Source organism: Sceloporus occidentalis, unplaced genomic scaffold, assembly GCF_023333645.1.
Source record: "Sceloporus occidentalis isolate IW3139 unplaced genomic scaffold, rSceOcc1.0.p SCAF_63, whole genome shotgun sequence".
In the NCBI taxonomy this organism is placed as follows: domain Eukaryota; kingdom Metazoa; phylum Chordata; class Lepidosauria; order Squamata; family Phrynosomatidae; genus Sceloporus; species Sceloporus occidentalis.
The window spans coordinates 3,979,758-4,117,972 of NW_028317043.1; the positions used below are offsets into that span (position 1 = coordinate 3,979,758).

At 38.9% G+C, this 138,215-nt stretch overlaps 1 protein-coding gene across 1 annotated transcript; it reads right to left on the minus strand.

Annotated features, from left to right (window-relative positions):
- Positions 1-22,394: 22,394 nt before the first annotated feature.
- On the minus strand, positions 22,395-104,574 carry LOC149287208 (metabotropic glycine receptor-like). Its single transcript, XM_089493191.1, has 11 exons — positions 103,697-104,574; positions 91,390-91,495; positions 69,309-69,411; positions 64,788-65,005; positions 60,615-60,683; positions 47,119-47,228; positions 41,789-42,027; positions 38,400-38,538; positions 35,807-35,912; positions 29,580-29,726; positions 22,395-24,206 (listed from the first exon to the last, which is right to left on the minus strand). Exons 1-11 carry the CDS (start codon positions 104,572-104,574, stop codon positions 22,395-22,397), a joined length of 3,927 nt encoding a protein of 1,308 aa, XP_089349317.1.
- Between the last annotated feature and the right edge of the window lie 33,641 nt (positions 104,575-138,215).

The window sequence follows — 138,215 nt, forward strand, 5'->3', positions numbered from 1 at the left end:
CATGCATTCATGTACTATAGGTATGTATGTTTGTGTCTGAGCACGTGTATGTATGTGTAAGTGTATAAGCTTGTATGTGTAAGTGTGTGTGAGCATGGATGTGTAAATGTTTGTGTGTGACCATGGATGTGTATATATAAGTGTATGTTACTAAGTATGTGTGCATATGAGATAGGGAGAAAGGAAAGACAGAATGAAAGGAGGAGATATGGGGCAAAGGGAAAAGCTTAAGAAAAAAAGGGGAAGATAATTAGAGATGAGAAGAAAGGAGAGAGATGGGGAGAAGGGATAATAAGAAGGGGAGAAATAATGGGAAGTGGGGAAGATAGGTGGAAAAGGGAGCGATAAAGTGAAATCAGAGGAAAGATAAAGAGAAAAGGAAGAGATCAGATAAAAAAGAGAAGAATTATAACGTGAAAGGGGTTGAGAATACAAAAAAGGAGAGGTAGGGAGAAAGGAAGGTGAGGTAAAGAGAAAGAAGAGGAGAGAGAAATAGAAAGGGGAGAAAAAAAGAGGGTACAAGTTAAAGAGAAAGGTGGGATGATAAAAAGAAAACGAAGTGATAAACAAAAAGGAAATATATTGAAAGGAGAGATAAAGAGGCGGAGGGATAATGAGAAGAGGTATCAAAGAGAAGGGGGTGAGATAAAGAAAAAGGGGAGAGATAAAGAGAAATGGGAGAGATAGGAAAAAATTGAGAGATAAATGTAAAGAGGAAGAAGGTTGAGCAAAGGGAGAGCTGGGAGAAAGATACATTGAAGATGTAATGAGAAAGGGTCGGTTCAAGAGAAGACCTGAGACTCTGAGAGAAGACCACTGTGGGTGCAGTCTGGGTGCTGGGGCAAGTCCTTATGTACATATTGTAGAGTTGCATATAGACTTGGTTGCATAGTTCATGTAGGTTTCTGAAAATGAAGAAATCAGAATTCTGTTAATTTAGAAATGTTTAGCAAATATTTGTGTGTGGCTATATATATATATATATATATATATATATATATATATATATATATATTGTATATATAGCCACACACAAATATTTGCAAAACATTTATATACAGTATGTGCAGTGTGCACTGCATCCACTTTCAAAGCAGACTCCACTGCTATTACATCTGCTGATTTTTTGGAGACCTAGCAACTCCCCTTCCTATGATGAATTCCCAATGGCTGAGAGTACTCCATACTTACCCAAGCTGCAGATCAGAGGATGCATTGCGCAGCCTCTGCCTGGATATTTCGGCTGCACGTAGAAGGAGGATGGCAAAGCGGAAATGGAGTCCAGAGCCAAGAATCAAAAGCCAGAAGACCAAGTCAGCATGTTTTAAACACTGAAAACAAAGTCAAACGCTAGGGAGCATAGAAAGCTGGGAGAAGCCCGGTTTATAAAGGCCTTTGATTAGAAAGCAATCCACAGGTGTGTCCGCAAGCAGACCAAGGATAAAAGGGGACCCGGGGAGACAGAAATCCCACTGACCAAAATCTTTATAGTGGTGACATGGCCAGGTGAACAAGACGCCATGCTCAAGGCCTGTGTTCTAATCTTGAATATAGCATTACTTTCAGCTTTTACCTTGATATCATATCACTCACACTTGTTACATACTATAATATTGAGTTTCTGGATTAAATTAATATGCAGGGTTCCAGGGACTTGTAAGGCTATGGATGACTACTACATTTTACTGGCTACTTAAGCCTACGTTATTGTCTAATTTTAATATTGCCTATACTGGGTTTATACTTCAGTAAAAAATAAACTAAAATAACTACCCAGCATTTGTGTTACCGTCTGTTCATCATCGCAATAGAACCCTCTAATGTGCACAGAGCTGTAAATTGTATTTTACAAGCACCTTTAATTGAAAGTCATAATAAGCCGAGAAATCCCAAAAAAGGAATTTATTTCTGAATAAAAGATCAAATGAAGGTTATTATAGTATAATATGGTTTATCAAATGATCATATGCTAACCAATGTAAAGAAATGCATTTTCAAATGTAGTTTTTGATGTATTAAAATTCCAGCTCAAACAGTTTCTTTTCAGAATTCCTTTTTTTTTTAACGTTATTTCGTCTTGCGTTTTTTCCTTCTACCTTACGAACAGCCCATTCTTCTGTCACCGCAGAGTGACATGCTCTAATTAGCTCAGTCTCCATGACTACAACTTTCTCATCCTTCCATAGCTCGTCACATTGTAGCTCCACAATTTTCCTTTTGTGTTTTTCCTTCTCCTCTGTTCAAAATGTTTTTCATAGTGTTTTCATTTCACATGGACTGTTAAATCCCACAGATATATATTTTGATGATATCTTCCCTTCAGAACATTTACCTTTTTGTGGTCATTGGGGTTCTTAGTGAATACCAATAATAATAATATATAATATCAATTAGGTCCACAGATATACAGGTATTTCTTGATCATATTTTCCCTGCAGAACAGTTACCTATTTGTGATTATTGAGGTCCTTAGCAAATAATAATAATATAGCGTATATCATTATGATTTAAGGATTAATAAATTCGGCATCCAAAATTACTTAATCGAAAAGGCCAAACAATGATCACCTAGCATACACAGGCTTTTATACCTCTGCAGCTTCTTACATTATATTAAAAATTATAATAATAATACACTTGTGTCCTGTCTAATGTATAATTCACTTTGCTGCTGTTTGTACTACGTGTTGCATTTGAAAATTAAATAACAGCAAAACAATGTATAAAAGTTGTGGTCTGTTTTGGGGACATCCCTCCTAATTACAGAGTTTAGATATTTCGGCCACAATCATTGCTAACCTGTATAAAATCAAGCACACAGGCACCCATCTCTATAGGCAAACATTGGCAGGAAAATAGGTCATACTGAAGAGCTCAGTGACTTTAAACTGTTGCCACAAGTCAACTTGATAAAAGCTGTGACCTGCAAAATCTGCCCTGCTTCACTGCAAGTGATGTTATTGTGAAGTGAAAGCATCAAGGGCATAACTGAAAAACCACAGTGCCCCGATGCGAAAAATTGCCCCAGGGCCACCAACTTCAGCAAGCAACATGTCCCACAGTGCCACCCTTGCCCTAAACAGAGTATCAGTGCCACCCTCAAACACTCTGCATATGCCATCTTTTTTTCTGTGCCATCACTGCCTTCAAACATTGCTAGTAACATATACATGCTCACACACAAACACTTACACATACACATCTATGCTTACAAAACACTTACACATCAATTTCCGTACATTCAAATGCTTTCATTCACACACTTATACATAGACATACATGCTTTGATACAATTATACATAGGCATTCATTCTCACATATATTTATATAGGGAGAAGCATGGATGGACTAGGCATAAGGCTATCCTAGATGTAAGCAAATGCCAGGGCAGACTAAATGGACCGAATGATTGTTATCTGCTGACACATTCTATATTTCTCTGTCTGCAGTAGCCTCTGTTATTCCACTCTTGAAAAATGTTCCTCTGATTTTCAGTTAATGGGTCTTTTTGTCCTCATGTTTTACTTCTAGATCTTCTATCTAATATATTAATATTATCGGAACCACTAGTCTAAGTAACAAACCATCAATACTTAATTCCCAATGATTCATAAAGACATGCAGTCCATTACTGTTTCAAAGCATTCAATGTCTGCCTAACGTACTCTGAGGAATGGGGGCTTTACATACTACGTATGTTTTACTTGAAATCTGATATGTTCAGAGGAGTGCTAGCACCTTCTGGTTGGGGGCAACTAAAGCCAAGGGGCTCTATAGGCCCCTTGCCTCGTGCCCACATACACACTGGCACACATATGTACACACACACACTTACGCTAACACACATACACACCCTTACACGTACTTACACCAGTGGCGTCTCCAGGTTTCATATTTAGGGGGGGCACATGGGGGGCCAGGGACCAAAGTAGGGGGGCCAATTATAAAACGGTACATATACACTATATATATATATATATATACACACACACACACGTTAGACGTGCATTTTTAACTACATAATATGCACTTATCTCTTTGAAGTAAAGACTGTGATTAAAATATGATTTCAAAATAACAGCTAAATTGACAGTTATTTTTCATTCTTTAATATTAGCCCCTGCTGACGATATATATTAATATTAACCCCTGCTGCGGATATATTAATATTAGCCCCTGCTGCGGATACATACTTATATTATACCCTGCTGCCGATATACATAGAAATTATACCCTGCTGCCAACATATATTAATATTAGCCCCTACTGCCGATATATAGTATTAGTCCCTGCAGCCAATATATATAAATATTAGCCCCTGCAGCCAATATTTATTGATAATAGGCCCTGCAGCCAATATATATTAATATTAGCCCCTGCTGCCGATATATATAAACATTAGTCCCAGCTTCCGATATATATTAATATTAGCCCCTGCAGCCAATATATATTAATATTAGACCCTGCTGCCAATATATTTGCCACACTGACTGCAGATCAGGGGAAGACAGTGAGAGTCAGTGCAGTGTTCCCTCCTTCTGACTGCACCGTGACATTGAGAGGTCCTCTCCCCTGTAATCATCCCAGGTCCCTTTGTCCCCTCATTCACTAAACCATAGCGCTCTTTTACTTACACCCTGTAGTTCAGGTATAGATCAAATAAACAACACATGGAAACAGCACACGCAACTGAATGAGATTAAAAAAAAAACTTGTATTTGCAGGTATACATAAATAATGTATGGAAACATAGCATTGCAGGTATAAACCAACAGAACACACAAACCCAGCATTGCAGGTATATATCAACTGGAAATCACATGTACACTCAGCACTGAAGGTTTAGATCAAATAATCAACACATGGAAACAGCACTCCAGGTATTGATCAACTGAATAAGACATGCAAATCCTATATTTGCAGGTAAACATTAATAATGTATGGAAATATAGCCGATACAGATGAACAGAATGACACAAAACCCAGCTTTGCAGATATAAATCAATTGGAAATTACATATAAACTCTGCATTAAAGGTATAGATAAACCCCCCTAAATTACAGGCATAGATCACTGGTCACAAAGTGACCCCAAAGCCAACCCTGGTGTCCACACTGCCCACATAGAACCTGACCAGCACCTAAGTTACACATTATGTCAACTTTGTCCCCAAACAGCTGAACGTACGCCATTTTTGTCCCATAAAGACCTCTCCCTCCCAATCTATCCTATCTACCCCCTCTCCCTCCCAATCTATCCTATCTACCCCCTCTCCCTCCCTATCTACCACAACTGCCTCTCTATCTACCACATCTGCCTCCCAATCTATCCTATGTACCCCCCTCTCCCTCCCAATCTATCCTATGTACCCCCCTCTCCCTCCCAATCTATCCTATCTACCCCCTCTCCCTCCCAATCAATCCTAACTATCCCCTCTCCCTCCCAATGTATCCCATCCACCCCCATCTCCCTCCCAATCTATCCCCTCTCCCTCCCAATCTATCCCATCTACCCCCCTCTCCCTCCCAATCTATCCCATCTACCCCCCTCTCCCTCCCAATCTATCCCATCTACCCCCCTCTCCCTCCCAATCTATCCCATCTACCCCCCTCTCCCCCAATCTATCCCATCTACCCCCCTCTCCCTCCCAATCTATACCATCTACCCCCCTCTCCCTCCCAATCTATCCTATCTACCCCCTCTCCCTCCCAATCTATCCTTATCTACCCCTTCTCACTTCCTATCTACCTCTTCTGACTCTCTAACCCCCTCCTAACTTTCTAACCCCCCCCTTTGAAGTTCACTTACCTTGGGCTTGTCCAGCGGTGAGATCGCGAGGTCTCTGTATCCCTGGTTCTGCCGGCTTCACTGCTGGGCGCCGGATATGACGACATATACCGGCGCTCGGCTTGAAATGCCGGCACTGCGAACCAGGAAGAGGCCTCGCGGTCGCGGAGAAGAGTGAGAGGCGCCGAACGGTTGCTGAGAACTTATTCCTCAGCAACCGCTCGGCGCCTTTCACTCTCTCCTCCGGGTCTATTAAAAAAAAAAAAAAAAAAGCCGGCGTTTCAATTGGGGGGGCACACCGGGGGGCACAGCATGATGTAGGGGGGGCCATGGCCCCCTCTGGCCCCCCCCTGCCGACGCCACTGACTTACACTAACATACAATTACTCATACTGACTAACACATTTATTCACTCATGCTAACACACACTCCCTCTCACACCACCTACATATACACATTCATGCTAACACACAAACACTTACACATACATGCTAACACACAATCACACGTACACATCTATGCTAACACACAAACACTTACACATACACATCCATGCTAGCACACAAACACTTACACGTACATATCCATGCTAGCACACAAACACACATACACAGGGCCGGCCCAAGGCAAAATGCCGCCTGGGGCGAATTTTAAAATGCCCCCCCCTTCTACCCTTCCTCTCCCTCCGTCCCTGCCGCCCCCCCCTTGTACTTATCTTTCAGCAATAATTATGCAATTATGAATGTATGTATGTTAGAATGAGAGTGTATGTATAAGCGTGTGTGTATAAGCGTGTGTGTTAACATGAAGTGAAAGAGAGAGAAAGGGGCCCCTCTCTCTCTCCTCTGCGGCGAGTCTCCCTGTTCGGTCTCGGTGCTGGCATGTAATGCTGAGTGCCGGAAATCTTCGGGCACTCAGCATTACAAGCCGGCACCGAGACCGAACAGGAAGACTCGCCGCAGAGGAGAGAGAGAGGGGCCCCTTGTTCTCTCTTTCACTTCATGTTAACACACACGCTTATACATACACTCTCATTCTAACATACATACATTCATAATTACTCCATTACCCTCCCACTCACTTACTTTCTAACTCCCCTCCTCCTTCTCACACCCCTTACCTCACTGGGAGCTTTCTCTCTGGCTATTAGCACACTGTGACCAGCTGCGTACCTGCCTCCCCGTGCCGTTTCAACATTATTCACAAAGGACCACCAGTCCTGCCCTCCTTCCCCCTGGACCAGCCTGCCCCTGGATATACTGTAATGCATATGGTAGTTGACTGTTCCCTTTAAATTGACATGGTGTCCCCTTAGCAAAAGCATGGGAGGAAACTATAGAATGTGCTTGGGCAGTAAGCTATCCCCTTCCTTTTAACTGAAGCATGTTCCTGCGTGTGCTTAGCTGCTTCAGCCAATCAGTGGTGCGAATCATCAGACCACAGACGAGATGGTCACCTAAAAGTTAAGTATAGAACTATAGAACCTCACCCATATTTATTTGGGTGGCATTGGCCCTAATTACCGTTTAGTGAATTGATGACTTTAAAGTTCACTAAAAACAATGTATTTTCTGCCATGTTTTCACTTATTCTATGCCATATAGCTTACATCATACTATAGATAGCAAACGGGATGCGATCGTTTAGCTTAAATCTTAAGTTTCCTTGTCTTTATTTTTTTTTTTTGCAGACTGATCAAATGTTATACAGGGCATACAGTGCATGGAAATTGATAACCGCTGTAAGGAAAGCTTTCTTCCTTGCTACCAAGTGTATCCTTTTGCTTTTCTAAGCAGTTAAATTCATAGAACTTAATATGTGATCAACAGGTGGAGAATGACTGACATTGCACAGATATGTTCCATCTGTTTGCTGCTGATAACAGAATCCAAAGGGCTGATGGGCAATGTCCTCGCATGTTTAAAAGTCTGCCGACTAATCTATTTGCAGAGAGGGTAAAAAAAAAAAAGCCCCGAAGCGTACATTGTTATTCGAAAGGAATAATTGGGCACAGACAGCACTTACATAGGCACGGTAGGGAAGCGTTGGCTGAGCAATTTTCCCAGTGCGAGTGATGAATCACTTACTATAGTGATTGCTTTTTGCCTACGCAATGTACAAAAATATTGTAGGAAAAGAAATGCCCTGACAAACTTATGTCTTTTTTTTAAGCCACGGTAGGATTCCCTTTCGCAAATAAAAATGTTTTTGGAGAATCCGAGTTACAAAAAGTGCATGTTTCATTTTGCATGAACTAAATAATTCTGTAAATCCACATACTTGTATTTACAAATATACTTGGTTTATGCACAGCATATGCTGACTGGGCACAAATTCGGCATCATCGGTATACGACTGGGATAGAATTATTTGTATTGTGGGAGATACAAGAATTCTAGAACGTAAATCCAGACTGCAGACTAAAGAAAATCTGTCACATTTGAATATGGAAGAAAGACCACTATGGGGCGCTCGAGTATACTGGTAAAAAATAAAAATAAAACAAGAAAACACTAATAGTGTAGTAGTATATGCAGACAATCAAATTTGATATCTATTATATACACTTACAATGTGTATGTCTATATTCAAGCCTCATGTACATCAAATCCTCCGGGTGTGGGGTATATATAAAAGGAAGCAGAAACACATAGGAACACAATGGTGTAGTATCAAGGAATTCTGGAACACGCCAGAGTGGATGTACACTTACACTTAGTGTAGAAATTTATTGCCCATGTAGCTCAGATCTTTCTCCTGATGAAGCCACAAACCTGGCGAAATGCGTTGAGGACTAATTATAGAGCTCTTTTTACTACGTTTTATCAGATCTTTTATTGTTTTTTTAGTATATTTGGGCATATAGCACTGAATAAAAAGCATTTATTTTATATTACCACATCTCGGGATTTGGTTTATTTGTACCTACTGGATGCACATCCAGACCTGCTGAAAGCTGGGCAATACCCTGGAAATCCGGAGGCAAGCAGAGGAGAAAGATCTGAGCTACATGGGCAATACATTTCTACACTAAGTGTAAGTGTACATCCACTCTGGCGTGTTCCAGAATTCCTTGATACTACACCATTGTGTTCCTATGTGTTTCTGCTTCCTTTTATATATACCCCACACTGTCACCCGGAGGATTTGATGTACATGAGGCTTGAATATAGACATACACATTGTGAGTGCATATAATAGATATACAATTTGATTGTCTGCATATACTACTACACTATTAGTGTTTTCTTGTTTTATTTTTATTTTTTACCGGTATACTCGAGCGCCCCCTAGTGGTCTTTCTTGCATATTTCAAACACCTGGAGAGTGTTTTTTACGGGCTGCAGCTGGGTATCCGGTCAATGAAAGAAGGGAAGTATTGTCACCTATTCCTATATCCCTTTTCTTACTGGTTTTCATCACTTTCTTTTTTTGACATTTGAATATGGAGCATGGAAAACAAAATATGGAGGTCAGTTTCCCATAGCATAACTAAAGTCCAATTGCCATTTCGAATTCAATCGAGTTGAAAAAAGCAAGCAACCTGTAGATTCATTACACATGGAGTCACCAATCTCCCGCCACAGTCACTAAAAACAAAAAAAACCCATAAATATAATAATTACATGTGAAAAAAGAACTCAGATGAACCAAGTGGGAGCAATTGCCTCCCTCTCCCACATCCCATGTACAGCAGGGTGCAAATAATCAACTTCAGGGTCATGTAGAGCTCGCTGATACCCTACACCCCATGCTTTTTGAGATGAAGGAAAAAAGCAAAATCCATTTTCTTTCTGCATCCATTATTACTTCCACACTGGGATGTGGAGGTTAAAGTAACATTAATCCTTTGAAGAGGCGCAAAGCCCATTCTGAATTTCGCAGCAGCTAATAACAGGCATACCATGTAAACACCATCTGAACACTAATATTTTTTTAGCACACATGCAATTGGCTACTACAATGCCCACTAATTTCAATGAGAGCCTTTCACTTTATTATGAGCTCCTGAGCGCGTGCGGGAAGTAGGCTTCCTGCTTACACTTCTCACGGCATCCGTGACATGGCCGTGGCCTCATTCAAATAGTACCTCTCTGATGATTGTTCCTTTAGAATGTTCCTGGGACTTGCTCCTCTGCCCTACCGCTCCCCGTTGATGCTCCTAAGGACACAGGTCTGGGGCATCCACTCTTTTACATCTATACCTCCTCTCTCAGTCAACTAATATCTTCCTTTGGTTTACACTACCATGTATACATTGACGACATGTTAATTTACATTTCCTCTCCTGAGCTCCCATCCTATCTTCTACCTTGCCACACTAACTGTCTTCCTAGAATTGTATCTTGGAAAGAGTCCCATTACCTGAAGCTCAACATCTCCAAGACTGAGCTTTGTGTCCACAATTCCTGACATCTCAATCACTGTCTACAATTCTATAATCCACCCAAAAGACCAAGTTCCCTACTTTGACGCCCTGACTCTGGCCTCTCCTTCTTCTATCATATCCAGTCACTTACCAAGTTCTGCCACCTTTACATGAGAAACATCTTCCAGATGTGTACCTTCTTCACACAAGAAACCACTGGTGTAACTACCGTGCCTCAAGGGGGCCCGGTGCAGCCCCTTCTTCCTTCCTCCTCATACTGCACCAGTCCAGGTCGGAAGGGCCTTTCTAATTTATTTTGAATGGACATGGGGAGGCAGAAGCGTATCTGTGACCCCGCAGTGAAACTGAGGCTGCTCACTGTGAGCGAGCAGCCAGAGAGAAAGCTGCAGGAGCGGTGAGAGGTAAGCAGGGACGGGCTGGAGGTGGGATATATGTGTATGTGTTTGTATATATGTATGGATGTGAGCATGGATGTGTAATTGTGTGTGTGTCACCATGGATGTGTAATTGTGTGAGTGTGAGCATGAATGTGCAATTTGTGTGTCAGCATGGATGTGTAATTGTGTGTGTGATCATATATGTGTACTTATGTGTGATCATGGATGTGTACTTGTGTGATAATGGATGTGTATGTCTGTGTGCATGGATGTGTAGTTGTGTGTGTGAGCATGAATATGTAAGTAGGTGAGGAGTGTATGTTAGAATGAATGTGTATGTGTATGTAAGTGTGTGTAATACATATACGTGTGTTTACGTATGTTTGCCAGAGCGTATGTTGGAAGGGGGCTAGGGGCAAAGATAGCACAGGCCATTTGTGAAGTTGGGAGGCCCAGGCAATTTTTGCTACAGGGCCCTGTGGTCTCTAGTTACGCCCCTGCAAGAAACAATCACAATACTAGTCAATTCCCATGTGATTTCTTATCTGGATTATTGCACCTTACTAATTATCCTTTGTTTTGGTTATACCCTACACTGAGTCTCGGCTAATGACTGGGAAACCGGGGAAAGTGGGTTATCCCAAGTTAAGAGAGCAAAAGTCAGCGGAGGTAGTCGGTCAGACCATCCAGCTCTGTGATACCTTGAAAGTTATCACCCACGGCACAAGACAGCCTTTAGACAAAACTCGGATAAGAGATCCAGTATCCAAATTACCACTCGGGGACAATTGTTTTATCCCTAACAGGACTCATCAGCATAAGGTCATGATACTGGCTTATCTTACTGGTGATCTGGCTATTACACCTTTTACCTGAGTTTTGTCTAAAGGCTGTCCTGTACAGGGATCCATGTTTAAAGTGGAAATAGAGGCAAAAGGTGATAATTGTTAACCTTATTTGCATGCGCCTACCCAGAAAACCCTTGTGGTTGTGGCAGCACCATGAGATTTCTGAGGGAAAAACAAGCCTTCTGGTATCTGTAGATGAGTGTTTAATAAAATGCTTTTACTACCCCCTTAATTTAGTGGAAGGGTTTTCCATCACCTTTACCCACCATAACTTATGTAATGGTAATTCTACATTGATATTATATTGACCCATTAAGGTCTTACTATTGTATTGAACCTTTATCACTTTTCGGTCTTTTGGCTAAGATCAAGTGTAGTACCCTTAGGGAGGAGGGGGAAACGCTTGATCTTCTGGCCTTAGGGCTGAGGTAGCAAGGAGCCCGAGGTGCTTATTTGCCCTGGTGTAATGCCGGAGTCACTTTTTTCACAGTCTGCACATCCACTGTGGAATGGTGAGCGCACGATACGCACCGAATACTTTTTTGTTACTTTGCACGCTTTTTCCCCGACCCTTATGGGCTTGCGGATTAAGCAGATTTTTTTTTTTTATTTCGGCCAGAAATGGCTGGACACTTATTTATTTCCACGTGTGCCTATGAATTGCTGGTTTGATTTCACGTTACCGAACACGGCGAGGCAATTACTCTTTTTTATTAAGATTTGGAACTTTTGTTTTTGGACACTGCACTGCAGTTGTAGTTTGACTTAGCTGGTAGAGGTATAGTGGAGCCTTATGGCCCCTTACCTCTTCCATAAAGGGGTCTTACCCTTCAGGGTTTTGACCTGACATTAAAGGGGTCTTACTTTTCGGGGTTTGACCTGAAGATCCGGCCCTCCCGCAGGGGAGGGAAGGAATCTAGTCTGGTATATCCCTTTGGGGAGAACCAGAAGTAGTTTTTCAGGCTTCTGCTGCCTTAAATAAATATTTTTAAAAATGTTTACCTTTATCTGTGCACAAAACTCAACTTGAAATGCAGTTCAATTTTGATTTCAAAGTTCAAATCATTCAAAGTTCATGAAGGAGGTAGGTAGGTAAGTGGAACATCCTCCAAGTGGTTGGGGCTAATGTACTACAAGGGACTTATATCCACAAATGCTTCTTTAGAGTCTCTTTACTGATAAAATCTTCTAGCAATGATTATGTGATACCAATGGCACTTTTGATTACATAATTATTGATATAAGATTATCATTGTAAGCAATTATTACAATTGTTATTTTCCCAAATTCTTGATCCATTGCACAAATGGAGCAATATGCTTAATGGACACTAGATGGCACTCACGTATCATTGCTGGCTATATTTCAGGATGGAATAGATCAAATTATGAACGTTTCATTCTATACCAATATTACCAAAACAGAAGACCCTGTTTTGAAAGCATGCAAGGTATTTGATAATCATATCAAATAAAAAAAAAGCCATGACCGTAATTTCCCTAGTGAATTATATTATAGAAGGTACTATAATATTATGGTGTCTAATGTCTGCTGTTGTTTCTCTGACTCAACACTCACAACAAAATCAGATGAAAACTGATCTGTAATGCAATATGTCAAAATGGTAATTGTAGCAGTGATAAATGTGCTAACAGAGCATTCCCCTCAATCCCCTTATCATAAAAAATTCAGCACATACATCAAATGTGTAACATCATTAGGTATAAGCATTGCTCTTTGCTTGCGTAGCTTCCGAGACTATGTCAAAATAGACAGAAAGACCATAAAAAGCAAAAGATAAATGAGCACAACCCTTACCCTATAGCATTATTATTGTGTATTTTTACTTTAATATATTTAAATATCATATGGTTGTATATCATTTTTCGTATTCCTTATATGTTGACGCTCCTATTTTCACCTTTATCCAACCAGATCAATAATATATCCGATGAAACCTTTGTCTCTGTCTCCCAACACAATTGACGCATCCATTATGCAGATGATCGATTTTAAGCACCTTTTATTGCAGAGATTAAAAAAATAAGGAATTATTTACTGTGGGGAAGATAAAAATTCTGTTCATTGTATAGAGTTTCTTCAAAATTGTTATTCTTTATTTTTATTCTATCATATTTAGTTAGAAATGCCCCTATAGGGCAGTTTTTGCAACATAGAAAGAAGTGCTTTAAGTTATTGGATTTTGATTAATGTAGGTGAATTTGCAAGCATGCCCTTGTAACGACTTTGACATTTAGATATCCTGCTATACTGTACACTGTACAGGGATTTATTGAGCTCCAAGAATCGAAGCTCTACTAATTTTTTTCTAATAATTATCTCGGTCAGCAGTATAGGGTTCATTCTTTTGGTTCTAAATGTTCCAGGGAGTCAGATTATGGCTGGCGTAGACTGAATCAGCACCTGTGATTTGTTTTTTTAAGTGACAAATTTTTAATAGATAACTGGAGTGGAAATCCATAGGTTTGCCGTGAGGAGTTAAATAGCTGTGGGAGAAACTCTTTTGGTCGCCTGCATGGCCTCCTCTGGCATAAACCAATTGGTTGAGTCGCTTGAACAGCACTTTAACTCCTGGCGCAGAATTTGGCCTGGGGAGACCATTGGTCCAAGAGTTAAAGGTCCATACAAGCAACTTTATTGGTTGTTCGCACGGACCTTTAACTCTTGGAGCGGGGAGACCAGTGGTCTCCCCTGGCCAAGTTGCGCCACCAGGATTTTAAAAAGTCGCTCGCATGGCCCTTTAACTCCTGATGGCGAACCTCCCGTTAACCCCTGCGATGCTGCGTAGATAAGTTAGGCTAGATGGGGAAGGGACCAGGGAAATTAGTAAACGAAGACGAACACGAAGATTCTTCATGTTGTGTGTCTTCATCTTCGTATACGTATTGCCGGTGCCATGTTCATTTGTTCGGTATTCGGGCTAAAGAACGCACCCTCCATGCTCATTTTCATGTTCACCCAAATATGAATGCACAAGTCTAATATTTAGTATATATTATATAGAGTGGTATATTACCATGGTTACATATTCATACAGAACGCAAAGATTCTACAAAATGCATAAGTTAAAGGTATAACTACATGTTAGTTAATAAAATGAATCCATGGAATGTTAGCATTACATAAGTTATGGTGGGTAAAGGTGATGGAAAACCCTTCCACTAAAATTAAGGGGGTAGTAGAAGAATTATTTAACACACTCATCTACAGACACCAGACAGCTTGTTTTTCCCTCAGAAACCTCATTGTGCTGCCACAGCCACAAGGGATTCTGGGTAGGCGCATGCAAATAAGGTAAACAATAATCACTTTTTGCCTCTACATCCACTTTATACATGGATCTCTTGAAAGGACAGGACAGCCTTTAGACAAAACTTGGGAAGAGGTGCAATAGCCAGATCACCACTCATGGACAGCTATTTTGTCCTTAATGGGAGCCCGAGGTGCGTGCTCCTCTATGTGCTTATAAGGCAGCAGAAGCCTGAAAAAACTACTTCTGGTTCTCCCCGAGGGGATGTTCCAGACTAAATTCCTTTCCCCCCCCCTGTGGGAGGGCCGGGTCTTCGTGTCAAACCCCGAAGGGTAAGACCCCTTTATGGAAGAGGTAAGGGGCCATAAGGCTCCACTATACCTCTACCAGCTGAATCAAGCTGCAACTGCCGTGCCCAAAAACAAAAGTGCCAAATCATAATCCAAAACAAAAGATGTAGTTGCCTCACCGTGTTTGATAACATGAATTCAAGCCAGGAATTAATAGGCACACATGCAAAAACCTGGAAATTGTGTTCAGCCATTTCTGGCAGAAATCAAAAAAATTCAGCTCATTCTGCAAGCCTATAAGGGTCAGAGGAAATAAAGCACACAAGGCAGTAAAGACTTTGGTGCATATCGCACACACACCTTTCACAATTGACACACAGACCATGAAAAAGTGACTCCAGCATTACACTAGGGCAAATAAGCACCTCAGGCTCCTTGCAACCTCGGCCCTAAGAGCAGAGGATCAAGTGCTTCCCCCTCCTCCCTAAGGGCACTATACTTGATCTTAGCCAAAAAAAAAAAAAGCTGAGTTGCTACTCATTAACAGCTGTTTCATCCTTAATTGGATTTGCCAGCAGAAGGTTGTGCTTGAGGCTTGGGGCAGCCAAGAAATACCATTACATAAGTTATGGTGGGTAAAGGTGATGGAAAACCCTTCCACTTAAAATTAAGGGGGTAGTAGAAGCATTATTAAACATTCATCTACAAACACCAGACAAGCCAGAAGGCTTGTTTTTCCCTCAGAAATCTCATGGTGCTGCCACAACCACAAGGGATTCTGGGTAGGTGCATGCAAATAAGGTCAACAATTATCACCTTTTGCCTCTACAGCCACTTTATACACGGATCCCTTCAAATACATGGAATGATAGGTAAGAGTATTTATAAAAACGGAACCATTTGATACATCTAGCATGCCCATTAGTTCTACTTAATCCTACTCCATCAGTCCTTAGTCATGTGTCCCATGCATGTTTAAATCTCCTCAATGTATTAGTATAGATTTTGTTTTATCATTATGAATTATTATTATTAGATTGCTTTATATCATCTTACTTATGAATTCTTCTATGGATATCAAATCAGAAAATGAATCTCAAAGGTCACTCAGGTAGGTTCGATGATGCAGAAGAAGGCAATATCTCAGAGTAATGGAACTGGAACAGTTTAGGGCAATTAAGTAACCATCGGCTGGGCAGGACAGGCATTTTGACCTGAAAAATTATTCCTTTAATTGCTCCACAGGTATTATCAGCCTGCCAGTGTTGACTTAGTTGGGTCATTTCATGGTGCACAAGATGCAGATACTTTTATATACCGGTATTTTGCTAAATTTAGGTAATCTGTAATATACCGTATTTTTCGCTCCATAAGACGCAGTTTTTTTCCTCCCAAAGTAGGATGAAAAATCAGCCGCGTCTTATGGAGCGAAGATGCAGGCAGGGAGGGGGGGGGGCAACGATATACCGTATTGGCTCGAATATAGGCCGCACTTTTTTCCCCCACTTTAAGACTTTAAAGTGGGGGTGCGGCCTATATTCGGGGTCTAGCGCCCGACGCCCGGGACATGCAGTCCCGGGCGCCGGGCAGGCAGCGGGGTTAGGATACAGATCCCCCGCAGCGGTGCAGGGGACCTGCATCCTACTCCCCGATACGCTCAGACAGCCTCCCCTGCCAGCACTTCCCACGGGGGGGGGGTACCGGCACGGGAGGTTGTCTAAGCGCATCGTGCGGATGCGTTTTACCTCTGCACCCCCCGCGGACTTACCGGAGCAGACTCCCGGGTGTCTTGCGGGGTCGGCGGGGGACGTCTACGCAATACAACTTCCGGTGCCGGATGTGCCGCACCGGAAGTTGTATTGCGTAGATGTCCCCCGCCGGCCCCGCAAGACACCCGGGAGTCTGCTCCGGTAAGTTGGGGAGGGGGGGGCAGAGGGGGACAGTGGCAGCGTATCTCGGGGAGGGAGGACAGTGGCAGCGTATCTCGGGGAGGGAGGACAGTGGCAGCGTATCTCGGGGAGGGAGGACAGTGGTAGCATATCTCGGGGGGCGGGGGGGGCAGAGTGGCAGTATGTTTTTTGGTGCTTTTTTAAAGAAAAAAACTTTTTCTTTAAAAAAGCACCAAACTTTTAGGGTGCGGCCTATATACGGGGGCGGCCTATATCCGAGCCAATACGGTACTCACCAAAAGTGTCCCGGACAGTCTCTGTCTCGCTTCGCCGTCCAGGGGAGGTCTTCATCTGGAGACCGCCGCCTCTGTCGCCGCCTCTCCTCTTCTCTGGTCCGTTGCGACGGCTAAGGGCGGACTGGATGGAGAGGACGGGGGGATTTGACGCAAGCGCCGTGTCACGTATGGCGCAGGCGCATGCGCAGTACGGCGCTTGTAGTCCAACTACACTTCCCATCATGTCTGACCAGCTTTTTTCTGTGCAGGCATGACGGGAGGATGATGTCCTTTTTTTATAGCCCATTTTTTAGCTCAAAATATTTTTTCCTTTTTTTTCTCCTCTAAAATCTAGGTGCGTCTTATCAGCAGGTGCGTCTTATAGAGCGAAAAATACGGTATATCAAAATATATGATATAAATTTTCCTAAATGTGTACAAAGAGGAAACACTATGACTCTTGTTGGCAACTCCAGGGTGCCAACATAAATGTGAATTGTTTTAAAATTTGTAAACCTATTTCTTTGACGTTCTTTTGCATTTACTACAACTGTATGAAGTATAGGCGTAGGCATTCTGCCTTTAACCTTTTACTGTATGCTGCCGTACAGCATATACATTTTTCATCACTAATTAGTATTTGACGTGTGATTTATTAAAAATCTATACATCTATAAACTCATACTAACAGAACAAAAACAAATTTATCAAAATTATGGAAGAGATAAAATTATACAACTGTGTTTAATCTTCGTCAACACTACTAGTAAAAAGCGAGCCATAAAACATTGGTTTCGAACGTATCAGTAGATTGGCTACGTATTAAGTCAAAAAGAATATTGAGATTTGCCACAAACGAGTGATATTGCTAACAGGAATAGACGTGAAAGATTAGTTAACAGGAGAAGTTTTTGCTTGAAGAAAGAAACAGAAAAAAATGTTAAGAATACTAAAAGAAAATAAAAACCACAAGTCTCGTGTCATACAAATGTGTATTTTATTGCATTTATTATATTTACATGCTGCGACACATCACAACATAAACTTATGAAATATTTTATGGTGGATGCTGTACAGTAAATACTATCATATTATATAATATTATATAAGTAACACAGAGTAAGGTGAAATGTCTTACTGTTTTATTCAGTATGCATATTTAACTAGATATATATGTATATACTAAAAGTTAGAAGGCAGTTTGTCCCTGGTCCTATCTAGCACTGCATGCAGAAACCTATGCATCAAATCTAAACCAATTGGCAGATTTTAACTAAAAAATATTGTGAACAACTTAATATACATATACTTACTGCATATATAATGATATAAAATGAACATATAACAAGCTTGCCCTGGGAATATTGTATAAATAATAAACAGACACAAATGGCGAAGTGTAGTTTATTCATGCATACAGAAAACAACTTATCGAAAATCTGTTAGCAAAATAACCATCTGCCAGTGGGAATGACAATTTCATTGAGCTGTTTTTCATGTTGAAGTCGATGCGTTACCTAAGAATAAGAGCGGTGTGAGACATATCTAGCTCAGCAGTAAGTGCCGTGTTATCTTTGCTATCTCCATACTGGATTTCTCCTACCTTTCCAGAAATATGAACCTCACTGAACCCTGAACACTTACATATTATACAATGTTGAGGTGGTCTACATGTGTCTTTGAGACGTGTCAGGAGATATGTCAGGTCAGCCACGCCTGAACATGAAGCCACAATCTCCATGTGGTTTTATCAGCTACATTTCTACACGACAGCATATCTTCTGTGTACCCAACAGACAGCTCATAAAAATAGCTACTCTTAAATCACTATATAATGCTACCTGAATGGACTGATAAAGCCTTTTAAATTACCTGAATGGACTGATAAACCCATCTCGATTACCGTATTGTCGATATAATCAAAACATTCCCCAAATTAAAATATCACTTGTAAGAACAAATGTCAGTGACTCTGCATTTAAAGCTATGTAGTGAGTCTTCACTAAAGTGGACAACCATCTTAGTCCTGGTAAATATAATTAACCCCATTTTTGGGGTTGCGTAATACATCTTGCATATGCTTCTGGAATTCCAGATAATCTTTATATTAAAAAAAAGTGACTATGTTCCTTAAACCCTAAAACGTTATAGCTCTAGAAGTAACATAAAAAGTCTACTGGATTGAGATTCTTATATATATTCATTTTTATTGTTTTATAAATATATTCAGTAGCTCTCTTCAATAAATCTTCAGAAAGTGGCAATTTATTTTCACACGCATAAAAGGTTAAGGACGCTACTGAGATTAATCTCTATATAATAATAGTACATTCAAATATTTTTTGGGGATTTTATGGGAAATGTATAGTGAGGATTATCTATAACAGAATGTATTTAACATAAATTAATATTTACAATTAAACCATACATATGTATTATAGACCTACTCTTTTAAGTTTAGTGATGCCAAGATAATATGTGAACAGGAACTGGATTTGGGGATAAAATTCACAAAACATGGAGTTATATGTACAAATTTAGTCCTACACCATTTATATTTGCCATGTTCCTTTAGAACCTGATGCTTCTTCAGACATAATATTTTTAACATTAATTGAGTGACGTGATTTGCGCTGTGTTATTAAGTCTGAGAACCAAGATGGGATGTTGGGGGTGCCAACATTCTAAAATAACACAAAAATGTGTTAAAGACATGACAGATAAGTGTTATCCAATATACCTGAATCAAATCAAGACATCATAAGTGGTTTATCTATAGTTCTATAATGCTTACAATGAATTGACTCTTGGGATGACATTTGTGACCCCACTTTCTTGTAGTTTCATTGTATTCTACATGGAATGAAACACTGATGGTTTCAGATCCACGACTTGCTATCACCAGGGCCCCCTGAGCAGTGCTGCTCTGAAATAGTGCCTATTGGGAGATGGTGTCCTGATCATCCGCAAAATTATTCTCCGAAATAGGTGCAAAAAACCCCCAACATCCATAAGTATATATTAAAAAATTGTCTCCGTAAACCACAACTGCTTTTTGGGCTTACTTTGAAAGCTTAAACATGTCATTGAAATAAAAGGCAAGTCTATTATAAGGCATTCAAATTAAATAATGCATGAAAAAAGGGACAAAACATCTAAAGCTTTCCCCTCCTTAATGTGATCATATATTTTTGCTATAAAGTGCTTTTAAGTACCTCTTGCAATATAATGTGATTGATCAAATTATGTTTTATTAATGTATTCTATGTCAATAAAAATAAATTCAATACAATTTTATATCAATTGTTATATACCTTAACCAGTGACCGATCTAGGGTGGCAGGTGTAGGAGGATTGCAGCCCTCCTACTACAAAACATGCGGGGGGGGGGGGGGGAGATTGTCCCTCTGCACAATGGGCCGGTTGCAGGGGAGACCTTTGACCTCTCCGGCTGACCTAACTTATGATGTGGAGGCTGTGTCGGCTCAACACATCCTCCATAGACTGCATTAAAAGGCACTGTGCTTCTTTAAGACACGTCTTAAAGGCACACATCACCCTTAATGCAGTCTATGGATGCCAACTGCGGGGTCCACTAGTCCACTAGTATATAACAATAAAAAATAATATAATATATAAAGTTTAGAAAGGTTGCTTTTAATGTATACCATTAGCTGGACTAGTAATTCTTCTCTTGAGTGGTAAACATTGGCAATATTGTCCTTGTCTCAAATTCATTGGCCAGGTGTACAATATCATCTTTGATTAAAGGTAATGTTCTATTGCACCCAGACACATATTTCTAGTAACAGATTGAGTATTTTCTAATTACTAGGTGGAACCACGAACACAGATATAAAGTGAGTTTGAGTGTCCTTGGAATTAGAAAACCCTCTAGGGAAGCCTTTTGAACTGTGGTGTGTGGGGAATGGCATTCAGTTCAGCCCATCCCTTGCTCGGTTCTGCACACTTACTGTCCACTGCCTTTCCCCACCCAACCATGGCAAACACTACCTCCCATGGCCCAGCTCTCCCCCACTCCATTCCCACAAGGAGTGTGTGTTAGCATACCTGTGAGTGCGAACGTGTTTTTCCAGAAACATTGCTGTCCGCCTGCTACTGTCTAGACCTCCAATAATAAACCCTTTTTGGGTGCCGATTATTGGTATGGAGGAATTTAACCCCACTCTAAATGTTTCACAATATTCTCCCACTAAAAATCTGATGAGTTCAATAAATGTATTTAAACACTGACTTAAAAAAACAATAAAACATAAAGCAATTGGATTGCTATATGCGAATCTTCTCTCTTGAAATAAAGATGTTACAAAAATAAACATCTACTAACAAAGCACAAAGGAAAAAGGAATAATACTTTTTAAAGGCATATATGGTATTAACAAGAAATCGCTGCCACCTTTACATTTCAGTAAAGGTGGTCTTACCATCCAATTTTCCACTTGTTCTGAGATTCTGAAATAAAATGTTCTAATGAGAATTCCAAATCTCCTATTTACCATGGACGCTTTTCACAAAATAAAATGTATAGCTATGGTGTAATTAAATTGAATGGTGTTTCCTTTGGCTGATAATAGAATATATAATTTAAATATAAGGAATACTGAAGCATTCGCTCGGACAAACAAATTTTGCGTTAAAAACCACAATTGAGGGAATAACCACAAACAATATTTAAGCTGCCCTCTGAGTTACAGCAATTCATATTTAGGACCATTTGATTTCTATCAAGTCTAAGGCTAAATATGAAATATATATGCAAAACAGGTAACATTCCTTTTGAAAATTAACTAAAAATTTACTTATTAAGTTAGAACACTTGAATAATATAGCAAAGTGAACAAAAAATATCACAATAACGGCCACATCAAACAAAAAAGACCAAAAAAAACATTGTACTATTAATAAAGCCAAGTGAGAAATTACAGTAATTCTATTAATTAAAAAAATCTATAGCAGGTATTTTGGTTGCAATATCAATACAGTATCTGCAAATTTGCATAAATGTGTTGTGTCACATAATATCAAAGGTATTTGCAAATATTATACAATCTGGAATGCTTTAACAGGAGACACGACTGTGTACGGAAAACATACAGACTAATAAGAAAATGAGATCTTATAAAATATTTGCTGTTTTGTCTGTATTTTTTTTGTTTGTTTCTGGATGCATTAAAGTAGCAGTGCTGATAAGATTAACTAGATCATGTGAAAACCTCTATACTTTCTGCAATCCAGTGCAAGTTAAGTTATCCTTGTTTCCCGTCACTATCTTCAAAGTCCCATGGGCAAATGTCCACCAAATTTGACACTTGCATTTTTTTGCTATGTTTATTGTCAGAAGCCTCTGTATCTTGTTCTGACTGTGAAGAAGAAATACTTTCCCAAGGACATACTTCCACAAGTTTGCATTTGTCTATACCATACTCATTAGAAGTGCTCTTCCCTTTGCTGACTGGTACTCCCAGGGTGTTGTCTCCCGCAGAAGAACAAACTTCTGCACTTTTTGACTTGTCCATTTTAATGAGATATACTTTTGGATCCAGTTCTTTTTCTTTACTTTTGCATTTTGCTTTTTCTTTCTCAGTGCCTCCATCTTTCTTAGTAATACTTTTGATAGGCACCCCGAAAGCCCTCTTTTTTGTAGGAGATACTGGCATAGTTTGAGAAGGGGATGGAGGGCTCAAAGCAGAGGTGGTAGGTATAACTTTTGTATTTTCTACACTTAATACATCTTGCGAATCAAAGTCCCATGGGCACACTTCAGCCCGCAGAGCTAAAGATGATGGTAAACTATTATTTGAATTAGAATGGATAATGGGGGAATCTTGAGATGATGGAACACTTTCAACTACTGGTGAATTTTTCTTATTGTCTTTCTCTTGTGTTTTTGTTATACTTTGTATGGGAAGAAGGTCATGGTCTACTGAACCTTTATCAGATGTGTGAGATTGGTTTGAATCATCATCCTTTGAAATCTGTTCCTGTCTTTCCTTTGCATTTGAATCAGACTTGGGTGAACTCTTCTGTTTTGACTGTTGATGCCCCTGTTCACTCGCCCTGGATCTGCTATGAAATTTACCTTTTGAGCGGGATACATGGTTCGTCTCAGACTCCAAAGGAGCAATTGATACATGTTTCTGAACTTTGTTTTCAGAAGGCACAGTAGTGGGAGTGAGATCATACATTTCCCAGGGACATACTTCTTCTATGTCAAATTTGTCTTTGAATCCCACCACACCTATTGCCCTATCTGAATCCCCTAAAGAGAGGCTCAGTGCTTGTTGCTTCATTATTCCACATTTATGAGGCTTTTGAGTTTCTTCAATAGGACTTGATGTCCTGTGGTGCTGTTCCACATGTTGCTCTTTGTCAGGAGTGGCAGTGTTTGTATGGAAGTCTTTGTCCTCGGGATTGGCTCGATATTTGTCAGTGTCCTCCATACCTTTTGTTTTCTCACTTAGCCCTAAGCATTTATCCTTAGTACTGGCAATAACACTAAGTGATTTTTGTAAAACTGACAAACTTGCATGAAGGGGTTTCATATCCAAACTCAAATTATGAGCACTAGCAGATTTACAAACCAAAGGGACAGATTCGGCAGACACTGCTTCCAGATCGTCAGCGCTCTTATTGTTTGGCTTTTTACCATTAAAAGAATTCCTTATAGAATTCTCACACATATATAGTTTCTCTGAAGAAATTCCATTGGGCTTGTCATCGTATGCCCTTAAATGATCATACGTACTATGGGACTTTTTCAAAGAAAATGTTCTGTGTTTTGTTGAATCTTCTTTTGATTTTGCATTTTGGGTAACTGAATCTTGGTGTTTTTGTTTGGCGTTGCCAATGTTATTTTTGGGATTGTTATGATCAAGATTGTCTTTGTCTTCTTTTGAGCACTGCCTACTGACAGTTTCTGGGATCTCAGTAATACGTCTCATGATTGATCTTCCCAAACCTTTTTTAGAACACCTCTTTTTCTGTAGATGTGGATTATTTGCAATCATCTTTTTTCTTTTGTAGATTTCCAGTTGTGTATATAACTTCTTCAGTTCATCCTACACAGTGAAGGACAAAAAATAAAATATGATATTCAAAACAGCATGTCATAACACCTTGCTAGCATTTGGATAATATCTATTGAAACCTCCTCATCTATTTGGTTTCCTTACATGCATGATATGGCATACAAGGGGATGGTTGGCAAAAGGCTTGGCTGGGTGACTGTCCCATGGGTGATTGTTGGTGTGGAGGTGTTACATTTTTGTGTGTCTTTTTTCATTTTTGTGTGATGCTATTCATATATCGACCTCCTGAGGTCTAGTAAAACAGTGCAGACTGATTATTCTGTCAACCAAATATGTTTTGGGTTTCTTTATTATTGGCCCTTCCCTAGCAGAGCACACAGACACCAACAACACAAGGCACATGAAAGCTAACGTCTCTGTTTCTCTATTTTTTATTTCCTTTGGATTGTCTTAATGTTGTGGACAAAATCACATATTTTTATCAAAAGAAAATACTAAAGGCTCTTTGTTATTTAATGTGCTTGCGCATGTGGCGTTAGGTTCTGGTAATAGCTCTTCTTTATTTGATAACATATACAATATATGGCTTAATGTCTGCCCCTGTAAACATTCTTAGCTGTTTAGAAATGGAGATCTCATCTTGGAAGCTAGCTACCAAAATGCAGAAGTCACTTTAATATTAATTATTATTTTTCAACTGTTACAACCGTTTTATAAATTGACAGATAAAATAAACTGCTCCTTGTATCACAGTGTTCTATAGCCCTAAATTCATTAGAACGTGTTTAGAAGCAGCTAATGATTTGTTTACAAATTGCGTATATAAATGCATTATTCTTTAACCATATGCCTTCTTTAAAATAAAGCGACATAAAGCACTAGTAAAGACCTGCTCTTTAACAACACATATCAAACACAAGTGTCCCTTTTTGCTGTTTGAAATGTTGAGAGATATACTATACAACCAAAGGTATGTGGACACTCTTAGATTAGAGCTTAATATCGAGCTTAGGTGTTTCACACACACCTATTGCTAACAGGAGTATAAAAGCAAGCCCATATGCATGTATTTAAAAAAAAAAAAAAAACAGCCTCCGTGACTTGGGGGGCACCTGAAGGCTGTATTTCCCATGATAGATGGCGGACCCCCGGATTGCATTACATACTTCCAGCAGGTGACAGTGGACACTAATCGCAGTGCAATATCTGGTCACCCTGTACCTGATTAGTGGTATAGGGTGGGGGTCACTAGAGGGGGCGCTCTCTAGATCACAGTTTCCCCTTCCTCCTGCTTGTCTGACCAATATTATTGGTTCTGATGGCAGGATTATGTAAATTGGTGTGGTTTTCTGTTATAACTAATTTGCATATGATCTGCATATTGCATTTTACATATGTGTGATGCATGCTGGTTGTAACTACCTAAAATTAGGTATATAAAAATAGATTAAAAAAAATAAATGGGGGTAAGCTTTGGTTTTCTCAGCCTTTGGGTTAAGATCAAGCGTAGTACCTCTGGCCTTAAGGCTGAGGCAGCATGGAGTCCCCAGCTTGCGGTTTCCTGGGTCACTTTCCACGGTTTTGCACCTTCACTGTGGATATGATTGCACAAGAAGCACCAGAATGTCCTTACGGGCTTGCAAATGAAGACTTTTTTTTTTATTTCAGCCATGGACAGCTGAGCAACTTTATTCATTTATTCATGATTTGCGCTGATATGTGTATGTGTGCCAATTAATTGTTTTTCGGATCACGGCTTTTTTTGAACACGACGAGGGTTTGGGCTCTTTACTTCCAGTGAAGGGTAATGTTAATACTACAACATACAAAGGCATTTTAGGCAATTGTATGATTCCAGCTCTGTGGAAACAGTTTGGGGAAGCCCATTCCTGTTCCAGCATGACTGTGTCCCAGTGCACAAAGCAAGGAACTGGAGTAACCTTCACAGGGCCCTGACCTCAACCCTACTAAACACCTTTGGGGGAACATGGAATGATGATTATGAGTGAGACCTTGTTGTCTAACATCAGTGTCTGTACTCACAAATGCTCTTTTGGCTGAGAGAGTCCAAATTCCCACGTCCTTCAAAGAATGGAGCCACAAAGGAGGAGGGGCAGCTCCCATATTAATGCCTATAGTTTTGGAACAGGATGTCCAACAAGCTCGTATAGTTGTTGTCAGGTGCCCACATACTTTTGGTTACATAGTGTACATTTTACACCGTAAACCATAATTCATTTCAGAAAAACCTTCTCACAAAACAGCAAGAATAGCAATAGAGAGTGATAATAAAGTACAAACTACCACAGCTTAACCCCTTAAGGACAATGGGCGGTCCCTAAACCCTTTGAAAACAATGCATATTGAGCCCGTACATGTAGGGGTTAAGTCTATCAGAAAAGTATGATGGCCTCTCCCAACTGCCTTATGTATTATATATACTGTATGTAGATTTCAACTGCACATAAAAAAGTCTGGTCACTGAAAAGGATGCACATTTAATTATTATTAGCTAAAGTTAGTAACTACTGCATATATATATTAATTTTTGAACATGGAAAAATTTAGTATTTTTTTTTTCTGGTTTTATTACACAAAGGATTGTGGACAATGGAAAACTGATACAGTGATATGAATACCAGGTTGTACATCTAGAATGATTAACAAATTCTTATCTACCAGTGGCTGGTAAATAAGTATTAAACTGATGTATCATTCTACTCAGTGTACACCGACACATAACATATCCATGGCTCACATTAATGTTTCTGTCCCCATAACTGACACCGCCGCCACTGCGGCTAGGTCTGCTCTGCCCTTTTTCGTCAGGTGTCTGCAATGAAAAACCAAACTGACATGGCTCATCTGTCAATATCAGCAACAATGACTGCACAAAATCCAGAACACAATATTCAGTGCCTGCAACAGTGAACACTATTATAACAATGTTCATATATAAATAGCAGTATTCTGGGGAGGGTTGACAAGGGGAGCAGAGGGCTTCTCTGGTCTTTGGGCCTACTGCTTTCAGCTTTTTCATGATTTTTACTGGAATTTCTACAAATACCAGGGCATCTAGATTGCGCTAGTGCTTTGGGCAGCATTTAAGTTTGTACTGGATCCGTTCTGTGCTCCTTCCATGGGATTTCTATGCGGCCCCATCTGTAAATGTATGCTGGGCATGGTTGGGTATCACACAATGAAAGTGTTCACTGTCAGATGTACTTTGGGCTACTGGGCATGTTGGCTGAAAGGAGCCGGACCTCCCCGACAATATTTCTCCAGCACAACCTGTTTGTTGACCAGTGTGCTCTGCAAGTACAGTTACAATTGTTGCATACTGCTCTCACATGGAGATGTATCACTTTACAATGGAACACAAACCTCCGCAGTGTTGCTGTAGAACCCCAGGGCATTTAATGTCAAAAGGGATTTCTATAGATGGGTGTTCAAGAGGTATCACAACTGATTATCTGCCTCCAGGCTTTATTCTAGAGGTATCACAACTGATTATCTGCCTCCAGGCTTTATTCTAGAGGTATCACAACTGATTATCTGCCTCCGGGCTTTATTATCTGGGCTGGGGGATTGGGGGAGATGTTTGGCTCTGCTGGGTTTTATAAGATGATGTTTAGAAGTCAAATCTTTCCTCTCTACTGTAGTCCCTTTCTAGCTCCAACATGGCATGAGATGTAATATTTGAAAGCAGAAAGGACTCTTCTGTTTATTTTCTAATAACATAAAATAACTTTTTATGGGCACAAGCCACAGAAGGTGAGCATTTTTTAGCAGGCACAGCTCATGATCTTGGTTTATTTAACTGAATATATATATATATATATATATATATATATACAAAAAAAGACTAATCTAGAATTGGAATTATGGGCACGTTTCCTCTGCAAGAATGAGCAAACAATACCAGACATACACTTTGGTCTTCATTGGTAAGGTGAACATGGTGCAGTTAGCAGAGGGGTCTATACTAACCTTTACTTTTAGGGAGGGGGGCAAGAAATTACCAAGTCAAGTATGTGTAGAAAAGAGAGAGACTAGCTTTTCCCCTCAAGAATCTTGTGAGTGCTGATTCACTGTAGGGAAACATACCTGTTCGTAGCTAAGCTAGGCCACCCTTTTTGTATACATCTAGTTAAAATTCTGTTCGTATTTATGATTAATCAAATCATGTTGATGAATACTATGAAATATTTGAGAAAAAATAAAATTTTTGAGATGTATTGCATCCTGTTTGTGAATTATTTTACTTTTAGAAGTTATAAGCTTGAATCCCTGTGTTTGCTAGAAAGGTTTCCAACTATTTAATGTATATATTAACGCAATCCACCAGATCCACTTCACTTGGCAATGCATTCCACATTTTAGCTCTTCTGACTGTAAGAACAAAACTTTCTTTTACTTAACAAGAAGTCTCATTTGATCTAAAATGCATACACTTGGCCAGCTCTTCCCAACATTGGGTTAAATTCTCTAGACTTTCTTGCAGGGTGGCAACAGAGCAGCACAAGCTACTCAACAGCAGGTGGTGAGTTTTTCAAATTGGCCTTTAAAAAAGTTGAAGATTCACATTAAAATTTGTCACTTTTCCAAATTATGTATTTTATAGTTTCCAAACATTAAATAAATCCATGTGACTATGTTTAGAGTTAAAATAGGCAGGATATGTAGAAAAGAGAGAACTTTGGAAGAGGAAATTGACTGTACCACAGACCTCAGCTTCCATGGGGTTAATGTTTAACCCCTTTGTGACCAATGACATACCAGGTACATCATGAAAAGATGCCCCAAGAAGACCAATAATGTATATGGCACATCAGTGTGGTGGGGGTTAGTTAGTGAAGAATTAGTTAAATAGGGTTAGGTTAAAGATTAGGTAGGGGTTAAAAAAAAAATCTAAAAAAGAAAATTAGAAAACGTAAAATAAATGAAAATGATTGAGAAATATTGGGTGGTTTTCAAATCGGGTTGACCAATATATTTTTGATATTTTTTTCATATTTATATTAGCTGTGGAGAAGTCATATACATGTAAAACTGTGAATACATTTTTTTTATCCCATTTTTTCTTTATTATATGAATGTATGTCCCGTAAAAAAAATATGAAATTTTTGTGGTGATGCTAACGGAGAAAAGAGGGAAATAATGACTGCGCAAAGACATAGCAAAAACATGAAAATTGCTCTGGTCCTATAGCACAAAAAAAACCTGGTCCTTAAGGGGTTAAAAGAAATTGCTCCAAAACAATTACACTGACAAAAAAGCACTATAGGTAGTTGTAATGAATTCATTTACTTATACTCAAAGTCGAGACAGCAAGAGTTTCCCCATTAGGTTTGGGAAATAATTATTATTTACACTGTAAATATATTTTTAGAAACTCTCACCCTTATGTCTTCAGGGTCCAAGCTATGTTCACTCCATGCAGATGTGATGCTGCTATTTAGGTATGATCCAGATCGGCCCATGTCTAGTTCATCTTCATATGCTTCAGCTGCAATGTCATCTCTTGGGTTGTTGCTCGAATGTGAAAACTGCAAAATAAAGTATTAAATGAATGTTCTAAAACATATATATCTGCAATGTTGAATATATATATATCTATATATATATCTATATATATATATAGATATATATATATATATATATATATATATATATTTACACACATGATAAACATATGATAGAACAGGCTTTAACAGGCTGTATCAAGGAAATATAATAATATTAATTTTCAATCAATATAAAACATGTGGAATTAGTTTGAAACGTGATAATTAAGATTCCGTAACACAGAGGTTAATGTTTCCATAAAGAAAAAAACGGGGTCCTGGCTATTGTTGCCATATCAGTAATTTTCTTAAGGACTATTTTTCAGAAGCTGTTGGCCACCTTCTATGATATTTGTTTCACGTTACGCTGGATGTATCAGCTTTTCAGTTCCTTCCCTTTTCTTATACATTCTACATACAACAGGATAGGACAGCAGCATGTAAAAATGAGGTGCGTCCTGTAAATAATGGTTGGAATTTCGTTTGTAGTCCCTGTCCATCCTGTGATTTAAAGCCTCGCAAACAACTATCCCGAGATGACACAGATTTATAAACAAACCGGTTTATGCTTGAAGTATCCCATCCAATCAATGAAAGGCCAAGGGCCATGTTTGTATTAGTAATAGACGTTTAAGAACATGCCCTGAAGAACTATTTGTCTGTAAAGAAGCTTTATTTTCTTTTGCTCCTTTGAAAGTACTTTTCAACACAATTAGGGTTGAAAACCCATTTAAAGCCTGACATCTGTGAATCCCGCAAGTCTGCCAAATGCTGCCCAGGAGTATGTAGGATTCATACACTGCATTCGATGTTAATTAATCTTGAGCGTTTTACTGCTGGGTAGTATTTGTCAGACTGAACTGTAAGTATGATTCATAAGTGTCAGGTTTTTTGTATGCAAACATTGTATTGAGGAACATTGGTTTGTCTCGCAGATTCTGTCTTGAGTCGTTAATCACCATAGTATTTTTATTGAATTGTCTGTGTTCAATATGACATCCTAAAAATTCTAATAGCTGACCTGGAGAAGGAATAGCAAAGGTTAGAAAAAGATCCAGTTAAAAATAAATAAACCCTCCCTCCACCAATGGAAGCCTACTGTGGGTGGAGGCGGAGCCTATTGCATAAGAGTGGAGAAAGGGTGGGGCTATACTAGGAGTGGGTGGAGCTTGCCAGGCCTAAATGGTCATAAGTGTTTAACACATCCAGAGCCTCCCTGTCCAATCCCTGTATCAATGTATGCCTAGGAACTTTACATAAACCCATCTAGTCTTCCTTTTTTTCTATGCTTTCCTTTGTCTTTATACACTAAATGGACCAAATGAAGTCAAAGAGCTGGATAACTGAGTGCTGAGGCGCATGGTGAGTAAAAGTCGACAATGCTCTGCCTACTTCTGTAGCTGAAAAGCTTTAAACGTCCACTGGCATTAATATCAGCACAAAAACTGTGTGGCGGGAGCTTCATGGAATGTGTATGGAAGAACTTGACCGGCCCGCACAAAGCCCTGACCTCAATCCCATCAAACACCTTTGGGATGAACTGGAATGGAGATTGCGAGCCGGGCGTCTCGTCCAACATTAGTGCCTGACCTCACAAATGCTCTACTGGGTGAATGGGCAAAAATTCCCCCAGAAACACATTTCAAAATCTTGTGGAAAACCTTTCCAGACCAACTAAATATTAATGTCTATGTATTTAGAATGCGATGTCACAAAAGTCCCTGTTGGTGTAATGGCCAGGTGTTCCAATACTTTTGTCCATATATTGAATGTGTCTTGCCTTCAATGTAGCCTTATTTCCAATCAACGCATCATTTGTAATCTTTACCACTTCACAGCGAAGTGATACTTTCTTATACTTGCATCTAAACTTGTGACTGTCTGCTTTTAACTACAACCTCTTGTTCTTACATGCCTTTCCTTTGAGCTAATTTCAATCAGTTGCATTTGGTAGAGAAGAACATCATGTTGCATAAACCCGCGCACATGAAATCAATAGATATAGATTGCAAGCTTTCAAGACCTCTCAGGTCCCTTCATCAGGCATGTTATACAATAATGTGAAAAACCTCTCTTTAAGTATCAGTCAAACAGTATGGTTACAATTGGGAAGCAGATAACATCAAAATGTCCAGGACATAGCATCAGTGACATCAGACTGGCTGTATTAATGGGACTGTTCAAAACTCAGAGGGAGAGAAAAATATGGGAGGTTAAATTAATACTTAAATTTAACTCTTTAAACACTGGCCTCAACCGGGATAGGGAATTTGTATCCCATTATCACTTTGTAGATAACAAACCAGACATGCACACAACCTGACCCCATTAGAGTTGTGAATACCCCCTGACACCTCCTTTTATGACTCCAATCCACCTCTGATTTTAACACTATTGACTGATCAAAGAACCTTGTCCTGGACATTTTGATGTTATCTGCTTCCCAATTGTAACCATACTGTTTGACTGATACTTAAAGAGAGGTTTTTCACATTATTGTATAACATGCCTGATGAAGGGACCTGAGAGGTCTTGAAAGCTTGCAATCTATATCTACTCAGTTAGCCAATAAAGGTATCATTCAAACTCCACTTGTCTCCTGTAATTCTACGGCTAACACGGTACCAACTCTCATCTTTCATGAAATCAATGTAATACTTCCTAACGCAACAACATATTTCTTCTAAACCAGAACAATATTGCAATTAAATGTTTCAAAATGTACTTTGCCCTCTGGACAATTAACCAAAAATGAAATGCTTTCAGAAACAACCACAATAAGTCCAAATATTCTTTTTCATATTGATTCTAACTGCATCAAAGTTGGGAGGCTCGTCAAGTTTCTTCATTTGAGACAGTTCCAAGTTGCCATATGAGAATTTTTTTTTAAAAATCCATTAAATATACATTAAAAAAAAGTAATAACCATTTACCTGTTCTCATTTATACAGCTTAATTTGGTGAAGAATGTACTGTCTAAAAGGCTAATACTGAGTGCTGCCCTATTTATAGAAGTCTGAAATAGGATTACTCATTTTATTAACAATCTATAAGATATAATGATCTCTTAATAAAGACTTATTGTGGTTCAGCAAAAAAATCTATAAATCTGTATCAATGAGCATACTTACATTTCATTTATACATATTCATTACACTGAGGGCTATAGCATTACTATCTCATTAATGCAAAGGTGGCGCTTGATAAAATGGTACAGGATGGCATAAACAATATTAGAAAAATATCTGCTTAATAGAAAATTTATAATAACCCTTCATTATTTTAAATTTGCATTTAAGAATGCTGAAGCAGCTGCCGCTACTTAACCTAGAGGATGAAGAAACCCTAAAGCATGTACCGTATTTGCTCGATTATAAGACGAGGTTTTTTTCAGAGCAAATGCTCTGAAAAATACCCCTCGTCTTCTAATCGGGGTCGTCTTCTAATCAGACCTCAAATAGAGTCTGATTAGGAGACTAAGATCCAGATCCCCCGCACCGCTGCAGGGGACCTGGATCCTCCTGTCTCACCCCCCCCCCCCATCATACACACACTTACCGGTGCTTCCTGCTGTATTGCCGGGGCAGCGGGTTGACGTCTACGCGATTCGCGTAGACAACGTCCGCTGCAGCCGGAAGGAGGTGTGGCTAGCAGCGGGGGTTGTCTGCGTCCGTCGCGTAGACCTTCCCCGACTGTCAGAGATCTGTGTGTGTGTGTTAGTTAAATGGGGGCATAGGGCATTTCTGGAGTGGCGTTAAGGGGGCATTTAATAGAGCACTCTGCCTCCTGAAATGCCTTATACCTCCCTATATGCCACTCTGCCCCATAATATGCCTTTTAACCCCCTAAATGCCAGAGTGGCATATAGGGGTATAAGGCATTTCTGGAGGCAGAGTGCTCTATACAATGCCTTTTAACTCCCTTAATGCCACTCTGCCTCCTGAAATGCCTTATACCTCCCTATATGCCACTCTGCCCCATAATATGCATTTTAACCCCCTAAATGCCAGAATGGGATATAGGGGTATAAGGCATTTCTGGAGGCAGAGTGGCATATAGGGGGTCAAAAGGCATACCATGGGGCACAGTGGCATATAGAGGGTTAAAAGGCATATCATGGGCCACAGTGCCATATTGGTGTGGCAAGCCTGGGGGCAGATGTGCGTAACTGGGGGACAGGCTGGAAAATACAAGAAATAAAAACAAAAAAAATATTTTTCTCAATCATAGCTTTTATTAAAAAAAATAGTTTACATGAATTAACATTTACTGGTAAAACTTTTTTCCTTTAGGGTCGTCTTATATTCAGGCTTTTTCTTTTTTCCTAAGTTAATATTCAGATTTTGGGGGGTCGTCTTATAATCAGGGTCGTCTTATAATCGAGCAAATACGGTATGTTTCCAGAAGACTGCAAATATAATTACTTGAATGCCATGTGGATGCTAACATGTTAAATCCATATTTCTATTACATTCTCTTATACAATGCCTTTGTGTTCAGATCAACATTGCTTTTTATATACCGTATTTGATCGATTATAAGATGACCCTGATTATAAGACGACCCCCCAAAATCTGAATATTAATTTAGGAAAAAAAGAAAAAGCCTGAATATAAGACGACCCTATAGGAAAAAAGTTTTACCAGTAAATGTTAATTCATGTAAACTATGTGAACAATTGTTTGTTAATAAAAGCTATGATTGAGAAAAATATTTTGTTTTTATTTCCTTTTTTTACAACCTGCCCCCCCAGAAATGCCTTATACACCCTATATGCCACTGTGCCCCATGATATGCCTTTTAACCCTCTAAATGCCACTGTGCCCCATGATATGCCTTTTAACCCTCTATATGCCACTGTGCCCCATGATATGCCTTATACCCCTATATGCCACTCTGGCATCTAGGGGGTTAAAAGGCATATTATGGGGCAGAGTGGCATATAGGGAGGTATAAGGCATTTCAGGAGGCAGAGTGGCGTATAGAGGGTTAAAAGGCATATCATGGGGCACAGTGGCATATAGGGAGGTATAAGGCATTTCTGGAGGCAGAGTGGCATTAAGGGGGTTAAAAGGCATTTCACAGAGCACTCTGCCTCCAGAAATGCCTTATGCCCCCCGTTTACCACTCCCCCTCCCTCCTCCAAACTTACCGGAGCTTCTGAGTCCCCGGTGCTTAGTCCGGACAGCGTGTAGAGCTCTACCCGATTCGCGTAGACAACTTCCGCTTCAGCTACGTTGTCTACGCAATTTGGGTAGAGCTCTACACGCTGCCCAGACTAAGCACCAGGGACACAGACGCACCGGTAAGTTGGGGGGGGCAGGAGGATCCAGGTCCCCTGCATCGCTGCGGGGGATCTGGATCTTAGTCTCATAGTCAGACCTATTTGATTATAAGACGAGGGGTATTTTTCAGAGATTTGCTCTGGAACAAACCTCGTCTTATAATCGGGCAAATACGGTACTTTTTGTTCAAATATTTTATGCTTTAAGGAGATTGGTAGAAGGAAACATTATTCACGAACGCCAATCTTCAATGGGGGTCAGTGGTCACCTGTGTACAGTTCATCTTCAAAAAATAATTCTCAGAAGTTCTTCATACCGGATGAGCACTTTAATTAAAGCCTAAGGTCAATGCATACCTTCTGTATTGTTACTTTGATTTTCCTATATTCTTATCTGAATGGCAGCTGGATGGCATTAAGACACTGATGGGTGTCCGCAGAAGGGGGAAAGGTGGGAACTTGGCCTTCCCTCAACAAATTTCCTGAAAGGACTGCCCTTAGGCAGGGGTAAGCAGTTAGGAGGGCCCTGTTGGATACTTTATATGTATGCATATAATACAATAATGTTATAAGGGTGCATTATTTATGCAATCATCAGGGTATATAATATATATATATATAACCTCCCAAATCAGAGACTCGCGGAGTGTGCAATATATGTCAACAAGGACATAAGGGGACTATATGACGAGATTTGGAGATTTGGCACATCTCATGGTCCATCAATAGAACCCTGTCTCAAATATTAAATGTAGAAGGGGGTATAAATATAAATTACCTTAGGTATTAGAAGAAGGCCAACAGTCACTGTCACGGTGAGATGTGTATGAACAAAAAACAGCATTAACATCCAGTCTGGCTGAAGTTTGGCAGCAAGGACAAATCTGTAAAACAAATAAAAAACATTATCAATTGTTTTGTCTGTTTAAGTGTTTTTTTTATTATTTCTGTTCTAATGCTGCTGCCTACTGTTTCCCTTATGACTGGGATTTCATTCTTATATTTTATTAACACCAGGGCCATAGCTACTAAATGCCTTCATGTGCCTCAATAATCTGTATTGCCCCGATTTATGAACAGTAGACTCGGACTGCAGATCCAGATCCATATCAAACCCTGCAGTGTGCTGCACTTATATCATCAGGTGGCCACCGGCCTTAAAGTGCCAGGGGCTCCCCAGCCCGGCCCTGATGGTACAGCATTGATGGCCAGGCTTTTACACTTGTAGTAGTCACTGCATATACCGGTGGTCGGTCAGGTACAAAAAAGAGCTAATTCATAGTAACACATGCAGGTGTTAAAGTGCACCTGTCATAAAAAGAACTATATGGTGTGAATCTGTAGAGGGTAATTTTTCAGCCATATATTGTGCAAGGAAAAGTGAAAAGTTATGTAAAACCTTAAATCCCATCCCCCATTATCTCTATTACCAACATGGCCGCTGGTGGCTGGGCCCTAATGCACATGCACTAAAAACTTACTCCGCTATACAGAGTTCAGCGTGAACATCAATGTGCTGTGCATCAATAGCTGACCTTATTATAGTAGAATATCAATATAGTGCTGTGTAATCTGCTTTAGCTCTATAATAAAGTGTAACACCCATAGTACATATACGTATACAATTACCAATGTATACTTAGTAGAACAGGAAAAAAGTTTATCTAAATGTCCTAGTACAACTAGCAAACACAACTTAACCCAGGAGAAGTAACAATGAATCCAGACAAGTAATACCATTCATTGTAAAAATTAACAAATCATATTTTGGAAATAATGCCAGAATTCAAGTAAGTTCATGTTGACTATTGTGATATTTCCCATCAATATGTTTTATTATTAATGTAAGCATCTTTAAATGCTGATACTAAATCACTGATACTAAAATTAACATTTCGTTTTTAGTTTGTTGTTTGGGGTGGGATAAGGAAAATTTTTATAATTGATTGTACTTTATGTGTCACTTGCATCAGGACTAGAGGTCAACAGATACTTCTACTTTCACTGATTCTATTCAATCCACTAGGAAGCTAATGTTATACATTGTAAAAGTTAATTTAAAATAATTTTTTACAAATGTGATCTAATCTGCTACAAAAAGGCATAGGAACATACTGTTGCATACCTTCTGTAATGCAGCATGGCTCTTTTTCTTGCGGGCAGTGTTGGTCGCTGACAGTACAGGCTCTGGTAGTGTCCATGTAGTATCTGACAGCTTTTAAAGTCACTACCATATCCTGTACTGTCTAGTACAGGGGTGTCCAACCTGCGGCCCTCCAGCTGCTGCAGGACTACATCTCCCATAATGCTCTTTCAGGATTATGGGAGATGTAGTGCTGCAGCAGCTGGAGGGTTGCAGGTTGGACACCCCTGGTCTAGTACATAGAGCAGTGATGGCGAACCTATGACACGCGTGTCAGCACTGACACTTGGGGTGACACGCCATTTGGGGTGACACGCGCAGGATTTCATGCGATTCATCCTCGGCTCCTGCACGGCCGCCGAGGATTAAAGAATCTGTGCTGGAGGAACGGGGGGGGGCGAAACGTGTGATCTCCCCCACCCACACTCACTTACTGTATCGCCGCCGCCGCCGCTTCTTGACAGTGAAGCACAGCCCCTTTCTGAGCGCAGGGGCTGCTGGTAAGGCGTGCGTGCCGTGCGCACACACGTCATCAGCACGGCGAGGACGTTAGGGAGGACCCGCAGGAGAGGAGCGCGGGAACAGTGCGCGCCTCTCTCCAGTCAGGCCGCAATGCAGTCGCTGCCAGACTAACCTTCACAGTAAGCAGGGGAAGGAAAGTGGGGAAAGATTATCATTATTAGCAATAATGCTACTTAGGTTTGGGGTCTGCAGCAGGGCATGCTGGGCGTTGTAGTTTTGGCTCAGCTGAAGTGCTGCAGAGCCATAGGCTGTATAAGATCATGCTGGGCATTGTAGTTTTGGCTCTGCAGCAGTGCAGCTGAGCCAAAACTACAACTCCAAGCATGTTGCACCATAACCTATACTACTATATAGTCAAGTGCAACATGCTGGGAGTTTCAGATTTGGCATAGCTGCAGTGCCGTAGGCTGTATACAGGCATGCTGGGAGTTGTAGTCATGTAGTAATAAAAGTTTCAACCCCTTTTGTCTGTAGGCCTGAACTCCGGCACAGAGAGTCTACTTTTGTAGTTTAAACTATAAATTGCGCAAAATTATGTTTTTTTGTCGAAGTGACACACCACGCGAGTTATGCTCGATTTTTTGCCGATTTTTGACACACCACGCCAAAAAGGTTGCCCATCACTGACATAGAGCCTAAGGTAACCAGAAACATTTGTTGTAATCATTTATACAAGACTGTGCACTGTTTTATAGAGGCTACTTGCCTAATAGTATGGAATATGGCGGAAATGATCAGCTCATTGTGAACAGCAACAGCCATATAACGTGGTTCATGGAATGCTGAAGGAACTGTTCGTACCGCGTAACAAAGGTAAACACCCCACAGAAGGAATAAAAATTCAGCTGCCAAAAAAAAGAACAAACATGTCAGTTTCATATATTTTAAAACACAATAATATAACTTCAGGAGCAAATATATAAGAGAAACTGCTCTTTGGTTGTATTTTGTAACCATTTATTTTATTTCTTTAATAATTCAAATATTTTTGAAGCCATAAAAGCAATCAATACGCATCCATAAAAATATTTGTTTTGTACCAAAATAGAGTTGCAGCATTTTTTTTTTCTACTGGTAGCTTATAAGAAATCAAACCCCAAGCACCAGCAAGATACAAAATGAAGTCAACTTCTTTGAAACCTACAGCATAACTCCCATCATTTCAGGCATCCATATCAAGACACCTGTGTTAGGGAGTTGCAAAAGGTAGGGCAGAACTGATATCAGATGTGTGAGGGGCTGAAGATGTAACCACCTTACCCCCGGAGCCTCCTTGGGGCACTTAACTTCACAGCTGCATATATTTTAGAGCTCCATGGGCAAGACAGGGGTGATCAGAAGATCTCTCCAACTACCCTATGAACCCCATTGTTATGCGCTATGGTATAGTACTGATTACACGTCTAACAATTTGGTTTGATCTCAAAGTGAACAAAGTTTTTACCTAAGTAGACAATTATGAATTTGGCTGCATGTTAATAGGTACAGGTCACAGATATATTCACTCCACACTCATGCCTCTACAAAACACAACAGCCGGCTCTAATCCTATCACGGAGTTGAGTTTGTTCGTTACGATTATAGAAAATTATCACAGAATGAGCCTTAAAAGTGACATTCAGCTTGTCCTAAACTTTAATGTGCTTACAGAGATAATGAAAATGAATCAAATGTCCTACTAAAAGTAAAAAGAGACTGGGGATAATAGAAATATTCATTTGCATGCTATTAACATACGCATAAGCTTTAAGTTTAGTAACATTGAAATTAGCTCCCATCCAGACTTAATGGAATGCAAATAATAGCACAGAACGAGGAAAAAGGGATGAGTATTTACTTAATGCCAACAAAGTACAAAGTGTATGTACCACTCATAAAAATGGAATTATGAGAAACAGAGAATATTGTCAAAACCAAAGACATTCTCTTAAGTATATTTAGAATCAAAGACAAATTAACTTTAAGAAAACATGTTTACTTCTCTAGTTTTATATTCTTACTTCCTAAGTAACTTTTTTGTATAAAAAATCTACCTATAAATACATGTACATTTCAAACAACAGGCTTTCTCAAAATAAGGTGCAATAAAAGAGCTGAAAATGCTGTTGTATTGGTCATCATAAACCATCTTTTACCGTCCTCAAATGTCACAATCCTGACAGGTTTTTAGGTTTTCTGTGCTTCAGTGAGCAGTGTTCCAAACCTTTCAGCGTTAAAAAGGAACAAATGAGGACAGTTTTGTTTTAGTGGCTGGATTTTACCAAGATATTTTACTTGACTTTTTGACCTATTGATAGTTGTTTTTTTCTTTTTTAAGCACACAATCCTATGCTTCCATAGTGAAGATTCTGAGATAGGAATCACAAGCTGCCAAACTCTTCGTTGAAGAGTTTGGCAACTTGTGACAAGGGGGTCTTCTTCTTCTGGAATTGTACTCCTGAAAAGGCCAGTGGTAGGGCTGGATCTTCTTGGTACCCTACCAAAGAGGGAAACCAAGTCTTTAAGGAAAGATGGCAGCCAAAAGGCCAGTCAACTTCTATCACTAAAAACGGGATCTTACTGTGGCTCCACTGTGGCATTGTCAGTGCTCACAAAACCACATCCACCCATACATACTGTATTGCTTGGTTTGAATAAAAATATTCAATCCAAAAACGTGAAAACTAAATACAAACTCATTGGCACGTGCAGTAAAAAAAAAAAAAAATCTAGTGTAGTCCACAAGGGAAAAAATGTTAAATAAGAAAAAGTGCTTCTTAGCTAAAGTGCAGAAAGTAAGTATTTATGTAACTGAATCACTTTTAGGGAAATTATGTTATTTAGCTCATTTAGTTTATAAACACACACATTCTTCTGTTTGCATACTTGTTCTTGTGACTTTTAGAACACTGTGATGCTCTCAAAATCTGAGCTCCAAGAAAATAGTGACATCAGGGGAGGAAAGAATGAAAGAATGGGGATATGTTTTGATATGTATCATCCAAAAAAAAAAATTGTCCATATCGCTCATGGCTTAGAGTTGGATACCACTGCTCCAGTGACAGTACTTAATTAAAGGTGTCCTCAGGTCACCCTATACTAAAGAGGTTTTAGGAAATAAAATGTGCCAAAAAGCTTCTCTGGAGCATTATATAAATGCAAATGCTTGATTGCAGGGCAGGGTAAACTGAATATGCAGATTTGGCATTTTCCAAGATGGTAGCAGGGGAAATGAATCCTTCCAGCTCAGGCATCCAGAGATCCCCACACAGCTGCTACATTTTAAACTGTCTCAAAAGGAAACAGCTGTCAAATGGATGTTTCCAGTTCAGGGCCTGATTATGTATTATTGCTAAATTCCATAGTATTACACAAAAAGTCATTAAAAACACATTCACTGTGGTTTTGCACTGATGGGTGCTGACCCTGAACCCTGCCTCTGGGATTGAAAGCATTAGTACCTTGCACATCTTGCACAAGACCTGTGAATCAGGCATCCAGTAATGATTTCATGATTTGTAGTTCAATTTCTAATACTCATATTAGAAAAAACAAGCCTTCTGGCTTGTCTGGTGTCTGTAGATGAGTGTTTAATAATACTTCTACTACCCCCCTTAATTTTAAGCGGAAGGGTTTCCATCACCTTTACCCACCATAACTTTTGTGATTGGAAGTTCTCGAGCTTTCCAAAGCCTCAAGTATTAAGCCAGAATCACAACCTCATGCTGACAAGTCCCATTAGGACAAAACAGCTGTCCATGAGTGGTGATCTGGCTACTGCACCTCTTCCCAAGTTTTGTCTAAAGGCTGTCCTGTACTTTCAAGGGATCCATGTATAAAGTGGATGTAGAGGCAAAAAGTGATGATTGTTGACCTTATTTGCATGCGCCTACCCAGAATCCCTTGTGGTTGTGGTAGCACCATGAGATCTCTGGCTGGTCTGGTGTTTGTAGATGAGTGTTCAATAATGCTTCTGCTACCCCCCTAATACTCATATAAAAGCCACAATGCATGTTTTCCTAAATAAAAATATATATATGAACATTCACTTTTTCTTACAGTGTATTTTTATGAAAAACATAACTTTAGCTAGAAGAAAAAAGCAAGCGAACCTACCAACTGCCATCATGTAATCCCATCGGTCTATCAGACACATATTAAACTGAAGTTGATCAGAGGTTTCCGCTTGTACAATAAGGGGAATGTTTCGATCCATGTTCTGGCACACTGCTGATGTCCAGGCAATTAGAAACCAAATGACTAGCAGAAGAATAACAGACAGCATCCTCATGACCCTGCAGCTGGTCATATATGGAATACGTTGGGCAGTACGTGAAAGAAACACCTTTAGAACTCTGAAATATAAAACGTATGATAGAATGTTTTATTATTATGTTAATCCACCTACTACTTTTCTGAGCTGTTCACAACAAATTTTAATATGAAGATTCTATGCAGCAATCTCCACCAACTCTCACATCACTGCCTACTTACCACCCCCACACTTTGGATCATTGATTTATTTAGACCTCTAACTGAGGATAAGGACTCTACAACCATGTTCCTTTTTTCACTTCTGATAAGTAACCCCATGAGTACCTGTTGTTACACATTAGGAGGTCAATTCACTAAAAGTTGAGCAAATGAGGTATATCGACATGCCAAGCAACTTGAGTGCTCATGAACACCTGAGCTCGAGTAACTGTGAGTGAGTTCAAGTTTAAGATTTGCACTCTTGTAATGCAAGTTGGAAGTCAAAGGTCCTTGAATTCTCACTTCAGCCAATGGAAAGGGACCATTGACAAAATTATTAGCCAATAGCCATAAGAATTCCAGACGAATTTAAAAATGCGAGAAAAAGATCTTAAGAAATCTAGGGAACTGGATGGCAGCAGATTGGAAAAGAGATGCTGGTGGAGCTGGATAGTGCATCTGTCCCTCACAGGGTTAATTTATAACCCCCAGCACCTGCATATATGATAGGTAAGTGGAGGAGGCACTTTCTGGTTCATCCTGGGTTAATGAGAAACTAATTTTTTGCCTTTATTTAATTTTACATCAATTATTTTTAATGTATTTATTGAATAGGATTGTTCCAACTCAACAGTTGCTCGCTAGGAACTTTGAAGTTAAATAATTCACAAGCTGCTGTTTATTTTGAAGTTCCTTTTAATTGTGTGCAGTCAAGCTAGCAGTGGAACGTACATTAGATGGAGTTTTTGCCCAACTGGTGCGCTGTTTCTTTTGCAGCTCAATTTCCAACTCAAATGCACTTGACCTTGAGTGAATTAACCTATATGAGATCCCCTTAGTTGTCTATGGATACTCTACACTATTAAACCATAAGTGTTGCGTAAAAATGATCTATATTGTCTGTGGCCTTGTAATATAAGCACTACTCAAAAAAAAACACCTTCAATGATACATTTATGCTTTATATGAGAGAAGAATTAATTCAAAGAACATTTTACAATAACTATCAGTGTTTAAACCCACGGTTTTCAAAAGAATGCAATAAACCTGCACTTTTAGGATCACAGCATAGAAATGTGTTCCCTGTTAACACAATATATGGCAAATTTTTCAATGTTGTAATAAAATTCTGATTTGCTTTAAGTTGCTTTTTTTTCTATTACCTGTTTTGGTACCATTTATAAAGGGCGTTGGAAAGATTTTAAAACCTGTTGCAGGTATGGTGACCATGTTTTTGCTGTTTTCAGGGGATAGTTCCCTTATTAAGACATCTGCTCCCTCTTTCTTTTAGTCCTTCTTACATTTAGTAGTAAATTGTACTTAAAAAATAAACTGGTCTTTGCATTACATGTCTCATCTGTATATGTAGAGTATAGAAAAATAATTAACGACATTATAAAAATCCCTGACCAGCTAATTTATGTTTCTCCGTATTTCCCTTTTACAGGTTTCTATGTTTCTAAATAATAGCAATAATAATTTCAATTATCTAAGACAAAGCAAGTTTATCCACCCAAATGTAATGTATTATTCCTGTTTTGTTATCTATGGCTTGTTAGAAACATATAAAGAATTTAAAAATGTATTTCCATTTCATCCTGAAACCGAAGGGTCAGCTGCATGATGTGATTTATCATCTTTTAAGCGGAATAGACAGAACGTGTAATGAAAACATTTTAATGCAAATGTCATCAAAATGACCATATGTTAAACAAGTTAACACAAAATAAATGGACTTTTAACACGCCAATGAGTTAATGTTTGGCATATGGGGGAGAGATGTTGATATGTTCCAATTATAAGATGTTGCATTTCTTTTACAAATGGAACAAAAATGCCAGGATTATATACATATATAAGATATATAACCTCTGAATGGTCTTTTGCTACATTACATCCAATCATTTAATCAATAGATGACTAAGATGGGATTTTTTATTTTTTTTTATTTGATTGATTGATTATTATTATTTATTATTAATTTGATTCCATAATGGAATGGCCAAGCAGAATATATGTTAGATGAGGCAGAAACATAATATAAAACAGCAATGATGTAATTTCGCCGGAATTCCTTGGCATGATATCAAATGAACAAAACTGCTGAAAGTCATTTAAGTATCAAAATACAAATTTAAATCTCATAAGCACATAATAACCAGTGCAATAAAACGTTCAATCTAGGTATATATATATTATACTGTATATACATGTATATTTAATATGTAATTTTTTTCTTTGGCAGCGCAAGCAAAAAGTCTTGACTCTGTATTTTATAAATACTCCGAGGAAACATATCCAGCTGCACTGTACGCCAAGCACATTTGTTATCAGAATACACCTCATTTATCAGGGCCAGTACAGCCCCGAGGCAAGAACCAGGAAGTCAGTACAAAGTTTTGTACATTCAGCATCATTTGTGACAGACGTTTCAGAGTAAGCCTTACTATGAATTGGTGCACGTTTCATGTTAATGATTAAGTGCTGAAGCCTGTCAAGTATGAACTTACCCGGTCCTTTTTACCCACATGGTAGCACTTTATATATTTCTGCTGTCTCAGGGCTTGCTGCAGTTTTTATTTCTTAATGAAGTTTGGCGTGGATTGGTGGACATTTCATGGTACGCTTTGCTATGCATACTGTTGTAAAGATATAGGCACTGTTGGGTTTATTCACTAAGAGGTAGCCAGTTGAGTTGACGATTAAGTATATGTGGATGCAGGCAACTTAAAATTTTGCGAGTTTCATACAGGAGGTATTGAAGAAATTGAAGTTCAGATTTGCTAATTGGAATTCATATTAATATATTAATTAGAACCTACTTGGGAGTTAATTAATTTTTGTGAGTGTAAATCGGAGCTGGAATTGGTAAATTTGGAGTACTTTTTTGCCAACTCGCATGTATTCCCTATTCTGGATTCATCTATCATGAGATTCCACAATGCCTTTGTAGGCAAAGTGGGGGAAGTAAAAAAACTCTTGCTTGCTCAAGTGGACCACCAACAAGGTTTCTGTCTACTTGTCTATTTATCTAACAATTATGAAAAATATTCTTTTTTTTTGCTTTGAGGTGTTTTTTTTTTTAAGTATAACGTTTTGCAAAATTTCTATGATTTCGTTTCATTCGGATGGAAAAATGGCTAGAGATGTTAATTGAATTTCGGTAGGCAGTGGTGATGTCCTATCAAAGGCATTGAACGCTCCAAATTAGTAAAGCTCTTAATAATGACCCACTGTATTTGTGCTTTCTTAAGTATATCCTAGATACACTGATAGATCCACCTGCATAGTCAAAGTTTGAGATTTTCCTTCTGTCTCACAGTATTTTTACATTACCTTAAGCTCCAACATATGAAAATATCTGAGCAGGCTAGACGAAAGGTCTTAGAGGTCTGCATAGTTCACCGGTTTTTGAATGGTAATTGAATCAATGTGTCAAGAAGTGTCTTGGGTTTGACAGCAGTAATTCATCCATGTGCAAGCTGTCATTTAGTGCTGAAGAATTTGAATCCCTGACAAACATGATGATGCTTTTTAATATTACTTTTTTATTTCCCATCTAGAGTTGTATTTTCCATAAGGAGCATACAACTTCATTTTCTAGCGGATCACTGAGGCAAGTGGGTGCGACCATACCCTACACCCTTGAGGTGTTTTTGAATCAAATTCCTGGCTTGTGCTTCGCTTAGTATTTCGCAAACATTCTAAATTCTGGTCCCTTGCTAAAAAACATTTTGTTTATTCAACTACTTTGCTCATCATATTACAAGCTATAAGCCTAAGCAAAAAAAAAAGGTGTGGGGTGGACAACAAAAGCAAGAACAAGGCTTGTATGGATCCAGGTCAATGCTAAACATCTCAGCCCCTTTATTTTAATTTTTTTTATTTCCATTGCTAAAATAAATTATCTATGCATTTGCTATCTATCTAAAGCGTCTATATTTTTCTCTTTTTGCATCGTTTTGCTATTGATAATCCATCTATCCTTCTGAAATATTTATAGAATTGAAAAAAAAAGGTTTCATTAGTATCCTCTAAGTATCATCCTTTAAATATTGGTTTTTCCATATTTTTTTGCGAGAAACATGATTTTGCATATTTTTCTCACAAATATGTTAATTAAACAACACTGGTTAAAGTCTGCCTGCTACTTATTAATAGAAATGTAGAATTCTACATACACTAGTGAAGAAGTTTCATATTCACGCTGAAGCTTAAATTTCAATGAGTCAGCATAGTTGTCTTTGTTGCATAGTTTACAGTATTTAAAAATAAAGAACTAAGTAGGAACAGAAACATCTTAAGTTTCTAAAGTTATTTTTTAGTTAAGACGCCTGGAATAGTGTTCCAATGTCAAGCTGCCACAGCGTATACGTCTTTAGCCCTCCTCACACTGGTCCATCAACTCTCGTGCATTTGATAGGCAGCTTATGCTATTTTATAGAAACACATATCTTTAACACGCCTCAAATAATAATAACCCCTGGAAAAGCAGATGGTATCATGCGGTAGTAACTTGAAATGAGAGAAAGCTAGGAATTACCTAGTCAGAACTAATGAATCGTGTATATTGCACCAAGCAAGAAACTAGACTACTGAAAGATAATAAATATTAAATGATTAAATATTAAGTATTATTTTTAATTATAATTAATTCACTATTAAATATTAATTAAAAATTAAATATTAAAATGATTTTAATATTTTTATGCAAAATTATGTTTGGGTGGACAGAGATATGGACCTTCTGCCACCCACTCCCATAAATCTTAATGCTGGTGGAGGAGGATAAAAAAAATGTAATGTATTTTCATTAATTAAAATATAAAAAAACTTTACTCAGCGGGAGACACTAGTGTATAAATATTTCTGTTTTAAATAGAAAGATATTGGCACTTTGTCCTCACCAGCATGTAAGGGGCTGCCAAGATCAATATATACAAAGAAATAACATTAAAAACGTTGTTCTATACCTGTATAGCTTGAGGGTAACTGTTCCATAGACCGTTGCATAGCCTAAAAGACGAACCCATCTGAGAAGAATGCACCGAAATGTGCTTGGCTCAAAATATAAAATGACAACCTGTTGATGAACAGAAAATTGTTGATAAAAAGTAAATTGTACTATCCACTGGAAAAAAAAATCACTGTACCAATTAATTTTTTACACAAGTAACATTTAAACATAAATTATTTTAATTTAATATTATAATTTTTTTTAAATAGATAGAAATGTATCCGGACAATGAAAATTCAATGCAATTAAATGAAAAATATTTATTCAATAACCCAAAAACTAACCAATTTCACTTTGGCATAAAAAACCGCATTACAACCTCTGTCACGTTTTCTTCTTTCTTGCATATCACTGCCACATCAATGACAAGAATCTGCATTTTGTGGTGCCTCCAGAAGATTGTATTTAGGTAAAAATGTCAACTGTGTTCTCTTTTGAACATTCTATAAAAATCTTTTAACAACATTATAACAGGGTTATACTGTTATACTGAACTTCTTATTGGTACTTGTAGACAGTTTAATGGTAAACCACAGGTAGATCGCAGATTACCGATAGTCTGCACGCTAAAGTAGCACCGTGCTTTTAATATTAGACAAAGAAAACAAGAGTAAACACAAAGTGCAGTTCAACCAATTAAACAAATTTAATTGATAATTGGGTGCAATTTGACTAGACACATACGAGATACGAGATCTTGTGCATGCTATGAGTTATGTTCCAAGACCAGGACAGGTAATCATTTTTTTAGTTTTATTAATTTATGTAAACTTGCTTTCCAGGAATGGTCTACATTTACAACAACATTGTCAAGTTAACTGTATATCTGTGATTGAATCTATACTAGTAAACATTAAAATCATCCTAAAAACTCTTTGTAGGCATACAACAATAATACTATATTGTAAAAGGTTATATTTACTAATTTTATTGGCAACGAGGGGATAGTAGAAGCCCACGCATAATTTTCAAGCGCGGGATTAATAGACTATGTCCTGTTTACATTGGCGGGTCCGAAGTCTTGAAATACTCAATCAGTGTATCGTTACTTGCTGATTCGCTGAAAATAACCGAGGCGCTTTGAGTGATAACTGACAGAGGATAAATCATTGGTAATCCCATGTGGCGGAATCATTAGAATTTGCAATCTCCAGTAATATTATCTTGATGTGGGAGAAAAAAACTTTAATCACATTGACAACTCTGGCACATCAGCAGTTTACATCAATAAGTAGGTGATCCCTAAATAGAATTCAGCGTCTCTTTAGTGCAACTGAAAATGCCTCTTGAACCTTGCTATTCAATTTCACACGGTTTAGGAAGAGGACAGATGGGTAAATGCACAAAGAAAAGCTTAATTAGAAGGATTTGTCCACGGAAACTAATACTACCGCATTGCTGCTGATATGTAACATAAGAAAAATATTATATTTGTTCTGAGGTTTAATTTAATCTAAACATAATTTAATATGCCGAGAGAATACACACAGAACGTACAGCCTCAAAACATGTTTGAAGTCTATTTTTATACAGTGAAGCTATAGTGTAAGTTATTTTTTTTATTAAGGTTTTTAGGGCGGAAACATATTTTTTTATATGCTGGCTGAGGCTGGATCGGTGGTTTCAAGGATCGCAAGGATTGGTGATCAGTTGAAAAGGAATACTGCATTTCCAGTTCACAATTCCCAGCATCTTAGGGTTTATAATGAAGTAGAAACTTGAGCATGTATCACAACCAAACGCGTTATATATAGGAAATACAGCTGTAGATACAGACATTTAAAGGACTGACAGTGCCCTCTATAGCTATTGTCCTCACTGCTAAGATGATAAAGAAAAGGGGTACAGAGATGGAGAGCTAAAGAGGAGAAGAGCTAAAGAGCGAAAAAGAAAGAGGAGGGGAGATATACACCAAGATATGGAGAGATAGGGGAAAATGTTAAGGTAACATGAAAGAGGAGAAGAGATACAGAGAAGTGTGGAGAGATAAGGTGAAAGGATGGGAAGATAAAGAGAACAAAGACAAATAAAAAGAAAGGGAAGCGATAAAGTGGAAATAGAGAAATAAAAAGAGATGTACAAAAAGTAGAGAGATATGGAAAAAGTGAGGTAAAAAGTAAAAAGTGGAGTAATAAAGAGAAAGTGAAAAATGGAGAGATAAAGAAAAAGGAGAGAGAGAAAGAAATAAAAGAAGACGATATGACAGCAGGAGATGCCACTGCCAATCATACAGTTCCGCTGTAACACTATTATAACAATCTTCTTAGATGAAGATGAGGAAAAAGTTTAAAACATACGGTGCAAAAGAAAGATGGCAGCTCTCACGTACCAGATATTTTCTATATTTACATCTAAATTTAATAATAATACAAATGTAAAAAAAAACATAGTACAGTGTGTAGTAGCAGTAATATATTTTCTGATGAACTAACATTTACATTGAAAGAAGTTCTATTTCCTTACAGTATTTAACATAACCAAGTAAATGTGGCTAAAGCATGCCTCCCAACCGTCCTGCTCTACAGCGGACAGTCCTAATTTATCCACACTATCCCGTTGAGCTCGGTTGCACAGTGGTGTGCGGGGCTGCGATTTGATTCTACGGTACGCCAGAATTCTTCAGTGTCTGGGAGAATTGTGTCAATTTCATCTCCCTTCTCTATCCTTACGCTGTACAAATGCTGCTAATCAATGACAGTGGTATACGCACTGGGTGGGTTTCTAATACATAAACATTGCTCATTTTCTTATATTCCATGGGTTTATCTAGTGTAAGAGCAGTAATTGTGACAGATGCTGTTCAGGGATGGGATTTATAAGATACACTTAAAGGACACACTATTCGCATGAATATAGGAAAATGGTTCAACGCTTCAGGTGTAATGGAGAACATTGTGATGGAGTATTAAAGTATATCACACAAGACTACTTAAGGCAGTATACACCATAATATTGTGATAAACAATTATACATGTACTCCATTAAACTGTAAAATTCTATCGGGGCAAACAGCTTCACTAGCTAAAATAAACTGAAAGGCAATCCAACCACAAATTATCATTTCAAGCTATGAATCAACATATTCCGAGCAGTTACTGAAATAATACGTTCTCATAATAACTTAATCAGATTATATTATTGAAATCAGCTGTGCATTCTGTAATAATTAGCGTCTGTGGTTAACCAGTAAAGGAAATGAAGAATTTATTCATTCATTGGAGATCAGTTTGTGATTAATCCAAGGATGGATTCTCTCAAAGGAGTGTTAGAGGAAAAAAATAGTCAAAGAAAATTATCTCTGAGGGAAAATTAAATATGAGGAAGGGCAAATAGTTTTTGCGAGCCTGGACGAAAATGGCATCTAATTACCTAAGGAAAAATTAACTGCTAACAAAGTTCCCATGATGATGGCATAGAGGTGATATTCCTTTTCCCAATGGTAATGATTAAGTGGGAGGACTGGCTTAGCAAGTGGAAAAAAAACAAAGACCTGAGCTGTACAATAGTTGGTTCATCAGTTGCATCAGTACATGCTGTAATTAACACTGAACATTTGGTAGGAGGACCAGATTTTTAACACAAAATCCAGGTATATTTTTACTTTCTTTGTTTATTTGATTTCAGAAAAGCCAATGCACACACAGACCCTGTGCCGGCAATGTCATCAGTGCTTAGCGTTATGGTTTACTTACTGTTTAAATAAAGCTGTCCTATGCCCTTACCCCAAAGGTAGACATGACACTATATTGGGGTGGGATACTGAGATGTTGGTCTAAGCAGTTAAGAGATTAACGATGTAGTTTAATGATATAAAATAATTTTTGAAATATGTTTTAGCTTTAGGCTTAAGCAGTTTTCAGGAAACACTCCCAAGGACAAGTAATAACAGAGACATCTGGTCATCCTAATTGGTGCCGAGAAACCTAAGACTTCACTCTGGTATAAAGAAGAGTCATTCAATGTGTTGGACCCAAAGTGATTATTCCAACATGTGCGGTCTTTAACAGAGGGTGCTTCACTTATACAGGAAATTATCTAATTAAACAGCATTTTGACCACTAGACATCAGTAATAGATATGCGCAAATGGGCCAAAAAATTATTCAGACACAATTTTTGTTTGCGGACAACAAATTTTGTTCTCTGCCCATTTGGTTCGGCTGAAAACTTGGGGGCACTTCTAATTTTGTTAAAGTCGTTGCTTTGTGCCCACATTTGCTCTCACTCAGACTCTCGTTCTCTTTCACTCTTTCTAAATGTTTCCCTGCCTTCTCTGTCACCACTTCTGTTTCCTCATCTTCTTCTTCTTAATCTTCTATCTTTTATCTCTAATCGGAGAGAGGATTTGGGAGACGACATCACCGGATGAGCTATCATAAGTTCCAGTCAGGGTAAAATGATGGAGCTTTCAGTGACATCCTGTCCCCTGACTGGAAGATCGGGAGAGAATGTTATCGCAAGCACCATCATTTTGGCAGAAGTTCCTGTCCAGTAATGTCCCTGGAGACAGACAAAGATAGACGGAAGCAGATTGAAAACAGAAGAGAAGGGAAAAGATAAAAGATAGAAAATGAAGAAGATGCAGAAGTGGTCAGCACAGAAGGTAGGCAAACTTTTACAGAGCATGAGAGAGAGAGTGAACGAGAATAAGAGTGCATGTGAGAGTGTGTGAGAAAGTGTGAGTGAATGTGGGCCCATGAATTTCAGAAGAAAATTCTGAGCTTTTTGCTCCATTCTTGTCCAATTCATGGGGGGGGGTTGGCCGAACTCACAAAAATTCTGTAAAAATTATTACAAACCCAAACGCAGAAGTGTAATCAATAATGTCTCGTGCAGACTAGGATTTAGCACAGTGGATACTTTTTAAGTAAAAGGAAATCATGGATGGATTAACCAAGAATACTGGAAGAGTTTCAAGGGTAAGTGAGACCTGCATGCTGATAAATCAATTAAAGCATGACTTATGCATCACAATGCATTGGATACATTACATATTTAATTTACAATTAGTTAAGGCACTGCAAGTGACAAAACCGTGAAAATGAAGCCAGACCCCTGGTGGAGTTAATGACCCTATCACACTGCCTGAACTGATTTTATGTAGGACTTTCTTGAAATTAAAGGCTACTTGGGAGCTGCATGCACACTGATATCTGAACAGAGTCCCAAATGATTAGCAACATCAACTGGGAATTATCAAGGCGGCAACCTAAGCTACTGCCCAGAACTCCTGGCAAAGCTGGGCCACTGCAAGCAAAACGAGAGCCCAGTGATATCAATTAAGTATTTTGGTGCAACTATACAGCTAGGATGTTCTTAATCCATTCAGAAAGAAAATTATGGCCTTTAACCGTTATTCCAAGAGTCTATTAAACAAAATCATGTCTTCGATTTGGCATGACCCTTCTGAAAACCAGACCTGATGTTACTGTGTATGTAGCCAGTTTGTAAAGCTGAGCTATAGATAGATAATTTGATGAAGCATTAAGTATAACACATATCACAAAAGACATTTCGGTATTGCCAAGGCTGTCACTAGCAAACCACTGTTTTGCTGCTATATATAGTACTTTACATCCAAGATTCAGAAACAGCCTCAGTATTCCCACTTGCGTTCTTCCCTCATCCCTCCTAGATCCGCTCCAATTATCACACTGTTAGATCCACTAAAATAGCATTTGCTAAAGAAAATAGATGTTTCACATTGTTAAATTATTCAACTTGACCTGATTCAAACCTCTTGCTTTTGAGGACCACCCTCCTTATTTTTTCACACTCTCTTTACTTGTCTATGTAATGAATTCTTGTAACACCATCATGTTTAAAGCAGTTTTCTAGGAGTGAGCTTGTGGTTGAAATGTTTTCATATTTTAATGTTTGCATAGCTGTGCATTTTACATACTTAAAGCCGCACTACGAAAATAAATGCTAAGGAGGTTATACCGGTACAAACCGCAGTGTTTCTTGCATAAATTATTATTATTTTATATTTGATATAGTTATTATATTATTATGATCTATTTATGTATGTAGCACTTCTTACAATACATATATTTAAGGGGTGACTTGAAAGACTACGAAAAACCAATAGGGCAAGAGGGACCTCATCATAAGCTTACAATCTAGACATTAGAATGTTAAAGCCAATATGGCTACTTAAAGCCAGTAAATGTTGGTAACTGTAATAAAAACATAATAAAAAATACACAGTTGCTGAAAAGTTCACTAATGGCTGCAGAGCAAACTACAGACTTGCATTTGTCGTACTGTACCTACATAAAAAATACCTACATAAAATTTTAATAGAATTATGATTCTTAAGACTTTTAGTCCATACATACATTCTGCCAAAAACTATCCATATCTAAATATTTACAATAAATAAAATATGGTATTCAATAAAGCCTACTCATACCACTGAAACTGTTACTTTATATGTATTTCACCAAAAAATTTGGCTAAAAATATTATCTTATAAGCTTATTAGAATTAACACCATTTGTCTTTTCAAACATTGAGCTGGCTGACACTGACATGAATCATGGCTGTGGATTTTTTTTATTTTTTATTTATATTGTTTAGTATTCTATAAGTTTCAATGGTGGTTTCAAGATTGGTTTTCCAGGGTCAATAAAATATAGGTAATAAAATATGATATGGCTTGAAATGTTTCTATTATTAGTATAATAGCTACGCAGGAGTTTTCTCTTGGGCATACATAGGCTTAGCCTTTTCAGGAGAAGTAGAGTGATTATCTTTCCAAGCATGGAACTGAGAAATTTTTTTATTGTTTAATGCTGATCTCTGATTTCACTGATCAACAATGAGCATGTGGCTTCTATGAAGCACTGAGAGATGATGTCATATACTGGTGCACTACATTTTAAGGATGCTCAGCGCCATGTAGGTTTGCTATGGTGGCTATGCCAGCAAGGCACAGCCTTCCATGGTGTATGTGTGCCGGTTCCAAGTGAGATCTGTGATCTCCGACCTGAACTGGCCCACTGATTGTGGGGTGAGTGAAGGGAGGTTATATAAGCAAGCAGCTATAAGGAAGAACTCCAAGAAAGATAAGGGTTTGAGGTGTGATAGATTGAGGTGAGATAGGCTAACTATGTTTTGGCATGAGTGTGTATGTTCTAGTGCATATTCTAGTTACCAGGGGAGGAGCGAGAGGGGCCACAACTGTTCCAGGGCCAGAAGTGGCGAGTTCTTCACTCCACTCTTCCCTCGGAGAACAACTATTTTGTATTTAGCCTACCCAGCCCTGACATCACTGGGAGTGCTTACCTTTAATCTCTTCTAATCACTCTCATCACACCTATTACACAGAACACCTCACTCAATCACAGTCACTGACCATCAGTGTGTAAATGTAAATCTGTAAAGCATTGAAATGGCAAGTGGGCATGGCTATACACGGTCAGACAGCTGTGATATAATACATTGGGGAGGGCTTTGAAGGAATGACAGGACTCTGTTTCTAAGCAACTGTACTATTTCAATAAGCTTTTAAACAGAGACTGGGAGCATTAAAGAGAAAAACAAAATGTCAGATAGCTTTCTTTTACTTCCCTCTGCACGATGCAGAACTTATCTGGGGATACAAATAACTATCATAAATCATATAAGAATATTTGAAACATAACAATAAAAGGAACAATACTGAGCTCAATAAGAATCTCTAAAACATATCATACAAATAAGTACACAATATGCTATCCTGTTTGTTGTCCATAAATAAAAAATTGTCTCCTTAGTGTCCACGAAACACTCTAATATATGGAAAATATTATTTCGGCACAATCATTGCAGTATGGTTTCATTTGCAGCAGTATTATTAGGATGGGATTAAAATGTGTTTTGGTATTAGGGACAGCTTTGTGTGAAACAAGAGAGGTCGGGGAGGTGGGTTAACATATGGGATCTCATTGATGGGCTTTTAACATATGTAGCTAAGGGTGTTTGAAGACATGAGTGGCCATGGGGCATGAAACGTGAGGTCACTGGGGGAGTGCGGCTCATGTCCTTCTCTAGTTACGATGATGGCTTGTATAAGGTATTGTTTCAAGCTATAATTTCCTTTAAATAGGGAAGTCCAAAAGCAGAATCCGAGTTTCATTTACCACTGGTTTGTAAGATTTTGCTTAATAATTTATATCACCCAGTGTACCGTATCTAATCCTAATATATAATTCACAACAAAAGCACAATTATAGCAGCAAATCAATTGCTTTCACAGGTGTTCCGTTAACAAATTAATTCTCCTCTTTCCCTGACAACTTAAATGGCTCTTTTAGCATTTCATTACTTACATTATGTTATTTTCTAACATGCTACTTTGTGTTCTTAAAAGTCCATTTTACATTCAATGTATTGTTCGTTAAAAAATGTATATACTAATTTTATTGTCCATTATTTTGCATTATCAGTGCTAAGTTCTATGTACTATGTACTAAACTGATGTGCAATATAAACGCAGTCCTCTTGATTTTTAGCATTTGCCTGTATATTATTGTACAGCACCATTATTATTTACGACTGCAGTTTAGAGTGTTATTAAACATAAAGGACATGTATATAAAAGTGTAGACAGTAGATCAAAACAATGAAAGCATAGAATAAGAATAAACGACTCAAAACATTTTTTAATCAATTAAGATGAGCAAGTGATCATACAGCAAACTCAATAAGTAGTGGATAGAAAAAAGGAGGAAAATGGAAATTGGGTGGAAAAGAGGGAAGATGGAATGGAGGGGTTTGTGTTATCTTGACATAAAATTGTGAGAAACCATTAACCACAAGAGTCTTTATTCTGTACCTCTTTCTTAACCACCCCATTTTCCTGTCCAGCAACCACATGCTGTTCCAGGGTACATGACATGACTTTAGGCAGACCAACACATTAACCATTAAAGGTAGAACAGTGGAATTCAACAGATAACAGCACTGGTGTCACAAATCAAAATGACATATTATCACAGGGTTGAAACAGATTTAAAAAGAGGCAGGGGAACTAAATATAGAAGTAGGAAAGTGTAATTGAATGATGGAGGGAAAGGAAAGAAATCCAGCCTTCATTCAATTGTAGCCTAAAGGGACTAAAGGAGGGAAGTGGGGAATGGGAGAGATCATGGCATGGCGTACGGAAGGAAAGATGTCAAAAGAGATTGGAAACTAAAGAATGAAAGGTAATATCCCGCCAAGTTGAATTTAGTGAAACAAGAATTCCATTTAAGAATTTCAATGAGGGCAGGACTAGACATGCATTGACAACACTGTGAAAATCCCCCCCCCAGCTCATTGTAACTGTGATTCAAATTATGGAGGCAATTAGTAAAATGTTTTGAGATGAGTAATGGTTCCAATGAATGTAACAAAATTAATTGTTCAAAAGGAGCGCATATGTTGTAATTATAAAGAAGACAATTAGAGCTAATATGGAGGCACAACCTCCATAACGTAAATAGGCCAGTCACTGGGCTAACCCTAGATAGCACTAAATTCTCAGGGAAAATAGGGGGAATTGGGTGAGGAATTGCCTGAGCCCTGAGGCCTAGGGAAGCGGTGCTTCAACCAAACACACAGAGGGTTCCACAGGACGCTGATAGGTGTTCACAGAAGATCAATGCTCAAGAAAAACTAAACAATGGGGATTCTGGGGACCAGCTGGACTAAGGATAACTAAAGAGGGAAAAAAAGAGAAAGACTGACGGAACATGATACAAAACTGGCAACCTTTTCTCAATGGGAATTGCCAAAAAAATGGACACCCCATTGATCTAAAATCTGAATTTCTATTTTAGTTTGATTTATATATCTAGGAAGAACAATATTTTAGGAAAAGATCTTAACTTAAAAAAATTGGCTTTTTTTCCAAAGAAACCAGTTACTTTCAACACATTTGTAATAATTTTTGCCTGAAATATCTCTCAACAAAGCTGCTTTAAAAAGCATTTTATTCTATTGTTTTTTACATTTTAAGGTGTGTTTTATTGGTAAGTACATATATTTATTGTCGTGCACCCTGTAAAATGCCTTAAAATGTTTAGCCTGAGATGACATGTGGCTTTCACTCCTCTTTACTTTTTGTAAGAATACATTTCCCTTCTGCTTTGAATTCATCAGGGACCTTAAAACATGTAGCTCAGCAGTCCCAGAGTTGATTATAACTTTTATACCAATTAATGATTTTAAAAAAGTGTTTAAACATTGTGAATTATTCCTGCTGATCTTGTTCAAAGGCAGTGTGTAAATTAGCTAGATTTCTAATTATCTCCTTAAAAAAGTAGTGAACCTGACTACTAGATCGTAAGCTCGTTTGAACAGGGCCCTCCTCACCTGTTGTCTCTGTAAGTCAATTTGTTATGTTACATACTACTTGTTATGTCCTGTCTACCCATTGTACAGCGCTACAGAATTTGATGGAGCTATATAAAACAATAAATAATAATAATAACAGAAATTTAGCTGGGTTGGACTATAATTCATTATGTTTTTATGTCACCAATAGTTAGAGCCCTGACTAAATTACTAGATACGTTTATAACTATGGCAAAGGGTAGGACCTTAATAAATGATGCCTCCTGTTTGAAAGGAGCAGAGACCAGTCATCAAACAATAGCCTACTCAGGGCATAATTAACAGCGGAGCACATGGAGCAATTACTCCAGGGCCCTGGCCTTGTGAGGGGCTCATACCTCTCAACTGTCCCACAAAAAGACTGATTGGGTCTTGCAATGACGCTGGCATTGATCCTTCCTTAACTCCTTCACGCTCATAGCGACATCATTTCTGGGTGCACAGCACAATGACGGAGCTACCGGCCATGAGGAACATTCTGAAGTCAAGTGGTGGATGCGGCAAGTAACTTGAGAAGGGGCAAGAGCTTTAGGGTACAGAGTGCATAATCTGGCCTTGGACCTAATGAACTAATCTGACCGTGAACCTTGCCTCTTTCTTCTTCACATACCTCCAGTAACTTCACTCAAAGAGCAAAGCCACCCTACAGCTGACAAACATTCTTCATCTATCTAACACGGCAGACTTCAGAGGGGCTACAATTTGACACATTCTGTTTCAGATCCTTCCCATGCTGTGCTCTGGTGGTTTCTGACTTTAGTTCCCCTCTTCCACTTAGGCAGAAGGCTTCATGGTTACAGTCTTCCACAAAATGATATAACGCTGATAGGAACCCTACCACATATAAAGACACATCTTGGATGTCTCCAGAAGGAAAAGAAGTAAGCATTTTTTGTGGCCTGCTCTGTTCTTAAACTGAAAGCTCTGCCTACGATGTGATGTTTTTATTACAAAGGTTGTCCATTTATTCATCTGTTCTAACGTGGCATAAATTGAGTTGGTTTCACACAGGGAAGTCTATGTATAAATCTTCAGACGCCCATTAAACATAAAAACGTTGAGCTAAAATGTCAGATCCTTTTTGTTTCCGAACAAAATGGGAAGGATGATTCTTCTCCATAAAAGTAAACTTTTTTTTCCAGCTAGCTATTGAATGAATGATTACCGAACAAATACCGCATGGAATATTTCACTAAATGGAGAAGCAATATCATTAAAAGGTCATTTTTAAAGGAGCTGTTCCTCTCGGACAAACCATTAATTTCACTCTCTGTTAAATTAAGCATAAACATTAGCAGATCTGCCTTTTTATTTTTTAACCCCTTAAGGACAATGGGCGGTCCCTAAACCCATTGAAAACAATGCATTTTGAGTTCGTACATGTTCGGGCTTTGTCATTAAGGGGTTAACTCAGAAGGTTTAATCACATTAAAAAAAACACAGAGAATTCTAAGGAGCTTTTTTCAATCTACCCTTGTGGCACACGTCAATTAAGAATTCACAGAAAAGAAGTCTGAATGATGTGAAATTGGAGAATTGATGAATTATCTCTGGGAAGAGTTTGGGAACGCAACAGAACCAGGAATTACATTTCTAATTACATTTTTTTACAAAAGAGTTAACATCAGAGGAGTAGAGGGGAGAGTACCATTAAAACCAAATAGATTAGCTATAGATTAAGCAATGACAATAGTAGCAGCGTTTGGAATTAGCCACCTAATAGGTATTTGCTCTTGCAAATTCTGGAATTTACGTACTTTCTGTTCTCTGTCCCCATCAAAAAGTTCCTCTCACTATTACATTCCAGTAATTATAAAGTAATTATAAAGGTCTGATTGTAATTAGCATGGTAGACACAAAACACTGGCACTCAGAGTTTCTTATTAATGTAATTGGAAAATCTGCCCCAGTAGTTTAGCTACAGCAATCTTTTTGTATATAATTCCCTATAGTAACCAACACAATTTTTAACACAGCAGACTAACAATCTAGAAATGGAAAGTCACACAATGTCAAATATAAACACTTTCTATATTATGATGCAGTGGCAACGTTTATCGACACAGCTCGTATTTCATTTTTGCTCAAATTGGGCCTCTTATGAGATTATGCAAGAGCTGTTTCCTGGATGTCTTGCAAGTACCTTTTATACTTATTTGTCATTTCATGACCCTGTTTAGACTACGTAAATAACGATATTTTAAATAACCATGATAAGCATATTGTAGGACAATCCACATGGACCCACAAAGACAAGAAACAAGATGACGTCTTGAGTATTTTCCCAAGACGTGATTGATAAATATTTGCCTTGGTGCTTATATAATGAAACACATATGAAAGATTTGGCACAGTAAAATCTTAACCTTGTCTGTCTCAAATAGTCTCTTGTGGTTTCCATATGAGGGACTAGCACCCAAAAAACTTTGTGGCAAGTTCCTAGAGACGCCAATCATGTGTATACATAGTGCTCAGGGAAGACCTAACTACAGGACAGTCTAGTTACCCCGTATTTAAGAACACATTCGAACATTCACAATGTGCATTATCCAAAACTGTCCCAACACAGATTCACAAAACCCATAAAAGTGCACATAAATGATCCTGTCATTGTGTACATGATGCCTAAAGGTCTACTTGCTATATGAATATATACGTGTGTGTGTGTGTTACTCTGGTGGCTATATGTGGAACCACAAGTAAGAGCTTTGTTCATTAATGAAGTGTTCTTTAGAGTTCTAGCAAAACATGAATACTCTTTCATTTCATCAGTTTCAATTCCTATCCAAGCATTTGTTTATTAAGAATATGTAGCGTGTAGAGGACAGGCCATACAAATTTGTACCACATACAAAATCTCTTTGAATAGGATAAAGAAAGATGACCATGAACAGACTGGGGGTGAGAATCAGCTCCGGCACTTTAATGGACAATTAATCACGCTTTGGTGTAAGACTGTAGCATGTAGCCACATACTAAAGTGTTGGATCTGAATTACGAACTGAGCTTAGGGTAATTGGTAGACACAAAGGGCACCAGGCCCACTGAGTAACAATAGCAATAAACGAATTACCAGCATAGATTTACTTACTGGGAAGTACAGAAGAAGAGATCCAAACAATATGGTTTCCAGTAAGATGAGTCCTGATGCTCTTATGCTCTGCAAAATAAAAGAATTGTTCATTTATTCAATCTGTAATTTTATTTGAGACGCATATAAAATAAACATCAAATAAAATATCTAATCAATGATACTTTGGAGAATACTATTTTATGTTCTCAGAATACCAAATGTAGGCTTAGTAACATTGTCTGAGGACAACAGTAGATAAGTGGTCCCTTACTGTTATTGATAACACTATTGAGATGTATATTGTTGAAGACTCCCTTGTACTCGCCTGTACAAGGCTTCCTACTTCTTACCAAACAAGACTACATAGACAAAAAGTGTTAGATCTTACAAAAGTGTCTTTATACTGCCACCAACCCTAACCAATATGCTAATCTGTCCCTGGTACATACCAATGTAACCTTTATACATTTTGGCAAAAATGTGTTGTCCATCTAGCAAATGATGGATGCATCTGCATGTGTATTTCTATGAATCAATGTGTAGGTTGTCCCTGAAATAAAATAGCGTAGAGGGAATGGTGCCCTAAGTAAAGGGATTTCAGAACGTAGGAAAACCATGTTGGCCTGATATTTGGTATTACTATTGGACCAGCTGAGTGACTTGATTTTGAGCCTCTAGAAACCAATTTCCTTTTTGGGGAAATTTCCGCAATTTTTTTTTTTTGAGGGAGTGTTTTGAAATAATGATAAAAAAAGGAAATCCGTAATCCTAAAATGCAAATATCCACAGTCTCAGAAACAAACTATGGAACTATCTACATATATTCATGTGTATACTATGACGAAAGCTATATTAAGTTATCTTTTTCCGAATTTGAATGACTATCCCCATCTTTTAAGTGATATATTTGCTATTGTTAAGTTACCGATTGTTAATTGCTTCAGGTAGCCTTTGTTAGGCTGAGGGGAGGCAAGACTAATAATTCAGGAAAGGAATTGGTTAGATGATGCTGGCTCTGCCACAGGCTGCCGCTGATCTCAGCTTCAAAACATTTCTACAAAATACTTCCTAAATAATTATACTTATTGACAAACAAAAAGCATAATTTATAAGTAGTTTCAATGAGTGTGTATGCTGAAAACTATGCCATTCATAATAATTTTAGTAGAACCCTTATGAACCAAAAAAAGTAATTTACGTTAGAAGACTTTAACTAATGTTAATAAAATTAGACTGCGCAAGCACTTGTGCGAGTCTCTTCGAAGGTTTACATTGCACATCTAGACTGAATTTAAAATAAGAGAGTTTTAAAGGAAAATATTTTATGGAAAACCCAAAAATATCTTCATATATGGGTCCATTAGCCCTATCAGTGCCACTACAATCATTTATACATGCACAAATCCTGAAACAGAAAGCTTTCACAAATTAAATGTCTCAAATCAACATAATGGCCTGACATTAATTAATACTTCTTAATATCCAGTCACACGGTCAAAAGAATACCAGCAAACAATATTTTTTAAGCAATCTGAAAGCTGAATATCTTTAAATTCCTTAAAGATTAATATTTCACAACCCTTGGTAAATGATAAATGTTAACAATACTAAATATTTTACATAGTTGTCAGAAATGTGCCAAATTCTAATAACTATTTTGAAAATGTATCATACCTCATTAATGCATTATTTTCACGATTCCCTAATAAATCTAGGAAATAATGTGTTTTTTTAGGAGAGAAGACGACCTGTGTTTGTCATCTCATCAAAACAGAAATCAGAAATCTATTGATCTATCCGAAGATTAGGGATGTTGCTATGGTGACAACAGCAAAGCCTTGTTCTGCGTATTTGAAGAATTGCTAATTATTTTCTAGAGAGGTCATTTCACTAATAACTATTATTGGTTTTGAGTTAACATAGAGACACACAGAATGCACAAAAAATGTATTATTATATATATTTAATAATGTAATTGTAAGAGCCAATACAGCTGGCTAGTGTATATATTTATCTTAAAAATATTTTATGACATAGAAAGAGATGGGTAGGATATATCTATCTCAAGATACTTTATTTTATAATTAGAGAAGATTAGGATATTTTTTTACATTCAAGTATTTCATTACACATTACACTAGTACAGCAAATTATTATCTATTTGTATTAGACGAACAATACATTCTGCATGTTAATTGAATCTCATTAAAGGCTATTTTTTTCAATATTTAGCATACTTTTGGTCTGAGACATAACACTAGTGTGAGTTATATATAAAAGGCGATCCGTGTGCGAAAAAAGTGGTCTTATCACCATAGCAACCAATGGAATATTCATAGTGGCTGGTATATTCGATAAGTTGCTAGGGTAATAAGCCTACTTTTAAACGTTGACAGCATGATTTGTTGTATGACGCCTATTATGCTAAATAAATATGAAAGTATTCAAAAATGTTTTTATCAAAGTCTCATTCCATAAATAGCCTACATGTCATTTCATGTATAATTTATAGCGGATCCGCTATTTTTTCCAAATCTTACATTTTTCAGTTATATACATTAAATACACTTTTTAGACCACCCCCAGTATATTCATATTTTATTCCTTTGACTTCTAAAAATGAATGCACAGAAGTATTGTTACCTGGTGTAGCCCATGGAGTAATGACCCTGAAATTTCCTTTGCATTTCTACTTATATCATTAACACCAAATGTCTCATTGCCAATGAAATCCAACTCCCACAAATAGGGCCGTACAAATAAAACAAGTATTCCTCATCATGCTGACTCATCATTCTTTTCATTCTGATAATTCATGCAATAACATAATTTCAATGAACTTGAAAGTCAAAGAATGACTGTTTCAGTTGAATGAAAGCAATCTGGTTTTGCCCAGTTTCAGATACAACTAGCATGCACCTCTTAATGATTTTGTCTGTTTAAGAAAGTCATTAAGAGTCTATAAAATTTACATAATGGCAAAAAACTATCATAAAACGTGGCTCAAACACTCACAGAGGAATTCAGCAGATGCCGCAGAGTTGTACTAGGAGTACATTAAACATTAAACCAGGCTTGTAATTTGAATGAAGGAATATTGTTTTAGTAAAAAAAAGCAACAAAGTAAAATTAAGGTTTTATATTCATTATCACTTATTCTTCCCTTCAGTATCTTCATTACGGTCAGTGCCTTTTTCACACCTGTCTCTTAAAAAGTTGCACTGTTCATACAAATTCGTAAAAGCAGTGCAAAATCCTGCACACAATAGTACCTGGCATTCCTTTACCCCAAAATTGCTCTCACGCCTTCACTCTTCTCCCTCCATCTCTCTGCCCTTCTGTCTTTTCTCTGATAATCTCAGTGCCTGGCAGCCCCCCACCCTCTTTCTTCAACACGCATAACAGAATCTGGCAACTCCCCACCCCAAAATCTTCCTCTCTGCTTTTTCTCTTCTTTTTTAGTCTCCCTCTGTTTTTTTTTATCCTCCACATTATTTTTTTCTATTTTTTTTGGATCCACTGCTTCACATCCAAAGCTGTAGAACTCAGGGAGGTGTTATCATATATTTTTGAACTAACCATGCTCTGCTAAGTGTTTGGGTGTTGATGGAGCAGCTTGGACCAAGCGTGTAGACCAAGCGGAGCAGCAAGTTTATCTAGGAAGAGTGGCTGAGTGGGCTGCCAATGTGGGGCAAAGTGTTTTCCTCTTCACAGTCTGATTTTATCTTATTTCTCTGTTGCCACCATGTATTTTCAGCATTAGGGGTAATATATATATATATAAAATGTAGACAGTATAATGATGTTAAAACTAAAAATAAATATCCTTTTAGTAAGATTTATTCCCAACTCATGCTTTGACTATTCGTGGAGGAATAGAATAGCTTTTCTGTGGTGGTCACACCAAATATTGATTTGATTTACATTGTTCTTTTGTCTATTTACTTTGCATTTTGTTAAATGATAAAAAAATTTACTTTTAACATGTCTATTTTTGAAAACCTTCTTACTTTACAGCATTTTTCACACCTGCATAAAACTTTTGCACAGTACTGTATACATACTGTGTGTATATATATATATATATATATATATATATATATATAGAAACAGACTAAAGTAACCTATCATTATGAAGAAATAAAAAATATATATGTACTTTACTGCAGAGCAGATAAGCATCGCCGTTACCTTTGCTCTGCGGAAATGGTAAACCACTATCATGCTTATAAAGTCCAGAAGCATACAGAAGGCTTGGAACGAGATGATCGCTATCCGTAAATACTTGTCCTCCTGTGCATAGCAGGGAGTATCATCCATACAGTACGGACAACCTTCCCTGCAGGGCAAACACTTATATTCTTCCTCGGATATCTCTCCTCTTGGAAAATGATTATCTGTATTCTGTCCTAAAGGAGACAAGGGAAAACATATAAAAACTCTATTTTACAGTTTATAAACAAATATATATATATATATATATATATATTATATTTATTTATTTATTTAAATGAAACTTTTATAGGACTGTAACAAAGTATATTGCTTTATTGTGGTGAATTAACTAATATTGGTTTTAATGAGCTAAATAAGTGAATCCATGGAGCATGGTTTGGCAGAATATAGAATGGAACCTTAAAGTTCTTAAACAAAAATGCAAATCTGAAAAAAAAGAGATAGCTTTATAAGTTATGTGACTGATGTTTCCTCTTCCAAAACACAAAGCAAAGCTACCGCCAAGCACTGGGATTCTGACTCACTGGGGTAATTAATAAATGATCTGAGCTATTGTACCTTTGTGTACATTTATTGTTTGAATACTTATTTCCCTCTTCTCTCTGTAACACTTATGCATAGTCAATTACATGTGTTTGCCTTCTCCGCATCTCGGCAACTTATAACTGTATCAGAATTCCAAGTGGCAGTTTCTCTATGTAACATTTTGCAAAATAAAACCGACAAGATTCATTACAATAATGGGTGTTTGTTATAAAATGATACAACAAATATAAATTATTTTTTTCATGGAAAACTGAACCATTAGAATCTGCTTCGCTATAAAATGTTTATTGCTTGCTGCAGATTTAGAACACTTTGATGCAAGCATACAGGCAGAATTTTGTGTCATTTTAATTCAGTTCTGAGATAGCAAAGTGAAGAAAAAATAGCTCTAGCTGTCAGCTTTTTGACTGGAAGGCATTTGATTTTCACTGAGCAAATATCAGGGCATCAATATCCCTCTGGGAAGCAGAACTATCCATCACTTCAGAGCTTCATGGGATGCTTTATTCTACAACATGCCTTTATCATGCAGGTAATGCCTGGGAGCTTTTAAAAAAATATATATATATATATATTGAAGATACGGCAATTTTTAATGCAGCTGCCTTACAGCTACGCATGGGCAGAATCTTTAAAGAAATACTAACAAACATCAAGAAAAATGGACAGACCAGATTGTCCGCATGGTTCTTATCTGCCGTCAAATTCTATGTTTCTATGTAACGTTATGGAATCATTGCATTTAAAACATTTTCTCACGCAGAATGATAAAATGTTTTATTTCATATTGGTGTCACCCATTAAAATTTGTGTTTCACCGTTTGTGAAATATGGTTTTTTTTCCCTTTGTATCCGTTTCCTTTAAACATCCTAGGCTAAGCAGGAATACAATGAAACCACTAATTCGAGTTGATGATATGACTCCTTTAGTGCCAAGGTGGGTAATGTGTAAAAGTATTCTAAAAAGTGTCTTTTATAAATCTAGCACACTCAGGGCCGGCCCAAGGCAAAATGCCGCCTGGGGCGAATTTTAAAATGCCGCCCCCCCCCTTATCTACCCTTCCTCTCCCTCCGTCCCTGCCGCCCCCCCCATTATCTACCCTTCCTCTCCCTCCGTCCCCCCCCCCCCCTTGTACTTACCTTTCAGCAGTCCTGCACCGAGTCTCCCTGTTCGGTCTCGGTGCCGGCTTGTAATGCTGAGCGCCGGAAATCTTCCGGCACTCAGCATTACAAGCCGGCACCGAGACCGAACAGGGAGACTCGCCGCAGAGGAGAGAGAGGGGCGCCGAGCGGGTACTGACATCGTGGTAAGCGAAAACCACCCGGCGCCCCTTTCTCTCTTTCGCTTTTTTTAAAAAGTGCCGCCTGGAGCGGTTGCCCCACTTGGCTCCATTGTCGGGCCGGCCCTGAGCACACTTTAAGATAATCATCATTTTTGTCTTGTCAGCGTAAGTCATATCAGAAACACATAGGAAATGCGGCACCGTCACATATGCTTCAGAAAGATCTACAAAAGTACAAATATTGCTAATTTTGTATTGGAATAAAATATACTGAACACTTCTGCAGCTTTATATGTGTATTTGAATGCTCGTAGTGGTTCTCTTCAGGAATTAACCTAGCTGTGATCCATGCTAGAAAGGCTGGGTGCAAGCCACAAACAGACACTCTATTAAGTGTTTCTCGTGGAGAATATTTATAGGAACTGTAGTAGAACGTCTATTCTATTATTGTTGGAAAATAAAAGAGAGAAGAAATAGTTTGGGTTTGACTGTAATTGACAACAATAAAATCAATGTAGATGTGCTTAATATTAAATTAAGTTGATGAAAAAAACACCCATTCCATGAAGTTCAATGTCCAAGTAGCTTCAATTGTTGTAATCTACCCCAAAAAAGTAGTCCCTCACCAAGAAAGAGTTTGCTGACTTAAATCAATTCATTGTTTAATGACTAGCCATCATATTAACATAACAGCTCTAATGTTCTTTCTGCTGTGCCCTTTACTGCATCATGGAGAACCGCACATCTTGCAGGAGACCTTGCTGTCCTGTTGTATCCGACAAACACATTATAAAGATGCACTGCTAGCCTCAATGAAGTAGTACGCAGTCCTATGAAACCTTTCTATGATCTTTTCTGCAAGGAAGGCGCTCATCCTGGCAGGCACAGCAAGACCTCAAACTCTCCTTGATGTAGGAGGCAGCAGCACAAAATGTATTGGTTATCTGATAAATCGTAGCAGTAGTATAATAACTAAAAGTCCGTTTGAAATAATGTGTAATGGCAATTAATGAATAATAAGTAATAATTCATCTTTAATTAAAAAAAACACAAGGATATATGAATTCATTCTAGCATTTGGTAACTGGAGACGAAGTGGACACCAATGATCAAATAGCATATACTTTCATTAATGTAGTTTGTAGATACATTAAATAACAAGAAAGGTTCTTTAAGACAGAATGGATTTATTTCTTTAATTTCAGCTATTGTATATGGTATTCTGGAGAGACTTACACGGGGCCGGCAGCACAGATCTGCCAATAATTTTGTACACTTGCCTTGCTTATCATGGCCTATGATGTAGTGCAAACCTTTGTCAGCACTTAAGGAACATCCACATTTGATAATCTGTCAACAATCTACTTTTAGTAGACAAGAAGTTCACGATTACTTAACGGCAGCCCTGGATTAAAGTGGAGCAAACAATGACGATTAGATTTTAAAGAAGCAGCCTTGACAAATGTCTGTCTCTTATTGCGTAATAAAATATTGAACTGCTCTACCTTTCCCTTTATAGTGGCCTATGTAGAATATACATAGCACAAAGGGTTCTATTCACTCAGCTGTGACTGCCTGGAAAGTCTGAATTCAAATCCGTTCAAGTCAACTCAAATAATTCTCGACTGGCATAAACTCGACTGTAGAAGAATCGAGGCATGCAACACGTTAACCAGCAAGTATTTCTCATGAGTTGAAAATACAAATCGGAACTAAGTTCCATGAGTGTGCCCCTAAATAAATAAAATAATAATAAAAAAATATGGAAAACTAAAAAATCTGCCTATTTACCCTATATGTGGTAAGGTGGGGGTCTGTCAGGAACCAATTTTTCGCTGCCTGAACCATGGCTTTTTTATACCTGTGGCGTTTACATCTGCGACCACTAGTGGCCACCCTCCGCCCTCTGGAGCACTCAGAACTCAGGTGTGCCTTGTTACCTGGGTTGAGCCCTAGTCAATACATCCAGCTGGGCCTTGTTACCTGGATTACCCTGCCTTTATGAACCTGCCCTGCCCTTCAGTCAGGGCCTTTGTATTGAAGTCTATGGACCTTCCTGCTGTGGCTCTGCACCGGTACTGTTCCTGGTTCCCTGCTTTGTGTCCTTCCAAGCGGGCTGTGTGCCTTTCGTGCCCTTCCAAGCTCCCTGCCAAAAGACTTATTACCGGTATTTATTTTGCCATACGTCCGGTTTCTTGCTTAGACTGTATTACCCTTATTTGCTGGTCCTGTTATATACATAAAATACACTGCATTACCTGGAATTCTGCTTGTGGTGTCTTTGTTTGCATAATCATGCACCGTGGGTTACATACTGAACCCCAAGTATCCCCTGTGCATGGGCTCCTACCCGACCTGATCACCCGTGTCCTGACAGGGTCCTAGCTCTGGGGGAGGTTTGGAGTCAAGTATAATATATAATATATATATATATATATGTGTATGTCTATGAAATACTAATATGGCACAGATAAGGAAATTGGAAATGAACGTGATTATATAATTATAAAGTTGCAGACCACTGGGAATTTATTGTATTACTTTGACAAGGATAAAAAGGCATCCTGCATTATTAATGCCCACCCTTACTTTTCCTTTGCTATTGCCTTTTTTTTTTTTCCTCTCTGCTGAACCGAAAGTCACTTACTTTGAAAGCCATTCACCGAAAACATGTCAGGATGATAGAATCCAGCCTTGCAAATGCATTTGTAGGCTCCGAGAACAAATCCAAGACCTTTAATTGGTATACACTGAAATAAAGAAAACAGGCAATTTAATGTATGCAAACTCAAGAACCGCTTTAGAGTTCATCGCATTAAATATATGTTCTTACACAGAAACCACGCATTATTCTGTCTGAAATCAGAGCATAATTTATGCAAGGTTGAAATGATATATCTACCCGAGCGTATTTTAACATGATTTTATCAAACCAGACACTTAGTGCATGCTGTACAATGAAGAGGTTAGCCAAATGTACAATTTACCCATAATCCTCTATTTCAAAAGTGCATATTGATTTATATGGTCAAGACAGTGTAAGAAGTTTGCTGGACATGAACCAAGACGTTAATGCTTCTAAATCGTGGTTCCGCATTTTGAAATACAAATATATGTGAGTAGCACATGTCCTTCCCTCCCAAAAACAGTGCTATACAATAAATAGGTTTAAAAGGAATATGTATAGCTGTAATAGATACATCAAGCCCAGCCAAATGAGCCTGTAATATCACAGCCCCAGCTGGATGTAGTAATGTTTACCACGTCATGGTGGTGCCCCCTACCAGCCCAGTGCCCATGGAGCTGCTTCATTTACCTATATGGACTGAACATGCTAATGAATAATCAAGAATAGAAGTCCTTTAGGGCTAAAGGGTTTTCAGTTTTAGACCCAATGGGCTAAACCTAAAAAATAAGAAAAACAACTTATACAAGTTGCAGGGTTTGTACCACTCTGGGTGTCACTAGACACATCCTATTTCCAGTTAACATGTGCCACAGGAACCATGTCCATTCCAGTAGCAAGTCTTGTAAATGAAACAAAAAGCTTGGAATTAAAGTCATACGCAACCCCCCTGCGCCCCTTTAATTGATTCTACTAATGGAAAGGATGCTATAAAATCCTTACAATTGCTTACATTCCACTCATGTTTTTTTTTACAAAACAGTCCTGTTTTGTAGGCAGTTGGGGCCAATGGGCCATCTTTACCATCCCACCATGTTGTGAAATAGATAAGATGCCTGTGTTGTGCCTCTCTTTCAGCTCCCATGTGACCACGTATCAACATTGTAAAGTTGAGTGCCACTTGGTGGCCCTACCACCGGCCCAACCTCTACCGCTATCCCTCACCAACTGTGTAATTTTTCTGGCACCTGATATTATGGAGAAAGGTAATTGAACTCTCACTATTTCAGAGAATTGGCCTTTCCGAAGATTGTTGACCCACGCCGCTCTTATTACACTTTCATTTGTAACCGGTTCATCCAATAAAAGAATTTTCGTACAAAACAACATGTGATGGCTGATTCTGTTGAGCTGTATACCTTTCACAGATTTCTTCTTACTTAATGAAGTGAAACTGATTATTTGAGGTTCTGTATTTCAGTAACAGAAGGTTTAACCAGTTCCAAATGGAATCCCGCTGCATTTAATTTGCTCGGACATAATTGCTAATGCACATTGGCAGATGGAGAGAGCAGCACCATGGAGATACAAAGACATGATGATCCTTACTTTAGAGAAGAAGACTGACCGACTGTACCAAAGAGAACATGATATCAAGCTGCGTTATGTCACAATGAAATTATTGGTGTTATAACTGAAATTCAACAGATATAATATCACATAATATAAACTGATTGCACTGAAAGAGCATTCACTTATGCCTATTCGATAAAAAAATCAGTGTATAGGACACAGGGTACACTCCTAAGATCAGCTGTGTGGGCCGGTATGAACCAAGCCTGAACTAGCCATCACGTGCCCCATTAGGATGTGCCTCAGACCTAATTGTCACTGAACTCTACGTTTATGAAGGTCCTTAAAGTGCCAGGACTGATTTTACCTTTCCAGTCTAGTATTGTTGTGGACCACTCCAACATATGCCAACATGGAAACAGTCTAAATGAGCACTGTATTAGCCTCTACCACTTCTGATGCGAGGCTATTCCATTCATCTACCACCTTCTCAGCAAATTAAAACTTCCTTCCATTATATCTAAACCTCTCACTCTCTAGTTTTAGATTATGACATCTTGACATCTTTATTTCCAATCTTAAATGTATCTTTCACATAGAGGTCAAAATATCGAGAATACTTCTAACACATCATACAAACATCTTTCGGCTGGTCTTGTCTCAACATACCATAACGTTCAATTAATAACATGTTTAAGTGGTATAGAACTTCTAATTAGTTATTTAATTCCAGTAATTCTAATGATAGAAGACAGTAATGTAGCATAAGGCCTGGTCTAACCTTGTGTGCATTTTAACGCTCCATACATATATGTTAATTAGATGGTTATTTGCAGAATATTTGAAGACCAGCTTTAATTTGCCTAAATGAGTTAATCTACGGCAGAAATAGCTTTTAAACGTGAACGTAACCAGATATTATTTAATGCAATTGCTTCCTTAGAATTCACGACAATGCTGAGTTTTGCACACTTGAAATGTTCGTTTTCTTATCTTTAAAAGAAGCACGTCTGCTCTTTTCACACGACTGACCATGGAAACGTGACACTTGAAAATGGCCTTGAGATTTATGTGAATTACAACTCTGAAAAAAATGTCACCATGGATTTTCATCTTCAAGAGGAATCACACTCATCGGATCCTATTATAGACATAGCTGTGGGATATGATACTGCTGACTCCTGGTGTGCGCAAAAATTAAAGCCTACTTGCTAACCACAGTGTTATAACCCTTTTTAGATGTTAATCCTTTATGAGTCACTAGTACTGAATCGAAAGGTCTTTACATCAAAAAAACTAGATGGTCTATATAAAATTAGTTTATATAGTCTCTGTAGAATAAATTACTTTTAATTCATGACCCCCATGGAGTCGGTCCCGGGTTCGACAAAGGTTCGAACACACACATTGGGAGCAGCCATCTTTCCGTTAAATTATTCCTCCTCTTGTTATCTCTGCCTCGTTGTTAAGTTGCTGGTTGATGTTGATTGGTTCTGGCAGTCTTCGTAAAGGCGCAGTGAGGAAAAGGCAATATGTCACGTTCTGCCCAGGCTGCGGAGCTGCATATCTGTCTTGCTTCAGTTTCCCTGTTTTGCTTCGATCCATTCCTGGATTTCCTTTTGCTCTGTTCTGATCTTCCATTCCTTGCTTCTGCTTCAGCTCTTTGCTTCAGCTCTTTTCCCTTTATAAGGTGCGCCCCACCTGTGTGTTCTGTTTGTCTCAGTCTGCAGTCTAAGGTATGTCTCAGTGCAATGTGGTTTGATTTCGGTTTGTTTCGTACCACTGTCAGCAGGGATTAGCGTTAGGACCCACCGTCATTGGAGTACTTTGGCGTAGTGGTGGGCTAAGCATACTATGGCCATAAGATGTGACGGAATCTCCAATTGTTATCATATAGTTCTAGGCTAGTTCCTGTATTCATGTTTGTTTGTCTCTTATGTACCTTTGCCCTTCTTCCTTGTATCGTCTGAGGATTCTGGTTCCTCTCTCCTCTCCCTTTGTCCTAGTTTATTGGCCTATCCTTGCTTAAAGGAGAAGCGTCCGAGGATTCCGGCTCCTCACTCCTTCCCCTGTGTTCCTTGCCTTGTTCCCTGTCCTTTGTTGTGCCCTGTAACATGTATATCTTGTCTGGTTATGTTTTGTGCCTGGTCTCCCTGTCCCTTGCTTGTTATGTTTCTGCTATATCCTTTGCTTAGCTTCCATACTCCCAGCCTGCAGCATCCTGCACGTGATTCCAGTGATATGTTTCATGCCTGCTCCAGGGTGCCTGCAGGATATCACTTTGTTTCATTCTGGACTTCATCCGCTGCTATATCAGGGCGCTGGTGTTTGGCTGCACAACCCTAGGTGCTCAACACCCAGGTGAGTGTGGTCGCCCTGCAACCAGGCCCTGTCTAACTCCACTACTGCACTGTGACTCCTGCACACAATCTTTGGGCGCGCTGGGTCCTTTCAGTCATCTGTTTGGACCCAGTCCGTGACACAATAGCTTCAGGACAGGACATTTGCTAGATATGCTACTTCGGCAACCCTTTTACAGAAATAAATTATAAAACAAAATAAATATGTCTATGCTTTAATAGATGACTTAAAAGCTGTGGCAGTTCCCTCTTAACATAATGAGTCCATCGAAATTTATATTCCCAATTTTTTAAACATAAAAATCCAATAAAATATTTCTACAGTTTATATAAGAACAAAGAGGGGCAATAGCTTTTCTCTTGGTAGGCAGTCCATGGCGGTCAAGTAGGGATGGTAATGACTTGCTCCTGTCAAAGGCAAAACTTTGCAGTAGTCTGCGATACAGTATGCCCATTGAACATGGTACTATGCTTTGTGTATCTGCATAACAAACCCACAAACTGGAACCATCCCTACAGCTAGTGGTGTATTTATCTCCAATGCTTCCCGAAGCATAAGCCAGGGCAGTGTCACCAGCCACCCCTATGCACAACCCTCCTTGATGCTGGGCATTGAGATATGACATCATATCCCAGCACAACACTTCAAGGACGCGTGGAACTGAGTGGAAGGAAAGTGTTAATGGGCCACTTGTGGAGATCAATGATCTCCATTTTAACCAGACCATTGAGCAGTGGCCCTACAGGGAGCTGGATCCCCCAATAAGGCAACTGGCCCTCTGTTATGTGGCAGAAGGGCTCCAGCCTCCCTGGAACTGCTTACAGCTTCACCTATCATGCTGCTCTAGGTTTAGGTTGACTATTAAACCTAAATAAAGAAAAAAAAAAAACACTTTTCTTTGGTCACTGGGACTTTTTCATATTGATATAAGTTTTCTAAGATCACATGATTTATTTCTCTGATTCAGCTAAAATGTTTTGAGACTGTATGAACAAATTTATCTGTGTTTATGTCTGTTTTTATATCTGTGTTTATGTCTGTTTTTTTCACCAAATTAGAGTGTCTTAATTCTTCATAGGGAGATATACACAGTGTATTTATATCTATAAAATTATTTTTTTTTATAGATGCCCTTTTAGTTAATTGAAAGGAACATGATTTCCATGGTGGCTCCTCTACTTTTGTCAAACATGGCTTTGCCAACAGTATTATTGGTTCAATTGATCTTGATTACCTTAATTTGGCATTTGGAAGCCTGTGCTTTGTCTCCCTATTTCCCCATTTTGTATTCTTTCCCATTTAAAATAGTAAAAATCAATACAGTAAATCATTTTAAGAAGGGCGTTTTTGTTTTCCTAATGCTAATTTTATAGAACATTCTCGGTGACTTGTTCATTTCCCTAATGACCAGTTTTCTATTTCTATGTAATGGTCCATGAGAAAGATTTACATAAACAGGCTGTTGGGAGAAATAAGGCATTAGCCACTGTTGACAGTACAAATTATACCTCTTTAGTGGAAACATCAAAAAAATTTTTAACGTGTCATACATTTTCCTTGCATTCTAAGTAGCGTTTCACTGTGAAATGTAGCATGGTTATTCTCTAGCTGACTTTCTGGCAGCTTTCATGTCAGCACGACCACAAAGTAACAGAATGCATGTATCCATAAACTATCCATACACTGCCAGCTCAGAATTATACCCAGCAATTCCTCTCCACGTCGTTGGCATGCTGGACCTTCTGGGGATGACCTGGCATAGAATCATTAATCCAGATACAGGTGGGCTTGGTGGTGGGGTTTCATTGAATAAAATTGTGTAATTGAGAAATTTACACAACTATTACTTTAAATACTCAAAGGCGTACTTTGTTCTCCCTTATGAAAAATTACTGCAGTTTTTTCTGAAGTAATACTGCAGTTTTTTGGACATGAAAAAACTGCAATACTGCACTTTTACTGCAGTATTATTGCATATTTACTGCACTTTTACTGCAGTATTACTGCACATTTACTGCACTTTTTTTTATATACTGCAAACCTACAGTTGTACTTCAAAGTACTGCAGCTTTATTGCATTTGTACTTCCGTACAAAAATAACTGCAGTACAACTGCAGTACAGTGAAGTACAAATGCAGTACAACTGCAGTAAATGTGCAGTAATACTGCAGTAAAAGTGCAGTATTGCAATTTTTTCATGTCCAAAAAACTGCAGTATTACTTCAGAAAAACTGCAGTATTTTTTTTGTAAGGGCTATACTTTTATATTCCCTTAAATATGGGAAATATAATAAAATTAAGTTCTGTATGCTTTCTGTTTACTTAAGCTGTAGTGTAATCAATGTAATAATTAAAGTACATTAGCAAATATGTGATATTTAAATTTGCTATTACCTAAAAAAGGATCCAGAAGTGTATATCATTAACATTGGTTGTTTTTTTTGTTTGTTTGTTTTTTTTTTGTTTGTTTGGTTTTTTTTTTAGCAAAGTCACTTGATTCACATAGAAAGTATTCCTATAACATTGACAAGCGGTACAGTCCTCTTTGGGACTCAAATCTCTATGTCCCTTTCTCCTACAGTGATATCCCTATTCCTGTCTATATGATCAAAATAGTTTTTTGCTTTGAATGTATCATATGAACAGCAGAAATATGTTTATATATTAAATAGTGTAAATAATATACATTAGTATTCTAATAGACCCCTTATTCAATTAGACACATCACATCTCACATTTCATAAACACTTAAAAGTAAATCACATGTCTAATCAAACCCACTTAAACAAAAGATAGTTCAACTGCCCACTTGATGTACCCTCAGCTGTTAACACTGACAGATAACCATATCATGATGGGAAGGAAGAACGGAACTGGACAGTGCCAAAAGTATGGCCACCCGCGGGGTGTAGCTTTAGAGCTTTGCAAGGAAGCCACACGAGAACTACAACGTTGCTGCAGAGACCTCCATTGATTTTACATCTCTTTGAGCTGGTCAAGAAGATCAGAGGATCTCCCTACTGGCTTGCGATCTCCACTGTCTGCAAGAGTGGGGACTGTCCTGGAAAAACCTGCACTGTAGGGTGGTATGCTATACATATATTATATATACGTATCAGTGAATTGTATAAGTGTTGCTGGACAATCTCCAGATGGTTATAATTTGATGTGCAATTTAACACACAGCAGGAACAATTCAATATGGTTCTATTTACATGTTATCATTAGCAAGACAACTGCCATTAGTGTGCAGAGAGATCCAATATTTTCTTCTGCTGTAGTTATCTATTTTGTATGTTTAAATATGCTGTTTTCTGGCACCAGTTTTCAATCTTTTTTTTGTGGTCATAATATAAACAGTATTCTTAGTGGAACAGAAAACGAGCTATTTTAGCAACATACAGTCCTGCCAACTTTTCTTCTTATGCAAATTACTAATCCCTTTCCATATGAGTAAATAATTATTCAGCAGAGAATAAAAAACTTACCTTACTGCACACCAGAGATAAGACTTACAATTGAAACCTTTTTTTTTTAATCAAAGGATTATTTATGACAATTAATTCTAAGTCGGCTTTGAGTATTTAAAAATAGAAAAAAAATATTGTTATTGGTTTTGGAAAAATAAAACAAATTTGGGTAAATTCATAGTTACGCTAAGTCCTATAGCTAATCATTACCACAAAACACAGTTTTGGCTGCTGTCATCTCTCATCTCAAATAAACATGCCTGCTTTTATGGTTTTATTGCGTGTCCCCTGGGACCTTCACTTCACTTCACTAGAAGACCATCTTCAAGCTGTAAGCCCTCTTAAAGGGACTCTCCAGCAATCATGTGCATTGTAATGCTTACCTTTAGCGGCTAAATGTGTAATTGTTAAAAAAGGGCAAAAAAAAAGAAAAAGAATCTTAGCTAAAGTCTTAACATCAGAATAACAACCCAGAATATCCCATACACTCCAACATTACATGTCCAAATCAGGACACCTGTGTTCGGGGGGTTTAGCTAAGGGCAAAAAAGATTGGAGTTAGGAGTGGGCAGGATCTGAGGCATCGCCACCCATCTTAACCAAAGAACCACCTCATGGAAAGCAGCAGGGCCTCATGAGGTGACCACATGGGAGCTGCAATGGTGGTCTGGACGTCCTCCATATTGTCCAGAGATCTCCCTTGTAGTCAGCCAAGTGAGCAGCCGCAGAGGACCTAAACCTGCCAGTTTAAAACAGAATAAGCCACTGATTACTGCATAATATATGCCAGAGCAGCAGAATCAGAACTTCTTCCCTGGATCTGTACAAGGATGAATTACTAAGAGGTGAAAAAGGTTAAAGAGTAAAATAAAAATGTAAGCAAATTGTTGCCAGATCAGTTGCCACCAACCTACTATCCTTGTTGTCCTTACTACATTTCTCTTCAGGGTGTTAAAAAGGTGGCTCTTGTAAATTAAAATATAAAATAAAACATTTTTCTTTATAATAAAAACATTTAAGAGATCAGTTGTCACCAACCTACTATGCTTGTTCTTAATATATTTCTCTTTAGGGTGTTAAAAGGTGGCTCTTAAAAATATTTTATATTAACATATATAATAAATCATTAGTCCTTATAATAAAAACATTTTACATTTAAAAACCTCAAATGAATGATCTATGTACTTAGCCTTACTGGAATATTGGATCAAATGACATACTGACTCCACATTCCATGAAAACATACATTTTGTTAAGAAACAAGGTTTTTTGCCCAAGATCCATTATGGAAAGAGGCCTATATATAAAAAGGAATTTTCTGCTTGACCTTGAAATGCGATGACAGCAACAGAGTGTAAAGTTATCATTATCATTCTATCAAAACGAAGATCCTGTTAACGTGTGACAGCAGAGTGAATTACTGTGGATTGGCTTTCTAACAGTTGCTGTTGAAGGTTGACCTGTAAATATAGACCTTCTAACCTTCTGAGAGAAATTACTGAAAAATCGCTGTTCTTCAGTAACATTCTAAAAACATTTGTTTGTAGCGTATATAAACCATTGTTGCGCTAAATAAGCTAACCAGAAAAGGGAAAACCTGGAACATACGAACCTATGTTATTCATTTTGTTATTTACTGATTTTCAGTGGGTCACACCAGGCTAACAAACTGTTTCTAGAAAAAAAATCATCATTTACCGATTTATAAAGAGGACATAATAATCAGTGCATAGCAGTTTGGACGGAAACAAAAGATGAGAAGGGTCCTGGGCAAAGAAGTTTGCGAACTAGAATACAGCATGGCAAGAGTTGAAGTTGAAGGACATCACTGTCTATCCCACCCAACTATCTCAAAAGAGAAACAACTCTAAACTGTATCACTTGGCAGTCTCGCAGCACACATGCTTTAGGGTAATCCAAATACACATCTTAAAGCAATTGTATCTCCTTTTTAGTCCAAATTACACACAACTAAGTTACTTATATCAACTGGATGATGTCATGGGATTTTGCTTTTAAAACCCTTAGCCTATTTTTACACAGGGTTTTCAGCTTAGCCATCACTGCCAACGACCAAGTCGTTGGGTTTAACGGAACTTTATAATGTAAAGTTAATATTAATCGTCCACTAAAATATCTAAAACTCAGAAGGTAGCATAAGTTATTCTGAAGCTTAGGGTTCGGTACAAAAGTAGCCCTTAAGTTTTCACTTTTAAACTTAAAATGATTCTGTTCCACTATTCCTGGTCCTTTTAAATAACCAAGCCTTTGTTAAAATTTTGTCTTGTTTATAATTTTGCTTGATCGCGTAATTATCATGTGACACATAACCAGAGGCCGATAGGTCATCACCATTGATAGAGTGGAACAGCTCCTTTCATTTGAAATATAGGGACAGGTAATGCATGCTCTGAGTATGCCTAGCCCTATACAACTCACCCTGCGCCCCCCACAGTAGGGTCCATAAGATGCCACGTGCTCAACCCCACAATGCCTGGCGCATCAAGGGTTACTCACCGGAATACAACATTAAACGTTTTGCAATTCCACCCTCACAAATCTCATTACTTTATTGACTTTATTAGCATCTTGTTTAAATGCCTTCCAAAGAAAACAAAACCTGCTGAGAATGTTTTCGTAGCTGTTTTCTGTCTTTTGTGAAACTAAATGTGTAATTTTAGCGTTGGCTTCCTTTAAGTTTACCATATATTTATAAGACCATTATAGCTAAAGGCACAAAATAATGCGGTGCCGTGTGGGAGGTTATACATGAAAAACTTGTGTACGTATTTAGTTCTCCAAAGGAAATCACAGTCAGAACCCATTATCTGACTAACTGGGGAGCCACAAAAACTGCTTGAGTGCATTAAGTTAGTTTAGTGCTCCAATTCTTCTTCTGCACTTTCTGCAGCTATCTGCCTTCTTGCTGAGATAATTTCCACATTAGGATTAAGCTGAACAATAGACACATAGGGATGATTATACATATTTTTTTTTTTTTACTTGTAAATAGCTTTACACCCATCTATTTGTCATTTAAAAAAGATGAATATATTTTCCTTTTACAAAACCATTTGAAAGAAATAGGAAGTAAAATATTCCTCTTAACAAACAGAATATGGCCATGATACTATGTTGAATGGAAATTAGTTCCCATATATCAGTTACATATTAACAGGCCTGGAAATGCTAATGCTGTCCGACAGTGCCCCATACTCGTCCGATCGGGTTCAGATTGTGTGTTGCATTGTGCAGCCGCACATGGCTATACCCGGCCGAACGTACGCCATCAGGCAGCCACTGCGCCTAAAATAACTAAGTGGTCCTCTTAGTCATTGCCAGTCTGGATCTATATATTACCATACTTTGGAATCTTTAGTACCTGGCTACCCAGAGCCCCCTCCTTGCAAGATGCGGCCAGGACTACCTGCTAACATTAGTGGGTGGTCCCGCTGCCATTGCAGGTGGTCTTACTGACATTGGTGGGTGATCCAACTGATGCCGGTGGGGGTTCCCACTGACGTAGCAGGTGGTCCCACATTTAAGGGAGAAATGAGCTGGGAGTGGGGAATTTCAGCACCCCAATCCCGTGACCTGGAGGATTCAGGTTCCAACCCGTAGAATTGAAGAAGTCCAGGCGAAACTCGGAGAGTTCCCAGGTATGCATATTACCCTTGTTTATAAACTGATCTGTTTGGAATTGTAGCTAATGAGATGATTAATGTCAGATGTAGCTTATCACTGCAAGAATGATTTGATTTGGGATCAATACAAATTAAGAGATCTCAATATGTAGAGCTTGGAGGAAAGAAGAGAGAGGGGAGATCTGAGACATTTAACTACATAAAGGGGTTTAACAAAGTACAGGAGGGGAGTCTATTTCAAAGCAGGATAAATGTTAGAATAAGAGATCATAATCTATAACCAGAGGGTCAGTGGTTTAAATGTAATACAAAGGAGTTTACTTCACAGAGAGGGTAATAGACAAATGGAACAATATCCCAGCAGAATTGGTTGAGGCAGACTAGATGGACCGAATGGTTCATGCCATCACATTCTGTGTCTTTATGGTTACAATAAATATATCTGATCACTTTAAACTGACAACTAGTCTCAGTGTTTTTGGAAATCTCTACAAAAGTTTTTCTCAAATACATTTAAAGAGAGATCTGGGTTATAGGGGTAAAGATCTAGTCTGAATGGCCAGTTTGGGGGAGTGTAATAAGAGTAAATGTAATGGCAGACTTGCACTGACAATTTTGGGCCAGCTCGGGGGGGGGGTTGCCCCTCGGCCCCCTGTGCCAGACTGCTCCTAGGCAAAGGATAGATAAAGGTGTGCAAAAATCAAAAATTCCCACAGTCCCATAGAATAGGTGTGACAGTATAATAATATTAAATAAAATACCAGTTCCTGAAACTTTAACCAAACTCATTGCTATGACCTTCCAGAACAGTCTCTAATTCAAATTTACACATTCCACAACACAGTGACACCCTTGGGTATTAATCTCATGCATAATCTATTATCTATGTTTAACTGTAAATTTAATGATGTGTGAGATTACATTCTCTTCATTTCTACAGTACAGATAAGACTAAAATGTCTTTAAATCCTCACTATATTTTTTATCTGTCTTTAATATCTTCCTATCTTACAATCAAGCAGAGGGGCCTTCATTTAGGGCATCATCCTCCCTAATGCAATTAAATAAAATGTATTTAGCATTGATGAAATGCTATAAAATTAGGGGATAATATCCAAAAAAAGCCCAGGGAATATATCATAGATTTTACATTTTGGTATTTTGATATTATATATTCTCATCGCACCAACACAGCATACAGTTTTCATAACAGCCTAGATGGTACCGGCATCATGTACACATTTGGATCTATTCTACTGCCGAACAGTTAACCCGAATGACCAGGATCAACTGAAATCACATAGGCTTGCATGCTAAAACTTGCAAAACAGTTATTTATATTTACCAATATGAAGGTTGTTTGAGAGTGCTTGTGAGTTTCGATTAGAAGAGTTGCAGGCGAGGGCATGCAAGTCCATGAACGTTTTAATGAAAAGTGCCAAGTCCTCTCTTGAAAACGCACAAAATCAAGTAAACATCATCACCCCAACAATAATTTTTTTTCAAAAAAAGAGCTAGTTCTTAAAAAGTGAAACATCAAGCCCCCAGCACCATCAATTAACCAAGAGAGTGCCAATGGTTGATCCCTGTACCCTATCCACGTGCTGTGGAGGATAGTAATAATAAAATAGTCCCCAAAATATACCCCCTTACTCCTATACAATGCTTAGGTCGATAATGTACAGAAATGTACCCTTCAATGGCCACAGATCCTATCATGTTCCTCCCCCTTACCCTTATCACATAACCTGTGAGATAAAGCAATAAAAGTAAAATGAAAACCTAATGAGAGGGTTAAATGTTTTTAAAACCTTTGGAGAGGCACAGAGCAAATCCTGTCCCTATCCCCTCGACCTAGGGACTTAGCATTAAGTCGCTCTTGTTTGGTGGGGTCCATTCAAATACCCTTCAGGATGCAACCTGTGGGAGGCCCATCCAGACCTCCTCATTTCATAAAAGGGTACTTAATTTATAACTCCGTCCCATCCCAGCAGGAATAAGTTGACTATATTTGAAAGTCGGCAGTAGTGAATAAGAAAATTGTCTAAATTGAGCAAGTTTATTAAATTCGCCCCAACTGCCAGCTCAAATTCGCTCAACCTTTAGTAAACAAACGAGTCTTCATAGGGTACCCAATACCATGGAAAATTCTTATTCTTATGCATCCTAAATTTTCTTGACAAAGGGAAAAAACGGAAAATAAATTGTGGGTTGTAATTAGCCTTTTTAATTGTCAGTCTCGTTTGGTGATTTACGTAAGCCTAATTCTTAAATAAAAAATAAAACTCTGACCTTAAATGTGGCAAATGAACAAACAATTCAGTGTTCTATGATGTTTTCCTATATGATGAGAAATGTGTTTCCATGGTAACACGTCCCAGGTAAAACGTTCTCACAACCTCAGTTTAATGTGATTTCATAGGCAGGCGATCGCTATTTGTCTGTGATATTAAAGGTGAAGAGCTGGCTATGACTAATACATTTCTAAAATAAGTAGATCCTATTAACTGAATCTGTGCCAGTAATAAAATTAACGGGAGCTAAAGCAAAGCAGGGAATGTGGAAAACAGCAATATCCAGAGCCATAAGAACATAAAAATCAATTAAATAAGCCAAATAGCCCTAGATGAAATGTGGAAAAAATACTAAAATAGACAAAATTTGTTACAAATTTGCTCCATTCATGGCGTTTCTACCCCCCCCCCCTTACTGGTAAACAATCTTGTCCGTGGCTGCTCCACTTCTGATGAACCAAAAGTGTGGCAGCCAATGCCAACTGCCAACTTGCTCCTATCACAGATGTTATATCGTCCCATGCAGTCCCAGGAGTGCAGTTGGGTCTTAGTAGTCCCTAACGGCTTTGTGATGCACAAGTGAATTCTCTGATACTGGCATTTATGACATCTGCAGCTTATGAATATTATAATTATTTATTATCAGGCAAAACCAAATGGCGAAAAATTAAACAACAGATCTGTACTCTTCTTTGATATTAAGTAAATACGTGCTCACTGGAACAGGTGGGTATAGGTCAGAAAAAGTAGAAGACCTCATAAACAACATACTTGAAGCCATACTTAAGGGCTCCATGAGGGTAATATTAGGCTAGGTTTCCACTTGGTTTTTTTTTGCTAAAAACGCCCATAATAACGCCAATTCAGCCACACAGCGTTTTATTCGTGAAAAAACGCTGAGGCCAGATGTTAGCTGTTCTTCAATAGGAAATCGCACAATGCCATATCCACTTGGCGTTTTTCTGTTTGCCGTTTTTTCAGTCCTCTTTGGCGTTTTTCTGCTTTTTTGGGCTCTGTGGCAGTTTTTCAGAATCGCAGCATGTTGACACTCTGGCGTTTTTTGCAAGGAAATCTTGGCGTTTTTCTCCAATAGAAGTCTATGGGAGAGAAAAAAAACGCCATGAAAAAGCCATGTGGGTTTTGCCTTGGCGTTTTTTATGGCGTTTTTTTCCACAGTTACAATGCAGAGGATGGACCCGGTATCTGTGTGTCCTACGAGAAATAGGCTGGAAACAAACAGTTTCACACAAAACAAAGTTCATATTGAATTTTACACCATTTGGAACAAACATGCCATTACAAACAAACATACCCAACCGGATCCTGCCTGCCAAAAGCAACAGCAAACAATTTGCACCATCATTTGGGGCCGATCTTCCTAGAGGAGCAGACATTCGGAATAAAGCATTCCTTACAAACCACAGAAAAGAGACAAAAGGGTCCGCCGGGGCGTTTAAGTAGAACTCTACCAAGAAAATGACATCAGGAGGGGGCAGATACTTGCCATTTATCCTAATCCCTTTTAGCTGGGTGACAATTCTAACGTGTAAAGGCTGGAAAAACTGCCTAAGGTCAAAAAAGCAATTTCCACAGAAAGGCTAAAACGCCAGAAAAAACTCCAGAAAAAACGCCAAAATGCAGGAGAATGCAGTGGCAGTTTTCTTGGCGTTTTTCCTGGCGTTTTTCATCAAGAAAATAACGCAGGACAAAAACCCAAGTGGAAACCTAGCCTTAGACTAACTTCATCAAACAGTGGTTGCAGCACCGTTCCCATTTATACCTGGCTTCTAAACTATTCTGGACTGGTATGAGGAGACAGCAACAAGTGGTTGCAGTAGTCGCGACCCCTGCAAACCCTGTAGCCATGCCACTGATTGTGTACCTGGGTACAAGCCGGTGCTCGGCAGACCGCGGGCCAGATTCAGACCCCCCACACAGCGATATACAGGTAAATTAGGCCAGCCGCACTCAGTAATCACCCCATCAAATACGATCCACAAACAGGTATTGGTGAACAAAGTATCGGTGTCTTATTTATTATTTGTGAATAGTAAAACAAATCAGAGCCGGACATACTTCATGTGTTTCACACAAAGTACTTACTCATTAGCTTAATTGTCTGGTCCTGAGAAGGCATTAAATACATTTACAATTAAATACATTAGTTAATCAACAAGTGTATGTGTAATCTAGGAAGAGTCAAATCAGACTTTGCAAAAATTTTACTACTGATGGACTAATATAAAGTATATTCTAAAAAGCTGAAAAAGTTAAAAAGGTGTACATACATAGACCAAAGCTCAAACATGTAGACTTACATTACGGTGAAATGTGATATATGTTATATATGTTATTTATGTAAATAGTACTAAAACACAAATTCTGTGTTTTATATACACAAACAATAAAAAAGTGATTAAGATATAAGAAAAAGGCTGAAATGATACTAAAAATACAAATATATATACAGCCATTAACAATCACAAGTGAATGTGAAATAAATCACAAATGAAAAAGCGTGTAATGAATAAAAATGAAGATGCAACAGGCCAAATTGAAAAACATGATAGCCTTTAAGAAGGCTTCACAGCTGTGTTGAAAGCTCCCCAAACAAACATTTAAATATACAAATAAAAATTAGTTAAGAAACTAATACAAAATAATGATAATTAAAATACACATAAAAACAAGTAAATACCGTATTGGCTCGAATATAGGCCGCACTTTTTTCCCCCACTTTAAGTTTTTAAAGTGGGGGTGCGGCCTATATTCGGGGTCTAGCGCCCGACGCAGGCAGCGGGGTTAGGATACAGATCCCCCGCAGCGGTGCAGGGGACCCGCATCCTAATCCCCGATACGCTCAGACAGCCTCCCCTGCCAGCACTTCCCACGGGGTGGGTGCCGGCACGGGAGGTTGTCTAGGTGCATCGTGCGGACCGTCCGCACGATGCGTTTTACCTCTCCCCCCCCGACTTACCGGAGCAGACTCCCGGGTGTCTTGCGGGGCCGGCGGGGGACATCTACGCAATACGCGTATACAACTTCCGGTGCCGGCACTGGATGTGCCGGCACCGGAAGTTGCATACGCGTATTGCGTAGATGTCCCCCGCCGGCCCCGCAAGACACCCGGGAGTCTGCTCCGGTAAGTGAGGAGGACAGTGGCAGCATATCTCGGGTAGGGAGGAGGACAGTGGTAGCATATCTCGGGGGGGGGAGGGAGGACAGTGGTAGCATATCTCGGGGGGGGGAGGGAGGACAGTGGCAGCATATCTCGGGGGGGGGAGGGAGGACAGTGGCAGCATTTCTCGGGGGGGGAGGGAGGACAGTGGCAGCATTTCTCGGGGGGGGACAGTGGGAGCATATCTCGTGGAGGGAGGACAGAGTGGCAGCATGTTTTTGGGGGGCTTTTTCTTTAAAAAAGCACCAAACTTTTAGGGTGCGGCCTATATACGGGGGCGGCCTATATCCGAGCCAATACGGTATATAAATAAATGCATACTCAAAATAACATTTACCTTTATGGCAGGATCACTAACTGGCACGGAACTGTTACAGAAGAACTAGCTACTATTAATATCCTAAATAGTCAGTTAGTTTAATTAATGAACATAGCAAGCTACATAGCAAGCCAGATACATTTTATGTATATAGCTAATGGTGATAATAAAATATATTTATGGCCCTGTGGAGAGTAGCTTTGGATATCACACTACTCACTATTAGGATGACTCTCTACTACTAAAGTTACTATACATACAAGCATCTGATATAGAAAAAACGGAAGTGGTTAATAGGAAAGATGCCTGTGGCCGCAAAACTCTCAGTTTGTACAAAGCTTGCAATAACCTATTCAACTGGAATAATTTCCATTAGATCTAATTCAGAAAAAGAATTAATACCCCGGGGCAATTGTGTGCACATTTTAAATATCCCAAAAACTTCCTTGTGGCACAGTTTCATGAACATGTCTCCTCCTCTAACTAATGGTTTAATAATATCAATGCCTTGTGAAACAAAAGAAGGAGGTATTACCTCCTACAGAATTGTTTCAGGGAATAAAAGGTAATCTCCTTGCTTTACTTTGTTCAAACCACATTTAATACCCTCTATTTCGAAGGTGCTGACAAAGGTCTAAACCCTGTTCCACAAAGTCTTATTGTTTAGAACAATTTCTCTTGAGTCTAGTAAATTGTCCTGTGGTCATACCCAGAATGGAATGAGCAGGATGGAAAATGTCCTTGTGAAATGTCTTGGTGAAGATAGGCCTTAAAATGGGGTGAGCAGCATATACAGTATATGTACAAAAGTATTGGGACACCTAATCATTACATCAACAGGGACATCCCATGTATGTAATTGGTCTCCCCTTTGCAGCTATTACAGCTTCCACTCTTCTGGGAAGGCTTTCCACAAGATTTTGGAGAGTTTCTGTGGGAATTGCTGCCCATTTAACCAGTAGAGCATTTGTGAGGTCAGGCACTGATGTTAGATGAGAAAGCCTGGCTCGCAATCTCCGTTCCAAAGGTGTTCGATGGGGTTGAGGTCAGGGCTCTGTGCGGCAGGTCAAGTTCTTCCACACCATCCAACCATGTCTTTATGGACTTTGCTTTGTGCACCGGGGCACAGTCATGCTGGAATAGAAAAAGGGCCTTCCCAAAACCGTTCCCACAAAGTTGGAAGCATAGCATTGTCCAACATTTCTTGGTATGTCCCCTTCAGTATACCAAGACATTTAAGACAAAGCTATGCTTCTTTTTTTTAACCGACTTCCCAGGATTTTGCTGTACTAAAGGAAAACTTCTCCTTCTCCAAACAGATACTTTGTTTCTTTCATATTTAATTTTGTCTGTAATGAACTACTCTTTTTATGCAATGAAGTTGACCTTTCAAGTTTTTCTTTTAACATGGTCAGTTGCTGATTAAATTCCGAAAACACACTTGATCTTGCAAAACAAATCTTGCAAGTGATTATTAAGTCCATCAAGCCAAATGAACATTTTTGTCCATGACTTGGTTCCACAGTCTTCAAATTCTTTGCTCTCGTGTATAAATGAAGGTGATTTCTGGATCCTTTACCATCTGGGGATATATAACGTTTGCACCTAATTTTCTAGGGAAGCAATATCCCACCATACCTTTGTCTCCTTGATAGTAAAATCCTCCAACTGTTGAAACAGCATGTAGATATCCAAGTCCTGGACAACAGACCGACCAGTACCCATGGATATGTGAGCAGCACTTGTCTATCAACCATTTCTAGACTGGAGTTACAAATAGTGTCAATTGTGGGAGTGAACGATCACTAATCACCACAGCTTTTTATAAAGTTTATCTGAAATCCAAAGACACAATCAAAGTGAAAGCTGGTCATCTTAGTACTAAGCCAATTTACCACTGCACAGGGGTACAGGCCACTGCTTTGCAGACTGAGGGTCGGATTCAGTGATGTGCATGTAAAACAGGTCAGCGACACTTGACAATCAAGATCAAAGTGATGTGGTGTCTTAATTATTATTTGAGCATGGTGAAACAAGTCACAGAGCCAACACAGCTTCACAACTGCAGCTCCCAGTCTCTCAGTAGTCTGATGTTTTACACCGCTCATTGGCTGCTTGAAGCAGCCAATCAGTGGCAGGAAATTGCTGCGCCCTTGGAGCCTTTGCTGGAGCCAGTGCTTACTTGGCAGTAAGTATATCACATGTCATGGGAAGAGTTCAGCCAACAGATGGGGGATGGGAAGGGACAAATATATACTGTATCTGCTCGATACTTTGAATTTGATGAAGATGTGTGCATGACCAATGTTATAATCAAACAATATTGTATATTATGGGATGTACACAAGACTGCAAGAACAACCAAATGTTCTAATTCAGCGGCTTAGAGCACATTGTTATTGATACAAAGGAATGCTAATTGTAACTTCTTATAAGATTGGATCACCACTATTTAATCAGATTTTTCAATTCAATGCTGTTTATGGATTGAAAGACTACAATTAATGAGAAAAGTGTACTTGTCCACTCATTTCATGGATTACAGAATTTTTTCAAGACACCACAGGAAGCCTGTGACATGCTGGGTTTAATTAGTCTCAAAACAAGTTATGCAGCAAAAGTACATTTTATATTAAATCCGAAATATAATTAGCTGACTTCCAATCATGAAAATGAAACAACAGGCCAAGTAAATATCATATTAATTTAGAAGACATGAAATATGAAATAGGACCATGTTATAAATCACAATTGTCAAATAAACCCCGTGCAACACATTTTAATTGTGCATAATATTCTAATTAGATACTAATTGGGGAAAAATTTTATTTGAAACACTGAAATTGTAAAAAGGGGGAGTCATTCACAATAGGCGATCAGGCCAATTTCAGCAAAAAACTTCCAGTGAAGTCAGTGGGAGATCTCAGCTGTTTCAGGGTTTGATGGATGAACTCAATGTGTAAAGATACTGTGGTGCAATCTGCCACAGCCGTCTTTGCAGCCAAATCATTTCAAAACTATTTGTTGTAATTGTGTGCTGACCGTGTTGAAGAAAAGGAGATCATTCTTCATTCTCACAGGTTCCAATTATAGAACGAGTATATTTTTTATTCTGTAAAGGCATATTATACGGACATTGATACTACATTCTTATCTTTGGGAAAATTGGAAACAGAATCAGGAAGTCAGCGGGGTTACAATTAGCAGCTTTAAAGGTCCTCCCCAAACGAGACAACATTTTGACAGCTCCAGTCCTAGTCTTCCAATATTTCTACATGCATAGAAGTCTGTGAGCTTCCCTGCAGACTAAATTTATAAGACTATTTTGACAGAACCTACGTTTAATGTTGAAGGGACAATTATACTTTGCTATATAAGTGTCTGGATCTGTTTATGACTGGAACAATATTGCAATTTCCCCAGCCCTCAACCATGTGTAGCAGGTCTCTATGTGAGTGTGATGGTGTAGCATACAGGTAACACTCCCCCTTCACATTCTCCTTCATTGTGATAACAGAGTTATACTTGCCCCACACACCAAGAAGTGGAACAGCACTCAAAGAACAGGAGAATGCTCATTGTTTCTGAGAAACTTCCTTCTCTGTGTAGAACAATGCTTGGCTAGAACATCTGCTACAGGATGCTACCTCTAATTGGACATTCTGGCCAACATATCACCAGTGGCCAACTTTGTCTCCCTACCCATGGTCACCCCCCAGACCTAACACTGTGTTGTGATTGGTTTCCTATTCCCTTCATCCCTTTGATTCATTGCTTACCTGGAATCCTCATTTGTCTTGTCTATGTTAATGTGCTTTTATTGATGGCTTGTGTGTATAGAGCCCTGTGTGCTTTTTCCTCTTTTACTAAGTCTTGTCTGGTTATTGGGGAGGGGGGATTCCTTTGCAAAAAGCTATACTCACCTCAGCTGTCTGGAGGTTCAGGACCCTCCAGTGCACTGAGAAGCCGTAGTGTTTACCTGGAAAGGGAAAGACCAACGACAGCCAGGTAAACTATGGCTCTGATAGGGTCCAGTAACTCACCCCCTAGGTTCTGTCACAACTATGTTCTGGAATAGAATTGTATATTTGTCTGCAGCCAGCAAACTCTGAGAAAAATGGTGCCACCAGTCTCAGTAGAATCTTTGCTTCACCATATCCCTGTCATTCTTGCCTGGGTCATGACATACACGTTGCTTGTCCACTAATCAGTGTTCTTTGCATACTGGGGTTGCTTTCAGCTTCCTTTTCTGGAACATTGTTCCTGGCTCTGATTCCTAGTTCCTGGTTGCATTACTGTGATAAAAACCTGTCCCCAGACCCTTAGCTTTGGACCTTGGTTTTTCTGTTCTTGTTCGCCCCTCTGGTACATTGGTTTGGCTTGACAGATTATCTGATTGTAGAACCAGCTTGGACTCTGACTTTGATCCAGTTTTGCCCTATTATATTCTGTCTGTCTGCCAAGGTCTTACCACAGTCAGCTGGCCTCAGTCGGCCAGTTCTAGCCGCAGACACCCAATTCTTGCCAAAGATTCTGCCAAGTGTTCCCGCAGTTTGCTGTATACTCCTGCCTTATATAGGTTGGCAGATGCACCTTTAGGAAGGTGAGGGTGGGCAAAGAGGGGGCATTTTTATAGTAAAGGAAAGGGAGGAGAATGTATATGTAGGGAGGGTGAGGCCGTCTCATGTGTCCTTTAAGGGATTACATTACGTGTGATGGGAAAGGCGCCTGTGTTTGGGGGCTCTCAGAAGTACCGGCTCTTCTGAGGACGGTTATGAAAGGTGGTCATCGGAGGTATTATGAATATTGGGGACTTGTTCCCTCTGACAACACAAACGACATACCTTCTGCAATACTGACAGATGTTTTCATAGGTCTTATTAAAGGGATAATGGTAATGTTATGATGCTTTATTTTCTGTATTCCATGCCACAGTATTTAATAAAAATGTTATGGCCAATTAAAAATCCACCCAGTGAGTCTGTGTTTTTATTGCTCGAGGTAAAAGATGAGCCAATACACAGTGAAGAGTTATTGTTCACTGTTATTATTCCTTGTATTTTCTATAAAACAATATTCTTACATTATGCCACAAAACATTTGTTATATACTGTAATCAGAATTTGTTGGCCCATACCTGCCCTCTCACTGCAAGCCGATAGCACCGCATACTTACATTTACCGCTAGTCAAGTGACAGTGTGGCAACAAATAGCCTCTTCCCACATACCCGTCACTGATCCTGCTTAATAAGATTGTCTTACCTTTGAGCTGTTATGCTGACATCTGTGAGTTCCAGAAAACCATCCATCATCTGAGCATTGGTCAATGTCGATTTTCTGAAGGTTTAGATCAACTTTAAGTACGCCCCTGAAATAATGAACAATAATTATTTTTGAACTGTATGCAATTTTACAGTCTATTAATTATTTCGTAAACATGTAAATTATAACTCTTAGGATTACATGTTAAGGCATAACATACAGCAATACAGTATCTGTGCAAGATATACATGTATGGCACCGCTAACAATATAGCAAAATAATATACTCAGAGAAATAAAAATACATGTGTTGAATATTTAGTTGCAACCTATTTATGTTAAGGAAGGTTGATAACATTCACTCCTATAATAATAATAAACAATATAAAATAAAGAGTTCCTGTATACAGTATATCCGTCACTTTCCTTACATGCTTTCCTACTTGATCTTCTTAACTGAGCTGAAGACATACGTGCTAACGAGGTGGTCTGCCTATATACTTCTATAGATACTATTTATTTTTTATGATTTATATTCATTTTAATGTTGAAAGGACACAATGGCGCAGAAGGGTTCTTTCTGGGGCAACATGTTTATAAAATGGAAACTGGACATGATACTGATCCAAAAAAGAAGTAAAATAAAAAGAATCATACCCTTATCACATGTTTTTTTAATATTTATAGTTTGAATTTGAATATTTATAGTTAGAATAAAACCAAGAAAACTGAAGGTGTTGGATAACTTCTCCATGAGGGAAAAATCTATAATCTCTAATGCAAACTTCAATGTCAAAGGAAGGCTGATTCACAACTATTTCATTATTTAAACCATTTCAATATTTCTCAAATGTCAGTATTTGTCATATGGATAATGTTTCCTTGTAGGTTGAGTCAGTGCTAAAGATACAGTAACAATTCCAACTGCATATTGGCGAGAGAAGAAGATGTAAGTGGAAAACAAATATTTAAGAGTACAATACATAAAACTAAATACATGATCCTGAAATTGATTTACATATATTATGAGACCAGTCCCAGAGCTTTGCCTCTAGTACTCACATTATAGAGAAAACTAAGCTTCAGTGGAAAGGACAAAAGGGAATTCTACTGTTTCATGGACACAGAGCATTAACATATCATAAAGGTCACTAGTGGAGTATCCTAATTGGCCTAGGGTGGCAAATCCAAGGAAGAAGCCACCCCTGGACCACGCTATACACTTAATTGGGAGGTTGGGAAGATCAAAGTTCTCCACCAGTTATTCTATAGATCTCTGTACACACACCTCTATATGTTAGGTGCCCTAAGTCTAGGGTCACTGATGACCTTTATGATATATTGTAATAAATTAAATCATAACTAATACATTAATTATATTAAGTACTGCGCTAAGTAGACTGGCAGAGAATGGTCTCTTCAATATGGTAGGTACTGGTGGAGCTGCCCTTGGTCTGGCCTGTAGCAGCGATCTTCATAAATATGCCACAGAAGGTGACAAAATAATACGATCTTTAAGACACCAATGCAGTAAAATATTTCCAGGCAATGCATAAATCACCTTGGAAGTTGTTTAACTACAAATCTGGACAACCAGTTTCTACATTAAATGACTCCCACATTGTGTAGGGGGTGTAAATGACTTTAAATTATGTTAAGTGTTCAAAAACTAGATTCTGAAGTTGCCATAGGGACGTACAATAAACTGCATCATTACACATCTGATGACAGAAAGTTGCTGTATCTTGTCAGGAGATTTATCATTTGTAGAAGCTTTAATTTAGCGAGCGTGTTCCATAATAATTACATAATGCAAAATAGTTTCCCTAACTGGTATGACTTGATGAGTAAATGAAAATGGATTGCTGTGTTTCAAGCTAATAAAAGAAAGACAGGATCAGCGAATAGCCAACTCAGACTGCCACAGTGGGGACAAAACGTGCGTAGCTAAGAGTAAGTCCTCCAGTATCATCATTAATTTTTTCCTCTGGCCAAGGTCCTCAACTGCATTGTCTAAATAATTCAAAACTATACAAGAGGATATATGAATAGTAAAGCACAGAATCAGCACACCCCCACTAAATACATACTACAAATCCTAGAAGTTAGATTTAAAAACACCTATCCCAAAAGCAAATATTGAGATTCAATAACACTATACGGGCATATATTGCTTAACCTGCTACTATGTCTCAATGCCCCATACATGGCCGTCAGCGGGATTTTTTTCCAGCGGGTTCCAAATATTCTCCCCACCTTTCCTCTCTCCCACATTCAATACCTCCTTCCCTCCTCCCTATGGCCTACCTTGTTTGGAGATGGGTTTTCTGTTAGTTACCCATTAATAGGAATTATATGATCGTGGTAGTAGCAGTTAAGAGACAAGCTAGAACAACATGAGAACTTCAGTTTACAATAGGTGGGGTAGTTAAGATTAGCCACAACTACCCCAGTCTACAATTCCTATGGTGTTCTGCCAGTAATGGCTGAATGTATATCATGGGAGCTGCAGTCAACAACAAAAATGTTAGTGTATAGCGCAGGCCACCACAACCCCAGCCTATAACTACAATTCCCATTAAGTATGTAATATGGCTGGCTGAATATTATTGTAGATGCAGTCAGCAAAATGTTAGCGTTTGTACTGAAGACTTAGAGTTCAGCCAACCAAATGGATGGCTGAGAATCATGAGATGTGAATAACGATAATCCATGGTGATATAAAAGCTATCCGTTTGCACTTCAGTTGTTTAGTACTATCTTTCCCATGATGCTTAACATACCACACTGGGTGAGAGTCATGGGAAATGTAGTCTCAACAGCTGGAGTATTAACTAACCCTAGCTGCAATATATGTTTGAAATAAACTACCTTGAGTCTGCAGCATGCTAAATGTGTTTCTGACCAGGTGGGAACTCTGTGCCTGTGAAGGAGCAGCTGCCAGAATGAAGAGGTGGAGATCAGCTGGAGACAGAGCAGGACGACAGACCAAACCACTCTGACAGCAGGGGGTGTACAGAAATAAATAAAAGCTTTTTTCTGCTCTCTATGTCTATTTAACCTACTCTAAACAGCCTACTGTTCTCCCTCCCCTACTGCTGTTCCAGTGTACAAACACATATGAGATGAACTATCGAGATGACATGAATGATTTTTACAGTCCAAGTTCATTTATAATCATGCCCCTTATGTTACAAAATCTAATTAAACAACTGAAGTCCACAATTGATCTTGATGGAAAGACTCAATCACAGAAGAAAGGTGAATGTCTATACTATATCCTAATGGCTGTGCCAGGAAAGTGGAGCATTGTTTAGACCTTAAACGTGATCCACATTAGAGAAATAAATCTAGGGTTCTTCTTCATTAAAGAATTAGACATGGGTCCTTTATCAATTTTTATTTATAAAATTTCAAATTCAGTTTAATGAGCAGAAAATGAATTAGGTATTGAGCGATTCTCTGCACAAATTATAAATAATTTAAATTAGTAGTGATAATGTTAAAAATCTATTGTTCTTGTTGATACTTGGTGGCTTTCTTTAACTCGTAGCATACATAACAACAATTGTTTTTTATTCCGTTGTTATTAGTATTCTGTACGTCAAAATAAAGTGTGTATTTGGACTGCCATGGAGGGTCGTGATGTTCAAAGGCAAGTTCGAAGTAGCTGCCCAATTACCAATTCTTAATACCCTACCTGCTTTCTCTGTATCCATTCGTTACTCACTATCAAGGTAGGAATTGTATTTTTCTCATCCCAGTGACATTTTAGGACAAAATTACAGGTTTAAATATCTGAGTTTTCTATTTTTCAGCTCAGAGATCCTATCTGTCCCATCGTTAAAAGTACAGCGATGCCATTAGCCATAACCAATTCCATGCAAACGTCCCTTTGTGATGGTCTCTTGATGAAGATGGCATTCCTATTATAAGCTGAACTAATTGGTTTTAACTGGTCGTAAAAAAAACCCCAAAAAAACAGAACACATTTACAACGAAAACTGCACACTTGTAAACATGTGTTGTCCTAGTTCATGACTGTGCAGTTTCCTCTGTGAAGGCTTTATAAATATTTAAAGGTGAGACAGCAATTTAAAGCATGACATGGCAGAAACGGGCCTGAAGTGGCCCTTTGACCCAGTGATAAAATGCCTCTTGGGCCAGTGGCTGGCAGAGTCCCGTGCGTGACTGTAAAAACATAACATGTGACTACACGTATCGAGCCAACGTCTGCTTGAACATGTTTTTGAGGCCCCTTGCCTTAAAGTGCCTGGGCCTCTTAGTCGCCCCATGTCCATGAAGAGCAAGATGTCCGCTATTACACATATTCGAACTAGAAAATAAAAGTTAATTAAAAATAATATTTGGCGTATAAGTCAATTAATAGTGTGCATAATCTGAAATGTGAAAGTAACTAACTACCTACTAAATATTAGATTTGGAATAAGTTCAGTTTCCCAATGTCTAAAGACAGTGTATAAAAGGGTTAATGTGTTTCCCAGCAACAAAACTCACATATAATATTTTCTCCATACCCTTCATGTTTTTCTATACAAACTGCTGGCACACAATGTTTTAAAAAAGAACTGTCCATTATGTTTACTCATATTAAATAGTTGCCATGAAGTAGAAATGGTTTGGATGGGTATGCATTATCGATAAATTGATGAGCATTTCAAAGATGTTTCCTGCATTTCTTATTTATAAGGGGACAAATCAAAATGCATCTTCAACATCATACTATATATACAGTATATTCTGCATATATATATATATATATATATATATATATATATATATATGTGTGTGTTTATCAGTAGGCAATACCGTTTAGATAAATAGTACCATATAGTTATGATCACATATATATATGGAAAAGTGTATAAAGACATATGTGTTTGAATTGTTCCAGATGTACCTTGATTCATAGCACCAGACTCCTACTTTTGTAATCAAAGTGGATTACTACGAGCATACGGGCCATACGGCATGGAACTCCTTCCTATGCTACACTAATGCGATCACATATAAGGCTCATAATTAATGTTTTTTTCTACCAGTACATGGCTGAAATCTCTACTTGAATGATAGTGACTTAATTAAGTGTATCTTATGTGTAAAAACAGGTTTACATGAGCATCTGCATTACAGCCATCTGGTTAATGCATTCAACGAGAATTAATATTTCAAGAGTTTCAGTTTGAACTTGTTTAGAAAGTTCCCAGGTATGACCATGAATGAGCGACATCATTATTTCAACTTAAGCTTAGGGATAGAACTTTGGGTTTGATATCCTCTTAATAGAAACCTGTAGAAGTGCAGAAGTCAATGATGTTTTTGGTCATGGCAAAACCTTTTTTCGTGGGAATTTTCCTCTTTGTCCCTGCTAAGGGGCATTTTTTCTTTAGTCTCCCTCTTTCCCACCAGCCCATATCAGCTTCACCTTAGCTCATTACATGCTCCAGTAAAAGGAGTGAAAAACATTTTGTTCCAGCATAATTACAAAAGTAAATCCAATAAAAACCCATAACGGAGCTGCCACTTGATATCTAAATCAGTTAACCCCATTCTAACAGTTGCTCTCTCAAAGCCATCATATTTCTTTTTTTACTATTGTGACTTTGCAAGTAATAATTTTGAAAATGAAGTTTGTATTGTATGTTTCTTTAATTGAAAGACCAGACCATTTATAAACTGATAGTCCTGAGACTTACTTGGTCTTCTAGATATTTATATGTCAACTTTATCATCTCGTCTCCAGCATCTGCCTCGAGGGTATGCAACCTTGGTTACCAAGTCTTTCTACCCATTCAAAGGCCACAGCACAACAGTCAACACAGAAGAGTATCCCGTGATGGACTTTCAAAGCAGCCAAAGAATTAAGATTTCAACAGTTTGGGAGCAGTAATGATTTTCAGAAGTCACCCCAAGCTCCCAGCTCAGACGTAGGCAAGGGTTGCAGTTGAAGAACAATTCAGTCTATCCACAAGTTGTTTTTGGCTAACATCAAATCATCTGTTCATTAGTGAGCTGACAGGGAACATACTACTGTGGCATCCAAAAATGAAGTACAATTTACAAATGACATTAAATTTTTACATTTATTTGCAGTGGTGCAAATGATTCAAACCATAGAGACCGAAATTAAATTAAGATCACATGTCTTTTTTTTCAGAGATAATATTACCCCCAAAAAATAAAATATTGTGGCTTAATTGTACAAAGGATCTACACAAAAGGAAAAAAAAGAAAATAAATCACTTTTGTGCTTTTTATAGTCTTTATTAAAACAGAGCTGTCCCAACAAGAAATCCAGATGTGCTGCGATCTTCGGTCTCTGCTTGGAAAAGGCAGGCATTTTTCCTGCGGTTCAGTTACTCTTGGTATTGGTTTAATCATTTTGTTACAGTAGATTCCATGTAACCAGATAAGGATTTTCTGTCGGAGATTGTATTCAGCAAAAAGGCAGCACAGTGACAGCTTAAATAAGCTATGATTTTTCTAATGAAATCACAGATTCCTTGTGCAGACTGCATTTCTTTCTCGGAAAGGAGTGAAAATGTACAGCACCATGGAAACTCACAAGCAAACATGTGCAGAAAACCTCGCACCTACGAATTTAGTCTCTCAAAGCTCAAAACAAGTGCAAAATATTAAACGTAAGGGAACTATCGGCTGTTAGGGAGTATAAGACCTACTGCTATGGTGAACCAAGCATCCGGAACAATGCAGTGTGTGTGGCGGGGTCTTAATGACATTCAAGGACATTCTAAGGTCATAATGAAAACAAATCACTTATGAAAAGAGATTTCATTGATACGAAGCATCATTTGACGCACAACCTGGAAAACAAAATAGAAGTGCAAAAATAATGGGAAAATAGTTTCCCTGCTAATCTTAAATGCATTTCCAAATTAAATTATTTTTGGTGAGAAGTGTAATAATATGATTCTGTTATCTAGGTGTAGAAATTTGACTCTGGTGAGAGATCTGTTGGTAGTGTTGTTCTAAGGAGACGTGACAAAGGTTAGCGCAATTGAGAAATTGAAAATGAGAGTGTTATTCACTACACATTTTCATATAGAATTATATGATTTGTCTGGAAATACCTAACAATAGCTCCACCTGCTCTGCTATTCCATGTATAAATAAAAATCTCATCGAATTGTTGATCCCACTTACAGAAGCCTTATGCTTTTCTAAAGCACACAGTATTTTCACCACTTTTTCCAGATACCTAATTTTTTCACCCACTTTCAAAATAAATAACAAAAGATAAATATTCCACAGGCTCATTGGACCTTATATTTTATTGCGTTTTGTATATGCGGATCTACAGTCTTGTGTTTCTAGAACATTGTCACTTACAATAAGGTCCAACAAAGGAATTCAAGAAATCTAGGAATGTACAAAAAGTTATCCTTAAGAATGAATAATGATTCAAAAATGACAGACTAGATGGGACAACTGGTTCTTTTCTGCCATCACTGTCTGTCTATCTTTGTAGGAGGGATTTCCTTCACCAGATCCAGTTTTGTGTAGCAGGTAAGTAAATTTCCCAAAGCGCCAACAAATCAAGAGTTCAATAATATGTACTTCTTTCCAGCTGACCCAAATTTTCTGTTGTATTCTGACATTTAAAAACATATTATGTAATACGTCAATTCTTTTTTTTTAATGAAGAATAAAGCAATAGTATTATGGCACATTGCAAACATAAAAAAAATAATGGCAATGCAGCTACAGTCTAGAATGATGCCTAATATAACATTTCTTAGTTTTTCTAGAAGACAATTCTAAGAAGACAATTAAAAATAAAAAAAGATTTTATTATGATGATTCTAGATTCTTAACAGTAGAAACCATCATTGCTCCCAAATAATTACCGTCATAGTGTCACAAGCTAGACACACTGAGTTTGTCCAACCATTTGGCAAAGCAGGTAGCCAAAATGCAGGAGGTCCTTTTTTGAGCCAAGCCATGCCAAATAAAATAGAGTTTAATGAAATGTGTTAAATAGCAAATAGCAGATATCACATGACTCTTGCATCTCCTGGTTCAAACAGACTCAAGAAATAAGACATTATCAGGTATTCAGTAAAATCTTAACCTGATCCAGTCTTTTAGCTGAACTTGTCCCTCAGTCCACCAAAAGCTGCCTGAGTAACTGAATTTATGAGAATCTTACCGCAAATTTGGTTGCGCTTGATTGTACTTCAGCAGCACTCATGGAGTAAGGTCAGATTAATAAAATTCACTTTCTAGTTAAGAAAACCCCACCAAAGAGTTCTGAACAACACATGTCCATATTTGCCACTAAACTTTACTTTTCTGAAAAAAAAAAAATACCCTGCTTGCATTGAAGATGGTATATTTGTCTTATTTGCTTCCGCTAAGTGTTTTTCTTTTTTTATTTGTACAAATGGATACGTGTGCACCAGAGTATGAGGAAGGGTAGATTAAGACTGCTGGGCAATTCTTTAAAAGGAAACCCATTGAAAGTCACAAAAAGCTTCTGCATCAACTGTTCACTTAAAGCACAGAGGAGGTTGTTTATGTAAGTCTAACAGCAGCAAAACCAGGTCAGTAAGTGGTAAGTAAAAATAATAATGATAAAAAAGTGGAAAAATATTCTGAAAAGAAAGTACTTAAAGGGGTACTAAAGAAAATACACTTTAAAACTGTATAATTCTATGGTAGATTAGAACCATTTGGCCCATCTAGTCTGCCCTCTTTTTCTGATGTTAGGTTCAGATCTTAACCAGCCCTTGGTCTTCTCTTCTTATGCACACATATATTTTAAAGGTGATGTTGCCTCTACTGTGCTGAATATGCAACTTTTATAATGAAGTGCAGTATTAGAAACATAATTAATGATTGCTCATGGGATACACACAAGGAATATTTAATCAATCATGAAAGATTTTGCTTTATTCCTATTTACTTTTCAAGGAATACTTAATTTTCATGTGACACAAAAGCAGACAGTGATATGTTGCTGCCATAGAAGTTGAAAATGCTACTTGATGATAGTATCTATCTTGCTTGCGTAACATTCTAGAGAACACAATTAATGTTCGGTCTAAGGGGAACAGCACCTTTAAAATTACAGGGATCGCTACATGTATTACAGTATCTGCAGCTGAACTACAAGTCCCTCAATCCTTGTCCAGCTTGTGCCGGATAGGTGATCGCCAAAGAGCGCAGAATACTAACCAATTTAATATGGAATTTAGACGTTATTGTGGCTTTTATCTGGCCTAAGTTTGTAGGTACAAATTTTTTTATTCCTAAAAAAAAAAGTCTTCAGATGGAACAAAGCAACCAAAATGATCAATATTTACCAAAGTACATTTAAATGTAATCAGGTCAGGAGGGTCATCTTTAAGTCGCATCCTAGCACCAAGCCTAACAGTAATTTAATACTCAAGGATTATGCAGGGTGAAATACCATTTTTAGGTGCTGAGCTTTTAAAACTAGATTTCATTTCGTTCAAATTCAACTAAAATATTAGACGCTTAACTGCCATGAAAGTAGAAGACAAAACAATCTCTGTTTTATTGAACATAGTTTTATACCTAGTCCTTCAGTTAAAAACAAAACTTCCGAGTGGGCACTACCTAGTCTACTGAATACTATAATAGTATAGAAACAGTTTGTCTTCATGGCCCATTTCAGTCCTGCCATTTACGTGTTGTTAATTTCTCAACGAATTGTTCCTACGTTCTCAGAAAATACCTAACAATGGAAAACATACTTGAAATTCTTTATCACATATGTCAGCATTATCTTATGAGAGAAGTATATATACCGGTATATATCTCAAAACATAATTTATTCTTTAAACTCTACAGAACAAAATCATCCCATGTTTTTCATTAACGTACAATGTTAAGAAAAGTAAAGTTTAAGCATTTCTGTATTTATAATAGATGTAAATCCATATGACCATACAGTGTATTGATACTATATAAAATTGGGTGAGCTGCTATGGACTCGAGCCTTACATCTGGCTCACCTCAGATGATCAGAAGAGAGCTAGAACCCATCTAAAATCCTCCCTTTCCAGGTTTGTCTTCTGGAACTTACTAGCTTTCTTTATTCGGAGGATGAGTGTGGCACATGTTCTGAGGTCTGGCTAGGCAACAAATCAGCTGGCACTGAACCATTGGCCAACTGGCATTACATGAAACTATGGCATTACATACATTTTGCTCCTGTGTTTAGGTCTGCTTCAGTCTGGAAGGAGCCTGATACTTTACAATCATGTCCTCTAGCTCCTAGCTTGGTCCAGGCCTGCTTTAATAATATCTAAATCTAAAAACAAGACACTAGGTAATAGTAAAAACCTATTTACCAGTGTATCGCCCTATTGTAATGTCCCATGGGCCCCATATAACAGCACAGCGAAATAAGAAGCTCTTCCTAGTAATCTAAATGGTTTCCGCTATAAACGCGAATATCCCAGCACCCTAGCTTATATTGACAAAAATCCATATCATATCTCTGTTGGTATTGGATTTCTTGGGACTTGCAACCTAAACAATTCCTGAATAAATTATATAACTGGACTTCAGTTCAAAAATGTTTTTAGCCGTACAGAATATGATGGCACTATATTAAACAACAAATAATAATCATAAGTGCTGGGTAAATATCTCCACAAAGTGAAAGCCTTTCATAAGATACAAAGAATTCAAGTATTCAAATAAATATAACATTTAATCTGATAAAATTGTATCCAATGCCACTGAGTACAAAAGTGTATCATATGAAACAAGTACTAAACCTACACAATTTAAAATAAATTCATTGTATTAGGCAATATTATGAAAAAGTACAAAAATAAATCTGCAAATATTTAACCCTTCAATGCAACATAGATGCAGATATATTTTCCATATATGATGTATAGTAGCCATCTTTTAAAAAAAAATCCTGATAAATTGGTAAAAGCAAACATAATTAAAAGGATTTCTTAATTGCAGCTCAATAAGAATACATTTGAGAAGCCATTGTATAATTACAGTTATATTTGACATAGGGGTGACCTTAAGAAACTATAGAAAAGCAATATCAGAGAACTGCATGCCTATCATAACTCCCATTATGAAGTTATCATCTTGCTACTGTTACAATAATCCTGGCATTATTGGCTTACATTAGTGCTAATATGCATAGAAGGTTTATTTGAGGTCAACCCACTTTTGAATACAAATCACTCTAATCTGAAATAAAACAAGTAGCTCTTGAATTAATTATGCTATTGATTATTTCATGTTTTGAAGCAAATTCAGACTAAAATAGCTACAGCTCATAATAATATATGGGCAATTTCTAGCTTTGCATTTAAAATGTATAAGTATCCTATAGCCATGATTCTGTATACTATAGTAAACATAGGCAACCATTAGGATTTCTTATTATTATTAGCATTTTTTGCAGTTATAGCATAATAACTTATTTCTTACCAGCACACAAATGGTTTACAGAGTGTCTTTGAATTGAGTGCTATATTTAGTCTCCATCATCCTGGGATCTGTCTGCTTCAAAGCCAAATGTAATGTGCTTGTGTGTTAAAATATAAATGTAAGCCTGCTTATTCTAATTACATAGTCTAGTTGGTAATAACATGCCAGCTACCATTATTAAGTTTATTTCGCCAGAAATTCTACAAGGGGTTATCTGTCTCAACAACAGATCCAATTTTGATTTGTGCAGCACCCCATGTAATTAAGATAATTAATCAGTGTGCATTTCTAATTATGCAAATACAGCATTCAATGAATATTTGTAAACACTTGCTTTAGTTACCCTAAAAGAATAGCAACCATGAGGGCTCCATGAAGGCATGCATCATGTGAAGGCAAATGTGGATCTAGAAGAATCATTCATTAATGAGCAAGTTACATAGGGATTTATTTACTAAAGGGAGATTTGTCAAGAGAGTTGTGGTTTTAACACTCTCTCTCACTTCAGTATTCATTATGAAGGGTCGACACTGGTTTCTCCAGCAGGAAGGGATGAGCTGGCAATGTATAATGTATAATTCAATGGATGAGGAGTCAGGATCAGTAAGAAATCTCATTGATTTAACTATACATTTTACAGGATCAATCAAGCTCTAACTGCAGCAGAAGATCACAGGGGGTTGGAAGTGAAGCCAAGAAGCCCAAACCACAACTCAACTCTAAAGTCCCCAGTTAACACCTCCCTTTAGTGAATAAACCCCAATCGTTGTCTAAGAATGTGGTTGACCAGGTCATAGGGTAGATAGCTTTTTAAAAAAATACCCTCTTCGTACCTGAATTCTCGAACATGATTCGGTTTAACTCCATAAAATGCTGCTGAGAGTGTAAGAAGCCAACTGGGTTTGTATTTCCCATTTTCACATTCTAAGTAGGGTGAAGACCACTTGACATGACTTTTCTCAGTTACATAACTATTCCCCTTCTTCCAGCTGTCATCCAAAGTTTTAGCACCATTTAAAAATCGCTTGTTTTGATGAGGCCTCCACTTGTGCTTGAAAGCATGAAACCAGTCTGTCTCTTGGGTGGCGTTGGCCAGACCATGAGCTAAAGATGACAGGTCTTGCAGAAGTATCTTATTTCCCTCCCTTGTGGCTTGAAGAAACACCTGAGGGATATTAGACAACAGATCTACGTTGAATGTGATAGTAGATCTTTTAATGCTGGATTCTCCTTCCAAAATACTTCTTATGAGAGCATGATACCACTCCAAGTCCCTTTGCAAGTGATGTTCCCTTGATTTATTGCTTTGTAAGATCATGTTTAAAAAGTTGGTGGAGTGAATAAGTAGATCTACCGATCTATGCAAGGAGGCATGGGATGGGACAGCAGATATCCCTGACAAGCTGGTCAATTCATATCTCCTGGAGCAGTTGGCTCTTCTGAGTTCGTTAGAATCTCCTGTGTATAAAAAAGATGCCACATGTTTTGGCAAATCATCGCCAAGATTCTGTGCCAAGACAGGACTCTCTGTTGTCTTGATCCACAAGGAGGAATGATCCAGGCTTCTCGGGTCGTGATATATCGGTTGTCTCTCTTTCACGATGGTGTGATGCTCTCCTTGGCGAGATGCACGCCCTTCCAGGTCTCGAGTGGACGCCGAAAGCAAACAAATATTGGCAAGGAGAGGAGACAGGAATAAGAGGAGAGCCATGGTGTTCCTGGAGCCCTCCGAGCGTTCACAATTCAATAACTCAACCAACGTTCTATTTTAGAACATCAAGTCAGGAAGCCTCGCCTCCAGCATATATTCATGCAACATCCGAGCTAAATGCTATCACCTGTGGTCAGATAGAAGAAAAACAACAATATCCTGTCTTCCCCCAGTGGGTTTACAACCAGGATTTACGCAGACAGCCTCCTTGATTTGAGCAGGTTACATCCCATCTTGCAAAGAATCTATAGTTAGCTTGCTTACGTCTTTATCTTCATCCACCGTCTTCATGGAAGCTTTACAGCTATGGCAATGCAACCACATATTCCCGGTGAGTTCTTTTTTTAATCTCATTATTTTTTTCCTCTCCCCCCTCCAGCAGCAATGTTTCTGGAGGAAGCTCTAGAAGGCTATTCAGATGGAAGAACAAAGCATCTCTGGCTTTGCTTGTTTGTTTGTTTGTTTGCACGAAGTGGTGGAGAAGAAACAGATAACGCCTGCTAATTGACTACTTGGATAAGCTTAGGAAATACTCTCCGCCTTCTTCTGCTTGTGAAAGGATTTAACTACACTTTGCCACAGCCAAACACGTACTGATGGGAACCCCCTCCCACCTTACTCCTATAGGTATTCTTAAGGTTTTCTTGGGAGCTGTATGGGCAGATCGAATGTCAATCAACGAACAGCCATTTGTAAGATGGGGAGGAAAAGGTAGCAGGAGCTGTCCAGTGCTGAAATCCAGAAGCTCGCCTGGAGACACTAGGGCTAAGGAAAGCCACGAAGACAGATCGAACCGTGCATTCTGCTCAGATTTTTTTTTACTCTCAATTTCTTTAAATTCTAAGATTTTTGTTTAAAAAAATGTGAATCTACAATGAGCTTAGACAGGGCTTTAATTTGTAATGTAAGTGATATTACATTGTTGCCCACACAGCTTCAGTCTATGGGAATTGTGAAGGTATTGCTCGAGGAAAGCATGCTAAGCGTGTTTAATCGGATGCAGTGGGAAATAGGGTGGGCAAGCAGTACATAATTCCCTCAATCAAGCCATTGGCATTTAAGGGGTTAATGCATAGCACACAACAGAATTTTGTAGGCATCCACAAAACAAGGATTCAATGGCTTTGCTCAGCCTTCAGGAGGCACAATTAGACCTATTGACATGAAAAGGAATCTTTTTATGATTTCTACAGTTGTTTTTTTATTTGCCTAAAACTACAAGCAATAAGGAAATTTAAATTTTCAATAAAAAATACAGAATATATTCATGTTGCGTAACATCTATATAAATGTAGCATTTTTAAGATAAGTGCACAGAAATATTTATCTATCTCTCTATCTATCTATCTAGTAAATTATAAATATTAAATTGCAATTTAGGATATTTTTATTATTTTCATTTTATTTTTGTATTTTGCAGGGAAAGGAAGGTGCAGATCTTACAACTGGTAGCAAATGCCTGTCTCTGTCACATGTAAATCACATGTTACAGCTTAATGGACGCAGAATATGAACTCACATATTACTTACAACTACAAAAGTAGTCTTTCATATTTAAAACATGTACATAAACAATATACTCATACTGCAAATATGTATATGGTGTTGGAATGTGGACTGTTACTGGTGCCTACAGATATGCCATGGCAAAAACTTCCAGCGAGATTAGTCAGACTGAAATGTTTGTCTTCATGAAATTAAATTGCCCCATACAGCACCCCAGGTGACATTAGAGTCATGGGTGAAAGTCATGAACCCATTGTTCACTGAAATAAAAAGCAGAATAAATTAACATTTTGCATATACATCCTGTAATGCTGGTTACGCATGTTCGTTATTATATCACTGGCTTGTACTGGTTAGTACTGATGTCACACATGCATGATGTGGCCTGAGTCACACATGTAACGGATGCTGGACCCCCATTCTGGGAAAATTATTGTGACTGCAATTTTAAATTGACTTACATGGGTTACATTATAACATTTTGTGTTTTCACCCTCTTGTTTCCATTTCTCAATGCATGAAGAATGTCTCATTGTCTAGTCTACATCTAAGTGTTACTGCCCTAATTCATTTCCCTCTGTTGTGTATTTGCAGTTGTTGTCTGTGTAATACCTCGCCGTAATTATGTTAATCTCTTCCTGTTTCCTGTTGTATGTCAACTCTCCTTCCCCTGGTAAAGTGGCTGCATAAACCATGCCCAGTGCCATAAAAATCTGTTCTCTTGGATCTTTTTGGTGTGTTGTGTCAGGACTGGTGGTACTTTTGTTTGGGAGTCTCTTCTCCGTGAACTGGAGCAGCTACCCATCTTGTAGCCACAAGGAAGGCAGCAATGACAAACAGGTATGTGCTGATAGACTTCCCGTTACAACACGCATTTAGATCCACTGATGGTAAGCATGTCCCTTTAAGATACAACAAACACATAAAGAGGGAATACATTTTAGTATTCTCCATTATACAAAAAAACATCAACAACAATGTCTCTTTAATAAACAAGTACAGAACCGATTGGCAATGAGTCTCACTGACACTGAATGCCTTTGACAACATTCAGTACACAATAACTGTGTCAGAATCGAGCAAGCAGTGAAGTTTGGGCAAACATTCCAAGATTACTGGGCAACCATTCAAAGTGTCAATGCCTTGAAGAGAAATATGAATGGAAGTACAGTGAACTTGCTACCGCACTCACATAATTATCTTATTAGTTTACTGCCAATACAGCTTCTTTAGAAAAATAAAACCCACATGTACCACCTCTGGTTTTCCCTGATTCTATCTCTACGCATGTGTGTATGTATGTATGTAGATGCATAAATAACACGTGTACTTGGATTACGGTACTTGGAAAATTAAAATGTTTGCTATGTGTGTTGCTATCAGTATTGCACACAAATAACATTTATTTAATTGTCTTGTACCACAAAGCTCTCCAATTCCAGATTTTTCTTCTTAGGGTGAGACCCCGTAGCTGAGCAGCCGTAATAATACACCATCAGTGCATGTTGCCCCATACCATGTGACTTGAAAAGTCTCATAGGTTTTATTTCAATAAACATCCTATTAATCCCATGAATTCCTTTCCTCCAAAGACTATCATTAGTCAGATTGGTGATTAAGACTAAGACATTCTATTATTTACCCCAAAGCTATATCATAAGTAGGGCCAGTCTTACTGATAGGCCATGCAGGCAGTTGACTGGGGCACCTGGACTGAGGGATGCCATCTATTACCCCAGAAACAGTCCCCATTGTGAAGAATTAGTTCTTCTACCTGCCAAAGGCACAAAGGAAGCTTCTACAACTGGAGGGTGATGAATACAAGAGGGCTATGCACATGTTGGTATTCTGAATGTAACAAAAATAGCATATTGTGTATCACATGTATGTGAGGGGCAACATACAGGCTTCATGGTATTTTTTCTTTTTCTTTGAGAACTGGCCGTGATGGTACTTGTCCAGTAGATAAGGCTAACACTAGATAGCTAGAGCACATACACATTATAGGTGTGCAACTGAAAACATATTATGTTTAAACTAGAAATGTATATATATATCAAGAGAAGTTGGGCCTTGAATGTGTTTGAACAACCCTTTCTTATGACATCACCACAAAGCACCATAAATATTTTAACTACTCCGATATGCTGCCATGTGCTGTGGGGATGTCATCAATTGATTTATAAATTGCTTCACATTTCTTTGAATTTCTGCTAAAGAGATGTACAGATTATTTTATATCCTCTACAATAACAATGGAAACCATGTGACAGAGTCCAGAGAGATGAGATTATAATCCATTTGGTGGTATCCCATGCACAAATTTTGGTGGAAAATGTTGGGTATTCAGCACTAACATTCAATTGGTTTGCCCTGTATGTGTAGCAGGGTATTATGAACTTGGCCTATTGGGTGATCAGTGCACCACTGATCAGTAGGCTGTCTTGAGAGGTCTCAGACCTTCCTTGTAAGTGCCACATTTCCAGATAAAGATCTGCACCTAGACGATATAGCCTTTGTAGTGTCTCCTACCCTCACTATGTGTGTTTTTGAGAGGATACAACATCATATCCAAGCACTCAGTATGGATGACATGTGCCTCCACAAAGTGAACACCCTGCTGTCATTTGGTCTACAGCTGTCATAAACACACCACCATTTATTCTGCTAGGTTACACAGTCTAGTTGAATCTTCCATGCTGTTTGCTGGCTTTTGTACTGAATAAACTTGCCACATTTGATGTGGAATCCAAGAAGGACTTAAATACCCAATACACCAGATACCATAAACTACACAAGTAGTATTTCAACTTAAGATTTAGAAGAACAGCTCAAAAGTCAATATAAATGGGTCTGAGCTCTGAAAACAAAAATCCAGATCAGCAAATGGAAATTGGGACCCTGTAATTATCTAAAGTATATGCTATAATCAAACCACAAATCTGACACAAGACCTTTAGTATTTACACAACCCAACCTAAAAATAACTGTATGTTGTCAACTACACGGTGGGGTGTAAAGTACCCAGTGTCAGTATTAACAAAAAGAAAAATATGGAAACTAAAAATGGAAGTTTCTGCTCTAATTTAAAAAAAAATGTTATGGATATGTGCGTAATGCCAAGAATATTAAGGCCAGAGGACACCGTCTTTAAGGACTCTGAGAGCCCCACTAAACAAACGAAATGCATAAATACATAAATAAATAAAACACTTGCCTGAGCTGGAAGCTGCAGCCCTGCAACTTTACTCCTTCCCCGTGGTGCAATCAGCCTGCAGAGCCAGCCTTGAAGCAGACTAGAGGTAAATATGCCATATGCGTTTTCGAAGTTCACACCATGAAAATTAAAATGACTATGTAATATTACTTGTGTAACAGTTACTGTAAATGTTCAGGTCACTGTTGTACTATAATCGTTGCACATAAATATTCCATGAGTTCAACACAACATGGTTATTAAATAATATTTAAATGGCTTAGTTGATCAGATTTAATGTAAATAATGGTGATTTCCATATTTATTACCATGCATGGGGACTTTTGTAGCACCATTAAAAATAAGTTGTTTTTCATTAAAAAGCTTGTATCTTGTTCGTCAATAAATCATTTATTTATGCTTGCATACGTTTTAAACTGAGCTAATGTTTCTTTTAGATGTCAGACTTTTTAAAAAAGCTCAAGAGACTGCTGAGTTCTAGAATGTAATGTATTAACAAACTAATACTAAAAAGCTTAATAGAAGATTATTTTAAACGTATCAAAGTCGATGCTCGTAGATGCCTTCTAACATATTTCATGCGCTAATGTGCTATGAAGTAGCATTGCATAATATAACATTTTCACAAAATTATCATGCACCCTATTGACAAAGGAGTATAAATTGTAAGTTTTTAAAATTTGCATTTTATGAATTTTCCTTGTAGCATTCAATGTGAATTTATATTAATGACTTTGGGATTGGGTTTGGTTCACTGTGTGAGCTTCGATGAGTAGCCCAGCTGAATTGACCCCCACCCTGCTATGTTCCAGATACAAGCCCCATGTGGTTCCTGGATTCCTCCATTTTTGTCGATATGGAAAAGGACCATGAGCTTTGGCCCTCCAAGGCTGGTATCATCACAAGGTGGTCTGATGGAGGACTGGACAATGCCAACGGTTCGGCCTCTGGAAATATGGTTTATTTACACCAGGTTCCTTTTCTGGGCATCTACTGAATAAGGATGTTACTCCGGAATGTGATCCTGACACTAAATAGGAGAAGGCTGGATAGTGAAATGTAATGAAAACATACAAAAACATGTGATTGACACATATCATGCATTTATTTTAAACCTGATCTCAAGTAACACCATGAAAAACACATCATATTCTCTCTTAATTCCCAATGTTCTTTAATTAAAAAAACATGCTGTGTTCCAGGTTTTCAAAAGCTTGGATCTCCAACCCTGTGGGGAAGATAAAAGACTGATATGATGCTTAGGACATTGCCGATACAGTATCTTAGTTTTTTTCAAAACAGAATGTGTAATTTTCAGTTCAGCTTATTTTCATTTTAAAAAAAAATCACATTTATGAAGGAACACTAAAAAAAAATCCCCCAAAAAATCATGATGTTCTGTTTGAAGGTACAAAAACTGCATTACTTATTAAACAGTAAAATCCTACTACTATTACTAATAGCCACTATATCTGCATACCCCACAATGCATACAATCTACTGTGCAACCTAAGAGCTTTTACTATCATTAATAAAATTGATCAATAAGTGTTCCCCTTCTAATATAGATTGGAGAAAACAACTGCAAGCTGTTGGAGAAGAGAGAATTTGAGTTATCCCTTTAATTATTAAGTATCTCTTTCTCACTTGCATGTGGATGTTAAATGCACATTACAGGAAAAGCGTGACATATTTTACTTGACATATTTGAAACCTTATCTAAGAGTTTGTCTTCTTGATTTTTCTTGGATGCAGGAACCCCGTCTAAACCTCTGTCATAACTAGAGCAGGTGTAGTAGGCAGGGCTGGCCCTACAATGGAGCCGAGTGGGGCAATTGCCCCAGGCGGCACTTTTGAAGGGGCGGCACTTTTTTGAAGCGGAGGAGAGAGAGGGGCGCCGAGTCGTTTTCGCTTTCTCTCATACGCTAGGCTGGATCTCTGAAGCCCGGAGCAGATGTGTCAAAACTCTACTCAACATTAAGTATTTTCTAATGAATAATTTTCAGATAACCAAGCATATGCACAGAATGATGACAGACTAGATAGATAGAAAGATAGAGAGAGAGAGAGAGAAAGAGAGAGAGAGAGAGAGAGAGAGAAAGAGATAGATAGATAGATAGATAGATAGATAGATAGATAGATAATGTTGGATATTTAAATATTATGATATTAAGTTTTATCGAAACAGAAGGTGGCTAATTTAAATTCTTTCTATTTGAAATTCCTCAGTCTGGGAGACATTTGAAAATAACACCTACACAGACAACTGCAGATAGTGGAATATATTTACCTATGTTGAAAAGCTCATTAAAATAGCTCATTACAGAATGTGTTTTGTTAAAAAAAAGATTCAACCTTTATTATTTGTGAATAATAAAAGCTAGTGCTATACAACATTCCAAAAACAATCAGACATTTTCTTTAAAATGTAAAAATATAATATTGGGAGATATCACAAGCTTAATATCAATAAATCTGTTCCAGCTGTTTTTAGTGCCTTGACCCTATGCTAATTATTGATTAGTTATCTGCTAGCCTATTTCACCTGTAGGTTAATTTCCTAAAAGGGTGAATCTGAAATTAAAAGAAATGGGGCAAATGGTTGTATTTTCGTAGTAGATGGATTGTACATTTCATAAACATAGTGGTATGTTCAGAGATGTACCTTGGCTTGGCACTGCCCTAGACCTGACCAAGGACAGCTCCCAAGCCACCACTTATCACTGCAGAGCGTCAGGATATGACATCATATCCCTGCATGATGCAAGTGCTGTGCAGAAGAAGGCTGTGATCTATATATCAATATGGAGGCTGTGATCAGCCCAAGGATAAGCGGCAAACCGGAGAGTGTGATCAGCCAATCGCCAAGCAGATACCTGATTATGTGCCCGTGAACTGGCATATGCCTAGTTGGCCAAGGTGAGCATAAACCACTGGGTACCTCGTCCTCTAAGTCTGTTCTTCACAATAGCCTTCATGTTTCTGAAAGACATGATTACTCCCTTTATACCATTTCTCAGTCCTAACATAATGAAGTGTGTGTAGAATTAATTTACATCCCAAGCAGTTAACCCTTTGGGAGGTTTGATGTATTGCTTCTGTTTCCAGCTGCCAAAGCATTAACTCAGAGGTAATTATCTACAATGCATCCTTTTTTAATAACCATCATAGAGACATAAAGAAATTCAAGAAAATAGTTCATTTAGATAACAGAGAAACCTGCAATTTTTTTTATATATCATTAGCTATATTGTGATAAAGCAACTGTGACAGTTTGCTGTCCCCAAGAAGCATGCATTCTTCAAAAACAAACAAAAAATAAATAAATAGAAGCACTTACCTTGAGGTAGAAGCTGTCGGACTATTCTCGGCATTGATTGGCTGCTTGTAGAAGTTACGATAAATTCCCTATGAGACAGGTATTTCTACATTTTAAATTTAACACAAAAAAAACATGTTTTACTGATATGTGTTGTGTTTATCTTTTGTGGAGTTGCATAATTACATTGACTGTCAGTAGGTAAAAGCCATAACATATGTTATGCTGTGATGTAATTCAGGAATTTATAGAACATCAGACAAAAAGTTATTTTTTTATTTCATCTGAAGTCCTTTCATGTGCCAAAGCCTAAAGTGCCCATACAATGAACAAAGGCATCCAAATAAATACTTTTTGTATCACATATATTGTGGTTCTTTTAACCTTTCATTGAATTCTACCTGATATAAAAACCACACATCAGTCTTCTTTCTAATTTGTTTTCAATCAAGTCATTTCTAAAAATATTTATTAATATGGATTGTGAATTTAAAATAATCTGATGTAATTTACTGAAATATTCGCAGCTGCCAAGGCCATTTAACATTTCTTGATTTGGAGGTTAAAACAGAAAAAATGTTCACCTTCCAATAAAAAAAGTGAATGAACATCCTCGATTCAAGTGATGCTAGCTTTTTGGCTGTTAAGTCAATTTAAACACCACGCTGTATAAATTAATTTATTTTTTTTTTGAAGAATTACAAATCCTTTCTATTGCGAATTCACCATATTACTGCAACTCCAGTTCCTTGAACTCAAGCATTATATGGGTTGAACATTAATCTCTATTTCTCCCTTGAAAATAGCCAATCATTTTATTTCCACTTGTTTTCCTCGGCAGACCTTTGCTTTTTCTTTAACACATGGTAAAATTATATTTATGGCCTGTTTTCATATCGATTCATATTTTCCAGCTACATCATCACCTGCTACCCGCACAGACAGAGACCGGATGCTCTCCCAGAGGAGAAAGGCTTTTAGTGATAGCAGTTACAAAGAAAGTGTTTATTTTTTCTATACCACAACATATATTTTTTTTTAATGAACCTGTTACTAGAAAAGGTAGCGAAGAATACATATTTATTCATCAATACAAAGCTTAACTGATCGTTGGACCTGTGGTGTTGACCCTGGTTTGAACAACTACAGTCTGACCGATGAATAATAATAATAATAAGAGACGAAAAATAATAAATAATAAATAACGCCAGTCTGAAGGAATATTTTAAAGTAAATTTAAATATCTCACCAGTTGAGAATATAAAAAGCGATCTGTGAAGGCCTAATTTCTAAGTCACGATCCAGAGAATAGTCTTGCATTAAATGAAGAGCCCTTGGTTCTAGAAGTTTAGAAAAATGAAATGCATTTAGATTAACCCAGACATTCCACTGCCTCAAGTTGTTACCTTCTAAGTTCATAAATCGCCCGCAGCAAAGATTGATTTCTTTTTTTAAATCATTAACTTTGCCCTCAGACAAAGGTTCTTTATATTAACTGTAATTAAAATGCGGTCATGTTAGCTCTTGGGTAGGACACTATTGTAAGCAAATTGCATCTTATCTAGAAGAGCACTAAAATTACATACACTCAGCCTTTTAGGACAGAAAAAAAATGTCCTTAGGTAATTGCACGGAACATTGAGCGGCTATTCCATTGTCAGAAGACAACATAATACAGAAGCTTCAACTAAAATGAAAATTCCATTTACCATGAGACGTAAAGAAGATTTAATTGTAACAAAAGTTGTATTGAAACAAAACAGGGACCAACATTAAGATGACATATTGTGCATCAACATTTATGTATCAGTTTTACAAAATTAAATTCCATGTTTTGTAAGAACTACAACTTTTTAATTTTTATTCTTGTTGGCGTACATAGATCTCAGAAATAAAAAAAACCTTTCACTTATTTATCAGGCTGATTTATAGTGCCATGGAATATGACTGTACAGAAGGGCCGATTCTAGACTGCCAGGTGTTCTTCTTGTAAAACCTATATAAATTCCCTTAAACATGCCTTAAATTTGACCTTAAAATCAGGATATCTAGAATAAACGTTCAAACTACAAACTGCTGTTCTTTCCCCCCTTGGTACTAACATTCCAAAATTACCTAATCCTTTTACTGCTACAAGATGAATTTCACTATAACAAAGAATTAATGCATATTTAAAATTAATAAATAGGTATTTGAGGGCTAATTAAAAATAAGTCAGTATATAATTAATCTTAAATGTGCTGTGCTCTAAAAATATAAATAAACATAATTTTCGACTCATGGAAGTTTGAAGCCAAGTTTTACAAATTTAACAGTTATTAACCACAGCATTATTAAAATGAAATAGCATGGTTTGATATTATTCATTTTAAATGTTAATAAAATATCAAATTCCAAAACACATCTCATATTACTGAACTCATTAAAATGGGAATTAGCTAGAAATATTTTTCAAATCAAAAATGTTTTGATCCAAATAATGTGGTGGCTTAATGTCTTTCATAAGCAATGCATTACAGCGTTTTGTATTTCATGGATGGTTTGCCTTTATGTTCTAAATTTTAAGCTCAGTTGAACAGGGCCTTTGTTATCAGTAAGTCCAAACTGTTGTGTGATGCTCTGCTTGTTGTGTCCTGTTTATCCAGTGTACAGCACTGCATAATATATAATATATCATATATCATATATAATAATAATAATACAAATAATAATAGAATATTGTTTTTGCCAGCAAATAATGATTGAAGGTGTGAACCTTCCTGTCAGTGTCCACTCTCTGCTGCCTGAACCATGGCTGAATTATACTTCAGGCTAATACTTCTGCTACCACTAGTGGCCACCCTCCTCCCTCTGGAGTGATCTGAACCTGATTATCAGGTACAGCTGCGCCTCATGAATTGAGTGAAGCCCTGCCTTTAAAAGTCCGGCCCTGCCCTTCAGTCAGGGCCTTGGCATTGAAGTTGTAGGACTGCCTTTGCTCTGTGCCTGTGCCTGTGCCTGTGCCTGTGCCTGTGCCTGTGCCTGTGCCTGTGCCTGTGCCTGTGCCTGTGCCTGTGCCTGTGCCTGTGCCTGAACCCGTGCCTGTGCCTGAACCCGTGCCTGTGCCTGAACCCGTGCCTGTGCCTGAACCCGTGCCTGTGCCCGAACCCGTGCCTGAGCCTGTTCCTGTACCCGTGCCGGTACTCGTGCATGATCCAGTACCCGAGCGTAAGTCCGTACCCGTGCATGAACCTGTACACGTGCCTGGCCCGGTAGTACTCTGTTCCCGTCCGCCCTGCCAGTGGGCCTCCGTTCCCGTCCGCCCTGCCAGTGGGCCTCCGTTCCCGTCCGCCCTGCCAGTGGGCCTCCGTTCCCGTCCGCCCTGCCAGTGGGCCTCCGTTCCCGTCCGCCCTGCCAGTGGGCCTCCGTTCCCGTCCGCCCTGCCAGTGGGCCTCCGTTCCCGTCCGCCCTGCCAGTGGGCCTCACCGTTACCTGTGCCTGAACCTGCCTGTGGGCTTACCTGCCAGTGGGCCCGCACCCGAGCCTGTACCTGTGCCTGAACCTGCCTGTGGGCTTACCTGCCAGTGGGCCCGCACCCGAGCCTGTACCTGTGCCTGAACCTGCCTGTGGGCTTACCTGCCAGTGGGCCCGCACCTGAGCCTGTACCTGTGCCTGTGGGCTTACCTGCCAGGGGGCCCGCACCCGAGCCTGTACCTGTGCCTGTGGGCTTACCTGCCAGTGGGCCCGCACCCGAGCCTGTACCTGCACCCGAGCCTGTACCTGTACCTGCACCCGAGCCGGTACCTGCCTCAGCTCCCGTCTCTCTGCCTCAGCTCCCGAGCCTGCACCTGCCTCAGCTCCCGTCTCTCTGCCTCAGCTCCCGAGCCTGTACCTGCCTCAGCTCCCGTCTCTCTGCCTCCGCTCCCGAGCCTGTACCTGCCTCAGCTCCTGTCTCTCGTCCTATCCAGTCCTGCTACTCTGTCTGTACCTATCTCAGTGTCACCATGCATAAAGGGGTACAGACAGAGTTCCCTGTATCCCCTGCACATGGACTCCTACCCGACCTGCTCGCCCTGGTCCTGACACTTCCATGTGGTTTGACAGGGAGATGTTTCCCTGTTGACCAATGAAAATGTTTAATATTTGCAAACCATACAACACTGTAGAAGTTACGGTTGCCTAAGGCATAGTTTGTCAAATCTTTTCTATGTTTCTGTTCATATGTGCACTGGTGGTTCTTTCATTGTTATTAGTTTGAGATGCAGAAACGGGTTTATTCAAATGTGCTTTTAGGCTGCTGACATCAAAGTATGGAAATGAGAGAGACATATAGGATAGTAATACATTTAGTATAACGTTTTATCAAAACAATGTATACCGGGGGGCGTGGCCGGCCGAGCTCCAAGATGGACGTGCAGTGAACCTGCTCCTCCAGGACGCCCTATAATTAGCACTAATAACGGCTACCTACCTCGATTTTTTTATACCGCACCCATTCGCAGAGGTACCCGGCATGACTGGGGGCTCTCGCAAGCTGCCGAAGAGGAAGACCGTGCCAGCCATCTTCCAAAAGAAGATACTTGCGGCCGAAGTTCCCGCGCTTCCCATGATGGCGGCGTCGGGCCCCACCAACGATGAAGCCTCGGTTTCCTGCACTAAGAGGGACGTGGAGGAACTTAAGGACTTGGTCTTATCGGTCAAGAAAGACCTGATGGATCACATCCACACGGAATTACGCCAACTGACGCGCGATATCACGGACATTGGATCCCGCACGGACGTACTCGAGCACACCCATACTGACCTCCGGCGCGGCCAACACTTGCTGGAAACTGAGGTGGCTGCTCTACGCCACGAGCTCGACACGCTACAGGATGCCCAGGAAGACCTGGAGAATAGGTCCCGTAGGGCCAATTTTCGTATTCGGGGTGTCCCTGAGACGTACCAAGACGCCGATGAGGTACTGCACCAGATTCTGCAACAGCTCCTACCTGATGTTGCCGTGGATAGAATCCACAGGGCGTTGAGGCCTAAACCCAAGATGGCTGACAACCCTAGGGACATTATTGTCAAACTACGCGACTACGCACTCAAGGAGGACATCATGAAGGCGGCTAGGTCTGTGCAATTGCGCATAGGTAATTGTGAGCTTCAACTTTATGCGGACCTATCGCCCAGAACACTTCAACGGCGCAAGGCCCTCCATCCTGTAACGGCTCACCTGCGCTCTCACAATGTGCCCTATAGATGGAGGTTCCCTTTCGCGCTCCAGGTCATCAAGGAGGGTACTAGCTACATCCTCAAGGCCCCCTCGGAGGCTGTAGAGTTCCTTCACTCTTTGGGTCTTCCCCCCTTAACGTCAGGCCGAAAAAGGAGCCGTCAAGACCGTGGACCCATCGCGACTGCCGAGTGGATGGATGTCCCGAGTTCCTCACGCGCAGCCCCGTAGGCTAGGATCTCCGACTTGGCAGCTACAGATCGTTCTTGCAGACCTGCTCACCCCGGGTTCGGCCACCCTGATCGTCTAGCTGCAGTACACTACACTCAGGACATCACATAGCCCTTCGACAGCCCTCGATATGGACGCACTCTCCTGCCAGCTCGTCGCTCCAGCACTTCATCCGCCCCGAGGAGCCCCGCCGCGTTTTGGGACTCTCCGCACTTACGGTATCCTTTGCGGTATGAGGGGGTCATAGACTGCTGTGGACTGCGATGTAGCGGGCAGACCCTACAGTGTTGCTATGCTTCACAGTTCCTATCGGGGTGGCTTCGATATTGGGGTCTGCTACTGTTTCGTATGGTTTATTGTTTCTTTATCGGGATATCACGTTTTTATTCTTTGCGATTATTATAACTTTAATTTATCCGCATTTATTTTCGGCGTCCGAATTCGTTTCCGTGCACGCGTTTGTCTTCCTATGGCACACGTTTACGCATCATTGCCCAGAGGTAGAGTCAAGTTACACAGGGCCGCGGAGGCCATTGTGGTAGTGCGTGCCGCTAATTCCCCTTTAAGACCGATGCTGGTCTTCACTCAGTCTGGCGCTATGCCTCTACTACCGCCGATACTTCGGCGCGGGGGGTTGATGGCCAGGTTGATCCGTCGCATACAGCCTAGCCCATTATATGCTGTTACGCATCATGTTGTGTGCTGTATGATCTTTGTTCTTCCGTCTCTTTCTTTTTCTGTTTCTTCTGCTTTCCTCTTTCCCCCCCCTCTCCTTTATTTTTTTTTTTTTTTTTTTTGTCTCCAGGCAGCCTTCTTCAGCTTTCTCCCACCGGGTTAAATGTCTGGTGATGTGAAGCTTATATCCCATAACGTCAAGGGGCTCAACACTCCTCAGAAGAGGCGATTGGCGATGACCTATTATCATAAACTTCATGCTGACATTGTTCTCCTACAGGAAACTCACCTACGCTCCTCTTACCTCCCACAGTATTGGGGTAAGTGTTTTGGTGCCCACTTTCATGCCACACACCCCTCACAGAAGAAGAACGGAGTCAGCATTTTTATCAAAACGTCACTTGGCTTTCAGCACCAATCGACCACGAAAGATAAATGGGGCCGTTTTCTCCTTATCACGGGTCTCCTGCACAATAAACCAACAGCGATTCTTAACGTCTACGCCCCCTCCACCTCGGCGGCCTCTTTTTACTCCACCCTCGCTGACTCCCTGTTGCCTCTGCGAGGTCATCAATTATTTGTTGGAGGTGACTTTAACACGCTTTGGGATCTACACTTGGACAGAAGGGGCCCTGCGTTGCTGGTCCATCCTCCACTCAATTCTAAACATCTCAAAGATTTCGCAACAACATCGGCTCTAGTTGACGTGTGGCGTCTCCTTCACCCGCGGTCGCTGGATTTTACTTTTTTTTCCCATCCACACCAATCCTACTCGAGAATTGACTATCTGTTCGTGGCCCAGCATCAGGCTAATGTTGTCCGTTCCTCGAAGATCCACCCTATTATTTGGTCTGACCATGGAGCTGTTGAGTGCGTCTATCGCATGTCAGACTGGCATCCGGGCCCCAAGCAATGGAGACTGGACGAGTTTCTCCTTACAGATCCATCGGTACTGGAGGAAGTCTCGGGTGACCTAGAGGACTTTTTTTCGTTTAATGAAGCCCCTGACATGGACCCACTTTTGATTTGGCAGACACATAAGGCTTATATAAGAGGCTCCTTCATCCGTATCAAGGCACGTCGCAAAAAGTTGCGCCAAGAAGCCATCACATCCCTCACCAACAAAGTGAGCGCTTTGGAAGCGGCGCACAAGCATTCCTTGGATGCAGCTGCACTACGCAAACTGATCCAGCTGAAAGGGGAATTGAACCTTCTCCTTGGTAAGGAGGTGGTGTACTCGCTGAATGCCACTAAACAGAGATTCTTTGACAAGGCCAATAAACCCGACACGATGCTGGCTAGGAGATTGCGCTCCCAGAGAAAGGCTCAAAATATCTCGAAGATTATTGACTCGAACAATAAAAGCTGGTTCCACCCCCGCGATATAGCGGATCAATTTGCGTCTTTTTACCAAAGTCTCTACGATGGCCAGAAGGCCCCCCTGACAGCTCAGGACCCGACCCGCCTCCATGCTTTTTTGGGCTCGGTTTCCTTGCCCTGGCTCTCGTTGCCCCAGATGGAGCATCTCGGCGAGCCCTTCAGTGAGGAGGAACTTCGTGACGCCATTGCCTCCCTCAAGGCTTCTAAAGCTCCTGGACCTGATGGCCTCCCCGGCTCTTATTATAAGAAATTCCAACGTCAGTTACTGCCTCGTCTCCTTTCCATGTTCAATGTATTCCTCACAGGGGTGCCTCCGACTCGGGAAATGCAGATGGCCAAAATTATCGTCATACACAAGGAAGGGAGGGACCCCGCTAGCTGTAGCAGCTACCGCCCCATATCCCTCATCAACGCGGATATCAAGCTGTATGCAAAGCTGCTAGCGACCCGCCTGGGAGCTGTCCTGCCCTCCCTGGTGCATCCGGATCAAGTGGGATTTGTCCCCAATAGAGAGGCCCCGGATAACATTCGCCGGACAGTAGACCTGATTGAAGTCGCCACACTCACCAACCAAGAATCTCTGTTGTTGGCTTTGGACGCCGAGAAAGCCTTCGACAGGGTCGACTGGAGGTATATGTGGGAGGTCTTGCGGAGGTTCGGCTTTCATGAGGGCTTCCTGAGGAGTATCCGTGCGCTCTATGACCAACCGTCCGCCACGATTGCCCTGATGGGCTGTGAATCTTCTACTATCAACATCAGGAGTGGAACCCGTCAGGGGTGCCCTTTATCCCCGCTCCTGTTCGCACTCTGTATTGAACCCCTGGCGGCGGCCATTCGACAACACCCGGATATTACGGGGATTGTGGTTCAGGACACTCAGTACAAGTTAAGCCTCTTTGCGGATGACGTTCTGCTTACACTTACCAACCCTGTGGTGTCCCTTCCTAATCTCCATAGCACCCTTCGAGAGTTTTCGCGGATCTCCGGCTATAAAATTAACGAGACCAAGTGTGAGGCGCTGAATGTCAACTGGACGGACCCGGTCCGATCATCTATTGCGTCTTCCTTTAACTTTACATGGCAATCCTCCAGGTTGAAATATCTGGGTATCTACCTCACCAATGACTTTCACTCCTTGTACAGGACTAATTTTCCTCCGCTTCTCACAGCCCTTCGGAAAGAGCTTAGACGATGGTCCCAATACCCTATCTCGTGGATGGGACGTATTTATGCTGTGAAAATGACTCTCTTGCCCCGACTCCTCTACCTTTTTCGGGCTCTACCATCACCGGTCAAACGGGACGAGATTGACTCTTTTCAAGCCTCTGTTTTCCGCTATATATGGGGCTCCAGGCGAGCGAGGATCAACAGATCCACTATGTATAAACCGAAACACTCTGGAGGTCTGGCGGTTCCCAATCTCTACCTGTATTACCTGGCAGCCAGGATATCCCAACTAGAAGCGTGGTCCCTTCCTCCAGGTACTCTTCCCTGGATCGACATAGAAAGGGGATTTCTAACTTGCTCTGACATTCATGTGGTCCCCTGGCTGGATCCTCTGGGTCCCCCGGCGGCTCCCACTTTACCGGCTATAACCACTACTCTCACCATCTGGCGCAAGTGGAGACGTAAGCTTTCCCTCATGGGTGCTGTATCCCAGCTGTTGCCCCTGTTGCACAACCCCCTCTTCCAGGACGGAGTACAGGCGGCCAAATTCAGGTGGTGGCGGGATGCGGATCTTACCAGACTCGGAGCGTTGGCTAAAGGCAATCAGGTGCTCTCCTTTCAGGAACTCCAGGAGGCTAAGGGTGTCCCCAACTCGGAACTGTTTCGTTACCTGCAGTTGCGCCATTTTGCTCAGTCACTGCTTCGTGCCGGGGATCTCTCGGCTCTCACGACCTTTGAACAGCGCTTCCTGCTCCGCAAACGCCTCCGAGGTTCTATATCGTTACATTATGCTCACTTTGTGTCCGTGCTCTATCCCCGGTCGCCGGCTTACAGGTCTCTGTGGCACAGGGAACTCCAGGAGGAATTCCCCGATGAATCGTGGGATGCGGCCGCGGTACAGGTCCACAAGCTCACCGCTAACACGGTCATCCGTGAGAGGTCTTATAAAGTTGTGGCCCACTGGTATCTGTCGCCTGTGCGACTCTCGCGCATGGCCCAGGGGAGCACCCGCAGCTGTTTCCGGAATTGTGGAGAACCTGGTACTTACCTCCATGCCTGGTGGACGTGTGACTACCTTCGCCCGATTTGGTCCTCCTGTTTCGACATGTTGTCAAGAGCGCTTGGCGTTACCATCGCGCCGTCCCCGGAGCTTGCCTTGTTATTCATGGACACAACGGACTCTTTGTCCCCCTCCGCTTCTCGCCTTATCCACCGTATATGTGCGGCGGTGAAACAAGCCATAGCCCGACACTGGAAGGGCTCTCCCCCCTCTCAGGGTGAAATTAACGCTAACATCTGGCATATTTTTACCATGGAAAAAATGACGGCTACCCTGCGAGACGAAGTGCCAAAATTCGAAGCGGTTTGGGATCCTTGGATATCTACCTTTATGGACCCTGTAGGAGTCCATTCTGTTCTACGCCTCTAGGTTCCGGGGGACATGTGTTTTTTTTATTTTTTTTTTATTATTATTTTTTATTTTTTTTCTCTCTCTTATCCTCTCTTATCCTCTCTCTCTCACTCCCTTCCTTCTTACTCTCTCCCCTCTGGGTCTCTTCTCCCTCAATCAGAGGTGGTCTCTCGACACTTCTGTATAAACATAGAAAATTGCTTTGGTGTCACAACATTGTATACCTGGTCGTTCGTGTACTGTTATGGTTGGTCCTTTTGGGTCTATTTCTGTGTATCCGACATGTTATGCCATGATCAATGCTGTCTGCTATGTGCATTCTCTGTATTGGCACGTTGTCTTTTCCTAGTGCATTACATGTATGATTTCTGACCTCGGGTGCAAGATGTTTATGTTTATGGATCGTTCGACTACGGAGTTTCCTGTTATTTATTTCTGCATTGTGACCAATGCTAATAAACAGATTTAAACAAAAAAAAAAACAATGTATACCAAACTTATGACAATGTATGGACTGCGCTCCTTCATTTTGCTTGTTTTCTTTATGTCTCTGTTTACTATAAATTTAGTGATCCTGCCCTTCTCATCTTAAGGTGATCTGAGATCATGCACCGCTTGACATCAATGATCTTTTTCCTGCGCTCTCGGATACGTCTGCTTTTAGTAATTTTATTTACAAATTTTTGTAAACTTTTTCACAGGTTTAACAAAAATGGAGATCCTAGAAGGCAAGGTTAACCATAACTACGTTCAAGTACCTGGTTCAAGTAGTGTGGGCAGTACTTGACATTAAAACATAAAATTTGATAGCAGCCCACCTAGTCTGCCCCTTTTTTAGATGCAAAGACTAAGACTTTAATCAGTCGTTGGTTTCGTCTTAGATTCAGGAGCCATATGCCTATCCCATGCATGTTAAAATTCCCTTACCTCATTAGCCGATACTACTTCTAATGGGAGGTTGTTCCATTTGTCTATTACCCTCTCAGTAAAGTGAAGCTTAAATGCACCACATCCAGGGCCGGACTGGGAATGAAAAGCAGCCCTGGAAACATTTGGAGACCAGCCCAGCTCTTGTACCCACACACTCCCCTAATACATACCCGAGTCATTAAACATTCTTTTTATCATGCTATTTGTATTAAAATGCCAGAAAGCAAAAGTGTTAAAAGGCCCTAATAAATTAAATACATTAGACATAATGCAATCAAAACATTTGCTACTGCAAACATTTTTAGATGTAGGGGGTTAAAAGGCATATCATGGGGCACTCCAGAAAAGCCTTAAGCCCCCATAAAACAAACACACACACCCCCGACTTACCACTGCTTCTGGTGTCTGGTGAGGGCAGTGGGTGGAGGCCGGCATTCATGAAGTTAAAGGGGGCACCGCGCCACCAAATGGTCTTGCCTCAGATTTTTGTCCCACCCCTTTTAAGACGTGGGACGAAGTGCTGAGGCACTGCCATTGGGCGGCATGGTGTGTGCACACCGGCCCCCTTAACGTCATTAGGCGGCGGCGGCGGCCTGGGTACCGCTTTTGAAGGTTGGTCTGCGGCCGACCGGCCCACAGAGCGACCGGCCCACCGGGAAATTTCCTGGTATCCCGGTGGGCCAGTCCGGCCCTGACCACATATATACCTCTATCTCTTGTTCTAATATTTCTCCTTCTCCTCTGTGTTAAATCCCTATTATTAATATGTTGCTTTTCATGAAGTAAACAGGCAAACAACAATTTTATGATTTAGAAGGTATTTCAAGGCACTGGGTTTTGTGCCTTGATTTAACTTTATGAAATTGTATTTCTTGTGGATGTGCTTTTTTCTTTGACACACCATGAGACATTTATATATATCAGACATTTACGGTATTTAATCCATTAGCTTACTACAAACACAAATTTGTAGGATGTATGTAATATATCAAATGAACCCAGTTTTCAACTTTCATTACAGTCTTGTCAACAGCATAACAGATGTTAAACACTTCATAAGCATCGTTTTGGTCATTTGCTTGGCTTATGCATGAATGTGGCCACGGGGGTTCTTGCTAAAGATTATGAATCTGTAATGAGAGCAGTTAGCTGATTAAAATAAGATGAAATAAAAAAAATAAGATGAAAGTAAAAAAAATATATATACATAATAAAAATTCAGGGGGATCAATGCTAGCAATAAGATGGAACCTTGTGCTAAAAAAACTCACCGCCCTACACCTGCTCACCAGAGTTATGTCTAGGAATATAACCCTACCCTAGTAGGTGTAAGCAGGACATGGAATTGGAGGACACAGGAACCGGTCCGGGGCATGAAACAGGATCAGCGGCACAAGCAGGTAAGGAGGTATTAATGTAGTCTAGGCCAAGGTCATACACAAAATGGCAGTCCAAAGCAGAACCCAATATCAATATTTTACTTAAATGAATTTAATTGTGCTAAAAGCATAGGCAGCAACAGGTGTGTTTTAAGAACTTTTGTTCTTTTAGTTTGGATTTCACAATTTTTATTAATCGCTATGCTATTTCCTTCTGGTCTATATCCTGATTACAGGGCCACCGATGAAGGTGTTTTTTCATGCATATAAATCATTATATATCACAATGAAAAAAGAAGACCTATTAAAATATCCTAAAAGTAGTTAAACAATGCATTTTGTTTTTTGGTTTTTACATGTATATTATTTGTAGTAGGCATTATTTATGATGTTGCCTGATAATGTGTAATATGTTGGCACTGTTTACAATGAAATACAATTACAAGTATTTTTTTCTAGAGCTCTTCCAGACCTTCTGTTCACCTTACCAAATGATGCTACTTATGGCTACTTTGGGTTGTTTTTTTTATTATTCTTTATACTTTGTTTACCATGGTTATATGATATCAGAACCTTCCTTTATAATTCTTCACTATTCAAAGCAGGATAACATTGTATTAATTCTAATAAAGGTTTTGAGTTTAAATTTTTGTTTTATTTAAGCTACCACAACTACAAAAATTCCTATATCACTAGGGGACGAGTTTTATATCACCAGGGGACTCATTTTAACTTTAGGTGGAAATTAGTCTAATAAGCCCAGGAATGCTCCACAGGTAAATGAGAGGAATAGACATTTGTGGACTGGTCAGTGATTTAGTAATGTATTGTTTGCCAAACGATACAAACTGCATAGTCCTGCTGAGGTAAAATAGTCCAAAACTACTATCCTTAATATCTAAGTCCATTTTTTCAGCTAAATCTATTGAGACGTATACCTTACATGTGACAGATCAGAATCAAAAAAAGCTGTCAGTGAAGTAGTTTATGTGTATGATATGAGGACTCCTAGTTTGTTATTCACTATCACTATATTATCAATAATGATCTTAGAGAATATATCACTGCCAGTATCTATGTACAGCAGATGATTACCATCCCCAATCAGTAGAATAAATGAGCTGAATAATTTGCTTAAGCGCGGTATGTTTTATATACAGAAAAATTTGGTTTCTATCCTGCTGTTTGCTTTAATCACAAACCAGCAGATATTTTTTTCCTCTATGCACCATGATCAAAGGTATTCTATTTATACACCTGATAACTAAAAAGTTAGAAAAATCAGGATCTGCTAAACTTTATTGTTGAATATATTAAATAAAAGTCAAATCAGACACAAGTACCTACTGTATGTGTATTGGGTTTCCTTAGAAGCCCCTACAATTATCTAGTTCGGGCCTAAATTACCTTATTGCTTTGGCGCCAGGATTTAAAGGTCCATAAGAGCGGGTCTATTGGTCGCCAGCAGGGGGCTCGTCTGGCATCAACCAATGAAGAGCAGCTGCCCTTTTCCATTCACACTAAAGAATGTATGGGAAAGGTTGAAGAGGGAAAAAACACAAGGAAAAAACCCGGTTCTGAGCAACTTGGCTTGGGGAGGCGAGAAAAAAACACAAACAAGCTGCTCTGTACAAACTTGGCCTGGGAGGAACAGGGATTTTAGTCCTACTGGTGAAGGGTAAGGGGAATGGAACCTAGGTACAATTCGGGCTTGGGGGAAGAGGGGTTTAGGGGTAACAACAACCCGCTACAAGCAGCTCGGCCTGTGGAGGGAAAAATAAAACAACCCGTTCTGAGCTCTCCATTTGAGAAGGGACGGCCTGTTATATTGTAGTCAGCCAGTGTACCAGTGGGTAAGTTGTCTTAAAACAAATGGACCAAAAATTAAATGAAAAATAAGTCTGAATCATTTTTGATCCATGTGCACAGACCAAGTTCGTAGATTTTATGTTAATGTTCCATTTCCACACAGAAAATTCACCTAAGTAGTAATAATTGAATATACACAGAAATCAACACTAACCCTGTATTTGACTTACCTCGACCAAGTGCCTCAATATTAGTTAATAAATACTTTATAGTATAGTCACAAACTGTTAATATTCCCATGCCTTTTTTCATGACTTTTTGAAAACAACCTTGCAAAGATATATTTAGACACTATATGCTAAATATCATTAAATTAATACTTTGTCATGCATGTGGACAACTGACCTGGAAGGAGGGACGTGACTGTTGCCTAGCTACTTATTTATGTCAAACCAAGTATTGACTCGGAAAGAAACAGCAGCGCCTAGCAACCATTAGTCTCTAATAGAATGATTTCTAAACAGCAAAGGTAGTTGCGAAGACGACATTTAAAAAAAAGAGTGTTTATAATAGCCAGCTAAGCACTATAACATATTCACAACACCATTGGTTGTAACAAATAACTAACAAATAAATTATGAGAAATAAATTATGGCCATGAAAAATTAGATAGGACTCACCAAACTTAATAAGCAATATATGGCCATATAGAGTGACAGAATCCCCAATATTTATGCCTTAGACAGGTGTACATTTCAATGGGATAACCAAAATTCTCCAAAAGAGATATAGCACCAAAATGTAAAATTTTTTATATTGAATAGTTTATACATTTTAGATATTCAAGGTAAGGAGGAGAGCCTCAAGTCTGTTTTGGTAACTTCTGAATGAAGCAGCCCAAGTCATAGTCTATGTATAATGGCATCTGGTTAATACGTGGAGGGACAAACAAGGAGTCCCCATGCATGGCAGTCACAAAAATGCCAGCAAACAAAAATGTACATGCTTTTCAAGGTGACTTATTAAAAGAAAGAAAAGAAAGCTGCAGCCACCAACTAGTGGGTGCATGGCTGGTTGCATAGAACCGCATGACATTCACATACTTTGCAATTCTCAGGGTTTGACCCAAAGTCTCCAGGTGAAGCACTGCTTTCCCAGTTCTCCAGGTCACTGTCCCCATTCTCCAGGCATATGTACATTGTTTGGCCTCACTCACTCCCTGCCCAGTTCAGCTTCCTACTCCTTGTTAATTTAAGTTTCTCTGAGTAAAGCTCTTCTGCTACATGGGGCTAGCCTACTAATTTTGCAGCTAGCCAGGCCCCCACATGAAGCCATTCCCCAGAAGAGGGACATCATCAGACCGCCTATCCTGGCAGTTCCTAGATAAGGACATATATGTTGTCTTGTGAGTCCATTCACAGTGTTGGTGCTGTAGAGGTGAGCTTCTTTAGCTGCCAGTAAAGCATTAAGTTAAGACTAGAGAAAAGCCACGGGTGACCTTAAATGTCTGGTTGCGGTGCATTACCACTACCAAATCTATTAAGTTGTTTTTTCCCAGAAAAGTAAAGGATATTACCGTATTTGCTCGATTATAAGACAACCCTGATTATACCCTGACAACCCCCCCCAAGAAAAAAAAGAAAAAGCCTGAATATAAGACGACCCAATAGGAAAAAAGTTTTACCAGTAAATGTTAATTCATCTAAACTATTTTTTTTTAATAAAAGCTATGATTGAGAAAAATATTTTGGTTTTATTTCCTTCTATTTTCCAACCTGACCCCCAGTTATGCACATCTGCCCCAGAAATGCCTTATACCCCCTATATGCCACCGTGCCCCATGATATGCCTTTTAACCCTCTAAATGCCACTGTGCCCCATGATATGCCTTTTAACCATATATGCCACTGTGCCCCATGATATGCCTTTTGACCCCCTATGTGCCACTCTGCCTCCAGAAATGCCTTATACCCCTATATGCCACTCTGGCATTTAGAGGGTTAAAAGGCATATTATGGGGAAGAGTGGCATATAGGGAGGTTTAAGGCATTCAGGAGGCAGAGTGGTGTATAAAGGGTTAAAAAGGCATTTCTGGTGCAGAGTGGCATTAAGGGGGTTAAAAGGCATTTCACAGAGCACTCTGCCTCCAGAAATGCCTTATGCCCCCCATTTAACACTCCCTCCCCCTCCCTCCTCCAAACTTACCGGTGCTTTTGACTTCCCTGTCATGTAGCTGGGGCAGCATGTAGATCCCACGCACTTTCGCTGCAGCCGGAAGGAGGCATGGCTAGCAGTGGGGGTTGTCTGCGTCCATCGCGCATACTTTCCCCGACTGTCAGAGATCAGAGTTCCCCGCACCAGTGGCGCACGAAGGACGCAGACAACCCCCGCTGCTAGCCACATCTCCTTCCTGCTGCAGCGGAAGTTGTCTACGCGAATCGCGTAGACATCTACACGCTGCCCCAGCTACACACCGGTGACTCAGAAGCACCGGTAAGTGCGGCGGCGGCCGCTGCGGGGGATCTGGATCTTAGTCGTCTCATAGTCAGACCTATTTGAGGTCTGATTATAAGGCGACCCCAATTATAAGATGAGGGGTATTTTTCAGAGCATTTGCTCTGAAAAAAACCTCGTCTTAAAATCGAGCAAATATGGTATTAAAAAAAAAAAAGTTTCGTTAGAATTTTAGGATAATAGTAAACAATGGTCCTAGTCCTATATATAACTTGCGCTATTTTTACAATGTAAAGTGTAACTTTAAATATATATACGCACAATGAAATATAAATAGTCTAATGTGCCAGTCAAGAGACTCAATTAATGACATAGCTATCATACCCAATCAATTTCCTGCTCTTTCATTTGTCTTTTATCTACAGTTCCCAGAACTGAAGAGAGCAGATTAATCAAACGCAACTTCTGTCCCCGGATTGTTCAAAAATAAAATGCCAGGATGCTGATGACAAATTGATCCTTAGGCTTTTTTCCTAAAGAAATGAAAATGTCCAATATTTCTTTACGAAAACACTAAAGACAATTAACTTTGCTTCTGCTACACTAAATCATGTCTACATAATGAAAGTGGCGAGAGAATTGGACTGATATGATTTTAATATTATGTAAATGTTCTTTAAATATAAGCACTATATATATATTTTACAGAAATTCCACAAATAATACTTAAGAGAATAAAACTAACTGTTAACTTTTATATACACATTCGGTTAGACATAGATTACTGTATGTTAAAAGAAAAAGAACGTGAAAAAATATGGTGTTAAGTATTAAGGAATGTACTTTCCCAAAGTAAACAACATTTGGCCAAAAAAGTAACAATGTCCCCAAAATATGTATTTGGTACATATGCAGGGAAAACATGCATAACAATACAAAATCTGAATTAGTAAACTTGCTTGAAGTCCAAATGAGGTTGCTTACCTTTTTGACTCTTGGAACAGCCTCACTTCAGATGGTGGTTTGCAGAGGGCATGGGATGTTTCAGTAAATATACAAGAAGGGAAACACTAGAGATTGTTAAGAACTATGTACCTTGGGAAAACCATGATTTAAATGATTAAGGTTATTAACAAGCCTGGGGATAATCATTCATGTCAATTCTGCTTTAAAGATTATTTTTCAAATAGTATGGTTTATAATAAAAGGGTTTTTGATGAATAATTCGCTAAGGACTTTCTATTACAATCAAATGATGAAATCAAATCTCACTATTTCACCAGTTGAGTTTATAATGATGAGACAGAAATTATGCACTAGTCATTTCACAGAAAAAGAAAATGGGATAAGGTTTAAGAAACACAATAAAGGTATAGCATAGCAGGAAACTCATCAACACCTAGTGCCAACAAAATTTCTGAGAAAGATTAGACGTTCTAGGAGTCATCGTGTATTGTACGTTCTGGAAAGTCCTAAATCGTTTTTTTCCCGGGGAAGTGATGGTCAATACGGTTTCCTAGAAAGGCAGATTTCATAGATGACTATAGTTAGTGCCATGCAAATACAATCATCTTGAGTATAATTAAAACGTTTAATATAGTTTTTTAAAAGAAGCCCGGCAGGTCATCGAGTTGCTGTCATGTCTTTAAAATTGCCTCATTTAATAATGAAGAATATACCTTAGATATAGCCCAAGTAAGGTTGCTTTTCCAAAGCAATTAGTAAGAATAATGTTTAAAGGGTTATATCCATCATTATCGTTTGGGGGACCTGGAGCACATAAGAGGGTCCTATACTGCAGAATGAGAGCCAGAATGCTCCCATGGACTCATTAAAGAGGTCAGATATCTCCATTGTAACCAGCCTATATAGACTATGGAACACTGTGTTTAGCCGACACAGCCTACATAGCAAATGACTCAGTGCCGTGTGTCCATAGTGCTTGTGTATGATGCCATATCCCAGCGCTCAGCATAGAAGACCGTGGCCGCAGAGGTAAGTTGTTGGGGAGCAGCAGGGGCACTGACCTGGATCAGCAAAGATGCTTTGCTGTGAATGAATCTGCCGACGATCATGAAGTTTCTGGGAAGAATATCCCAGACGCCTGCATAACTGATGGACAGTCTTTAAGCTTAATCTTGAACAAAGAGCTGGAGCTTCAGTATTTAGCACTTTCCTAATGGCGACGCAGGCGTCTACAAATTCTTCATTTGCCCTGGCCCCTACATCCTGCGCCATATCTGCAACAATCGGGCTGTGGCAGGTGAGAGAGCTACTCCATCTGCCACAAATATTTTAAATGCTTTTAGAAGGGAGACACAGAAATGGGACCCATGGGTGATCAGTGATAGATCTGGGGTAATTACAGAGGCCTTTGAGACCTGGTTAGAGCCGCACTCTTGTCCCTCATCTAACGGTTCGTGCATTGTACGTACATATCCGTGCCAACCCATACAAATCTTGTCGGTGTGTCCGTGTTTGTATCTGTATAACATTTAAACAAATTCTAATTCATGTTTGGAATAAAACGGCACTCATTTATCCTATTGCTGAGCGTCTTTTGAATTCGTATGTTTATGGGGTCCTGCTCGTGCAATAAGGCGCCTTACTTATTGGTGCGGTCTGCCCTCTTTGCCTACTTTATTGTATCTGTATAACGCACATCCATATGTATATATGGTTCGATATATATATAAATGCATGTGGGATGGATGCACAGAAACATGGAAAGTCGCACTGCACTTGATGCTGCCCATTAGCACAATCACCAGCTTAAAATGCGTTAGGGCAGCCATGCTGCATTTGGGTCTGAGTTGTTGTAAGCCTAAGTGGTGTTTTTTACGTCCAAAAAACTCTGAAATGTTTTTTTTTAAAATATATATAAATAGGCTGTGTCACACTTACCAGCGTTGAAATCCAACATATGTAGCAGGCTGGCTCGTTTGTGGCTAACCTGCTACTTCTTACAGATTTTATTGTTATAACTTCCCGCAAGCAAGCACAGACTTTTTTCACTTTGACATAAATTTAGGTTTGCAACACCATTATAAATCTCCCTCAATAACTTTGTAACTTTTTTTGATTTATTGGATGTTTTGGATTTATTGGATTAAAAAGTTTCTAAATGGTGTGCCTACAGTTTGTCTTTGTTTTTAGCTTTTGGAGAGAACACTAGAATAAGCACACAGCAAAGCATAATATAAAAATGCATTTTCATTTCAATTTACCGCATGCCTGCGGTGCTGTGCAATGAATATATTCCCATAAGTGAAGACTTATTTCACCATCATAACGGCCAGCTCAGAAATTCTTGAAATGGTCTTGGCATAAGTCATGTGATTGTTTCTCATACAGCTTTAGAGAACCTTCATTTTCTCCAATGGAAAAATCCATTTTAGGAAGTTAAATACGCAATTGCTTCTCATTTCACACTTTTTAGTTCTCCAGGTGCCAATGTTTTCGTTTAAGCTGATATTGCCCTTGAAACAAAAATTAGGAAGATTAGGTACATTTGTTGTCTATAAAATCCATCTATAAGATTTCTAAAATGTATTAATTGAATTTACTTTAAAATAATAATAATAATTATTATTATTATAATGTGCTCCCTTTTTACAATTGATTTACACCAATCACTCTAGCTTATTTTTTTTCTTTTTCGTTTAAAGAAGTCGTGTCCCAAAAACTGTCCCTCCTGGGGCAGGACAAAAGGGGTAGGCACCTTGGGCCCCCTCAACAGCCACCACAGAAAGGAGTACTGGAATGCCAGGTCTGACTCTGTACAACTTACCGAGCAGACCTCTTTACTAACGCATCCTCATGGCCCGCACATCACCTACTGGTGCAGAGCTCTGGCGTATGATGTCATATCCCGCTGACCGGCAATAGGTAGTAGTTATAGAGAAGAGGTCGGTGCCAGTGGTTGTACAGTCCTCCGCCTGGCACTCCATGGGGAGAAACTTGCTCTCAATGACCAATATAACATCTAGAAAATGCAGATAACACACTAAAATCATACTTTAGAGGTAGCAATTGAACTCCAAAATAAAGATCTCTGTAACTACTACAATGCACGGATATTTTTAGGGTGTGCATTGCATAATAATGATCAGGCATAAGCTGTTTCCAAATCCTAACCACTTTAGTCTAATAAGCTAAAAAAACGAATTGATGTTAGCGTCAATGCGACAGCAGAAGCTCATTACAGCAGTGTGAGGCAGCCAATAGTGTGAATACTAAACATCTCTGGTATTTGTTTTGATGTCTGTTTATGTAAAAAGAATAATGTTTTGGTCGTGGTTTTGGAATGGGATGCCCAACAAGCTCATAAAGGTCTGATGGTCAGATGTCCACATACTTTGGCTTTGGGCATTTAGTGTATGTGGTAATATATCTTTATTAATACATGTGGTTGTGCCTATCTGTGTATATCTGTGTATAGAAGTATAGGCATAATGCAATTGTTTGCCTATGTATATCAGTGTAACAATGGAAAGAATCAGTTATGTCTACTTCCATGACAAGTACATTTCTTTTTTACTCTCTTGAATGACGGATACTTGGTTACGTGCGGACATTAACTTTGGTGTTATAACCTGCGTACAGCTTTCATGGCAGAAAAAAACTTACATTGCAAGAGGTAATGATGGGCGTTTGTGAATGTCCAAGGCAATGTACACCTGTAACAACTGTTGGTTAGTCATTGCTTAGGCTTCTTTCTGCTCCTGAATTTAGGAAGATCCATCACCTTCTTAATTAACCAGAGTATAGGCTCTCAAAAAGTTGAGAACTATAATCTAGAAAAGCAGTGGATTTGATAGCTAGCCTGTCAAATAAAAATTACGTACTTTCTCTACAAAACCACATACATCTACGCTTTTAATAATACAGTGATTTTGTTTGACAGAACATTTTTTTAAAATAATATGTGACTAATACATCAGTAGGAGTGAAAGAGCTTAGATGACAAGAAGTTTAACGGTGCAAATAAAGCATAAAGGAGGAAAAAGGAACCAAAGAAACACACTAAAGAAATGATACATAGTAGAAATGAGTAACCGTCACCCGGGGGTATGCTTCACTTAAACACCCCCCCTATTCAGTCCTTTGTGAATTACTGTGCAGCACCTTGGCACTCAAACATAGGAATATAAAGAAACAGGTTTATCCAGGGATGATCAACAAAGCCACTGGTCCTTATTTTCAGCCCAAGAAAAGGGGCCACCTAAAAATAAAAGATTAAAAAAGCCTGATGAAACAATAAAAAACTAATGCCAAAAAGGGGGATTGGAAGATGGACTGTATCTGCACAGACTTGAATGGACTTCATGCAAGCCTATGGTCATCTACAGGAATGGTAATACCCCACCTCAAAAAACATTACCCCATTTAATTTTTTAATACATTTATTTAAGGTTTATATGAGGAAGGACAATCTGTGTCAAGTAAGGGAATATGATCCCTTGTTGAACTAGAATGTCCTCATCTGAAATGTGCAAAAAAACTTGAATGTCCTGGCAAACTACTTGTATCTTACTGAATCTGCAAGTTGTTTCGTAGTGTGGGCATGTGAGTCAGGGAAATGTGGTTGGCTGTTAACCCTTAACTTGAATGACCACTTCTTGACCCCCAAGTGGACTATTGTTATTTAAACCAAACAATGCCAATAATTGAGAGATGTGATTTTTTTTCTTTACTAAGGTAAGAATTAAATATGTATCACTGTAAAAAATTAAAAATAACTAAATTCTGCATGACTAAAGGTTTGTATACTACTACTACTGGTATGTACATGCATTGAAAGGTTTCCTAAACGCTTTCTACTCGCCTTCACGGCTCGTTCTGGCTGCATTTTGATGTTCTACATATAATTTGAAAGGGGCCACGATCTCTGGGGGTGAAGATGTAAAATTCCTCTGTACATTTCCAAGCTGTAAAGATTTCAGTTGTACAGCGATTTACCGACTGCATCAGCTAAAGAATTCTGCTTTGTTCAATGTGATATTTTATATTTTTTTCAGGTTTCAGGTACACCGGATCATGTCCACCTTTACACAGCTCCTTTTAGAACCGCATCGGCCTAGTTTAAAGATCCACTATACTAATATTTGTAACATTATATTCAAACATTATATGTCATGCCGACAACTATGAGTACTGGGTACCAAAACAAGTATAAACTCACAAACCCATGTATTACTACTTGTATATTTCCTAAGGTCTAAAGATTGTCTCTAGATTGTAAGCTCGTTTGAGCAGGGCCCTCCTCACCTGTTGTCTCTGTAAGTCAATTTGTTATGTTACATACTACTTATTATGTCCTGTCTACCCATTGTACAGCGCTACGGAGTTTGATGGCGCTATATAAAACAAATAATAATAATAATAATAAAGAGAGAAGCACCCTTAACGCTTGTAGCGCTAATGGGCAGTACAAGACATCACCATGCCTTATATGTAAATAGATCTATCGATTTTCTTCAAATTTTCCGACCCTATGGCCTATATTTTTCCTTGCAATCTTCCAAAAAGGCCACCCAAATAAGGCTGTATTGTCATCAAGCATGAATCATATTGCTAAGCAACCAGTTACCATAGCATCTTCATTTTCTTGTCTTCTAGGGCCTGTGCTTCCGTTCTCTTGCTACGCATGACCTACAACTGCCCTAAGCTGTCACAGAGCACTATCAATGGTAGTTCAGCTGATTATCCGTATTCCTAAACCAGTATAAGTGAGAGTAAAGATTGTGGAAAAACTGTCATTTAAGCATTAATGTGTAATGCAATGTGTAATGCAACTATCCATGCATGGTTTCAGGTTTGCAGTGTCCTTAATCATTTGATACAAATCAGCTGTCGCTCTTTCATGTTTAACTGCTTATGTTCATTTAAAGCCCACTTAGGGTGATGACATTTTGTGGAGGAATGGAGGAGAGGCTATCCCCATGGCGCGTGTCGTGGCTTCACCCATTTGCAGAATTACTCCCAGATGCCAGAATAAAGCAGACAGATTCGTGGAGAAAGAGAGGTGCAGAAACGCTTCTCTTTCTCCATGGATCCGCCTGCATTATTCTAGCCTTTTGACGCAGTTCCGCAAAAGCATTTTAGGCATGGATAATGCAGCAGACGGTGGGGAGAAGCGGACCAAGAAAGAAGCCAAGAAGTGGAGCTTTTGGAATGGAGACAGGGACATTGAAGTGGATGGCATGGAAAGTATGGAATTATTTAGTGGAGAGCGTGAGAAAGTGCGAGTGAGAGAGTGAAAGTAAGAGTGTGAGAGAGTGAATGTCAAAAGGCCTCTGAAAGGCCTTGTTTTTGGTCCAAGTCTAATAACCACACAAGTCATTTTTTTGCATCTATTTAATTGGACAAACATGTCCCTTCTCAACATTGTGTATATACATGTATTTTAATGCACATTTGGGTTTATTTTACATAGGCTCCAGTACATTGTACCATATGCAAATATATTCATGCTTTTTTATTACTGTAGTTAGAATATGAACACATTTCTCATTTTGCCTCTTTTGCCTGTTTACACTGAAATAGGCAGTGCACTCGAGTACGCAGCACATAGATGTGCAGTACGCAGCACATAGATGTGCAGTACGCAGGCTGAGTTCACATGAAAAGCTTGTGAGTAGTGTATAGATTAGTATAATAATAATATGTCAGTGTAAAAAAATGTTGGGTTTCAGAAAAGGGACTGGTCTGCTTTACGTAGTAAAAAAAAAAAAAGAATACTTTTTTCCTCGTCTACTTACAAATACTTACCTACAAATTAGGTAAGCTCGTTTGAGCAGGGTCCTCCTCACCTGTTGTTTCTGTAAGTCAAATTGTTATGTTACATACTACTTGTTATGTCCTGTCTACCCATTGTACAGCGCTACAGAATTTGATGGCGCTATAAAAACAATAAATAATAATAATAAAATTAGGAACTAAAAATGTTTTACAAATGACAGACCGGAATAAGAAAGGTATAGTTCTGGAGTTGGAGAGGATGAATGTTTAATATGTTTAATATTTAATAAGCACAATTTGCAGCTCTGGAATTGTCACAGTCTGGCTTCCAATACATGGATGGGGCCAACGCAGCATTATTTCCAAACGTCTACTTCAGCTTGGCTAGATCTATTATGTAATTATATATTTTTAAACCCAAACCTCACAAAAGTTAGCTAAAATGCACAAATCAAATCAGCCCTCGAGTCTTTGTCATATACTGTATTTTCAATTGATGGTTGTGACCCAGATAGCAACAATCCATTTTTGCTTCCTCGCTGATGGTTTTGAATAGTAATGATACATTAACAACAACTGCTGGCTGTTCCTTGCAATAAGAATTTCACGGACTACTTAGGAAAAGTATATTTTTTAAAAATGTATGGTATATTACCTAACATGATTATGCAACACTGCAAACCCACTCACAAAATACACACATCCACATTCTTGCTGCTCCCTTTTTTTATTTAAACTAACAGGGACAAGAAAAAAGTAAATAAACCCTTTGGAATTACCTGGTTTTCTGCATTAATTGTTCATAAAATGTAATCTGATCTCCATCAAATCTGGGTTCTGGGGCAGGTCCTATAGGTGCAATGTGGGTGCTTGGACAAAACCTTATTTAAAGACCGGGAGGTTCTGTGGTTGGTGGCTGATGTTGGTTGGGGATCTGATGTATGTATTAACTATTTATGTTCTTTAATGTTTTTAATCAAAACAGGACTTCTATATATGATATAATTTAGGTTAGAATTTCAGAGATTGAGGGGTATAATTTCTTAATACAGCAGAGTCTGGCCCATTGAGAAATGGTGTACCCAGAGCCTGATCTGTCCCCAATAATATAGCAGAAGGGCTTCTGCCCCCAGACCTAGGCCAGGACCACTGCTGTAGAAGTCTATTGTAAAGATTTGATTTTAGAGAGAGAGTGTCATAGTTTGATGTCCTGTGTCCTTGCA

Excerpts from the sequence above, each read along its gene's own strand:
- LOC149287208 (XM_089493191.1), bottom strand. The coding sequence starts at position 104,574 with ATGGCTCTCCTCTTATTCCTGTCTCCTCTCCTTGCCAATATTTGTTTG. Across the intron at positions 69,412-91,389 it reads GTCAGCATAACAGCTCAAAG|TGTATACCAATTAAAGGTCT; the intron begins GTAAGACAATCT and ends TCTTTATTTCAG. Across the intron at positions 24,207-29,579 it reads TGGACCCTGAAGACATAAGG|GATGAACTGAAGAAGTTATA; the intron begins GTGAGAGTTTCT and ends TTCACTGTGTAG.